The sequence below is a fragment of the Salmo salar genome, chromosome 06, assembly GCF_965601325.2.
Source record: "Salmo salar chromosome 06, fSalSal1, whole genome shotgun sequence".
Taxonomy (NCBI): Eukaryota; Metazoa; Chordata; class Actinopteri; order Salmoniformes; family Salmonidae; genus Salmo; species Salmo salar.
In genome coordinates, this window is record NC_138296.1 from 42,978,003 (window position 1) to 43,119,659 (window position 141,657).

Genomic DNA, 141,657 nt, shown 5'->3' on the forward strand with positions numbered 1-141,657 from the left:
AATAGACTCCATCTTGAATCCTGGCCAACGCACATGGACAGAGTGTGAGGAATGCACTGTGTCTGGGGACAATTCCAACAAGGAATTGCTAAAGCTTCAAAGCGGTGGGGTGTAGCAGACAGCACAGCTTGTTGTCCTGTCTGTTTACTGCGCTTGGGTCGTTTCCTTTGAGGAGATGGCTGCTGCAGAGGAATGTGAGAGTCTGCCACTGTCTTTGATCAATCCACGGCCTTATCAGGTCATAGTACACAATAAATGAGCAGTAAACCAATCACTTCAATAGCTTCAATCGCTGACAACTCTTTCCAGTTGAGTAATAATGCACACAAGCACATTGCATCATTACTGTAGTAAAGCTTCATGGACAGGAGAGAGTCTCTGCAGCTAGTCTAGATCTAGTTTCTCCAGCCTGGCCACCATAAAATGATCTTGGAAGGGACATGTTTTTTTGTACCTATATTTAACTAGGCAAGTCAGTTAGGAACAAATTCTTATTTACAATGACGGTCTACCCCGGCCAAATCTGGACGACACAGGGCCAATTGTGCGCCGCCCTATGGGACTCCCAATCATGGCCAGTTGTGATACAGCCTGGAATCAAACCAGGGTCTGTAGTGACACCTCTAGCACTGAGATGCAGTGCCTTAGACCTCTGCGCTACTCGAGAGCCCCAGATTGATGAGGGTGATTGGAATGGAAGGTGCATGGAAGGTCATAAAACCAAAACAATATAATGATGAAAGATATATGAAAGACTTGGGGAATAATACATGGAGAATCTGTAGCTGTTCAGCACTCCCCAGTGGGTGATACAGGATGACTTTTCACTCAGACAAATCTGTGGGAAGACCTTGCATTGACTTTCCTCCGTGCTGACCTGTTTTTGTTGCATTGAATTTACATTCAGAGAGCATTTTGAACTTAGTTCCTGGAAGGTTTTCACATGAAATGCTCAGGGGGAAACGGAGGGAGAACAGACAACCTCTAAGAATAAATGGTAATCGGGCAGGAACCGAGGAGAAAAGTCTTAGGAAGCAGTTCTGAAAGGAAGCTGCTGTGAGTAGAAAACATTGCCTTACTGTGCTAGTGTGTTTTTTTCTTTTTTCAACATGACCTTGTCTATAAAATATCTTTGTTCATTTTGCCAGGGTCTCTGCTCTTCTCTGCCTCCAGGACAATGTTCGGAGAGTAAACGCTGGTGCCTTGTATGGGAGATGTCAGTCCAATGACGCATGACATTTGTATAACATTACTGGGTTCACAGCCTGGGGTCAAAGTGACCCAGGGAAAAGAAAGAGCCAGGTCCAGGCCTGAGGATAAATCTTGAACTTCAGCCATCAGAAAGAAAGCACAGGTCAAACAACACTTAGATACGCATCTTGGCTTTAGCTCGGCTAGCAAGTCTTTGAAACGATCTAAAGATTATTGCTTTAAACGTTTTGCCCCAAAAGCCATGGTCATCATCTCCCATTGAGAGAGATCTGGTGCTGCAGCTGCTGCTTAAGGTCTGCAGAAGGACATCAAAGAAAGCCCCTTCAGAACCTATAGAGATGATGTACAGTTTGTACAATATGAGGTCTACCATTTTCTTCTTCTAATTGTAACCACTTCATTTATTTACCTTATGGAATTTGTGTTGACAAAAGTAATACAATTGTATGGAAGTTTTTTTTTATGGGGGATGAAGATCTGTTATATTTTTGGGACAGATACATAGTGTGGCCTCTTGAATGTCTAGCCAAGTTTCACGTGTATTTATTTGGTGAGATTAGTAAATGACACACCACTGATTTACAATGTGATTTGTTGAGCATGCAAATTAACAGACCTAGGCCCAGTTTCTAGATAGTAATGGAATTTTGGCTTACGAGTGTTTTAACGATACATCTTTCCTACATTTCCCAAAACACTACGCAGAGAACGTTCGCTAAGTGCGTCGTTGAGGCATTTGGGGGCGGCAGGTAGCGTAGTGGTTAGAGCATTGGGCCAGTAACCGAAATGTTGCTGGAGCGAATACCTGAGCTGACAAGGTAAAAATCTGTCGTTCTGCCCCTGAACAAGGCAGTTAACCCACTGTTCCCCGGTAGACCGTCATTGTAAATAAGAATTTGTTCTTAACTGACTTGCCTAGTTAAATTTAAAAAATGGGTCGATACTAATAGGATGGAAAGAAATGCAGCCCTACTCTCGGGTCAGCTTTCTCCATTAAAATCTTACCTTAAACAATATAATTATTCCACAACGCTGACGACGGATCAACTCCTAGAAATATATTATAACCTATGGCTGCAAATATTGATGTGGCTTATTCTAATGGTTACCCTATAATATTGCACTAAATCAAGATTTGACACATCATTGCGCACATGTAAGGCTATACATCATATATTGAGGTAAAACATTTGATAGTAGCCAAATAGATAAATAAAACTACATTTAATGAATATGAAATTGATTTGAAATATTCATTAAGTATTCATACCCCTTGACTTATTAAAAAAAAAATGGTGTTACAGCCTGACTTCAGAATGGATTAAATAGAGGTTTTTTTCTCACCCATCTGCACACAATACCCCATAATGACAAAGTAAAAATACGTTACATTTTTTGTGTGCAAATGAATTGAAATGAAATACAGAAATATCTTATTTACATATGTCTGCACACCACTGAGTCAATACTTTAAAGAGCATATTTGCCAGTGATTACAGCTGTCTTTTTTGGGCGGTAAGTCTTTAAGAGCTTTCATACCTGGATTATGCAACATTTGCCAATTATTATTTTCAAAATTATTCAAGCTCTGTCAATTTGGTTGTTGATCATTGCTAGACAACCATTTTCAGGTATTGCCATAGATTTTCAAGTAGATTTAAGTCAAAACTGTAACTCGGCCACTCAGGAACATTGACTGTCTTCTTGGTAAGCAACTCCAGTGTAGATTTGGTCTTGTGTTTTAGGTTATTGTCCTGCTGGAAGGTGAATTCATCTCCCTGTTAATGGCTGCAGCAACTTACTCTGTAGCTCTGCTAGCTCTTTCTATATAATGTATATACATATCACTTTCAGCTCTCAGTAACCATCACAAACAACTTATAGAAAATAGGCTAAAATATAAGGCACATTGCCACAAAGTTAAAACAAACCGACTACGTTGATGGCTTTTGAAAATAGAGCTGGGTTTCTTCACATCTAAATGAAGACTTTTAAACCAGGCATCTACAGTACCTGTTTTTTTGTCCGACTTTCACGTTTTCTACCACAACCACAAACCCTACAGCAGTTTCTGGTTCTCACCTCTGAGAAATGATCTTCCTCACAGACAAACTGACAACAGTCTTTCCCAGGGTTTGTTTCCTACTGTGTCATTACAATACAGACAAAGGTATTACAATAGAAAGGAGCAACTTAGAGGTTATTCTTCACCGCTGTGTTGCTAGGACAAAGGGGTTTTAAAGCAATGGTTATTTTAGGAATCCAGCACTGCAGCTCATTTTAAGACATCTTGCTCAGTCATATTGGCGTAGTCCAGAACATGCCTGGAGGTAGGAAAGTATACCGAACAAAAATATAAACGCAATATGTAAAGTGTTGGTCCCATGTCTCATGAGCTTAAATAAAAGATCCAATACATTTTCCAGATGCACAATAAGCATATTTCTCTCAAATGTTGTGTACAAATTTGTTTACATCCCTCTTAGAGAGAATTTCTCCTTTGCCAAGATAATACATCCACCTGACAGGTGTAGCATATCAAGAAGCTGATTAAACAGCATGATCATTACACAGGTGCACCTTGTGCTGGGGGCAATAAAAGGCCATTCTAAAATGTGCAGTTTTGTCACACAACACAATGCCACAGATGTCTCAAGTTGAGGGAGCTTGCAACTGGCATGCTAACTGCAGGAATGTCCACCAGAGCTGTTGCCAGAGAACTGAATGTTAATCTCTCTACCATAAGCTGCCTCCAATGTCGTTTTAGAGAATTTGGTAGTACGTCCAACAGGCCTCACACCAGCAGCGTGTAACCATGCCAGCCCAGGACCTCCACATCCTGCTTCTTCACCTGCAGGATCATCTGAGACCAGCCACCCCGATAGCTGATGAAACTGTGGGTTTGCACGACCTAATAATTTCCGCACCAATTGTCAGAAACCATCTCAGGGAAGCTCATCTGCGTGCTCGTCGTCCTCACCAGAGTCTTGACCTGACTGCAGTTTGGCATCGTACCCGACTTCAGTGGGCAAATGCTGGCATGCTGGAGAAGTGTGCTCTTCACAGAAGAATCCCAGTTTCAACTGTACTGAACTGATGGCAGACAGCGTGTAGAGATACCGTGACGAGATACCGTGACGAGGTCCCGAGGCTCATTCATCCCTCGCCATCACTTCATGTTTCAGCATGATAATGCACAGCCCTACATTGCAAGGATCTGTACACAATTCCTGGAAACTGAACATTTCCCAGTTCCCCCATGGCCTGCATACTCACCAGACATGTCACACATTTAGCATGTTTGGGATGCTCTGGATAGACTTGTACGACAGCGTGTTCCAGTTCCCGCCAATATCCAGAAACTTCGCACAGCCATTGAAGAGGAGTGGGACAACATCCAGCAGGCCACAATCAACAGCCTGATCAACTCTATGCAAAGGAGCTGTGTCAAGCTGCATTAGGCAAATGGTGGTCACACCAGATACTGACTGGTTTTCTGATCCGTGCCGCTAGCTTTTGTTTAAGATATATGTGACCATCAGATGCATATCTGTATTCCCAGTCATGTAAAATCCATAGATTAGGGCTGAAGGAATTTATTTCAATTCACAGATTTCCTTATATGAACTGTAACTCAGTAAAATGTTTGAAATTATTGCATGTTGCGTTTATTTTTTTGTTCAGTGTAATTTCCAGTAGTTGAGAGTGACCAGCACCATGGCTATGTTGAGGGATTTAAAACAAATTGAATGAGATTACATTGAAATAAATCATTGGTTGAGCACATGAGCTAGGGTGCTCAGTAGCAAGCCAGGAGCATTACGATCAATCCTCGTGTCTGTGTTTTTCAGTTTGAGCCAAGTCAAACATGGAAACCTCATCATAGTGGGAGCAGAAGTTAGGCCCGGGGAGGACCCCTTCCTCTCAGCCAATCTCCTCCTGATTAGTGGGAATAAAGGGTCATCCTTTCCCTGACATCCCTTTGTGTCTGTACCGACTGAAAAAAAATCCTATCCACTGTTTCCCCTCGGGGAGATGATGATCACTACTGATGGCGGAACCATCGCTGGTCCAAGCCAAGGAATGTCTGAAGTAGACCTGGCTCATCTTGGCAGGTCTGACCCCTGCTGTGAGACCATATGGACACGGTCACATCTGCAGGAAGACTCCTGATTATGATTAGACCTTTGTGGTCAGCATGTGTTCCTCTCTGTTCTTCTCCCATTTCCTCCTTATCGTGGGCACAGGCTTGCTTCATGTGTATCTCTGATATGTTTCCAATATGTATGCAGCGTGTGCATTTTCAAAGAGTGAATGAAGCTAGGGCGTTCAAGTTGAGGCGGTGTTGACTTTGAGAGTCCTTGTCCTTTTATGTGTTCAGTAGTGTTTACTGTTTTCAATCTGTTATTTCCCACCATTGTCTGCTGTGAAGGCGTTTTCTGGAAAGCATCAAGATAATTGTTTATCATCTACTTTAACTCTTGCCTTGTCCAAAGAAGCCGCGGCTAAAGATGTTTGTTTAGAGGGTCAGGCTATCTGTTTAGAAATATATATTTGTTTAGAAGTGTTTTATGCTGGAGATATATTTAGCAGCTGTGGGTGACCCTTTGTTATTGTAGACAGGATGAAAATAACTTCCCAGTGTCATTATTTTCTGTTCAAATTCAGGAACATGGTTGTGTACATAACATACATTTTGAAGATACTGTATGCATAGTGTATATAGAGAAACAGGAACTGAGAAACACACCACTGTCTATATAACAGAAATAGTCCAAACACTAACAAATTAAAATCATATGAGGATAAGGGATAGTACACAAAATATTCCAGAAAACTTTTGTTTACAACTTCAGCAAATTGGAAGTGAGCAAACATGAAATTTGGCTGATCTGGGATTTGATCCATTTAGCCCGTTGGTTTAAAATCTTCAAAGCGTTAAAGGGCTTGCTACTGGCACCACCATGTCTTCTGGATCAATGGTCTATTGTACACTGTTAATACCAGCTTAGCAGGAGAGCCTTGGCTAATTATCCTGGTTTACCAGCTCTATGTGACATTATATGACAGTAGCTCTGATGACCAGAAAAATCTGTACAGTTATGTGACCAAAAACAATCATGGGTGGACCCAGGCCATGACCCATTACAACCAAACCTTACTCTTATATATGCATCCTCGTAGAGAGAAATGAAGTCTATTTGAGAACAAAACTTTGTTTTAGATGAGTCTCTCACCATTAGGAAAGTCATGTCTGTGTGTGTGTGTGTCTGTGTGAGCGGGGACGAGGGAGTGTAATAACTAAATTGTGAGTAGGATGTGAGCACCCAACTCTGACCTCCCTCCCCACTGCTTCCTCTCCCAACTCCCTGGGTGGGACTCCCCCCAGGCTGCTAGAAATCACACATATCTACTGTTCTCATGACCATTGTCTTCAATTATGCTAGCCATGCATTCTCTCGCTCTCTGCCTGGCTAGTGTTTCTCTAGTTAGTAGTCTTAGGAACTGGTACTGAGAGATAACATTTCTTGCCTGGCTGGAGTAGTAGGGAGGGAAATCTGTCAGTTTGTTGCAGTTGGGTTTCTGCCATGGGAGATATTAATCTGCTGTTTTTAAGCAGGAAATGAAAAGTAATCCTTAAAATACGCAAAAAGGGTGAAACAGTTAATGAATCCTCTGCCATAACAATAACACTGTGTTATGTCCCTGTTTCCTTTTGTAACCTTCCCTTATTATGATCAGAGTGACTGAGAATTCGAGAGAGATCAGGCCTTGGTAAGAATTAAATGGTGCATTTGGAAAAATAACAAATCATGAATAAATGTATAATAAATTCAAAAAAATACATCAGTTTAATCCAAGAACGTTTTTCAGCCATTTCTACGTGTCACTGAATTTGACATAGCTCACGTTGTCATATCACATCATAAATCAGTCTGTATCGCACACAATGTGTTGACAAGAAGTTTGGACGAGTACACGTTTCCGTGCACAAGAGCGGCATTGAAAAGGACACATGGCTTGAATTTGTATCAGTGAATTGTTTGCCTGTGGAGAGGCCTAAAACAGCTTTAAGCTTTATGAAGAAGAGGCTTCTATCTGACGGAACTCTATCTCTATAGCCTCAACCCCCCAGGAAGCGTGTGCACCAGTTCAACCATGGAAAGTTTACACTGCTGCTGAACAGATCAGTGTTTACGTTGGGGCCACCTCAGTAGGAAGCAGCGTAGCAGCAGTAGAAGCAGCGGTGGTGGGCTCAGACTCCCTGTGTCATCAGATGAGTCACTTTTTCCATTTGATAAGTACAGAGAAAACAGTTTGATTCCGCTGTTATTGGCAGAGCACAGGATGTGACTCTGCTCTAGAAGACATCGGAGAGTTGTTGAAATTCCAAAGGAATGTTATAATGGTTAATTGACTGGCTGTGATGTGGGTTAGTAGTGTATGTATGTATGGAAAATATACGCTGGTTCTGTAAAAGGTGCGTTGGATCTCAGCTGCTGGTTGAGGATACATGAGGCCAATGTGCTGATAACAGGATGGAGGTTTGGTTTCAAGCAGGTTTCCTCCCATAAAACACACACTCGTCACTTTTACTGCTGGGACTGAGAGTCGGCGTAAAAAGTTGTCCTCTCGCTTTACTATGAGCATAACTGAATGCTGGATCACGTCCAATACAGATGTTTTTATCTCAATATCAAAATCATTTTTGGGTAACAATTAAGCACCTTACTGTGATTGTTTTCCATTAAAATGGTCCAAAGGAAACAAAATAGCAATTTCTCAAGCAAAAATGTTGCAAGGACTGTCTGGGACTGGTCTGAGTTTAGAGGGGAAAACTGAAAACTAGCTGTTATTGGCAGAGAGGGTTGGAACTCTCTTTCTTATTGGTCTATTAACTAATTTACCGCCTGGGGATGTCACAGGCAGGTCAAAAATCCATCCCACCAAAACAGGCTGACATTTCAGGCAGTATTTTCAAACGGCTCTTACACTAAAAGGGCATTATCATAATTTTCACAATTTCACAGTATAATTTCAACATCATAGTGTGGAAATATATATAAAACACAGGCAAATCACATTTTTGACAGCACTGGGACTTTAAAGCTATTCGGGAAACGTTTCTGCATAGTGTGCAATGTATCTCCGTAACTCTATCATGATTGCCTCAAATCAGTTTATTCGGTCCCATTTTACATTTTACATTTTAGTCATTTAGCAGACGTTCTTATCCAGAGCGACTTACAGTAGTGAATGCATACATTTCATACATTTTTTTATAAAAAAAATAAATAATAATCTTCGTACTAATATACTCTTCTTTGTATATACGTTCTATCAGTTTCCAATAGCAGAAAAGAAAGAGATGGAAATGTGTTAGCTCCCTGTCCCCTAGGGCATTAAAATACCCAGAAACCCCTCATTATACGTACTTTGAATTGCTGTGGGTTCAGAGATGCTATCTGTCTCCAGATAACAGGAGATACTGTGTGTTTTAACATAGCACAGAATGGGTGACTTGTTTGCGCTTTTGAGATTTTCAGTCATCTATTTCAAGCCATAGACTGATGTGACATATGTTCTTCTGGCAACAATTACAGTAATATTGCACAGAGGCACAAGGGCTATCTGTTGCTGTCACTTTTCTGCCTCCCCTGAGAATGACTTAACAGACAAACGCTCATGAAACCCCCCTCTCTCTCAGTTAGTGCCCGATCACAGCTCTCATTCCCAGCATGCAGGGGATGTCACGGACTGCTGCCTCACTGCCACTGCAAATATCAGAGCTGACACGGCGGTCAGCTGCAAACTCTCACACTTTTTGTACCATGTTACCATGGGAACCGCAAATCAATCTATTTTATACCCAGCTACACCACAGTCCCCACTCGTTGTGCTAGCATACATATCTGTAGAGTCATGTAAAACCTGGGAAGTGTTATTAAATGCTGAGCTGCAGCAGATTCCTGAGCCTACCCCAGTGGAGCCATGATACAGTGTTCTCATTGAGCCGGGTCTGAAACAAGTTAAGTAGAAAGCCCTTTTCCCGTTTTCTCGGTCACATGACTCTATTGTCACTATGAATGGATCACAACCTGAAGGTTATCAGAGAGCACTTGGGTGTGCTGTCAGCATTTGATCTCTATTGTTCACTCTTTCCCTCTATAATTTGCTGAAGGAACAAGATACAGTTTGTTTCTCCTCTCCATAGAAAGTACCTCGTTTGTGGAACTCCATTGAAATGTGACTTTTCGCCTCTTTGTACACTTCAGTTTCATCAATTGAGTTTGTTGAAAGACTCTCATAGATAGATTCCACTGGGCACACACTGGTTGAGTCAACGTTGCTTCCACGTCATTTCAATGAAATGATATTGAGCCAATGTGGTATAGACGCTGAATCGTGGGATGGCTCATGAAGAACCAAATCTAATCATATTTTGTATTCCTGTTTATAAAGGTGGATGGTTAAAACAACCTCAGTGATTATATTTGTTGGGGGGTCTTGTTTGAAGGATTCAATTTTTTTTGTAAATGAGAACAGTGTAATTGATGGACTTAATGATCATAGGAGAGCAGTGGGAATGGGGACATTGGGTCAGTCACTATCTGATCGAGATATGCTGGGGTCAGCATGACGTCTTCTTATTAACATATTTTACTGATTGTATCTGGCCTACATATGACCATTTGTTTTGGCATCTTGGGAAAATGTCCTGGGTACTGGCATATCTTATTGTCATGGTAATGACACTGTATGCATTGTGTGCATTTTATTAAAAGGCATCAGTCAGCTGTTTCCTTCTAATTTATAGTTTGGTAAGAATACACAGTGATCCTCTTGGAGCTAACCCTTTTTTTCTTGGGGAAACACTATTGTTATGTGGTTACTCTCTGCTATTCTTTCGTTCTCTCCTTTGTTTGGTTGCACTGTATTTACACTATATTTGTCTTGTGGAACACATCAGGAACAAAAGACAGAACAAACAACAATATCCACCTACTTTATCTAGGATCACAGCCTGGTCTCATAGACTAGACGTAAAATAGTAAATGTAAACCTGGGACACTGAAATTACTATGATAGGTTACGTTTGCTATGGTTACATAAGACAGATGGCTACTTAAAGCAAAAACAAAAGTAAGGTGGTTGGGGGTATAACATGAATGTCAAGCAACCAAAAGGTTGCGAGTTTGAATCTCATCATGGACAACTTTAGCATTTTAGCTAATTACCAACTTTTCAACGACTTACTACTTTTTAGCTACTTAGCATGATAGCTAACCCTTCCTCTAACCTGAAACCCCACCTCTTTAAGGAATACCTAGGATAGGATAAAGTAATCCTTCTAACCCCCCCCCCCCCCCCTTAAAAGATTTAGATGCACTATTGTAAAGTGGTTGTTCCACTGGATATCATAAGGTGAATGCACCATTTTGTAAGTCACTCTGGATAAGAGCGTCTGCTAAATGACTTAAATGTAATGTAAATGTAACCCTAACCTTAACCCTTTAACCATAATCCTAAACTTAACCCTAATCTTAACCATAACCCCTAGCCTAGCTAGAATTCATAACATATCATACACTTAGCAAATTCGTAACACACTGTATGTTTTGCAGATTCGTAACATATTGTACATTTTGCAAATGTTCACATATAATACGAATTGTGACTCGTAACATATCATACAAAATGGGTGATGGACATCCACAAATTATTACATACCATACGAAATGTAACATATCATAAGAGCGTTGGGCCAGTAACCAAAAGGTTGCTGGATTGAATCCCCGAGCTGACAAGGTAAAAATCTGTCATTCTGCCTCTAACCAAGGCAGTTAACCCACTGTTCCCCGGGCGCCGAAGATGTGGATGTCGATTATGGCAGCCCCCCACACCTCTCTGATTCAGAGAAGACACATGTCAGTTGAAGGCATTCAGTTGTACAACTGACTAAGTATCTCCCTTTTCCCTAATTGGAGGGTCTCTGATTTTACGTAAAGAATAATACCAAATGCTCTGAGACCAGGTTGAGCCTCAGCAAAAACCTCATTACAAACAATCCCAAGTATCTACACTGACACCAAAAGTTGTAATTCAACAGTTTCCACTAAAAGCATAGTCTTTGGTAGCTGACCTCAAATAACAGCAGCAGCAGGAGCAGCAGTATCTAGACTAGCCGTGTGCTGTGATAGGAAACGAGATACGCCACTGAGACAAGATGGAGAGATTGGGCCTGTGTGCTGATTACTACCAGGTTCCCAGGGTCTTGTCTCTCTCTGGGGAGAGACCTGATCACAGCTTGGGTCTCCCCACTGTCATTACTGCCAGTGAGTGCCACAATAGGTCAGGGAGATGAGATAACATTGTGGGTGAGGAGCAGCAGGTGAGAAGCTCAACAGGGCATGATTAGGTATCCAGGTCCCAGGGTGTAGCATTGCTGCTGGCCTCAGGGGTTATGACTCACCATCTGCCACAGAGAATTCCTCCTGCTCAGAGCTCAAGCCATGAGCCAATTCAACAGGGAAACTAAATGTTTGTGTTGTTTTGGCTTTGGTATGTCTAGTTTTTTTGTCTCTTTTTGTAAACAGATGAATGATAATGAATATGCTTTGAAAAACTTTGATCTATAGTAGTGTTTGTTTATCATAGCCTTAGTGCCGGACTACATCCTAAGGAAAAACAGATTTGTAGCATTTCAGATTTATTCTAGCTATATAGTCATAGGAGCTGACCTGTAGAACATAGTGCATGAATTGTGGAACCTGTCCTTCTGCCAGTCAGATATGTGGCCCACATTATATGGGTTTTCAGATTCTCAAATTCCAATAGGTTTACAGGACCATCAGTCACTGAGAGCACACCCCAGGGATGCTCTGATGAAAGCCATGTTGGATGGTTCACACACATGACCCCAGTGTGCTGACGCTGGGTACACCCTGTACCTTGACCTCTGACCCCAGCGCCTGTTTGATCTGAGAACCTGGTGTAAAATCAGAGGTGCCCACACATGCCAGCCATCCGTCCAGTCTGACAGGCAGACACGGCAGAACCTGGGAATATTGAATTAGGACCTGCTGCTTTGACTGGAAAGCAGGAGCCAGTTGTTAAGAGGACGAGGCTGGCCCCATGCCCCGTCTCTGACCAGCCAGCTTCAAGAGCAGCTGGTAACAGCTATCAGCTTTCACGGACAGGCCAGTTGAAGTAGCGTTGAAGTCGGAAGTTTACATACACCTTAGCCAAATACATTTAAACTCAGTTTTTCACAATTCCTGACATTTAATCCTAGTAAAACTTCCCTGTCTTAGGTCAGTTAGGATCACCGTTACATATTGTAAGAATGTGAAATGTCTGAATAACAGTACAGAGAATGATTTATTTCAGCTTTTATTTCTTTCATCACATTCCCAGTGGGTCAGACGTTTACATACACTCAATTAGTATTTGGTAGCATTGCCTTTAAATTGTTTAACTTGGGTCAAACCTTTCGGGTAGCCTTCCACAAGCTTCCCACAATAAGTTGGGTGAATTTTGGCCCATTCCTCTCGACAGAGTTGGTGTAACTGAGTAAGGTTTGTATGCCTCCTTGCTCGCTCACGTTTTTTCAGTTCTACCCACAAATCTTCTATAGGATTTGTGGTGGCCACTCCAATACCTTGACTTTGTTGTCCTTAAGCCATTTTGCCACAACTTTGGAAGTATGCTTGGTGTAATTGTCTATTTGGAAGACCCATTTGCGACCAAGCTTTAACTTCCTGACTGATGTCTTGAGATGTTGCTTTAATATATCCACATCATTTTCCTTCCTCATGATGCCATCTATTTTGTGACGTGCACCAGTCCCTCCTGCAGTAAAGCACCCCCACAACATGATGCTGCCACCCCCGTGCTTCACGGTTGGGATGGTGTTCTTTGGCTTGCAAGCCTCCCCCTTTTCCCCCCAAACATAACAATGGTCATTAAGGCCAAATAGTAATATTTGTATTTTATCAAACCAGATGACATTACTACGAAAAGTACAATCTTTATCCCCATGTGCAGTTGCAAACCGTAGTCTGGCTTTTTTATGGCGGTTTTGGAGCAGTGGCTTCTTCCTTGCTGAGCAGCCTTTCAGGTTTGTCGATATAGGACTTGTTTTTCTGTGGATTTAGATACTTTTGTACCTGTTTCCTCCAGCATCTTCACAAGGTCCTTTGCTGAAGTTCTGGGATTGATTTGCACTTTTCACACCAACGTACATTAATCTCTAGGAGACAGAACGTGTCTCCTTCCTGAGCAGTATGACGGCAGTGTGGTCCCATGGTGTTTATACTTGCGTACTATTGTTTGTACAGATGAACGTGGTACATTCAGGCGTTTGGAAATTGCTCCCAGGGATGAACCAGACTTGTGGAGGTCTACAATTTCTTTTCTGAGGTCTTGGCTGATTTATTTTGATTTTCCCATGATGTCAAGCAATGAGGCACTGAGTTTGAAGGTAGGCCTTGAAATATATCCACAGGTACACCTCCAATTGACTCAAATGATGTCAATTAGCCTATCAGAAGCTTCTAAATCCATGACATCCTTTTCGGGAATTTTCCAAGCTGTTTAAAGGCACAGTCAACTTAGTGTATGTAAACTTCTGACTCACTGGAATTGTTATACAGTGAATTATAGGTGAAATAATCTGTCTGTAAACAGTTGTTGGAAAAATTACTTGCATCATGCACAAAGTAGATGTCCTAACCGACTTGCCAAAACTATAGTTTGTTAACAAGAAATTTGTGGAGTGGTTGAAAAACGAGTTTTAATGACTCCAACCTAAGTGTATGTAAACTTCCGACTTCAACTGTATAATTATTGTGCTTTTCTATTAAATATCTCACTGCTCAAAACAAACTTGTAACTTTATTTTGAGAGTAAATACACCAAATGTGAAGTAGCTGCATTTTCATTTGCATTGATTTATAAATAAATCTTTACCATTGAATACAGAAATGAAAACTTTGATAAGATTATGCTCACTTAATGGATGCAACTCAAGCCATTTCATAACTAAAATTCAGAGATTGATTTATGGTATGGATATCACATTTTGATGAAATGAGAGAAGGGTAAGCCCCATCTGCAAAATAATTTCAAATCAGTTAAGGAGTCGACCTCACACTTCTAAATGCACTGCTGTTGTTGGTACCAGACACATCAAGTCATGACCAGCACCTCTGACCTTTGCCTCATGTATTCTGACATGCTAATGATCAGCACGTCAACTACTTTCACTGGCACCAAACAACTTATATCAGCTCATCCTATATCATATGCTTTTAAGGGGCGGCAGGTAGCCTAGTGGTTAGAGCGTTAGGCCAGTAACCGAAAGGTTGGTAGATTGAATCCCCAAGGTAAAAATCTGTCATTCTGCCCCTGAATAAGGCAGTTAAGGCACTGTTCCTAGGCCGTCATTGTAAATAAGAAGTTGTTCTTAACTGACTTGCCTAGTTAAAATAAATAAGGGTGTAAGATATGCATATGGGTGCCTGATTGTCTGCTATTCTAGTGACTCCCTTGTCTTTCAACAGGAAGTTGTTGGACACAAATATAGTTGATTTGATCCAGGGACAGTGGATATCTTTGTGCGCATCTGAAGGGCTGATGCGTTGTCCAGATGTGGTGTGTGCCCCGGCGCTGACCCACAGTGCCCCCAGAAGACCGCCCGAGCCCGGGAAATGTACTCCCCTTTGTGAAACAGAAAAGCATGCAGCTAGACATCAGCAAAGCAAATACTTGCTAATGATTTGTATCATCTCAAGAGAATGACAAACGTCAACAAAGATAACAACAAAAACTGTACAGAAAAGTACAAATGTTCCTGTATGATTACATTCACATGTTGAGAGTCCTCTACAACAACTCTTAACATTCACATAATCAAACATAAGCCACCAGGGCATCATAGTAAGACAATATCCTCCTCCTACGTGCAACCTCAGAGCGCAGTACCTTGACAGCTCTGTGTTGGTAACCCCAGTAGAGCAGAGGACTCAGCCCCTGCCCCACCCCCGCCTCTGGCTCTATGCTGACTGCTGACAGAGGGCAGGGGGCCATCTGAGGGGCTGCTGATGCCAGGGACCACGTTCCACTACGTTACAGTATACAACCCCGCTCTGCTTCCATCTGCTCAAGTCATCAGGCCTCCTGCACTGCTGCTGGAAAAGAGTTTGTGTGCTGCTTGCTGACATGTCAAAACAAACCAAGATGAGGGCCCAGTGCAGCACCGTGACCCCTCCTGCCGCCTGCCCAGACCCCTGCTGGGACATCATAAGGCCTGTGTTTTACTTTCAGACATGACCCTTACAGAAATGAGCCTCTGGACTAACATCCCTGCTGCTGAATAGACAAGTAAGAAAACCTGTGTGCATGCTCAGTGACACTAGGTAAACATGTAAACCTGCAAGGCACTGGACTGTTATGTGGTGGACAGTAAATGTTGTGGAGAGGAAAGGAAAGGAAGCCTGGCAATGCAGGGAAGTGATCTGCTGTGGGCTGTAGTGCCATCCCACTGGGACCAAACTGGTAGAATCAACAATGTTTCCACGTTATTTCAACAACATAAATAAATGTGATGCCGTTGAATCAATGGGGGAAACTGATTGGTTTTGCAAAAAGTCATCAATGTAAAGGAATTTCAGGGATTCCTGTATTCCCCCCCCCAAAAAAAAATCTAATGGCACGGTTAAAAATCTGGTTGATTTCACATTGAATTTGCGCTCGCTGACAACTCAATAAAATGTATGTCAAAACTAGATGTTGAAATGATGTCTGTGCCCAGTGGCATGCCACCATTTAGAGCAGCTCTCTATCGCCCCCCTGGCAGTCTAATCTGAACCTGTTAGGGCAGCATGGGCCCAGGTTACATGCCTGTGATTGATGGTCCATTCACTTCTAACCCTCTCAGCAGTGCTTAGCTGCACCTTTCGGGACTTTTTCCAGCTGGAAAGTGTTGAGCTCTTTAGCAGAGAAATTAGATGGACAGGGACAGGTTTGCCCTGGGCCCTCTTTCAACAGTATCCTCACCTGGAGAAATAGCTAGATTTTCCATCAGGATGTTACATGGAAATGATCTCCACTCCATCAGGATGTTACATGGAAATTATCCCCACTCCATCAGGATGTTACATGGAAATGATCCCCACTCCATCAGGATGTTACTTGGAAATGATTCCCACTCCATCCGGATGTCACATGGAAATGATCCCCACTCCATCAGGATGTTACATGGAAATGATCCCCACTCCATCAGGATGTTACATGGAAATGATCTCCACTCCATCAGGATGTTACATGGAAATGATCTCCACTCCATCAGGATGTTACATGGAAATGATCCCCACTCCATCAGGATGTTAAATGGAAATGATCTCCACTCCATCAGGATGTTACATGGAAATGATCCCCACTGGAATGGGCTGTACTGTACAGTACCAGTTGACATGCAGATGTTTGTTTAGTGGAGACTTACAGCCACATTACTCACAGCTCAAAAGTAGCAAATCTCATGAGTCAGGTTACCTAACTAATGATACAGTGAAGATTGAGACATGGAAGAAAATACAAATTAGATGATATTGTAGCGAGAGCAAATCATCTAGAGAGTTTGGCATCTTAATTGAACCTATACAAAACATTGAAAACTTACAAGAAGAATCATTCAGTCCCATTCTACCCACCGAAAACAGTTTCTGACTGAGAAGGAACCAAAAGATGAGAACAATATAGAATATCTGCATCTTCTTCCTGTCTTTTTGCATTGTGAACATTTATTTTAGAGTTACATTTAAGTATATGGATCCCCCAGTGAGTCATTGGTATTGAACTAACAGCTGCGGCAGGTGTGAGCGCAAGATGCAGGTATCAACATGGACTAACAATGAGGCATACTCCGTAACAGGCAGCTTTAACTGCCATGTAATAAATGAAACAGATATGCTTTGAACTGCTGCAAGTGGTTGCTTCTCAAGTTGTTACATAAGTTAATATTTCCTTGCTTGATGGCATTGTTGTGTGCGCCTAGGATAATGAAATCAGTCACTGGAGTTCCCCCTGTTTGCCAACGGTTTGGTCAGAAAACCTGCAATACAAAGTTAATGTACACAAAATCAGAAATGGGTAACTTCCCACTGGGCACAAAATGGTTGAATCACCATTGTTTCCACGTCATTTCAATGAAATTACGTTGAACTAACAGGGAATAGATGTTGAATTGACATCTGTGCACAGTGGGTTGCTGTACCATGGTTATATGTATTTCTATCCACTACAGAAACTAAATCAAGCTGGATTTATGAAAGAGATTTTAATTAAAAGCCTTATAGAGACGAAATCATTAAATGTTCAAGTATTCTTTCGCAAAACGTATTGCAAAGGTCAACGGCTATATCTATTTTATGAGGATAGAACAGTGGTGACACTGTTCCCCACCTTAAAAACCTCCACATCCTTTGATCTCCTGTCATTTATGGACCTATCCTCATCAAACTGAGACCTGTGTTTATGATTCATAATAAAACCATCTCTATAAAGTCTCTTTAGTTCCAGAATCCTCCATCCTCCACGGAAAACTACTTGCAATTGATTGCCTTAGCAAATCACCAACTAACACCAAAACAATGGTGCGTAGTGAACATTTTAAAAATGAGGCTAAAAACTATTTGTCAGTGATATAGTGAGCTCCAATTTGAGGGTATTTTCATCCATGTCGGGTGAACCGTTTAGAAATTACAGCACTTTATGGAGTCACTTTTATTAAAAATAGTAGAGAATATGTTCCTAAACACTTCGACATTAATATGGATGCCACCACGACTACGGATAATCCTGAATGAACCGTGAATAACGAGGGGCATAAATATCATACCCCTCCAAAATATACTACCCTCCTCTGTTAATGGTAATGGTGAGAGGTTAGCGTGTCTTGGGAGTTTGATGTTTGAGCTTCTGTAACTTTCTCACTCATCATTATTCACCGTTCATTCAGGATTATCCGTAATCATGGTAACATCCAGAAACATATTCTATTCTTGTTTACAATAAACTGTCTCAAAAATGATACAATATGTTATTTACCATTCATTTCTATTGGGCACAAAATAATCTGAAACACAACCAAAATGAACAGCAAAAGCATCCAAAAAGTTTGTAGAGTGACGTAGTCATTGTGTACTAGGAATATGGGACCAAATATTAAACTTTGAACTACTTTAATACACATGTAAGTGAATTTGTCAGAATACATTTGGGTCCCAAAAAGTGCTGTAATTTCTACACGGTTCACCCAATACAGATGAAAGTAACCTGAAATTAAAGCTGACAGTATGCATTTTAACCTCATAGTCACTGTATCATTTCAAATCCAAAGTGCTGGAGTACAGAGCCAAAACAACAGAAAATGTGACACCGTCCAAATACTTTTGGACCTCACTGTAAGTGACACGGCAAGGTTCAGAGTAGCATTAAAGAGAACAAAACCAGATGGCCACTATGACTGCTCACTAAACAAACTCACTAAATGATGATTCATCTCTCTTGCCTCCCCTCAGTATGGATTCATGAGCAGCTTGACCATTGAGGGGTCATGGTCGGGTCTCTCCTTCCTCTCCCTGGGGTGTCTGTGCGTGAGAGGAGCTATGGTCCACAGATCACCCCTGGGGCCTATCCTAACCCCATTACACAGTCCCCTGTCTATGGAGGCCTATGGAGTGACGGCCCCAGCGTTGGAGATAAGCCTTTCTGATGAAGTAATGCAGTTGGCCCTGTAGTTATTTTTTTATCCCAGTATTTACAATGATTTCCATTGAACTGATGTGTCATAATCTTGGGAGTTGACAGAAACTCTACCCTGTTATACATGTTTCATTTATTTATTTCTGTTACTACCTTTCTTGAGAAGCTGTATTGTATGCCATGATTCTGCAGTGATTAGGAGTCAGACAACAGTTTGGTAGAAGGTTTAGGGCTGGATTCAATCTGTATAGCTGAAGTATTTCGGAAGATCCACGTTTACCGTGAATGCAGTCTCTGCGAACGCGGGAACATTGCCTTGAAATGTCTGTCGAGCTATAACGTGGATCTTCCTTGGTACGGATTGAATCCAGCCCTTATTCCGTGACTAGGTCAAATGGGAGGTGGGCATTAGCAGAGTAGCCAAGGCTCAGGGATTCTATGGGACCTCAAGTTTCCTATGAATGCTGTCTAGCAAGGTCACTTATGGGTCTGGCTTCATCAGTGTGTCTACAATGTGAGAACATGCCCCACTCAGCCCTCTACCATGGCTGGACTCACTCACATCTGCAACATGGGCCTTTCACGTCACCACCATATGGTCCACATTCACATAGGCACTGGGAAAGCAGTACCCTCAGCATCATTATGTAAATGTAGACACCAAGGCCTTGGTAGACCCGGGCAGAAAAGTAGACAGAAGCCCAGCCTAAGGGAGGGGCTGAGGGGCTCTCTCTCTCTCATTCCCATGCAGAGACACTGAGGGATTGGCCGTCAAAGCCACATGATAATGCCTCAGCTGATGCACGCAGGCCATTTAGCATGTATTGCATATGTTTGGGTATGTTTTCTTCTGGATCTCAGAAGCCATTGTGTGTACAGTCCTACAGCAAAACACCTAGGAAACAATGGAACAAGCTGAAAAACAAGACAATACTAGAATGAGTCCGACCAAGGACTTGTGTACGTGATTTTATGTTTGGGTTCAAATGTATATGGTCTCATGGGAGAAATACTATCTTGTGCATCATTCAGACCAACCAAACTTAGGGCACAATAAAAATTAAAAAAATCTCACATTGCCAGTTCGAAAGGGAAAGCCCCACTGGTATTTGGCAGTTGAAACATTTGAATGTTTGATTTCTAAAAGCATTTCTTTGGTATTCCACATTGCTATGTTTCTTTGTATTCACATTGGGAGTTTCAGTAGCATGTCACAACTCACTGCAGATCTCTCCCATGACTTGAGAATACTTGGAATCTATGCTATGTGGACCATGAGTGACATCATATTCAACTTGCCTCAAACAGCCTCAGCTGTTTGCCGTGTTGTATGACACTAAATGTGAATGAATTAAAGGATGAAGATGAATTCATGTTACTACTTTATTTGTCTGATATCACAGATTATTTAAATAAAATGACATCTGAGAATCATTGTTTACTGTTATGGTACTAATAACAATACTTTTTATCCTCTTTCTACACCCTATTTACATCCAGTCCCTGGATGGAAGCCAGTGTGCTGATATTACTTCAAATCTCATCAGTACATTTTGTTTTGATTTAAAAATAGGTGTTAGTCGCCCTCTGTTGGTTAACCATAGAACAAGTGTTGTTTTTTTGCCATCATTGTAAGCCTGCCACACACAAACTATACGATACATTTATTAAACATAAGAATGAGTGTGAGTTTTTGTCACAACCTGGCTCTTTGGAAGTGACAAAGAGCTCTTATAGGACCAGGGCACAAATAATGATATAATAATAATCAATCATTTTGCTCTTTATTTAACCATCTTACATATAAAACCTTATTTGATCATCAGAAATTGTGAATAACTCACCACAGGTTAATGAGAACGGTGGCTTGAAAGGATGCACACAACTCTGCAATGTTGGGTTGTATTGGCGAGAGTCTCAGTCTTAAATCATTTTCCACACACAGTCTGTGCCTGTATTTAGTTGTCATGCCAGTGAGGGCCGAGAATCCACTCTCACATAGGTACGTGGTTGCAAAGGGCATCAGTGTCTTAACAGCACGATGTTCCAAGGCAGGATACTCTGAGCGCAGTCCAATCCAGAAATCTGGCAGTGGCTTCTGAATAAATTCAATTTTCACAAAACTGCTTGTTGCAATTTCGATGAGGCTCTCTTGTTCAGATATCAGTAAGTGGACTGGAGGCAGGGCATGAAACGGATAACGAATCCAATTCTTTGTGTCATTCGTTTCTGGAAAGTACCTGTGTAATAGGTGCTTTGCTATATCACATTTGACATTGTCCGTAAGCTTGAATTCATTTGCACACAAAAAAATCACACAATGATGGAAAGACCTTTGTGTTGTCCTTGTTAATGCAGACAGTGAAGAGCTCTAACTTCTTAATCATAGCTTCAATTTTGTCCCGCACATTGAATACAGTTGTGGAGAGTCCCTGTAATCCTAGATTCGGATCATTCAGGCGAGAAAAAACATCACCCAGATAGGCCAGTCGTGTGAAAAACTTGTCATCGTGCAAGCGGTCAGACAAGTGAAAATTATGGTCAGTAAAGAAAACTTTAAGCTCGTCTCAATTTTAAAAAACGTGTCAATACTTTGCCCCTTGATAACCAACGCACTTCTGTATGTTTTAAAAGCATTACATGGTCGCTGCCCATATCATTGCATAGTGCAGAAAATACACGAGAGTTCAGGGGCCATGCTTTAACAAAGTTAACCATTTTCACTGTAGTGTTCAAAACCTCTTTCAAGCTGTCAGACATTCCCTTGGCAGCAAGCAAGTCTCTTCTTCTTATTGGTGTCCTTTAGTAGTGGTTTTCCATCAAGAAATTCGACCATGAAGGCCTGATTCACGCAGTCTCCTCTGAACAGTTGATGTTGAGATGTGTCTGTTACTTGAACTCTGTGAAGCATTTATTTGGGCTGCAATCTGAGGTGCCGTTAACTCAAATTAATTTATCCTCTGCAGCAGAGGTAACTCTGGGTCTTCCTTTCCTGTGGCGATCCTCATGAGAGACAGTTTCATCATAGCGCTTGATGGTTTTTGCAACTGCACTTGAAGAAACTTTCAAAGTTCTTGACATTTTCCGGATTGACTGACCTTCATGTCTTAACGTAATGATGTACTGTTGTTTATTTTTGCTTATTTGAGATGTTCTTGCCATAATATGGACTTGGTCTTTTACCAAATTGGGCTATCTTCTGTATACCACCCCTACCTTGTCACAACACAACTGATTGTCTCAAACTCCTTAAGAAGGAAAGAAATTCCGCAAATCAACTTTTAACAAGGCACACCTGTTAATTGAAATACATTCCAGGTGTCGACCTCATGAATCTGGTTGATAGAAGGCCAAGAGTGTGCAACGCTGTCATCAAGGCAAAGGGTGGCTACTTTGAAGAACTCAAATATAAATATATTTGAGTTTCCATACAGTGGCAAGAAAAAGTATGCGAACCCTTTGGAATTACCTGGATTTCTACATAAATTGGTCATAAAATTCGATCTGATCTTCATCTAAGTCACAACAACAGACAAACACAGTCTGCTTAAACTAATAACACACAAATTATTGTATTTTTATTGTCTATATTGAATACATCATTTAAACATTCACAGTGTAGGTTGGAAAAAGTATGTGAACCCCTAGGCTAATGACTTATCCAAAAGCTAATTGGAGTCAGGAGTCAGCTAGCCTGGAGTACAATCATTGAGACGATATTGGATATGTTGGTTAGAGGTGCCCTGCCCTATAAAAACACTCACAAAATATGAGTTTGCTATTCAAAAGCAGCATTGCCTGATGTGAACCATGCCTCGAACAAAAGAGATTTCAGAAGGCCCAAGATTAAGAATTGTTGACTTGCATTAAGCTGGAAAGGATTACAAAAGTATCTCTAGAAGTCTTGAGGTTCATTAGTCCACAGTAAGACAAAATGTCTATAAATGGAGAAAGTTCAGCACTGTTGCTACTCTCCCTTGGAGTGGCCATCCTGCAAAGATGACTGCAAGAGCACAGCGCAGAATGCTCAATGAGGTTAAGAAGAATCCTAGAGTGTCAGCTAAAGACTTACAGAAATCTCTGGAACATGCTAACATCTCTGTTGACGAGTCTATGATACGTAAAACACTAAATATGATTGGTGTTCATGGTAGGACACCACGGAAGAAACCACTGCTGTCCAAAAAAAACATTGCCGCAAGTCTGAAGTTAGCAAAAGAGCATCTGGATGTTCCACAGCGCTACTGGCAAAATATTCTGTGGACAGATGAAACTAAAGTTCGGTTGTTTGGAAGGAACACAACACTGTGTGGAGAAAAAAAGGCACAGCACACCAACATCAAAACCTCATCCCAACTGTAAAGTATGGTGAAGGGAGCATCATGGTTTGGAGCTGCTTTGCTGCCTCAGGGCCTGGACAGCTTGCTATCATCGACGGAAAAATGAATTCCCAAGTTTATCAAGACATTTTGCAGGAGAATGTAAGGCTATCTGTCTGCCAATTGAAGCTCAAAAGAAGTTAGGTGATGCAACAGGACAACGATCCAAAACACAGAAGTAAATCAACAACAGAATGGCTTCAACAGAAGAAAATACGCCTTCTGGAATGGCCCAGTCAGAGTCCTGACCTCAACCCGATTGAGATGCTGTGGCATGACCTCAGGAGAGAGGTTCACACCAGACGTCCCAAGAATATTTCTGAACTGAAACAGTTTTGTAAAGAGGAATGGTCCAAAATTCCTCCCGACTGTTATGCAGGTCTGATCCGCAACTACAGAAAGCGTTTGGCTGAGGTTATTGCTGCCAAAGAAGGTTCAACCAGTTATTAAATCCAAGGGTTCACATACTTTTGCCAACCTGCACTGTGAATGTTTACACGGTGTGTTCAAGAAAGACATGAAAACGTATAATTGTTTGTGTGTTATTAGTTTAAGCAGACTGTGTTTGTCTATTGTTGTGACTTAGATGAAGATCAGATCACATTTTATGACCAATTTATGCAGAAGTCCAGGTAATTCCAAAGGGTTCACATACTTTTTCTTGCCACTGTATGTGTTATTTCATAGTTTTGATGTCTTCACTATTATTCTACAATGTAGAAAATAGTAAATATGAAGAAAAACCCTGGAATGAGTAGGTGTGTCCAAACTTTTGACTGGTACTGTATATATGTGTGCCATTCGGAGGGTGAATGGGCAAGACAAAAGATTAAAGTGCCTTTGAACGGGGTACGGTAGTAGGTGCCAGGCGCACCGGTTTGTGTCAAGAACTGCCACGCTGCTGGTTTTTTCATGCTCAACAGTTTCCCATGTGTATCAAGAATGGTCCACCACATAAAGGTCATCCAGTCAACTTGACACAACTGTGGAAAGCATTGGAGCCAACATGGGCCAGCATCCTTGTGGAATGCTTTTGAGACCTTGTAGGGTCCATGCCCAGACAAATTGAGACTGTTCTGAGGCAAAGGGGAGGGTGTAACTCAATATTAGGAAGGTGTTCTTATTGTTTTGTACAGTCAGTATAGGCTATATAATATTATATATATACACTGAACAAAACTATAAATGCAACATGCAACAATTTCAACTATTTTACTGAGTTACAGTTCAAATAAGGAAATCAGTCAATTGAAATACATTTATTAGGCCCTAATCTTTGGATTTCACATGACTGGACAGGGGCACAGCCATGGGTGGGTCCTGGGAGGGCATAGGCCCACCCACTTGAGAGCCAGGCCAACCCACTGGGGAGCCAGGCCCAGCCAATCAGAATGAGGGCTTTATTTCAGACAGAAATACTCCTCAATTTCATCATCTGTCCGGGTGGCTGCTCTCAGATGATCCCTCAGGTGAAGAATTCAGATATGGATGTCCTGGGCTGGCGTGGTTACACGTGATCAGCTCATGAAACATCACTTTGTGTTGCGTTTATATTTTTGTTAAGTATACATGGTTTAACCTCTACTCAGCTACCATTTGGAGTTGTTTGAATTTTATTTTGAATTTTAGGACCCCTTTAAGTATAGAAAAAATAAAGGATCAAATATTTAATTTGTCCTTTAATATAGCCCATAGAAATGCATTGAATAACACATTCATAAATGGCAAAAAAGACAAGTAAAAAAATAAATAATAAAGAATGAAGTGTCTGTGGGGGTTCGCTAGTCTCCCATTTCTACAGTGGGGTCATATTAGTTTGTAGCCCAAATGGGTCTGAAGCTAGACAGAAATTGGCACATCAGCTTTACCGACTTCAGACGAGTCCCGTGGGGGTCGTAGAGCCAAACCATTGTGTTCGTGAGAGTCTCGTCTTTCCATAGAGTAGTCATATTAGTTTGTAGGAGAACATCAATTTTCGGGATGTCTCATGGTCTGACAAACACCGCTGTAGCTCGGCCCCCTTCGACTGCAGATGCGGAAGGCTGACATCTGCGGATGCAGTGGATTTGAGACGCATCCCATGTAAAAAGAAAAAAGCATATCTCTCTAGTCTAAATTGACAGATTTTTCCGGAGATTATCTTTATTTGTGTTACTTAGATTGACAAAACTATTAAATTGCTGAGACCGTTCACTTTATTTTAATGGCTGAGCCAAAAACGCAAAATGCTCAATGCATAATACTGTTCCAAAGAAAATAGTAAATATAGAGACATTGTGTATAATGTATTTTTTTTCTTCCAATTCCATCCTACTTTAAGCGCTGGTTGTAAAGCCTAATACAGGCTCATTCAAATCTGGACCTTGAAGCCAGTTCCACTGCTGATGTTCATGCTTCCCATCAAATCAAGGACTGATTTACAAAGATGGTGGATAAATGAAGATAGTTCACCCAGGACATTTATCATTGGAAAAAATGATACGTTCCAATCTACTTAACTGGGTGTCTCCCCCATAGACACCAACGCAATAGCAGCTGGTTCTAGTCTACTTAGTTCATTGACTTTCATTGAACCAAAAAAATAAAACAAAATTAAAATAACAGTCTCTGTGATTTAGACCTGGGATACCGGATGGACACAACTTATCAAGTAAAACAGAAAACCAGCAGTACTCTGCACCTACAAACAGATTTGAATACAACCAGCCTAGATTATCAGATCATTGCAGATCCCATGACAATAAAACTAAAGTATGCCTAAGTATAACGATCTGCAACAGAAACCGTTTGCTCCAAACAGAAAACGTTTTGCAACAAAAGCTAGTTTATTGAAAAGATTCAGGTAGGGATCAGTTTACTCTAGGAACCAAACGGAAATAAACTAGGGGGACCTACCTGAATTAGTCCAATAGAAACTAGTTTGCTGCAAAACGATTGTTGGGCATAAATGTTTCCACTGCAAAAAAAATGTGCAACACTAACGAATATACCGAAATGAAAAAGAAACTCCATCACACTGGTTGTCTTGACGGTCCACAATTTAATTGATCTTTAAATGAATAAAAAGATTTGGCACGGGTCCTCAGATCCTCAAAAGGTTCCACAGCTGCACCATCGAGAGGATCCTGACTGGTTGCATCACCACATAGTATGGCAACTGCTCGGCCTCCGACCGCAAGGCACTACAGAGGGTAGTGCGTACGGCCCAGTACATCACCGGGGCTAAGCTTCCTACCATCCAGGACCTCTATACCAGGTGGTGTCAGAGTAAAGCCCTAAAAATTGGCAAAAACTCCAGTCACCCTAGTCAGACTTCTCTCTGCTACCACACAGCAAGCGGTACCGGATTGCCAAGACTAGGTCCCGAAAGGCTTTGACAGTTTCTCCCCCCCCCCCCCCCTTTTTTTTTTTTGTTTTACACTGCTGCTACTACTGTTTCACTTTACCTATATGTACATATTACCTGAACTAACCGGTGCCCCCGTATAGCCTGGTTACTGTGTTGCTGTTATTTTTCAATTTTATGTTTACTTCAGTCTATTTAGTAAATACTTCAACCTTTTCTTAAATCTGCATTGTTGGTTAACGGCTGGTAAGCAAGCATTTCACTGTAAGGTCTACACCCGTTGTATCCAGCGCATTTGACATTAAATTTGATCTTGTTTACAATTACATTTATGTAAGAACCTATACATTTGTGGAGCAGCTAGATCACTGTGCTGGAGTTTCATTACTACTTCAAGAAAAACTCAGGCTTTAAAAAAAGACAGGCTAATGGCCCTGTGGCTGGAGACACCAATTTCACGTTCACAACGCTACAGGAACACGATAGTTGGAAAATTATGGCTGAGCCAATGTTTTTTTTTGAATGGAAGTCATCAGTTGACGGATGGACAACGGAAAGAACTGTCCAGCAGAACGCTCAATAAATCAGCCTCAGCCATTACACAAAACAAAGCACTCATTTCAGTTAATTGGCAAAGGCTCCCTTTGAATTATACAAACAATTATTTTACAAAAGACAGGCCAGAAGACCAAGATACAGAACATTCTTTATTTCAGATACAACAGAGCAGGTCAGCCTAGAAAGAAAGCCTTCCTGTCAATTGGTCTCATCTCCTGCACATCCTAGATTAGAACTTCTGGAACTGCTTCTTGGCTCCAGCGGCCTTTGTGACCTTGAGGACGTTGAACCTCACTGTCTTGCTGAGGGGTCGGCACTCTCCGACGGTAACAATGTCTCCGACAGAGACGTCTCTGCAGAGAAAAGGAGGGCATTATTGGAGCATAATCCTGAAGTCACCAAGGCACTGCTTTTGGAGGTATGACAACGTCAAGATAATCCAAGGGAAATTTAGAAACACGGAAACCAATGTGCCATCTCATGTGATAGGTAGGCCAAACTGCATCAGTGTTGCCATTAGGCAGTGTCGTCAGAGCCACATGGGCTTGGAAGACCATCGTGAGAAAAACATCATTTGCAGCCAACATCAAATCTGATTTAATGGAACTTCAACTGTAGTGCAAGTGAGTTACAGCCATCCTTGCAGTAGGAAAGGCACGATCAGCCAATTATTGGATACAGCCTGGTCATAAAAACGCATGCAAGGAAGAGAGGTTGGAAAGGCTCAACAGTATGACAGAGATTCTCTTACCTGAAGGCAGGTGAGAGATGGACCGACATGTTCTTGTGCCTCTTCTCAAAGCGGTTGTATTTGCGGATGTAATGCAGGTAGTCACGTCTGATGACGATGGTCCTCTGCATCTTCATCTTGGTCACCACGCCTGAAAAGGCAGAATCAGGTCAATGTGCAGTCAATCTTAGAATACATCTAAGCACTGATCTAGGGATAGGAGTAGACCGTTGAATAGGGTGAGCAGGGGGTTTGGGTCGTTGCATCAGTAATGCCATAAGGCGGTGTCGTCATAACCAGAAGGCTTGGAAGACCATCGTGAGAAAAACATCATTTGCATTTCAGTGAGAAAACAAAGCTGACTGTTTTACATCCAAACCAAAAACAATAAACAGCAAGTAAATGTAAAGACTAACCGGAGAGGATACGACCACGGATGGAGACATTTCCAGTGAAGGGGCATTTCTTGTCAATGTAAGTGCCATCAATAGCCTGTAGAAACAAAATGTTAGGTTCTCTGCAAATCCTTCCAAAATTCTCAAACCCAGGTAAGAATAACAAAAATAAACCCAACATTCAACAATTAATGATTTTACTGAGGTTGAGTTCATAAGGAAACCAGTCAATTGAAAAAAATTAATTAGGCCCTAATCTTCGGATTTCACATGAATGGGCAGGGGCACAGCCATGGGTGGGCATAGACCCACCCACTGGGGAGCCAGACCCATAAGTTTTCCCCACAAAAGGGGTTTGGACAGAAATACCCGTTTCAGCTGTCAGGGTGGCTGGTCTCAGACAATGGTTACACGTGGTCTGCAGTTGAGGCCGGTTAGACATACTGCCAAATTCTCTACAACGACGTTGGAGGCAGCTTATGGTAGAGAAATGAAAATTAAATTTTCTTGCAAAAGTTCTGGTGGACATTCCTGCAGTCAGCATGCCAATTGCAAGCTCCCTCAATTTTAGACATCTGTGGCATTGTGTGACAAAACGTGATATTTTAGTGTGGTCTTTAATTGCGCCCAGCACAAGGTTCACCGGTGTAATGATAATGCTGTTTAATCGGCTTCTTGATATGCCACAGGTGGATGGATTATTTTGGCAAATGATAAATCCTCAGTAACAGGGATGTAAACAAGTTTGAACAACATTTTATAGAAATAAGCTTTTTGTGCATATGGTACATTTCTGGGATCTTTTATTTCCACTCATAAAACATGGGACCAACAAATTACATCTATTTTTGTTCAGTATGGATGCCAAAAGCCCTCCTATAACTGCATCAGTGTTGCCATTAGGCAGTGTCGTCAGAGCCTCAGGCTTGGAAGACCATCGTGAGAAAAACATCATTTGCAGCTTGCAAAAAGCAGTTACTATACAAGCTAATTGACTACTAGATACAAGGCTGTATTCAAAGATGAATCATACTGCCCATAAGGAGCACAACTGTAGTTTTAGGATAGTTTAGGTCGTTGGGTAAGTTACCTCTCTTGGAGTTTTGAAGCCTAGCCCAACGCTCTTGTGGTAGCGTGGGAGCTTCTCCTTGGCCTCCTTGCCACCTTCACCAACCAGAACACGCTTCTTGTTCTGGAAGATGGTTGGCTGCTTCTGATAAGCCCTCTCCGTCTGTGGGGAAAATACATAACACCAGGTCAAAAACTGATCTATGCCGACACTAACCCGTCGCTCCATCATGGATCTGAAAAGACCCATCTTCAAGTTACACTGCATCAGTGTTGCCATTAGGCAGTGTCGTCAGAGCCTCATAGGCTAGGAAGACCATCGTGAGAAAAACATCATTTGCAGGTAAATCAATGTGCATTTTGAAATAGACCTGACTACAGAGAAGCAGTAGATCAGACAGGATGCACTAGCAAGATTTACAATCTATGAAGCTGACCATAATGAACGTTATGAATAACTAGGTAGCTAACTTAACAATAGCCATAAAAAGTCCATAACATTTGGAATATACAAGTTGAGAAAGTAGACCGCTGAGTTTAGCCAACCAACCGGTGATCTGGCTAGTTAGCCAAATTCGCGTATAAACTAACCTAACGGCTATAGCTTTCCCAGTACGCCAAGCTTCTCGCGCATACATTTATCTAGTCTGTACATTTCGATTATTAACTACAGATGAAGCATGCGCCAAAAGCTGTAAAGGCCTAGTTAGCAGACTTCCTACTGGATCTCCGAAAAAGCGCACCAGACAGCACAGGGCCTGGAACGTGATAGTCGAATTAAATAAGACCGTTAAGGGCCCAGTCAACTTTGATATACTTCAATCGCATGCTCTTCGCTTAACAAACGCTATTTATTGTAGGCTACAATGCCATGATGTTTCTTTTTCTATCTAAAAAGCACATTCATTTCGCCACGCTTTTTGTTGAACGTACTTGTGCGTCCGCCATCTTTGCCAGCCGAGTCGTAAAGAGAACTAAGCATGCGCGCGACGGACAGAAGTCAGAAAGGACAGGATATGACGTTTAAGAAAGGGTAAGGCAGAAGCGGAACGTTGGATTCCATTTGTGTCAAAATGTTTGTATTCATTGCTAATTAAACTTGCTATAGTCTTAGTCTTTTGTAAGTTGACTACTCACAAATGCTATCGGCCCTCTGCATAGTGCTGTTGCAAGCTGGCATTCGTGAACGAGCAAAACGAAGCCACTCCTCTGGTGCTGTAAACATATGTCACATGACTGCAGGCGGAAGCAGATTCAAAGTAATCTTAGTACAAGATGGCAGCGCCGTCGGGAGGAGGCGATTCAGGTAAGTGATATAACTATGATAAACACAATCGATACGGAACCGTGGTACTGATATCGTAATTATCGTGAGCCGGAACGAAAAGTATTTGTCACGATTTAGCTAACTTTTGTTTGTTGCCGGTAGGACCCAGGCGTGTCGAGCTAGCCAGCTAACATAACACCCAGCCATCCCATCTCTGAAACATGCCCTTACACATAACTTGGTAAACTATCTAGGAAAGCTACATTATTGTTATCTAGCTGTTCAACTGGGGGAAAAGTGTTAACTTGTTTCCTGTTCTCATCAAGCTAGCTTTAAAGCCTGTATGTGATAGTATGTAATAAACAATTGGTATATTTAAACCCAAAAAATATTTCACCTTTATTTAACCAGGTAGGCAAGTTGAGAACAAATTCTCATTTACAACTGCGACTTGCGACAGCCCAATCATTTGTATTATGTTGGATATTCGGTTTTCACTCGTCAATAGCTATTGAACCAAGCATGCCATGACAATGAATATTGTATATTCTGAATCAGGGGATTCGAAGCAGGGACTGTAGTCACGCCGCTTGCACTGAGATGCTGTGCCTTTGACCTCTGCGCCACTCAGGAGCCCAAATATAAAATGGTAACAGAGGAGTGGCTTCGTTTTCACTATTGAACCAAGCATGCCATGAGATATTCTGAATCGGGAGGATGGAGAACAATCGACACCTTTGTGTGTATAATTTTTTTTTTTTAAATTGACACAAAAAAGCTCTGGATTGTCCACCATCCTTCCCTGGTTTAGAATATACAATTTTCATGGCATGCTTGGTTCAATAGCTACCTTGGTACTGAACCATATACCTACTGGCTCTCTAAAAAGTTGGTTTAACAATATATACAAGATATTTTGTCTCATATCTCGAGCAGGTGAAGGACAAACCACAGACAATCGGTACAGTAAATTTAAATGTAATTTTATTCAACATTCTGTCAAGGAACATTTACACGGTTTTGCAGGCATTCGTTTCAGGCTGTATATACCAATTTTGTATTTATTATGGATCCCCATTAGCTGCTGCTAAGGCAACAGCTACTTTTCCTGGGGTCCAGCAAAATTACGGCAGTCAATACAATTTTAAAATCTATTTATTTGTATTTAACTAGGCAAGTTTCTTAAGAACAAATTCTTATTTACAATGACGGCCTACCAAAAGGCAAAAGACCTCCTGCGGGGACGGGGGCTGGGATTAAAAATAAATGTAGGACAAAACACACATTACAACAAGAGACAACACTACATAAAGAGAGACCTTAGACAAAAACACAGCAAGGCAGCAACACAACATGACAACATGGGAGCAGCACAAAACATGGTACAAACATTATTGGGCACAGACAACAGCACATAGGGCAAGAAGGTAGAGACACAATACATCACGCAAAGCAGCCACAACTGACAGTAAGTGTCCATGATTGAGTATTTGAATGAAGAGTTTGAGATAAAACTGTTGAGCTTGAGTGTTTGTTGCAGCTCGTACCAGTTGCTAGCTGCAGCTAATTGAAAAGACGAGCGACCTAGGGAAGTGTGTGCTTTGGGGACCTTTAACAGAAAGTGACTGGCAGAACGGGTGTTGTATGTGGAGGATGAAGGCTGCAGTAGATATCTCAGATAGACGGGAGTGAGGACTAAGAGGGTTTTTATAAATAAGCATCAACCAGTGGGTCTTGCGACGGGTTTTACAGAGATGACCAGTTTACAGAGGAGTATAGAGTGCAGTGATGTATCCTATAAGGAGCTTTGGTGGCAAATCTGATGGCCGAATGGTAAAGAACATCTAGCCGCTCGAGAGCACCCTTACCTGGTGATCTGTAAATTATGTCTCCGTAATTTAGCATGGGTAGGATGGTCATCTGAATCAGGGTTAGTTTGGCAGCTGGGGTGAAAGAGGAGCGGTTACGATAGAGGAAACCAAGTCTAGAGTTAACCTAATCCTGCAGCTTTGATATGTGCTGAGAGAAGGTCAGTGTACTGTCTAGCCATACTCCCAAGTACTTGTTTGAGGTGACTACCTCAAGCTCTAAACCCTCAGAGGTAGTAATCACCTCTGGGGAGAGGGGCATTCTTCTTACCAAACCACATGACCTTTGTTTTGGAGGTGTTCAGAACAAGGTTAAGGTTAGAGAAAGCTTGTTGGACACTAAGAAATCTTTGGTTTAGAACATTTAACACACAATCTGGGGAGGGGACAGCTGAGTATAAGACTATCATCTGCATATAAATGGATGAGAGAGCTTCCTACTGCCTGAGCTATGTTGTTGATGTAAATTGAAAAGAGCGTGGGGCCTAGGATTGAGCCTTGGGGTACTCCCTTGGTGACAGGCAGTGGCGGAGACAGCAGATTTTCTGACTTTATACACTGCACTCTTTGAGAGAGGTAGTTAGCAAAAAAGGCTAAAGACCCCTCAGAGACACCAATACTCCTTAGCCGGCACACAAGAATGGAATGTTCTACCGTATCAAAAGCTTTGGCCAAGTCAATAAAAATAGCAGCACAACATTGCTTAGAATCAAGGGCAATGGTGACATCATTGAGGACCTTTAGGGTTGCAGTGACACATCCATAACCTGAGCGGAAACCAGACTGCATACCAGAGACAATACTATAGACATCAAGAAAGCCAGTCAGTTGATTATTGACACATTTTCCCAACACTTTTGATAAACAGGGAAAAATAGAAATAGGCCTTTAACAGTTAGGATCAGCTTGATCTCCGTAGCTGTCTTCCAAGCAATGGGAACCTCACCAGAAAGGAGAGACAGGCTTGGCGATGATAGGGGCAGCAACCTTAACCTCTCTAGGGTCGGCGGGACGAAATCGTCCCACCTACTCAACAGCCAGTTGAATCCCGTGGCGCGTTATTCAAATACCTTAGAAATGCTATTACTTCAATTTCTCAAACATATGACTATTTTACACCATTTTAAAGACAAGACTCTCGTTAATATAACCACACTGTCCGATTTCAAAAAGGCTTTACAACGAAAGCAAAACATTAGATTATGTCAGCAGAGTACCCAGCCAGAAATAATCAGACACCCATTTTTCAAGCTAGCATATAATGTCACATAAACCCAAACCACAGCTAAATGCAGCACTAACCTTTGATCTTCATCAGATGACAACCCTAGGACATTATGTTATACAATACATGCATGTTTTGTTCAATCAAGTTCATATTTATATCAAAAAACAGCTTTTTACATTAGCATGTGACGTTCAGAACTAGCATACCCCCCCGCAAACTTCCCGTGAATTTACTAAATTACTCACGATAAAAGTTCACAAAAAACATAACAATTATTTTAAGAATTATAGATACAGAACTCCTCTATGCACTCGCTATTTCCGATTTTAAAATAGGCACTTCCTGTAAGGAATCTTCTCAGGTTTTTGCCTGCCATATGAGTTCTGTTATACTCACAGACACCATTCAAACAGTTTTAGAAACTTTAGGGTGTTTTCTATCCAAAGCCAATAATTATATGCATATTCTAGTTTCTGGGCAGTAGTAATAACCAGATTAAATCGGGTACGTTTTTTATCCGGCCGTGTAAATACTGCCCCCTACCCCCAACAGGTTAAAGAAGAAACCATCTGACCCAGATTATTTTTTTGGGGTCAAGTTTCAGGAGCTCCTCTAGCACCTCGGACTCAGTGACCGCCTGCAGGGAGAAACTTTGTAGCGGAGCAGTGGGAAAAAGAGGGAGAAGCATCGGGGCTAGTCACATTAGAAGGAGTGGGAGATGAGGAAATGTTGGACGGGCAAGGAGGCATGGCTCAGTCAAATAGGAATCCTGACTTAATGAAGTGGTGATTTAAAGAGCTCAGCCATGTGCTTCTTGTCAGTAACAACCACATCATCAACTTTAAGGGATATGGGCAGCTGTGAGGGGTGTTAATTCTCCAGGTCTTTAATAGTTTTTCTGAACTTCTTGGGGTTAGACCCACAGAGAGAGAATGGCTCCTTAAAGTAACTAACTTTGGCCTTCTGGATAGCCTGAGTGCACTTGTTTCTCATTTGCCTGAACGAGAGCCAGTCAGCCTTTAAAAACACAATACATTCACAGATTTCACAACAAACGGTGTGCCCTCTGGCCCCTACTCCACCACTACCACATATATACAGTCCAAAATCCATGTGTACATGTGTGTGTATAGTCAAATCAAATTGTATTTGTCACATGCGCCGAATACAACAGGTGTAGACCTTACAGTGAAATGCTTACTTACAAGCCCTTAACCAACAATGCAGTTAAGAACCCCCCCCCCCCCCCCCAAAAAAAAAGTAAGAGATAAGAATAACAAATAATTAAAGAGCAGTGGTAAATAACAATAGCTGGGTTATATACAGACGGTACCGGTACAGAGTCAATGTGCAGGCGCACCAATGTTGAGGTAATATGTAGATAGTTATTACAGTGACTATGCATAGATAATAACAGAGTAGCAGCAGCATAGAAGAGACGGGGGCGGCAATGCAAGTAGCCGTTTGATTAGCTGTTCAGGAGTCTTATGGCTTGAGGGTAGAAGCCTCTTGGACCTAGACTTGGCGCTCCGGTACCGCTTGCCATGCGGAAGCAGAGAGATCAGTCAATGACTAGGGTGGCTGGAGTCTTTGGCAATTTTTAGGGCCTTCCTCTGACACCGCCTGGTATAGAGGTCCTGGATGGCAGGAAGCTTGGCCCTGGTGATGTACTGGGCCGTATACACTACCCTCTGTAGTGCCTTGCAACCCGTCAAGATGCTCTCGATGGTGCAGCTGTAGAACCTTTTGAGGATCTGAGGACCCATGCCAAGTCTTTTCAGTCCCCTGAGGGGGAATAGGTTTTGTCGTGCCCTCTTCACGACTGTCTTAGTGTGCTTGGACCATGTTGGTGATGTGGACGCCAAGGAACTTGAAGCTCTCAACCTGCTCCACTACAGCCCCGTCGATGAGAATGGGGGCGTGCTCGGTCCTCTTTTTCCTGTAGTCCACAATTATCTCCTTTGTCTTGATCACATTGAGGGAGAGGTTGATGTCCTTGCACCACACTGTCAGGTCTCTGACCTCCTCCCTATATGTTGTGTCATCGTTGTCGATGAGCAGGCCTACCACTTTGTCATCGGCAAACTTAATGGTGGTGTTAGTCGTGCCTGGCCGTGCAGTCATGAGTGAACAGGGAGTACAGGAGGGATTTGAGCACGCACCCCTGAGGGGCCCCCGTGCCAGTTGGTCAGCGCATGCTCGGAGAACACGTCCTGGTAATCCGTCTGTGTCTTCCCTGTAGCTCAGTTGGTAGAGCATGGTGTTTGCAACACCAGGGTTGTGGGTTCGATTCCCACGGGGGGCCAGCACAGAAAAAAAAATGTATGAAATTGTATGAAATGTATGCATTCACTACTGTAAGTCGCTCTGGATAAGAGCGTCTGCTAAATGACTAAAATGTTAAAAAAAAATGTAAATGTTGAGGATCAGCGTGGTGGATGTGTTGTTACCTACCCTTACCACCAGGGGGTGGCCTGTCAGGAAGTCCTGGATCCAGTTTAGTCCCAGGGTCCTTAGCGATGAGCATTGAGGACACTATGGTGTTGAACGCTGAGCTGGAGTCAATAAATAGCATTCTCACATAGGTGTTTCTTTTGTCCAGGTGGGAAAGGGCAGTGTGGAGTGCAATAGAGATTGCATCATCTGTAGATCTGTTGGTGCGGTATGCGAATTGGAGTGGGTCTAGGGTTTCTGGGATAATGGTGTTGATATAGCATTTCATGGCTATAGATGTGAGTGGTACCGGTCTGTAGTCATTTAGGCAGGTTACCTCGGTGTTCTTGGGCACAGGGACTATGGTGGTCTGCTTGAAACATGTTGGTATTACAGACTCAGACAGGGAGAGGCTGAAAATGTCAGTGAAGACACTTGCCAGTTGGTCAGCGCATGCTCGGAGAACACGTCCTGGTAATCCGTCTGGCCCAGCAGCCCTGTGAATGTTGACCTGTTTAAAGGTCTTACTCAAGTTGGCTGCGGAGAGCGTGATCACACAGTCGTCTGGAACAGCTGATGCCCTCATGCATGTTTCAGTGTTACTTGCCTCAAAGCGAGCATAGAAGTTATTTAGCTCGTCTGGTAGGCTTGTGTCACTTGGCAGCTCTCGGCTGTGCTTCCCTTTGTAGTCTGTAATAGTTTGCTAGCCCTGCCAGATCCGACCAGCATCGGAGCCAGTGTAGTATGATTTGATCTTAGTCCTGTATTGACGCTTTGCCTGTTTGATGGTTCGTCGGAGGGCATAGCGGGATTTCTTAAGCTTCCGGGTTAGTCCCGCTCCTTGAAAGCGGCAGCTCTACCCTTTAGCTTAGTGCGAACGTTGCCTGAATTCCATGGCTTCTGGTTGGTGTATGTACGTACAGTCACTGTGGAGACGACATCCTCGATGCACTTATTGATAAAGCCAGTGACTGGTGTGGTGTACTCCTCAATGCCATCGGAAGAATCCCGAAACATATTCCATTCTGTGCTAGCAAAACAGTTCTGTAGTTTAGCATTACTGGTGCTTCCTGCTTAAATTTTAGCTTGTAAGCAGGAATCGGGAGGATAGTTATGGTCAGATTTGCCAAATGGCGGGCGAGGGAGAGCTTTGTACGCGTCTCTGTGTGTGGAGTAAAGGTGGTCTAGAATTTTTTTTCCCTCTGGTTGCATATTTAACATGCTGATAGAAATTAGGTAAAACTGATTTAAGTTTCCCTGCATTAAAGTCCCCGGCCACTAGGAGCGCCGCCTCTGGATGAGTGTTTCCCTATTTGCTTATGGCGGAATACAGCTCATTGAGTGCGGTTTTAGTGCCAGCCTCTGTCTGTGGTTGTATGTAGACAGCTACGACAAATACAGATCTCTCTAGGTAGTGTGGTCAACAGCTTATCATGAGATACTCTACCTCAGATGAGCAAAACCTTAAGACTTCCTTATATATCGTCCACCAGCTATTATTTACAAATATGCATAGGCCCCCGCACAGTGTCTTACCAGAAGCTTCTGTTCTGTCCTGCCGATAGTGTATAACCCACCAGTTGTATGTTATTGTCGTCGTTAAGCCAAGACTCAGTGAAACATAAGATATTACAGTTTTTAATGTCCTGTTGGTAGAATATACGTGCTTTCAGTTCGTCCCATTTATTTTCCAGCGATTTGAATGTTAGCTAGCAGGATGGAAGGCAAGGGCAGATTAGCCACTCGCCGACTGATCCTTGCATGGTACCCTGATCTTTTGCCACAGAATCTCAGTTTCCTTCTCCAGCGAATCACGGGAATCGGGGCCTGGTCGGGTGTCTGCAGTATACCCCTCGCGTCCGACTCATTGAAAAATAACTACTCGTCCAATTTGAGGTGAGTAATCCCAGTTCTGATGTCCAGAAGCTCTTTTCGGTCATAAGAGATGGTAGCAGCAACATTATGTACAAAACAAGTTAGAAACAATGCAAAAAGAAAGACAATATAGCATGGTTGGTTTAGAGCCGATAAAACGGCAGCCCTCCCCTCCGGCGCCATTTTCCTCAGTGCGCATGTTATCGTGTATGCATGTCTGTGCCTGTGTTGCTTCACAGTCCCCGCTGTTCCATGAGGTGTATTTTTATGTTTTTTAAATGGAATTTTACTGCTTGCATCAGTTACTTGATGTGGAACAGAGTTCCATGTAGTACTGTGAGCCTTCCATAGTCTGTTCTGGACTTTAATTGTGTATTAGACTGATTCATCAGACTAGTATGTGAGTGCTAGCTAGCTGTGTTTGTTACATTTAGTCATTAGGGGTTGGGGTTTGATGTTTTCAGAAGATGGGCAGGGACTCTGCTGTTTTCACGGAGAAGCTGGTTCCACCATTGGGGTGCTAGGACACAGAAGTGCTTGGACTGGGCTGAGTGGGAGCTGCCCTCATGTAGGGGTGGGAGGGCCAGATGTGGCAGTCTGAGTCTTTGTACTTCATACGTCATTCCAGAAACATCATAGACAACTAGCCTTACTACTTGGACCAGCCCAGCGTTTTACTAATGTCAGCTGACAAGTCAACTTCTGAAAATGAGCCAGCTGGTGTTTTAACTTTATTTCACATTGTCACACTGAACTGGTCATGAGACATGCATACTTCAGTAGCTACTTGTTCAAGAATATCTGTGTGTCACATTTCAAACATGTTTAGCCCATTACATAATATATTTATGACTGCCCAGTTTCCATTTGAGACACTCATACATTAGCCTGGCTGACGCTACCCACGTGACTCAGTCAGGAGGACTTCAAGAATTCAGTGTTTGCCAGACTACCCACACATAGGCATTGTCTTATTGCCTCTACCTGCCCTTGGTTTATGTCCTGGTAGTACTAACTCCAGTGCTGCTTTGTGTTCTCAGGTAATGGAACTGATCAGGTACTAGAACTGGGGGAAGAATTACTGACAGAGTGAGTATACCTTCATGTTTACTCCTGAATTTGATCTTTATTCACATTTGTCTGATTTAAATCAGGCTGTAATACACAATTTAATTGGTACATATCAGTTGTCTGTGCGGTTTGTCCTTAAGAGCAGGCCATTTTCAATTTCCGCCTAAAATGACATGCCCAAATCTAACTGCCAGGATATGCATATTCTTGATAGCATTTGAAAGGAAACACTTTGAAGTTTGGAAATGTGAATTTAATGTAGGAGAACATAACAATAGATCTGGTATAAGATAATAAAGGAAAACAAATGTTTTCTATTTTTAGTTGTATCATTTTTTACATGAAAAAGAAAAACCACACATTCAGCTAGGAAGCTGGAGGTAATTTAGATGGTGTCCACGAGGGCAACAGTGTATGTGCAAAGTTCCAGACTGATCACTCCAAGAATGAGCAAGCAACATGACATTTAGTATGAAGTCACCCAGGTGTCCCTCAAGATTTGCCCAAAATGTTCCAAAGTGGCAAATTTAAAAACATAACTACAGAAAACATACAAAAATGCTATACTAATAAAATATACACGTTTACACACTCCCAGTAATGTCATGCATGATGGATCATTAGCTCCCCTACATAAAATGTACTAACAGGATACGCGACAAGAATGCTGATCCAACGTCTCCAAACACAGAAGTGAAATATTTAAGGTCCAAGTTAGCAGCCAACACTGATCTAATGTCACAAGTGAACACATCAAAAACCATACAAAGTTAAGAAATTGTACACACTGATTAAAGTATTTAGAACCCCATCTACACAAGGTTGTGCTGCTGGTCCCAAGTCTCTTTCTGCTGTAAAGCACTTACCATCCTCTAATTGTAGACTGGCTAGGTATTGACAACGCTAGGTGGTGGTTTGTTGTGGGGGGGGAGAACTCGAATGTGGTCTCTGAAATCAGTCTTAACCACAATTTGAAGATAAAAAATTTAAAAAAAGTGAGAACAAGTTTTATTTTGAGCCTTTATTTTAGCAATACATCAAATAAACATATAGAGGAACACTGTGGTGAAGTGTATACCTATTCTTTTTTTAATTAACTATGCAAGTCAGTACAAATTCTTATTTACAATGACGCCAAACCCTGACGACGCTGGGACAATTGTGTGCGGGACTCCCAATCACAGCCGGATATAATGCAGCCCAGTGTTGCGCCACTCGGGAGCCCAATGTGTATTGTAGGTTGACTTTGACATGTTGTGCCTTTCGAGTGCCTTGTTTGCTATTCATACACACATCTCATTAACGATATACATTTAGCAATCAAAGAAAATTTCAGAAATCAAATTAATAATATGCAACCATTCAAACTGCATTAGCATGAGAATAGAAAAAGAAACGTATTTCACTCACCAGTCTAAGGTCGCGTCCTCTCCTTCAGATGTTGTCTAAACTGACACTGTCCCGGTAGATTTCTGCTAGAATATCATCCAACCTCTATACTTGGACTTTTAGCTTTTCCAGTATTAGTAGCCATATTGTAAGTTCAACATTTGCAAAACACCTAGTTTGTGACCTGCTCTTGCATAAATCTCGACTCGCAACCGCAAAGGGTTTCTGTAAAGCACAGCTATCTAGGTTTCAAAACGATAGGTGGTCATTGGACAAAGATTGTTCACTGGATTGACTATGTCATGCCTTCCTGGCTAAAATTGGCTTTCCGAGGATATACTGAATGCAGAATGATATAGCAAAGGTTGGTTACTTTTTAGAGTGTTTGAGGAATAAATACCAACCTAATTTGACTGGTTGAAACATTTAGCGTTCAATTTTCACATTTCTTTCTTTGCAAGTTGAATGAGTGGATATAAAATCGATTGTGCATACTATATGGACTGTTTTTAGGATATGAAAAAGGATTTTATCAAACAAAACTTCACTACATTTTATCTCTAGGACCCTCAGGATGACAAATCAGGGCAAGATTACATCACGTAAGTAGTTACTTACCTTCAGATATGAATCTATCATACAATCCCGTATTGATTTCTGGCTGATATCTGAAGATATGGCTGACAAGGTTGATAAAATCGATGGTTCAATCGAGACTAACAGACCACAAAGGGATCTCAATAAAGATAAATATGCACGGTTTGTCAACAACAAAAAAGTTAGTAAAGATTACTGGAAAATGAATGTCTTTACTAGAGAATGAAGTAGCAGGAATTATTGATAAATACTAGAATTGTGCCTGTGTTATGAATACGTTTGGAAGTTACTGGGAGCTAGTAAAATGTAATAAAGGCTTTTGGGTATTTCAATGGGGAAAGAAATTGCTCGTGCCAAGAGAGAAGGGAATATGACATCATACTTAAAAAACTGAACTAACTAATCAGGAATTACTGGAGCTATCATCATTGCAAATGCAGTTAGACTATCTACGAGGAAAAGGCCCCAGGGAGCGGTTGTAAGATCAGGACGAAAATGGATGGAAGAGGGAGAGAGAAATCCAAAATATTTCTTTAATTTAGAAAAGAGGGCAGGCGAAAAGATTTCCATATGTAAATTAATAATACTCCTAATGAAAATCCAAAATAAATCTCTCAGCATGTTTCCCAGTTTTATCAGAATCTGTATACATCAGCCCAGCCAACTTCCAATATAGATCTTTTCTTAGACAATGTAGCAAACATTGCTAAGATAATGATTTCAGGGATTTTTGTGATGAGTTATCTGAAATTGAGAAGACTATTAAAAGCTTTAAGGACAATAGGTCCCCTGGAAATGATGGTTTAATAAGCATTCAATGATTCCTTTCATTCTTGCTGTTTCAAGAATCAATAGAAAAAGGGGAGTTACCGGCTTCCTTAAAAGCAAGGTGTAATTACTTTGATTTACATGAAAATATATTCATTGGCAATATTAACATCAAAGATAAATGTAGTAATAAACAGATTAGGAATATTGTTTGATACTACAATTCCCTCAGCAAGATTATTTTGGTCAAATATCTATGGTGATATACAATGGGGGAAAGCATGGAAAATTGCTAACAAATATTGTATCAGTAACAAAGTACAGGAAGTTTCATTTAAAATGTTACATAGAATTTATCCTGTGAAACATGTTTTGGAAAGATTCAAGCTGAATTGAATAACTGATTTCTGTGGAATGGAGAAAGAGACCATTTTGCATTTGTTTTTTGCCTGTATTTATAGTAGAATGTTTTTGGATTGACATACAGAATTGTTACAAAAAAATAGGACCGGTTGTACTATAATGGTTTTGATAGGATTTATTTCAGAAATTCTGACAGATAAAGATGTAGTATATTTAATTCAACTGCTAATAATACTAGGTAAATTTCATATTCACAAATGCAAATGGTCTAAACCTAACTTTTTTCACTTTATAAATGAGTCTAAACAATGGCACTACTTTAACAAATGAAAAACAAAAAGGCAATTAAAACTTGTATTATTGAATATGATTTGTTTGTTTAGGATTCCTGGCAATGTAAATTGTATGCTTGTTTGCATGTGACTATTCCTCTTTTGTTTGTTGATATTTGTAAAAAAGAAAAGATGAATCTATCAAACCTGTCGCCGTGATAATTGTTTTGTTGTGCACTCCTCAAATAATAGCATGGCATTTTTAAACTGTAATAGCTACTGTAAATTGGACAATGCAGTTAGAATAAGCTTTCTGCCCATATAAGACATGTGTACCGGAAAAAAAGTGTTGTTTAAAATGACGTAGTCACATTATGTATATCGAGCAACAACTGTCCTGTAGACGGGACACCGATCCTTAAGAGGTTTTAAGCCACACGGAATTTAGATCAAAATTTCCACAGGGAAGTATTGTTTACCAGACTTTTTAGAGAGCCGGTAGGTATATGGTTCTGGTGTGTATTTTCATTCTACTGACAGATGCGACGTAAACACTTGCACAATAGCCAAGCGTCAGTGAACCAAAGACCAAACGTGGCTCGCATTCATCTGGCAAGGGCAAACCTACCAGCTCTCTAAAAAGTGTGGTAAACAACACTTATGTGGATATTTTGTCTCAAATTTCGAGCGTCTGAAGGACAAACTGCACAGACAACCAGTAGAGTAAGTTGAAATGTAATTTCATTCAACATTCTGGCTGAACGTTTTATAAGATGTTGCACTCTGTTTCAGGCTGTATATACCAATTCATTAGAGAAGGATAACATATCAAATCAAACTTTGTCACATGTGCAGAATACAACAGGTATACAACAGACCTTACAAGCCCTTAAACAATAATGCAGTTCAAGAAAGAGTTAAGAAAATATTTACCAAATGGTCAATGTAAATAGTCCAGGTGGCCATTTGATGAATTTTTCAGCAGTCTTTTGGCTTGGGTGTACAAGCTGTTAAGTAGCCTTTTGGTCCTAGACTTGGTGCTTCGGTACTGCTTGCCGTGCGGTAGCAGAAAGAACAGTCTGACTAGGGTGGCTGTCGTCTTTGGCAATTTTTTGGGGGCTTTCCTCTGACACCACGTATATAGGTCCTGGATGGCAGGAAGCTTGGCCCCAGTGATGTTTCTGACCGCACGCCCTACCCGCTGTAGCACCTTACGGTCAGTTGCCGTACCAGGCAGTGATGCAACCGGTCAGGATGCTCTTGATGGTGCAGCTGTAGAACTTTTAGGATCTGGGGACCTATGCCAAATCTTCTCAGTCTCCTCAAGGGGAAAAGGTGTTATCGCGCCCTTTTCACAACTGTCTTGGTGTGTTTGAACCATATAGTTTGTTGGTGATGTGGACACCAAGGAACTTGAAACTGTCAACCCGCTCCACTCCAGCTCGTCGAGGTTAATGGGGGCCTGTTCGACCCACCTTTTCCTGTAGTCCACGATATACTAGCTAGTTGTTTACCCGGGACCCTCTTTTCGCAGTTTAATCTACGAGCGGGTTCGTCACCATGCTGACAGCAGGACTCGGTTGTCAATGTCACGGACCCAGTTGATTGGGAGTGAGCTGTGTGACCCCAACCACAAGAAGCTGGTCCTGTGCCTGGAGCAGATTGGAAATGAGCTGGATGGCAATACGCAGCTCCAAAGGTATCTTAAACCAAGGACTTAGAAAGGGACTCCAGCTCTTTGCTTGAATAGATATTCACTTTAAATTGACCTCTGGAATTTGTGCAATACTCAGAGCATCTCGTTTTCCCCTTCAGTATGTTAAATGATACTGCACTCCAGCCCAGCCATGAGGTTTTTATGAGAGTGGCCCGTGAGATCTTCTCTGATGGAAAGTTCAACTGGGGCAGGGTGGTGGCACTCTTCTACTTTGCCTGTCGGCTGGTCATCAAGGTGAGTGTTATCAGTGGTAGTATTTTATTTAGCTCTCCTTTCTCCCTCAATCATTCTCTCGCTCTCTTGTCCTCCGTTAGACAAAGGAAACAGGGCTCATCTCAGTCGGAATAGATTCACTGTTTTGTAAACTGCAGCGCTTAGAATGGAACTGCAATTTACACGTTTTGGGGTGAGTTGGCTTCTTCATTGTGCAATAAGACGGCATCGTCTTTCTCTCCTCAGGCTCTGTTGACCAAGGTCCCTGACATCATCAGAACCATTATCAGCTGGGCTACAGACTACCTGCGAGATCATGTGATCAACTGGATTAGGGATCAGGGTGGCTGGGTAAGGAATCAGTAGATGTGCTTTCCCCACATTGACTTACAAGTTTCATGTTTTTTTACAAATGTCTTTTTGAAATTGTGGTGATGGTTGAAGACAATGGTGTCTCTTCCTAATTCTTAGGAGGGAATTCGTTCCTACTTTGGCACTCCCACCTGGCAGACCGTGGGGGTGTTCCTCGCTGGAGTTCTTACCACTGTGCTAGTCATCCGCAAGATGTGAGGGGGTGGAGAGCCTGAGAGAAGGACATTAAGGGGTGGGACATAAGACTGGGTAGTAGAGGCAGACATGTGGGGGTGAATGGAAGATGTTTCTAGGGAAGGAAAAGGTGAGGAAAAATAGAGTTGGATGGAAAAACGGCAATGTTTAGACCTGATCAACCACTCCTCTTTCCTGCCCTCCATCGCAAAGGATTGAGTCAGATTCAAGGTTCTTTACCTCTGTTCCCTACACCGCTGAAAAATGTGAGCGGCTCTTGACCGCACATACAGAGAGAAGGATGGAACGAGATGTGTAGAGACTCGGCCTGGGCACATCTTTTTTTTAAATTTCTTACAAACAAGTCACTGCATGATATTTGGTTGATTAAGTCTTATGAACTGATTAATTTCCCCCCCCATCAGGTTAGCCATGAGAATCTCCTATGCTTTCCTGCTGTGCTTTTTTTCTGTTGCACTTTTCTTCCATTGAGTCTCTCCTTTTTCCTATCTGATCATTCTCTCCCTCCGTCTCTTCATGGTATCTCTTTGCTGGAGTATGCATTTTGGGGTGTCTGATAATTTATATGTGCATGTGTGATCATAAGATCAGATGTTGCAGGTACATGTTTGTGCAATTCTACTGCAGACACACTGTCCGCTCAGATGTTTACCTCAGCATTGTGTTCCAAGTACTGTATTCTATGGTGGGCTATTTAAAAGCAGACCATAATCCTTCAATCAAATTCTATTTTTATACACCTTGTTAATGTGTTAAAAGAAATAATGAAGTTACCTTATTTGTTAAGTTGTCAGTGCCTTGGTCCTTTTCTTTTCTACAATAAATTGCTTTTATTTTGTTCACATTTCTACACTTTCTATCTTTGTTAACACTTGTCCCCCAAAACAATATTTTTGCAGTGACACTTGTTGGTTTTGTATGTTTTAATATGAACATAAAATAAGAATGATTTATGGATTGCGATCATTATTAAGCTGTGCTTTTCTTGGTATGACAACTGCATCAGTGTTGCCATTAGGCAGTGTCGTCAGAGCCACATGGGCTTGGAAGATCGTGAGAAACATTTGCAGCCAACATCAAATCTGATTTAATGGAACTTCAACTGTAGTGCAACAGTGAGTTACAGCCATCCCTGCAGTAGGAAAGGTATGATCAGCCAATTATCTGATACAGCCTGGTCAGAAAAACGCATGCAAGGAAGAGAGGTTGGAAAGGCTCAACAGTATGACAGAGATCCTCTTACCTGAAGGCAGGTGAGAGATGGACCGACATGTTCTTGTGCCTCTTCTCAAAGCGGTTGTATTTGCGGATGTAATGCAGGTAGTCACGTCTGATGACGATGGTCCTCTTCATCTTGGTCACCACGCCTGAAAAGGCAGAATCAGGTCAATGTGTGGTCAATCTTAGAATACATCTAAGCACTGATCTAGGGATAGGAGTAGACCGGTGAGCAGGGGGTTTGGGTCGTTGCATCAGTAATGCCATAAGGCATTGTCGTCATAACCAGAAGGCTTGGAAGACCATCATGAGAAAAACATAATTTGCAGTTCAGTGAGAAAACAGTTGGTCATAAAGGGCTCTAAATGCCAAAGCTGACTTTTACATCCAAACCAAAAACAAACAGCAAGGAAATGTAAAGACTAACCGGAGAGGATACGACCACGGATGGAGACATTTCCAGTTATGGGGCATTTCTTGTCAATGTAAGTGCCATCAATAGCCTGTTGAAACAAAATACATGTTAGGTTCTCTGCAAATCTGGCTGTCTCAGACAATGTTTACACGTGGTCTGCAGTTGAGGCCGGAGGCAGCTAATGTTAGAGAAATTAACATTCCATTTTCTTGCAAAAGCTCTGGTGGACATTCCTGCAGTCAGCATGCCAATTGCAAGCTCCCTCAATTTGAGACATCTGTGGCATTGTCTGACAAAACTTCATATTTTAATGTGGCCTTTAATTGTGCGCAGCACAAGGTGCACCTATGTAATGGTCATGCTGTTTAATCGGCTTCTTGATATGCCACTGGTGGATGGATTATCTTGGCAAAGGAGAAATCCTCACTAACAGGGATGTAAACAAGTTGGTGAACATTTCATAGAAATAAGCTGTTTGTGCATATGGAACATTTCTGGGATCTTTTATTTCCACTCATGAAACATGGGACCAACAAATTACATCTATTTTTGTTCAGTATGGATGCCAAATGCCCTCCTATAACTGCATCAGTGTTGCCATTAGGCAGTGTCATCAGAGCCTCAGGCTCGGAAGACCATCGTGAGAAAAACATAATTTGCAGGTAAATCAATGTGCATTTTGAAATAGACCTGACTACAGAGAAGCAGTAGATCAGATAGGATGCACGAGCAAGATTTACAATCTATGAAGCTGACCATAATGAAAGTTCAGAAAAGTCAGCTAGCTATAATCAAAAGCAGAGAAAAATAACTAGGTAGCTAAAGCAATAGCCGTATAAAGTCCATGACATTTGGAATACACAAGTTGAGAAAGTAGACAGCTGAGTAGCCAGCCAACCAAGTTAGTGTAAAAACTCACCTAACGGCTTTTGGCTTCTTTAGTAGGTTAACTTGTGGTCCGGTGGCAGTATTCTGTATTTCGGATGACTGACGTGCCCAAAGTAAACTGCCTGTTACTCAGGCCCAGAAGCTAGGATATGCATATAATTGGTAGCATTGGATAGAAAACACTCTGAAGTTTCCAAAACTGTTAAAATAATGTCTGTGAATATAACAGAACTGAGTTTTTTTTTTTTTTTAGCTCACCACTCATTATAATGGCTGTCTATGGGCATATCAAAGTTATACCTCCCAGATTGCAGTTCCAAGGGCTTCCAGTAGATGTCATTCTTTAGAAAGAGTTTCAGGCTTGTTCTTTTTTAAATGAGCTAGAATTTGTAGTTTTTCTAAGTGGCTCCCATTTTGGCTGTTGTGTTGTGGTGCACACTTCGTTATTTATCTCCGGTAATGAACATACTATTCTCCGTCTTAAATTTTATCATTTACATATTAGGGTGCCTGAGGATTGATTAGAAATGTTGTTTGACTTTGGTAACCTTTGGGATTGGTAACCTTTGGGATTCATTTTGAACAAGGGAACCCGGTGGATTACTGAATCAAGCACGCCAACTAAACTGACTTTTGGTATATAAAGGACTTTATCGAACAAAAGGACCATTTGTTATGTAGCTGGGACCCTTGGGATTGCAAAAAGCGAAAGATCTTCAAAGGTAAGTGATTTCTTTATCACCATGGTATGTTTTCGCTGTACAGCCTTTTTGAAATCTGACAAAGCAGCTGTATTAACAAGAAGTTAGGCTTTTAAACAATGTAAGACACTTGTATTTTCATGAATGTTTAAAACCTCTCTAGGGTCGGCGGGACGAAATCGTCCCACCTACGTAACAGCCAGTGGAATCAAATACCTTAGAAATGCTATTACTTCAATTTCTCAAACATATGACTATTTTACACCATTTTAAAGACAAGACTCTCGTTAATCTAACCACACTGTCCGATTTCAAAAAGGCTTTACAACGAAAGCAAAACATTAGATTGTCAGCAGAGTACCCAGCCAGAAATAATCAGACACCCATTTTTCAAGCTAGCATATAATGTCACAAAAACCCAGAAGACAGCTAAATGCAGCACTAACCTTTGATGATCTTCATCAGATGACAGCCCTAGGACATTATGTTATACAATACATGCATGTTTTGTTCAATCAAGTTCATATTTATATCAAAACCCAGCTTTTTACATTAGCATGTGACGTAATTTACTAAATTACTCACGATAAACGTTCACAAAAAGCATAATAATTATTTTAAGAATTATAGATACAGAACTCCTCTATGCACTCGATTCGTCCGATTTTAAAATAGCTTTTCGGTGAAAGCACATTTTGCAATATTCTCAGTAGATAGCCCGGCATCACAGGGCTAGCTATTTAGACACCCAGCAAGTTTAGCACTCACCAAAGTCCGATTTACTATAAGAAAAATGTTATTACCTTTGGTGTTCTTCGTCAGAATGCACTCCCAGGACTTCTACTTCAATAACAAATGTTGGTTTGGTTCAAAATAATCCATAGTTATATCCAAATAGCGGCGTTTTGTTCGTGCGTTCAAGACACTATCCAAATGGTAAAGAAGGGTCACGAGCACGACGCATTTCGTGACAAAAACATTCTAAATATTCCATTACCGTACTTCGAAGCATGTCAACCGCTGTTTAAAATCAATTTTTATGCCATTTTTCTCGTAAAAAAGCGATAATATTCCGACCGGGAATCGGCGTTTAGGTAAAAAGACGAAAGAAAATAAAGCATGGGGTCGACTCGTGCACGCGCCTAAGCCCATTGTCCTCTGATCGGCCACTTGCCAAAAGCGCAAATGTGTTTCAGCCTGGGGCTGCCTCGATATCATTCAGCTTTTTCCCGGGCTCTGAGAGCCTATGGGAGCCGTAGGAAGTGTCACGTTACAGCAAAGATCCTCAGTCTTCAATAAACAGAGACAAGAAGCTCAAGGAATGGTCAGAGAGGGCACTTCCTGTAAGGAATCTTCTCAGGTTTTTGCCTGCCATATGAGTTCTGTTATACTCACAGACACCATTCAAACAGTTTTAGAAACTTTAGGGTGTTTTCTATCCAAAGCCAATAATTATATGCATATTCTAGTTTCTGGGCAGTAGTAATAACCAGATTAAATCGGGTACGTTTTTTATCCGGCCGTGTAAATACTGCCCCCTACCCCCAACAGGTTAAAGAAGAAACCATCTGACCCAGATTATTTTTTTGGGGTCAAGTTTCAGGAGCTCCTCTAGCACCTCGGACTCAGTGACCGCCTGCAGGGAGAAACTTTGTAGCGGAGCAGTGGGAAAAAGAGGGAGAAGCATCGGGGCTAGTCACATTAGAAGGAGTGGGAGATGAGGAAATGTTGGACGGGCAAGGAGGCATGGCTCAGTCAAATAGGAATCCTGACTTAATGAAGTGGTGATTTAAAGAGCTCAGCCATGTGCTTCTTGTCAGTAACAACCACATCATCAACTTTAAGGGATATGGGCAGCTGTGAGGGGTGTTAATTCTCCAGGTCTTTAATAGTTTTTCTGAACTTCTTGGGGTTAGACCCACAGAGAGAGAATGGCTCCTTAAAGTAACTAACTTTGGCCTTCTGGATAGCCTGAGTGCACTTGTTTCTCATTTGCCTGAACGAGAGCCAGTCAGCCTTTAAAAACACAATACATTCACAGATTTCACAACAAACGGTGTGCCCTCTGGCCCCTACTCCACCACTACCACATATATACAGTCCAAAATCCATGTGTACATGTGTGTGTATAGTCAAATCAAATTGTATTTGTCACATGCGCCGAATACAACAGGTGTAGACCTTACAGTGAAATGCTTACTTACAAGCCCTTAACCAACAATGCAGTTAAGAACCCCCCCCCCCCCCCCCCCAAAAAAAAGTAAGAGATAAGAATAACAAATAATTAAAGAGCAGTGGTAAATAACAATAGCTGGGTTATATACAGACGGTACCGGTACAGAGTCAATGTGCAGGCGCACCAATGTTGAGGTAATATGTAGATAGTTATTACAGTGACTATGCATAGATAATAACAGAGTAGCAGCAGCATAGAAGAGACGGGGGCGGCAATGCAAGTAGCCGTTTGATTAGCTGTTCAGGAGTCTTATGGCTTGAGGGTAGAAGCCTCTTGGACCTAGACTTGGCGCTCCGGTACCGCTTGCCATGCGGAAGCAGAGAGATCAGTCAATGACTAGGGTGGCTGGAGTCTTTGGCAATTTTTAGGGCCTTCCTCTGACACCGCCTGGTATAGAGGTCCTGGATGGCAGGAAGCTTGGCCCTGGTGATGTACTGGGCCGTATACACTACCCTCTGTAGTGCCTTGCAACCCGTCAAGATGCTCTCGATGGTGCAGCTGTAGAACCTTTTGAGGATCTGAGGACCCATGCCAAGTCTTTTCAGTCCCCTGAGGGGGAATAGGTTTTGTCGTGCCCTCTTCACGACTGTCTTAGTGTGCTTGGACCATGTTGGTGATGTGGACGCCAAGGAACTTGAAGCTCTCAACCTGCTCCACTACAGCCCCGTCGATGAGAATGGGGGCGTGCTCGGTCCTCTTTTTCCTGTAGTCCACAATTATCTCCTTTGTCTTGATCACATTGAGGGAGAGGTTGATGTCCTTGCACCACACTGTCAGGTCTCTGACCTCCTCCCTATATGTTGTGTCATCGTTGTCGATGAGCAGGCCTACCACTTTGTCATCGGCAAACTTAATGGTGGTGTTAGTCGTGCCTGGCCGTGCAGTCATGAGTGAACAGGGAGTACAGGAGGGATTTGAGCACGCACCCCTGAGGGGCCCCCGTGCCAGTTGGTCAGCGCATGCTCGGAGAACACGTCCTGGTAATCCGTCTGTGTCTTCCCTGTAGCTCAGTTGGTAGAGCATGGTGTTTGCAACACCAGGGTTGTGGGTTCGATTCCCACGGGGGGCCAGCACAGAAAAAAAAATGTATGAAATTGTATGAAATGTATGCATTCACTACTGTAAGTCGCTCTGGATAAGAGCGTCTGCTAAATGACTAAAATGTTAAAAAAAAATGTAAATGTTGAGGATCAGCGTGGTGGATGTGTTGTTACCTACCCTTACCACCAGGGGGTGGCCTGTCAGGAAGTCCTGGATCCAGTTTAGTCCCAGGGTCCTTAGCGATGAGCATTGAGGACACTATGGTGTTGAACGCTGAGCTGGAGTCAATAAATAGCATTCTCACATAGGTGTTTCTTTTGTCCAGGTGGGAAAGGGCAGTGTGGAGTGCAATAGAGATTGCATCATCTGTAGATCTGTTGGTGCGGTATGCGAATTGGAGTGGGTCTAGGGTTTCTGGGATAATGGTGTTGATATAGCATTTCATGGCTATAGATGTGAGTGGTACCGGTCTGTAGTCATTTAGGCAGGTTACCTCGGTGTTCTTGGGCACAGGGACTATGGTGGTCTGCTTGAAACATGTTGGTATTACAGACTCAGACAGGGAGAGGCTGAAAATGTCAGTGAAGACACTTGCCAGTTGGTCAGCGCATGCTCGGAGAACACGTCCTGGTAATCCGTCTGGCCCAGCAGCCCTGTGAATGTTGACCTGTTTAAAGGTCTTACTCAAGTTGGCTGCGGAGAGCGTGATCACACAGTCGTCTGGAACAGCTGATGCCCTCATGCATGTTTCAGTGTTACTTGCCTCAAAGCGAGCATAGAAGTTATTTAGCTCGTCTGGTAGGCTTGTGTCACTTGGCAGCTCTCGGCTGTGCTTCCCTTTGTAGTCTGTAATAGTTTGCTAGCCCTGCCAGATCCGACCAGCATCGGAGCCAGTGTAGTATGATTTGATCTTAGTCCTGTATTGACGCTTTGCCTGTTTGATGGTTCGTCGGAGGGCATAGCGGGATTTCTTAAGCTTCCGGGTTAGTCCCGCTCCTTGAAAGCGGCAGCTCTACCCTTTAGCTTAGTGCGAACGTTGCCTGAATTCCATGGCTTCTGGTTGGTGTATGTACGTACAGTCACTGTGGAGACGACATCCTCGATGCACTTATTGATAAAGCCAGTGACTGGTGTGGTGTACTCCTCAATGCCATCGGAAGAATCCCGAAACATATTCCATTCTGTGCTAGCAAAACAGTTCTGTAGTTTAGCATTACTGGTGCTTCCTGCTTAAATTTTAGCTTGTAAGCAGGAATCGGGAGGATAGTTATGGTCAGATTTGCCAAATGGCGGGCGAGGGAGAGCTTTGTACGCGTCTCTGTGTGTGGAGTAAAGGTGGTCTAGAATTTTTTTTCCCTCTGGTTGCATATTTAACATGCTGATAGAAATTAGGTAAAACTGATTTAAGTTTCCCTGCATTAAAGTCCCCGGCCACTAGGAGCGCCGCCTCTGGATGAGTGTTTCCCTATTTGCTTATGGCGGAATACAGCTCATTGAGTGCGGTTTTAGTGCCAGCCTCTGTCTGTGGTTGTATGTAGACAGCTACGACAAATACAGATCTCTCTAGGTAGTGTGGTCAACAGCTTATCATGAGATACTCTACCTCAGATGAGCAAAACCTTAAGACTTCCTTATATATCGTCCACCAGCTATTATTTACAAATATGCATAGGCCCCCGCACAGTGTCTTACCAGAAGCTTCTGTTCTGTCCTGCCGATAGTGTATAACCCACCAGTTGTATGTTATTGTCGTCGTTAAGCCAAGACTCAGTGAAACATAAGATATTACAGTTTTTAATGTCCTGTTGGTAGAATATACGTGCTTTCAGTTCGTCCCATTTATTTTCCAGCGATTTGAATGTTAGCTAGCAGGATGGAAGGCAAGGGCAGATTAGCCACTCGCCGACTGATCCTTGCATGGTACCCTGATCTTTTGCCACAGAATCTCAGTTTCCTTCTCCAGCGAATCACGGGAATCGGGGCCTGGTCGGGTGTCTGCAGTATACCCCTCGCGTCCGACTCATTGAAAAATAACTACTCGTCCAATTTGAGGTGAGTAATCCCAGTTCTGATGTCCAGAAGCTCTTTTCGGTCATAAGAGATGGTAGCAGCAACATTATGTACAAAACAAGTTAGAAACAATGCAAAAAGAAAGACAATATAGCATGGTTGGTTTAGAGCCGATAAAACGGCAGCCCTCCCCTCCGGCGCCATTTTCCTCAGTGCGCATGTTATCGTGTATGCATGTCTGTGCCTGTGTTGCTTCACAGTCCCCGCTGTTCCATGAGGTGTATTTTTATGTTTTTTAAATGGAATTTTACTGCTTGCATCAGTTACTTGATGTGGAACAGAGTTCCATGTAGTACTGTGAGCCTTCCATAGTCTGTTCTGGACTTTAATTGTGTATTAGACTGATTCATCAGACTAGTATGTGAGTGCTAGCTAGCTGTGTTTGTTACATTTAGTCATTAGGGGTTGGGGTTTGATGTTTTCAGAAGATGGGCAGGGACTCTGCTGTTTTCACGGAGAAGCTGGTTCCACCATTGGGGTGCTAGGACACAGAAGTGCTTGGACTGGGCTGAGTGGGAGCTGCCCTCATGTAGGGGTGGGAGGGCCAGATGTGGCAGTCTGAGTCTTTGTACTTCATACGTCATTCCAGAAACATCATAGACAACTAGCCTTACTACTTGGACCAGCCCAGCGTTTTACTAATGTCAGCTGACAAGTCAACTTCTGAAAATGAGCCAGCTGGTGTTTTAACTTTATTTCACATTGTCACACTGAACTGGTCATGAGACATGCATACTTCAGTAGCTACTTGTTCAAGAATATCTGTGTGTCACATTTCAAACATGTTTAGCCCATTACATAATATATTTATGACTGCCCAGTTTCCATTTGAGACACTCATACATTAGCCTGGCTGACGCTACCCACGTGACTCAGTCAGGAGGACTTCAAGAATTCAGTGTTTGCCAGACTACCCACACATAGGCATTGTCTTATTGCCTCTACCTGCCCTTGGTTTATGTCCTGGTAGTACTAACTCCAGTGCTGCTTTGTGTTCTCAGGTAATGGAACTGATCAGGTACTAGAACTGGGGGAAGAATTACTGACAGAGTGAGTATACCTTCATGTTTACTCCTGAATTTGATCTTTATTCACATTTGTCTGATTTAAATCAGGCTGTAATACACAATTTAATTGGTACATATCAGTTGTCTGTGCGGTTTGTCCTTAAGAGCAGGCCATTTTCAATTTCCGCCTAAAATGACATGCCCAAATCTAACTGCCAGGATATGCATATTCTTGATAGCATTTGAAAGGAAACACTTTGAAGTTTGGAAATGTGAATTTAATGTAGGAGAACATAACAATAGATCTGGTATAAGATAATAAAGGAAAACAAATGTTTTCTATTTTTAGTTGTATCATTTTTTACATGAAAAAGAAAAACCACACATTCAGCTAGGAAGCTGGAGGTAATTTAGATGGTGTCCACGAGGGCAACAGTGTATGTGCAAAGTTCCAGACTGATCACTCCAAGAATGAGCAAGCAACATGACATTTAGTATGAAGTCACCCAGGTGTCCCTCAAGATTTGCCCAAAATGTTCCAAAGTGGCAAATTTAAAAACATAACTACAGAAAACATACAAAAATGCTATACTAATAAAATATACACGTTTACACACTCCCAGTAATGTCATGCATGATGGATCATTAGCTCCCCTACATAAAATGTACTAACAGGATACGCGACAAGAATGCTGATCCAACGTCTCCAAACACAGAAGTGAAATATTTAAGGTCCAAGTTAGCAGCCAACACTGATCTAATGTCACAAGTGAACACATCAAAAACCATACAAAGTTAAGAAATTGTACACACTGATTAAAGTATTTAGAACCCCATCTACACAAGGTTGTGCTGCTGGTCCCAAGTCTCTTTCTGCTGTAAAGCACTTACCATCCTCTAATTGTAGACTGGCTAGGTATTGACAACGCTAGGTGGTGGTTTGTTGTGGGGGGGGAGAACTCGAATGTGGTCTCTGAAATCAGTCTTAACCACAATTTGAAGATAAAAAATTTAAAAAAAGTGAGAACAAGTTTTATTTTGAGCCTTTATTTTAGCAATACATCAAATAAACATATAGAGGAACACTGTGGTGAAGTGTATACCTATTCTTTTTTTAATTAACTATGCAAGTCAGTACAAATTCTTATTTACAATGACGCCAAACCCTGACGACGCTGGGACAATTGTGTGCGGGACTCCCAATCACAGCCGGATATAATGCAGCCCAGTGTTGCGCCACTCGGGAGCCCAATGTGTATTGTAGGTTGACTTTGACATGTTGTGCCTTTCGAGTGCCTTGTTTGCTATTCATACACACATCTCATTAACGATATACATTTAGCAATCAAAGAAAATTTCAGAAATCAAATTAATAATATGCAACCATTCAAACTGCATTAGCATGAGAATAGAAAAAGAAACGTATTTCACTCACCAGTCTAAGGTCGCGTCCTCTCCTTCAGATGTTGTCTAAACTGACACTGTCCCGGTAGATTTCTGCTAGAATATCATCCAACCTCTATACTTGGACTTTTAGCTTTTCCAGTATTAGTAGCCATATTGTAAGTTCAACATTTGCAAAACACCTAGTTTGTGACCTGCTCTTGCATAAATCTCGACTCGCAACCGCAAAGGGTTTCTGTAAAGCACAGCTATCTAGGTTTCAAAACGATAGGTGGTCATTGGACAAAGATTGTTCACTGGATTGACTATGTCATGCCTTCCTGGCTAAAATTGGCTTTCCGAGGATATACTGAATGCAGAATGATATAGCAAAGGTTGGTTACTTTTTAGAGTGTTTGAGGAATAAATACCAACCTAATTTGACTGGTTGAAACATTTAGCGTTCAATTTTCACATTTCTTTCTTTGCAAGTTGAATGAGTGGATATAAAATCGATTGTGCATACTATATGGACTGTTTTTAGGATATGAAAAAGGATTTTATCAAACAAAACTTCACTACATTTTATCTCTAGGACCCTCAGGATGACAAATCAGGGCAAGATTACATCACGTAAGTAGTTACTTACCTTCAGATATGAATCTATCATACAATCCCGTATTGATTTCTGGCTGATATCTGAAGATATGGCTGACAAGGTTGATAAAATCGATGGTTCAATCGAGACTAACAGACCACAAAGGGATCTCAATAAAGATAAATATGCACGGTTTGTCAACAACAAAAAAGTTAGTAAAGATTACTGGAAAATGAATGTCTTTACTAGAGAATGAAGTAGCAGGAATTATTGATAAATACTAGAATTGTGCCTGTGTTATGAATACGTTTGGAAGTTACTGGGAGCTAGTAAAATGTAATAAAGGCTTTTGGGTATTTCAATGGGGAAAGAAATTGCTCGTGCCAAGAGAGAAGGGAATATGACATCATACTTAAAAAACTGAACTAACTAATCAGGAATTACTGGAGCTATCATCATTGCAAATGCAGTTAGACTATCTACGAGGAAAAGGCCCCAGGGAGCGGTTGTAAGATCAGGACGAAAATGGATGGAAGAGGGAGAGAGAAATCCAAAATATTTCTTTAATTTAGAAAAGAGGGCAGGCGAAAAGATTTCCATATGTAAATTAATAATACTCCTAATGAAAATCCAAAATAAATCTCTCAGCATGTTTCCCAGTTTTATCAGAATCTGTATACATCAGCCCAGCCAACTTCCAATATAGATCTTTTCTTAGACAATGTAGCAAACATTGCTAAGATAATGATTTCAGGGATTTTTGTGATGAGTTATCTGAAATTGAGAAGACTATTAAAAGCTTTAAGGACAATAGGTCCCCTGGAAATGATGGTTTAATAAGCATTCAATGATTCCTTTCATTCTTGCTGTTTCAAGAATCAATAGAAAAAGGGGAGTTACCGGCTTCCTTAAAAGCAAGGTGTAATTACTTTGATTTACATGAAAATATATTAATTGGCAATATTAACATCAAAGATAAATGTAGTAATAAACAGATTAGGAATATTGTTTGATACTACAATTCCCTCAGCAAGATTATTTTGGTCAAATATCTATGGTGATATACAATGGGGGAAAGCATGGAAAATTGCTAACAAATATTGTATCAGTAACAAAGTACAGGAAGTTTCATTTAAAATGTTACATAGAATTTATCCTGTGAAACATGTTTTGGAAAGATTCAAGCTGAATTGAATAACTGATTTCTGTGGAATGGAGAAAGAGACCATTTTGCATTTGTTTTTTGCCTGTATTTATAGTAGAATGTTTTTGGATTGACATACAGAATTGTTACAAAAAAATAGGACCGGTTGTACTATAATGGTTTTGATAGGATTTATTTCAGAAATTCTGACAGATAAAGATGTAGTATATTTAATTCAACTGCTAATAATACTAGGTAAATTTCATATTCACAAATGCAAATGGTCTAAACCTAACTTTTTTCACTTTATAAATGAGTCTAAACAATGGCACTACTTTAACAAATGAAAAACAAAAAGGCAATTAAAACTTGTATTATTGAATATGATTTGTTTGTTTAGGATTCCTGGCAATGTAAATTGTATGCTTGTTTGCATGTGACTATTCCTCTTTTGTTTGTTGATATTTGTAAAAAAGAAAAGATGAATCTATCAAACCTGTCGCCGTGATAATTGTTTTGTTGTGCACTCCTCAAATAATAGCATGGCATTTTTAAACTGTAATAGCTACTGTAAATTGGACAATGCAGTTAGAATAAGCTTTCTGCCCATATAAGACATGTGTACCGGAAAAAAAGTGTTGTTTAAAATGACGTAGTCACATTATGTATATCGAGCAACAACTGTCCTGTAGACGGGACACCGATCCTTAAGAGGTTTTAAGCCACACGGAATTTAGATCAAAATTTCCACAGGGAAGTATTGTTTACCAGACTTTTTAGAGAGCCGGTAGGTATATGGTTCTGGTGTGTATTTTCATTCTACTGACAGATGCGACGTAAACACTTGCACAATAGCCAAGCGTCAGTGAACCAAAGACCAAACGTGGCTCGCATTCATCTGGCAAGGGCAAACCTACCAGCTCTCTAAAAAGTGTGGTAAACAACACTTATGTGGATATTTTGTCTCAAATTTCGAGCGTCTGAAGGACAAACTGCACAGACAACCAGTAGAGTAAGTTGAAATGTAATTTCATTCAACATTCTGGCTGAACGTTTTATAAGATGTTGCACTCTGTTTCAGGCTGTATATACCAATTCATTAGAGAAGGATAACATATCAAATCAAACTTTGTCACATGTGCAGAATACAACAGGTATACAACAGACCTTACAAGCCCTTAAACAATAATGCAGTTCAAGAAAGAGTTAAGAAAATATTTACCAAATGGTCAATGTAAATAGTCCAGGTGGCCATTTGATGAATTTTTCAGCAGTCTTTTGGCTTGGGTGTACAAGCTGTTAAGTAGCCTTTTGGTCCTAGACTTGGTGCTTCGGTACTGCTTGCCGTGCGGTAGCAGAAAGAACAGTCTGACTAGGGTGGCTGTCGTCTTTGGCAATTTTTTGGGGGCTTTCCTCTGACACCACGTATATAGGTCCTGGATGGCAGGAAGCTTGGCCCCAGTGATGTTTCTGACCGCACGCCCTACCCGCTGTAGCACCTTACGGTCAGTTGCCGTACCAGGCAGTGATGCAACCGGTCAGGATGCTCTTGATGGTGCAGCTGTAGAACTTTTAGGATCTGGGGACCTATGCCAAATCTTCTCAGTCTCCTCAAGGGGAAAAGGTGTTATCGCGCCCTTTTCACAACTGTCTTGGTGTGTTTGAACCATATAGTTTGTTGGTGATGTGGACACCAAGGAACTTGAAACTGTCAACCCGCTCCACTCCAGCTCGTCGAGGTTAATGGGGGCCTGTTCGACCCACCTTTTCCTGTAGTCCACGATATACTAGCTAGTTGTTTACCCGGGACCCTCTTTTCGCAGTTTAATCTACGAGCGGGTTCGTCACCATGCTGACAGCAGGACTCGGTTGTCAATGTCACGGACCCAGTTGATTGGGAGTGAGCTGTGTGACCCCAACCACAAGAAGCTGGTCCTGTGCCTGGAGCAGATTGGAAATGAGCTGGATGGCAATACGCAGCTCCAAAGGTATCTTAAACCAAGGACTTAGAAAGGGACTCCAGCTCTTTGCTTGAATAGATATTCACTTTAAATTGACCTCTGGAATTTGTGCAATACTCAGAGCATCTCGTTTTCCCCTTCAGTATGTTAAATGATACTGCACTCCAGCCCAGCCATGAGGTTTTTATGAGAGTGGCCCGTGAGATCTTCTCTGATGGAAAGTTCAACTGGGGCAGGGTGGTGGCACTCTTCTACTTTGCCTGTCGGCTGGTCATCAAGGTGAGTGTTATCAGTGGTAGTATTTTATTTAGCTCTCCTTTCTCCCTCAATCATTCTCTCGCTCTCTTGTCCTCCGTTAGACAAAGGAAACAGGGCTCATCTCAGTCGGAATAGATTCACTGTTTTGTAAACTGCAGCGCTTAGAATGGAACTGCAATTTACACGTTTTGGGGTGAGTTGGCTTCTTCATTGTGCAATAAGACGGCATCGTCTTTCTCTCCTCAGGCTCTGTTGACCAAGGTCCCTGACATCATCAGAACCATTATCAGCTGGGCTACAGACTACCTGCGAGATCATGTGATCAACTGGATTAGGGATCAGGGTGGCTGGGTAAGGAATCAGTAGATGTGCTTTCCCCACATTGACTTACAAGTTTCATGTTTTTTTACAAATGTCTTTTTGAAATTGTGGTGATGGTTGAAGACAATGGTGTCTCTTCCTAATTCTTAGGAGGGAATTCGTTCCTACTTTGGCACTCCCACCTGGCAGACCGTGGGGGTGTTCCTCGCTGGAGTTCTTACCACTGTGCTAGTCATCCGCAAGATGTGAGGGGGTGGAGAGCCTGAGAGAAGGACATTAAGGGGTGGGACATAAGACTGGGTAGTAGAGGCAGACATGTGGGGGTGAATGGAAGATGTTTCTAGGGAAGGAAAAGGTGAGGAAAAATAGAGTTGGATGGAAAAACGGCAATGTTTAGACCTGATCAACCACTCCTCTTTCCTGCCCTCCATCGCAAAGGATTGAGTCAGATTCAAGGTTCTTTACCTCTGTTCCCTACACCGCTGAAAAATGTGAGCGGCTCTTGACCGCACATACAGAGAGAAGGATGGAACGAGATGTGTAGAGACTCGGCCTGGGCACATCTTTTTTTTAAATTTCTTACAAACAAGTCACTGCATGATATTTGGTTGATTAAGTCTTATGAACTGATTAATTTCCCCCCCCATCAGGTTAGCCATGAGAATCTCCTATGCTTTCCTGCTGTGCTTTTTTTCTGTTGCACTTTTCTTCCATTGAGTCTCTCCTTTTTCCTATCTGATCATTCTCTCCCTCCGTCTCTTCATGGTATCTCTTTGCTGGAGTATGCATTTTGGGGTGTCTGATAATTTATATGTGCATGTGTGATCATAAGATCAGATGTTGCAGGTACATGTTTGTGCAATTCTACTGCAGACACACTGTCCGCTCAGATGTTTACCTCAGCATTGTGTTCCAAGTACTGTATTCTATGGTGGGCTATTTAAAAGCAGACCATAATCCTTCAATCAAATTCTATTTTTATACACCTTGTTAATGTGTTAAAAGAAATAATGAAGTTACCTTATTTGTTAAGTTGTCAGTGCCTTGGTCCTTTTCTTTTCTACAATAAATTGCTTTTATTTTGTTCACATTTCTACACTTTCTATCTTTGTTAACACTTGTCCCCCAAAACAATATTTTTGCAGTGACACTTGTTGGTTTTGTATGTTTTAATATGAACATAAAATAAGAATGATTTATGGATTGCGATCATTATTAAGCTGTGCTTTTCTTGGTATGACAACTGCATCAGTGTTGCCATTAGGCAGTGTCGTCAGAGCCACATGGGCTTGGAAGATCGTGAGAAACATTTGCAGCCAACATCAAATCTGATTTAATGGAACTTCAACTGTAGTGCAACAGTGAGTTACAGCCATCCCTGCAGTAGGAAAGGTATGATCAGCCAATTATCTGATACAGCCTGGTCTGAAAAACGCATGCAAGGAAGAGAGGTTGGAAAGGCTCAACAGTATGACAGAGATCCTCTTACCTGAAGGCAGGTGAGAGATGGACCGACATGTTCTTGTGCCTCTTCTCAAAGCGGTTGTATTTGCGGATGTAATGCAGGTAGTCACGTCTGATGACGATGGTCCTCTTCATCTTGGTCACCACGCCTGAAAAGGCAGAATCAGGTCAATGTGTGGTCAATCTTAGAATACATCTAAGCACTGATCTAGGGATAGGAGTAGACCGGTGAGCAGGGGGTTTGGGTCGTTGCATCAGTAATGCCATAAGGCATTGTCGTCATAACCAGAAGGCTTGGAAGACCATCATGAGAAAAACATAATTTGCAGTTCAGTGAGAAAACAGTTGGTCATAAAGGGCTCTAAATGCCAAAGCTGACTTTTACATCCAAACCAAAAACAAACAGCAAGGAAATGTAAAGACTAACCGGAGAGGATACGACCACGGATGGAGACATTTCCAGTTATGGGGCATTTCTTGTCAATGTAAGTGCCATCAATAGCCTGTTGAAACAAAATACATGTTAGGTTCTCTGCAAATCTGGCTGTCTCAGACAATGTTTACACGTGGTCTGCAGTTGAGGCCGGAGGCAGCTAATGTTAGAGAAATTAACATTCCATTTTCTTGCAAAAGCTCTGGTGGACATTCCTGCAGTCAGCATGCCAATTGCAAGCTCCCTCAATTTGAGACATCTGTGGCATTGTCTGACAAAACTTCATATTTTAATGTGGCCTTTAATTGTGCGCAGCACAAGGTGCACCTATGTAATGGTCATGCTGTTTAATCGGCTTCTTGATATGCCACTGGTGGATGGATTATCTTGGCAAAGGAGAAATCCTCACTAACAGGGATGTAAACAAGTTGGTGAACATTTCATAGAAATAAGCTGTTTGTGCATATGGAACATTTCTGGGATCTTTTATTTCCACTCATGAAACATGGGACCAACAAATTACATCTATTTTTGTTCAGTATGGATGCCAAATGCCCTCCTATAACTGCATCAGTGTTGCCATTAGGCAGTGTCATCAGAGCCTCAGGCTCGGAAGACCATCGTGAGAAAAACATAATTTGCAGGTAAATCAATGTGCATTTTGAAATAGACCTGACTACAGAGAAGCAGTAGATCAGATAGGATGCACGAGCAAGATTTACAATCTATGAAGCTGACCATAATGAAAGTTCAGAAAAGTCAGCTAGCTATAATCAAAAGCAGAGAAAAATAACTAGGTAGCTAAAGCAATAGCCGTATAAAGTCCATGACATTTGGAATACACAAGTTGAGAAAGTAGACAGCTGAGTAGCCAGCCAACCAAGTTAGTGTAAAAACTCACCTAACGGCTTTTGGCTTCTTTAGTAGGTTAACTTGTGGTCCGGTGGCAGTATTCTGTATTTCGGATGACTGACGTGCCCAAAGTAAACTGCCTGTTACTCAGGCCCAGAAGCTAGGATATGCATATAATTGGTAGCATTGGATAGAAAACACTCTGAAGTTTCCAAAACTGTTAAAATAATGTCTGTGAATATAACAGAACTGAGTTTTTTTTTTTTTTTAGCTCACCACTCATTATAATGGCTGTCTATGGGCATATCAAAGTTATACCTCCCAGATTGCAGTTCCAAGGGCTTCCAGTAGATGTCATTCTTTAGAAAGAGTTTCAGGCTTGTTCTTTTTTAAATGAGCTAGAATTTGTAGTTTTTCTAAGTGGCTCCCATTTTGGCTGTTGTGTTGTGGTGCACACTTCGTTATTTATCTCCGGTAATGAACATACTATTCTCCGTCTTAAATTTTATCATTTACATATTAGGGTGCCTGAGGATTGATTAGAAATGTTGTTTGACTTTGGTAACCTTTGGGATTGGTAACCTTTGGGATTCATTTTGAACAAGGGAACCCGGTGGATTACTGAATCAAGCACGCCAACTAAACTGACTTTTGGTATATAAAGGACTTTATCGAACAAAAGGACCATTTGTTATGTAGCTGGGACCCTTGGGATTGCAAAAAGCGAAAGATCTTCAAAGGTAAGTGATTTCTTTATCACCATGGTATGTTTTCGCTGTACAGCCTTTTTGAAATCTGACAAAGCAGCTGTATTAACAAGAAGTTAGGCTTTTAAACAATGTAAGACACTTGTATTTTCATGAATGTTTAAAACCTCTCTAGGGTCGGCGGGACGAAATCGTCCCACCTACGTAACAGCCAGTGGAATCAAATACCTTAGAAATGCTATTACTTCAATTTCTCAAACATATGACTATTTTACACCATTTTAAAGACAAGACTCTCGTTAATCTAACCACACTGTCCGATTTCAAAAAGGCTTTACAACGAAAGCAAAACATTAGATTGTCAGCAGAGTACCCAGCCAGAAATAATCAGACACCCATTTTTCAAGCTAGCATATAATGTCACAAAAACCCAGAAGACAGCTAAATGCAGCACTAACCTTTGATGATCTTCATCAGATGACAGCCCTAGGACATTATGTTATACAATACATGCATGTTTTGTTCAATCAAGTTCATATTTATATCAAAACCCAGCTTTTTACATTAGCATGTGACGTAATTTACTAAATTACTCACGATAAACGTTCACAAAAAGCATAATAATTATTTTAAGAATTATAGATACAGAACTCCTCTATGCACTCGATTCGTCCGATTTTAAAATAGCTTTTCGGTGAAAGCACATTTTGCAATATTCTCAGTAGATAGCCCGGCATCACAGGGCTAGCTATTTAGACACCCAGCAAGTTTAGCACTCACCAAAGTCCGATTTACTATAAGAAAAATGTTATTACCTTTGGTGTTCTTCGTCAGAATGCACTCCCAGGACTTCTACTTCAATAACAAATGTTGGTTTGGTTCAAAATAATCCATAGTTATATCCAAATAGCGGCGTTTTGTTCGTGCGTTCAAGACACTATCCAAATGGTAAAGAAGGGTCACGAGCACGACGCATTTCGTGACAAAAACATTCTAAATATTCCATTACCGTACTTCGAAGCATGTCAACCGCTGTTTAAAATCAATTTTTATGCCATTTTTCTCGTAAAAAAGCGATAATATTCCGACCGGGAATCGGCGTTTAGGTAAAAAGACGAAAGAAAATAAAGCATGGGGTCGACTCGTGCACGCGCCTAAGCCCATTGTCCTCTGATCGGCCACTTGCCAAAAGCGCAAATGTGTTTCAGCCTGGGGCTGCCTCGATATCATTCAGCTTTTTCCCGGGCTCTGAGAGCCTATGGGAGCCGTAGGAAGTGTCACGTTACAGCAAAGATCCTCAGTCTTCAATAAACAGAGACAAGAAGCTCAAGGAATGGTCAGAGAGGGCACTTCCTGTAAGGAATCTTCTCAGGTTTTTGCCTGCCATATGAGTTCTGTTATACTCACAGACACCATTCAAACAGTTTTAGAAACTTTAGGGTGTTTTCTATCCAAAGCCAATAATTATATGCATATTCTAGTTTCTGGGCAGTAGTAATAACCAGATTAAATCGGGTACGTTTTTTTATCCGGTCGTGTAAATACTGCCCCCTACCCCCAACAGGTTAATATTACAATTTTGTATTTGGCGCGCTCCTATTTCACCTGATGTTGTCGAATTTGATCCCGATTACGGGATTTCTGATCTAAGAGGACTGAGCTTCTCGCGCATACATTTATCTAGCAATGACATGTTTTAGCTATCAACTCTGCCATAAATCAGTATACTTCGATTATCAACTACAGATGAAGCATACATCCATTGCTGTAAAGGCCTAGTTAACAGACTTCCTAGTTGGATGTCAGACAACGCGCTCCACATAGCACAGGGTCTGGAACAATAACACAATTTTTATTTCACCTTTATTTAACCAGGTAGGCAAGTTGAGAACAAGTTCTCATTTACAATTGCGACCTGGCCAAGATAAAGCAAAGCAGTTCGACAACATACAACAACACAGAGTTACACATGCAGTAAAACAAATATACAGTCAATAATGCAGTCGAAAAGTAAGTCTATGTACAATGTGAGCAAATGAGGTGAGATAAGGGAGGTAAAGGCAAAAAAAAGGCCATGGTGGCAAAGTAAATACAATATAGCAAGTAAGACACTGGAATGGTAGATTTGTAGTAGAAGAAAGTGCAAAGTAGAAATAATGGGGTGCAAAGGAGCAAAATAAAATAAATAAATACATTAGGGGAAGAGGTAGTTGTTTGGGCTAAATCATAGATGGGCTATGTACAGGTGCAGTGATCTGTGAGCTGCTCTGACAGCTGGTGCTTAGAGCTAGTGAGGGAGATAAGTGTTTCCAGTTTGAGATTTTTGTAGTTCGTTCCAGTCATTGGCAGCAGAGAACTGGAAGGAGACGGCCAAAGGAAGAATTGGCATTGGGGGTGACCAGAGAGATATACCTGCTGGAGGGCGTGCTACAGGTGGGTGCTGCTATGGTGACCAGTGAGCGGAGATAAGGGGGGACTTTACCTAGCAGGGGCTTGTAGATGACCTGGAGCCAGTGGGTTTGGCGACGATTATGAAGCGAAGGCCAGCCAACGAGAGCGTACAGGTCGCAGTGGTGGGTAGTATATGGGGCTTTGGTGACAAAACGGATGGCACTGTGATACCCTACTCAGACTGCATCCAGTTTGTTATTGGAGGCTATTTTGTAAATGACATCGCCAAAGTCGAGGATCGGTTGCAAAATAGGAAGCCAATTCTTGATTTAACTTTGGATTGGAGATGTTTGATGTGAGTCTGGAAGGAGTTTACAGTCTAACCAGACACCTAGGTATTTGTAGTTGTCCACATATTCTAAGTCAGCACCGTCCAGAGTAGTGATGCAGGACAGGCGGGCCCAGTCTACTTTGAGATACTTTCATCGCATGCTTTCCGCATAATTGACGCTATTTATTGTACACCACGATGCCACATTCATTTCGCCACGCTGTTCTATTGAACGTACTTGTGCGTCCGCCATCTTTGCCAGCCGAGTCGTAAAGAGAACTAAGCATGCGCGCGACGGACAGAAGTCAGAAAGGACAGGATATGACGTTTAATAAAGGGTAAGGCAGAAGCGGAACGTTAGATTCCATTTGTGTCAAAAATGTTTGGATTCATTGCTGATTAAACTTGCTGTAGCTTAAGTCTTTTGTAAGTTGACTACTCATAAATATTATTGGCCTTCTACGTAGTGCTCTTGCAAGCTGGCATTCGTGAACGAGCAAAACGAAGCCACTCCTCTGGTGCTGTAAACATATGTCACATGACTGCAGGCGGAAGCAGACCTAAAGTAATCTTAGTACAAAATGGCAGCGCCGTCGGGAGGAGGCGATTCAGGTATGTGACATAACGATGATAAACACAATCGATACGGAACCGTGGTACTGATATCGTAATTATCGTGAGCCGGAACGAAAAGTTTTTGTCACGATTTAGCTTACTTGTTAAATAATTGAGTTTTGTTGTCGGTTGGACCCAGCCGCGTCGAGCTAGCCAGTCAGCTAGCTAACATAACACCCAGCCATCCCATCTCTGAAACATGCCCGTACACATGACTAGGTAAGCTAGTTACCCAGTAAAGCTACATTATTGTTAGCTGTTCAGCTGGGGGAAAAGTGTACAGTTAACTTGTTTCATTTTCTCATTAAGCTAGCTTGTAAGCATGTATGTGATAGTATGTAATAAACAATTAATTGGTATATACATATACAGCCCAAACATTTGTTTTGGATATTCGGTTTTCAATCATCAATAGCTATTGAACCAAGCATGCCATGACATATATTCTGAATCATGGGAGAATGGAGAACAATCTACACCTTTTTTTTGTGTAAATCTTAGATCTTTTTGAAGATTGTGAACTGAACAGAAAATTTGAAATTCACACAAAAAAAGATCTGGATTAGATCCATACTAAACCAGATTTAGAACATATTTTAATTGTCACGGCATGCTTGGTTCAATAGCTATTGACGAGTCAAGCGAATATCCTATATAAAACAACCTTTACCTTGGTACTGAACCATATACAGTTGAAGTCTGAAGTTTACCTACACTTAGGTTGGAGTCCATTAAAACTCGTTTTTAAACCACTCTACAAATGTCTTGTTAACAAACTATAGTTTTGGCAAGTCAGTTAGGACTTCTACTTTGTGCATGACACAAGTCATTTTTCCAACAATTGTTTACAGACAGATTATTTAACTTATAATTCACTGTACCACAATTCCAGTGGGTCAGAAGCTTACATACACTAAGTTGATTGTGCCTTTAAACTGCTTGGGAAATTCCAGAAAATGTCATGGCTTTAGAAGCTTCTGATAGGCTAATTGACATAATTAATTGGAGGTGTACCTGTGGATGTATTTTAAGGCCTACCTTCAAACTGAGTGCCTCTTTGCTTGACATCATGGGAAAATCAAAATAAATCAGCCAAGAATTGTAGACCTCCACAAGTCTGGTTCATCATTGGGAGCAATTTCCAAATGCCTGAAGGTACCACGTTCATCTGTACAAACAATAGTACGCAAGTATAAACACCATGAGACCACACCGCCGTCATACCGCTCAGGAAGGAGACGCGTTATGTCTCCTAGAGATGAACGTACTTTGGTGCGAAAAGTGCATATCAATCCCAGAACAGCAGCAAAGGATCTTGTGAAGATGCTGGAGGAACCGGGTACAAAAGTATCCATATCGACAGTAAAACGAGTCTTATATTGACATAACCTGGAAGGCCGATCACCAAGGAAGAAGCCACTGCTCCTAAACCGCCATAAAAAAACCAGACTATGGTTTGCAACTGCACATGGGACAAAGATTGTAATTTTTGAGAAATGTCCTCTGGTCTGGTGAAACAAATATAGAACTGTTTGGCCATAATGACCATTGTTATGTTTGGAGGAAAACGGGGGATGCTTGCAAGCTGAAGAACACCATCCCAACCGTGAAGCGAGGGGGTGCTTTGCTGCAGGAGGGACTGGTGCACAAATAGATGGCATCATGAGGTAGGAAAATTATTTGGATATGTTGAAGAAACATCTCAAGCCATCAGTTAGGAAGTTAAAAGCTTGGTTGCAAATGGGTCTTCCAAATGGACAATGACCCCAAGCATACTTCCAAAGTTGTGGCAAAATGGCTTAAGGACAACAAAGTCAAGGTATTGGAGTGGCCATCACAAAGCCCTGACCTCAATCCCATAGAACATTTGTGGGCAGAACTGAAAAAGTGTGTGTGAGCAAGGAGGCCTACAAACCTGACTCAGTTACACCAGCTCTGTCAGGAGGAATGGGCTAAAATTCACCCAACTCATTGTGGGAAACTTGTGGAAGGCTACCCAAAACGTTTGACCCAAGTTAAATCATTGAAAGGAAATGCTACACTCAAATAGTATTTGGTATGTAAACTTCTGACCCACTGGGAATGTGATGAAAGAAATAAAAGCTGAAATAAATCATTCTCTCTACCATTATTCTGACATTTCACACTCTTAAAATATAGTGGTGATCCTAACTGACCCAAGACATTGAATTTTTACTAGGATTAAATGTCAGGAATTGTGAAAAACTGAGTTTAAATGTATTTGGCTAAGGTGTATGTAAACTTCCGACTTAAACTGTCCCTACCGGCTCTCTAAAAAGTTTGTTAAACAACACTTTCCTGGGGATATTTTGTCTCAAATCTTGAGCAGATGAAGGACAAACCACACAGACAATCGGTATAGTAAGTTTAAATTAAAGTTTATTCAACATTCTGGAAAGGAACATTTACATGATTTAGTAGGCATTTGTTTCAGGCTCTATATTCCAATTAATTGTGTATTACAGACTGATTAGTCAGACTAGTATGTGAGTGCTAGCTAGCTGTGTTTTATTTGCATTTTAGTAATTTAGCAGACGCTCTCATCCAGAGTGATTTACAGTTAGTGCACTTATCTTAAGATAGCTAAGTGGGACAACCACATATCACAATCATAGTAAAGTACATTTTCCCTCTAAACTAGGGGGGGCTGTGGGATTATTTAAGATACTCTTTAAAGGGGTAGGGTTTTAGAGGTTATCAGAAGATGGGCAGGGGGAAGCTGGTTCCACCATTGGGGTGCTAGGACACAGAAGTGCTTGGACTGGGCTGAGTGGGAGCTGCCCTCATGTTGGGATGGGAGGGCCAGATGTGGCAGTCTGAGTCTGTACTTCATACTTAATTGTTGTCATTCCAGAAACATCATAGACAACTAGCTTAACTGTAGTACATCTTGGACCAGCCCAGCGTTTTACTAATGTCAGCTGACAAGTCAACTTCTGAAAATGAGCCAGCTGGTGTTTTAACTTTATTTCACATTGTCACACTGAACTGGTCATGAGACATGCATACTTCAGTAGCTACTTGTTCAAGAATATCTGTGTGTCACATTTCAAACATGTTTAGCCCATTACATAATATATTTATGACTGCCCAGTTTCCATTTGAGACACTCATACATTAGCCTGGCTGACGCTATCCACGTGACTCAGTCAGGAGGACTTCAAGAATTCAGTGTTTGCCAGACTACCCACACATAGGCATTGTCTTATTGCCTCTACCTGCCCTTGGTTTATGTCCTGGTAGTACTAACTCCAGTGCTGCTTTGTGTTCTCAGGTAATGGAACTGATCAGGTACTAGAACTGGGGGAAAAATTACTGACAGAGTGAGTATACCTTCATGTTTACTCCTGAATTTGATCTTTATTCTTTATTCACATTTGTCTGATTAATCAGGCTGTAATACACAATTTAATCGGTAGATATAGCCTGAAACATTGGAGTGCCAAATCGTGTAAATGTTCCTTACAAGCCAGAATGTTGAATAAAATTGAATTTAAACTTGCATTACTGGTTGTCTGTGCGGTTCGTCCTTCAGACGCTCGAAATATGAGACAAAATTTCCACAGGGAAGTATTGTTTACCAGACTTTTTAGAGAGCCGGTAGGTATATGCTTCTGGTGTGTATTTTCATTCTACTGACAGATGCGACGTAAACACTTGCACAATATGTAAAGAATAGCCAAGCGTAAGCAAACCAAAGACCATTGCTCACATTCAGCTGACCTACCAGCTCTCTAAAAAGTCTGGTAAACAATACTTTCCTGTGGATATTTTGTCTCAAATTGAGCGTCTGAAGGACAAACTGCATAGACAACCAGTAGAGTAAGTTGAAATGTAATTTCATTCAACATTCTGGCTGAACGTTTTATAAGATGTTGCACTCTGTTTTAGGCTGTATATACCAATTAATTGTTTGTTACAGCCTGATTAATCAGACAAGGATCAAAATATACTAGCTAGTTGTTTACCCGGGACCCTCTCTTCGCAGTTTCATCTACGAGCGGGTTCGTCACCATGCTGACAGCAGTACTCAGTTGTCAGTGTCACGGACCCAGTTGGGCGGGAGTGAGCTGTGTGACCCCAACCACAAGAAACTGGCCCTGTGCCTGCAGCAGATTGGAGATGAGCTGGATGGCAATACGCAGCTCCAAAGGTATCTTAAACCAAGGACTTAGAAAGGGACTCTAGCAAGCGTCCCACCTACGTAACAGCCACTTGCAGCCTGTGGCGCGATTTTCAAAACCTTAAAAATCCTATTACTTCAATTTCTCAAACATATGACTATTTAAAGACAAGACTCTCATTAATCTAACCACACTGTCCGATTTCAAAAAGGCTTTACAACGAAAGCAAAACATTAGATTATGTCAGCAGAGTACCAAGCCAGAAATAATCAGACACCCATTTTTCAAGCCAGCATATAATGTCACCAAAACCCAGAAGACAGCTAAATGCAGCACTCACCTTTGATGATCATCATCAGATGACAACCCTAGGACATTATGTTATACAATACATGCATGTTTTGTTCAATCAAGTTCATATTTATATCAAAAACCAGCTTTTTACATTAGCATGTGACGTTCAGAACTAGCATACGCCCGCAAACTTCCGGGGAATTAGCTAACATTTTACTAAATTACTCACGATAAACGTTCACAAAAAGCATAACAATTATTTTAAGAATTATAGATACAGACCTCCTCTATGCACTCGATATGTCCGATTTTTAAAATAGCTTTTTGATGAAAGCACATTTTGCAATATTCTAAGTACATAGCCCAGGCATCACGGGCTCGCTATTTAGACACCCGGCAAGTTTAGCACTCACCATAATCATATTTACTATTATAAAAGTTTGATTACCTTTTGTTGTCTTCGTCAGAATGCACACCCAGGACTGCTACTTCAATAACAAATGTTGGTTTGGTCCAAAATAATCCATCGTTATATCCGAATAGCGGCGTTTTGTTCGTGCGTTCCAGACACTATCCGAAATGGTAAAGAAGTGTCGCGCGCATGGCGCAATTCGTGACAATAAAATTCTAAATATTCCATTACCGTACTTCGAAGCATGTCAACCGCTGTTTAAAATCAATTTTTACGCCATTTTTCTCGTAGAAAAGCGATAATATTCCGACAGGGAATCTCCTTTTCGGCAAACAGAGGAAAAAATCACAAAGGCGGGGGCGGTCGGGTCACGCGCATAAGCCCAGAGTCCCTTGATCGGCCACTTGAGAAAAGCGATAATGTGTTTCAGCCTGGGGCTGGAATGACGACATTCTGTTTTTTCCCGGGCTCTGAGCGCCTATGGACGACGTAGGAAGTGTCACGTTAGAGCAGAGATCCTTAGTAAAAGATAGAGATGGAAAAGAAGTTCAAGAAATGGTCAGACAGGCCACTTCCTGTAAAGGAATCTCTCAGGTTTTGACCTGCCATTTGAGTTCTGTTATACTCACAGACACCATTCAAACAGTTTTAGAAACTTTAGCGTGTTTTCTATCCATATGTAATAAGTATATGCATATTCTAGTTACTGGGTAGGAGTGGTAACCAGATTAAATCGGGTATGTTTTTTATCCAGCCGTGTCAATACTGCCCCCTAGCCCTAACAGGTTAAACCAAGGACTTAGAAAGGGACTCCAGCTCTTTGCTTGAATAGATATTCACTTTAAATTGACCTCTGGAGTTTGTGCAATACTCAGAGCATCTCGTTTTCCCCTTCAGTATGTTAAATGATACTGCACTCCAGCCCAGCCATGAGGTTTTTATGAGAGTGGCCCGTGAGATCTTCTCTGATGGAAAGTTCAACTGGGGCAGGGTGGTGGCACTCTTCTACTTTGCCTGTCGGCTGGTCATCAAGGTGAGTGTTATCAGTGGTAGTATTTTATTTAGCTCTCCTTTCTCTCTCAATCATTCTCTCGCTCTCTTGTCCTCCGTTAGACAAAGGAAACAGGGCTCATCTCAGTCGGAATAGATTCACTGTCTTGTAAACTGCAGCGCTTAGAATGGAACTGCAATTTACACGTTTTGGGGTGAGTTGGCTTCTTCATTGTGCAATAAGACGGCATCGTCTTTCTCTCCTCAGGCTCTGTTGACCAAGGTCCCTGACATTATCAGAACCATTATCAGCTGGGCTACAGACTACCTGCGAGATCATGTGATCAACTGGATTAGGGATCAGGGTGGCTGGGTAAGGAATCAGTAGATGTGCTTTCCCCACATTGACTTACAAGTTTCATATGTTTTTTTACAAATGTCTTTTTGAAATTGTGGTGATGATGGTTGAAGACAATGGTGTCTCTTCCTAATTTTTAGGAGGGAATCCGTTCCTACTTTGGCACTCCCACCTGGCAGACCGTGGGGGTGTTCCTCGCTGGAGTTCTTACCACTGTGCTGGTCATCCGCAAGATGTGAGGGGGTGGAGAGCCTGAGAGAAGAAAGGACAAAGGGGGGGGGGGGACATAAGACTGGGAGGGAAACTGGGTAGTAGAGGCAGACATGATGTGGCAGTAAATGGGAAGTGTTTCAGGGGAAGGAAAAGGTGAGGAAAGATAGTTGGGGATGGAAAAGCAGCAACGTTTTTACCACTCCTCTTTCCCACCCTCCATCCATCCATGGCAAAGGATTGAGTCCGATTCAAGGTTCTTCTAGCCTCTGTTCCCTACACCGCTGAAAAATGTGAGCAGCTCTTGACCGCACACACAGAGAGAAGGATGGAAAGAGATGTGTAGAGACTCGGCCAGGGCACATATTTTAATTAAATTATTTTTTATTTCTTGCAAACAAACAAGTCGCTGCATGACATTTTGTTGTTTAGGGCTTATGACATTTTTTTCCCTCAGGTTAGCCATGAGAATCTCCTATGCTTTCCTGCTGTGCTTTTTTTTCTGTTGTACTTTTCTTCCATTGAGTCTCTCCTTTTTCCTATCTGATCATTCTCTCCCTCCGTCTCTTCATGGTATCTCTTTGCTGGAGTATGCATTTTGGGGTGTGTGTCTGTGATTATTTACTTGTGATCATAGGATCAACAGATGTTCCAAGTACGTGTGTGCAATTCTACTGCAGACACACACAGCACTGTCCTTGTCTCACAGATGTTTACCTCTCTCTCAGCATAGTGTTCAAAGTACTGTATTCTATGGTGGGCTATTTAAAAGTAGACTATACCATAATCCTTCACAATCAAATGCTCTTTTTATACACCTTGTTAATGTGTTAACAAATAAGTAAGCTTTCTTATTTCTTTTAAGTTGTCAGTGCCTTGGTCCTCTTTCTTTTCTACAATAACTTGCTTTGATATTCAAATTTTTCCACTTTTTCTATATCTTTTGTAAAACTCTTGTCCCCCAAAACAATCTTTTTGCAGTGACACTGGTTTGTTTTTGTATGTTGTAATATGAACATAAAATAAAAACGTTTTATGGATTGCGATCATTATTAAGCTGTGACATATTTGGGGAAAGATGAATTTAAAACTACTGCCTGCTTGTACACTAATTCTCAACTGGAAGCATTATATCTAGTGTCCAGTAGTAGTTGGATTTAAACTTTCCTATTGATCAGCAAATGGATATGAAATACTTCAGAGTACAGCTTTTATTTCATGACATGATTCCATGTTACTGTAAGGTACACAGGGTTGAGATGTTAACATCCTATTGGCTCAGTGCTATTGCTGGGTGTGCTCTAGCTAAGTGTAAAAAATGATGCTAGGTTTACAGTATTGTTGGACTTTCCATACCTTTGAGAAAAGGCAGTTGTAGCTTATTCACATAAACCATTTTCTCTAAAGAGAACACAAACACCACAGGTGTGTGCTCCTGTAATTTACAGGGATATCCATTTATAAGAAACACATGACATTTGTCCCTTTATCCTCTACGGGATCGGTGTCCCAATATCGGGACGATTGTTGCTAACGTGCGTTAATGTGACTAGAATGACATCAACTTTCCAGGACATAGACATGTCTTATATGTGCAGAAAGCTTAAATTCTTGTTAATCTAACTGCACTGTACAATTTACAGTAGCTATTACAGTGAAAAAAAGACCATTCTATTGTTTGAGGAGAGTGCACAACAACAAAAAACTTATCACGGCACTTGGTTTGATACATTCACCTCTGAAGGTAAATAATGTACTTACATTCAGTAATCTTGTTGTGATTTGTCATCCTGAGGGTCCCAGAGATACAATTTCGCATAGTTTTGTTTGATAAAATACATTCTTATATTCAAATATAGGAACTGGGTTCTAAAGGTTGAACCCCTGCTGTTAATATTCTCCTCCATTAATTGAGAATTTCCACACACTTCAAAGTGTTTCATTTCAAATGGTACCAAGAATATGCATATCCTTGCTTCAGGTCCTGAGCTACAGGCAGTTAGATTTGGGTATGTAATTTTAGGCGAAAATTGAAAAAAAAGGGTACGATCCTTACGAGGATTATACATAACACACAGTTTGATAAAAAGCAGGATTGACTGAGACAGGCGTACAAGAGTGAGTTCACAGTCCTGATGCTTGATAAGACTGCTACTGATGAGTGGGGGGAGTTGATGGCTCAGTTACGAGTCTCCAGCACCCCCTCCTTGACCCTCCATCTCCAGGCCTGGCAGTAGTCAGGAGCAGGGACACAGCGGAGCAGGAGGCCAGAGTCCTGCACCTCCTCATCGTGGGCCACTGGCTCCCGCTCCTGAGTCTCCATGGTGAACACCCTCTCAGAGATCTAGGGGAGAGAGAGAGACACACAGGTGTAAGGTGGTGTAATGAAGGCCTGTGTGTAGTTGCCTGTGAAAAGTACAAGCGCATCAAAATGAAAATCTGATTGTGCACGACTTGTTGTCAGGGGAGGCATATTGAAAACTCAACCATGAGTCCTCACTCACCTGGTCGCTGATCCCCGTGGCGATGTGTCCCACCTTCACCCTGCGTTTCTCTCGGATCCGGATGCTTTGCCCATTTACGTCCGTGATGCAGACGTCAACTCCTGAGCCAATCACAGTGCAGAGAAACAGCCAACATGAGTGCACCGCACATGCTTTCTCAGCATGAGTGATATCTCTATGGGAATGAGGTCCTATCCAGTGGGAAACAATATGACATGATCCTCTTATCTAAACGTCCTGAGCTGTAGCACCTTCCAGGGTCAGCTAACGAGAGATGTCACTCACCCTCAAAGCATCGGGGTGGAGACAGGTGGCTTTGGTGAACCAGCCAGTCCATACTGAGAATCTGTCCGTCCGGTTGGCTGTTGTAGGAGAACACGCCAGAGCTGAGGTCATCACCTGGGCTGATGGACCAACGGCCAGAGTCCTATAGTTAGGGGAGGAGGGAGACAGGGAAAAGAAAGGGAGAACCGTGAATGGGCTGATAATGTGATCTGAGAGACCCAGATACCAACCCACAGAAACACATTACACACTCTACAGCTGTTCATATTATCTAACATTATCTAACATATTATCTAGCTTGTATGGTGGGTTACCTTTCTGTCCCATAAGTCCCTGTTGGAGTAACAGTCACTGCTGCTCAGGCAGGACAGTAGCTGCTCCTGGGTTTCTGCTGAGTGCAGCTGAGACAGACTGGTCAGGTAGAACTCTGCAGAGAAGCAGAAGAGGAGCGGTAAGAACAGAGGAGTTGACTTGAGTTGATATAGACACACAAAGATATACATCAAGTAAAATGAACTTAGATACACAGACTGACAGACAGCAAACACACAGAATGTTGCAACAACCCTTACCTCTCTCCAGTTTGCGCAGTTCAAGCTCAGACACATTGGAGGTGACATCGGCCATCTTGGGATTTTGCCATTCATGGAGTTGTGTCAGTAGAGAGCGAGGTGAGTCTGGAGATGAGGCTGTCTCCTCAGTGTCTGCCTCACTGCCTTCCTCTTCCTCATCATTGTTCAGCTCCCTGCTCCCTGGGTTCATGGATTCCAGCCATAGCTCAGGACTCTCCTCAGAGCAGGTGTCTCTGCTGAAGGGAGGCAAGGGCTGGCTAGACTGGCTGGGGCTGTCATCTATCTGTAGGGGCTCCTTATAGGACCCTCTGATGGGGCTGCTGAGTCCTCCCACTAAAGACACACAGTAGGTTTGTTAGTCAGTTATAACATCTAAGGACTGATCTAAAGGCAGTAGGTTTGTTAGCCAGTATTCAAATGAACATGGTTAACAGCCACAGTTTTTAACATCTAAGAACTGATCTAAAAACAGTGGCAGTGCTACACCCTCACCTTCTCTCAGAGCTCTGGCTGCTCTTTCCTTGAGCTCCGAGGCGGAGGCCCTCTTGGTTGGCTCCTTCTGTAGTCCCACCTTTATGACATCAGCAGTGAAGGGACTGCAATCGGGCGGGATCTCCCTCAGAGGCGGTGGCTCATTGGCTATCTGTAACCGTAGCCACATGAACAATCAATCCACGACATGAAGATTCAATCCGATCGGAGGTCTAACATCGGCTACGATTTTTTTTTTTTAACATCAAAAGCTACATATGTGTCACACGTCAAGTATGAAGACAGGGTGGTGTTGTGTTGAAGGATACCTTGAAGTACAGTGGGCGGGAGTAGTATCGTGTCCAGGGCTGGCAGCCGTTGAGCATGTGCAGTAACATGCAGCAGCTGCTCCACACGTCTGCTTTGGCTCCGCGGGTTTCCCCTTTCACAATCTCCGGGGCCATGTGTGTCTCTGTCCCCTTCAGATCTGCTTCCACACACGTACACAGAGTTTATTATTTATTATTTACATTCAGACATGACAACCAGGTCAAACACTTTATTGTTTTTGGTGTATCCCTCTTTTTTTGTCTAGTGGGGGCTTGAGTTCATATTTTGCTACCTCCTTGGGATGCACTTAGGCTCTGTCCACCGATGTCCATTCTCTCCGAGTGTCCAAAGTCACACAGAAAAGTGTCCCTCCCATCCTCTGACAGCAACACATTGTCCGCTGCCACACACACACACACACACACACACACACACACACACACACACACACACACACACACACACACACACACACACACACACACACACACACACAAACAGGAAGGCATGTTATCTATGGCTATTTACTGGATTTGGTTATTGTTGTTCTATAATCCTGGGATGAGACAGCCATATTTAGCAGCACTGTAGCTATGCAGACGGGGCAAGGTTCTGGTAACCAGGGGGACAAGAGAGTCAAATCCAAGTCATGTTGGCTATTAAGAAACAGCTGTTGGGGAAGGAATGAATCTGTGGCTTATAGCATAATAGACAGGCAGCAGGTGACTTGGCAAAACCTCCCTGTTGTATCTGTGCCTGTGGTGTGGCATATCTCACACCAGGTGGCGTCTGAGCACTGAGCCATGTGGTTCCAACTGTCTATCCTTTGCTCTGTCGCTCTCTCTCTTCCTCTAGTTCTCTCTCCCTCTCTCTGGCTGGCGAGCGCATGCGCCCTCTAAAGAGCAGCGGTGAGTCACGCTGTGGGAAATTCCCGGCTTGGCGCGTTCTCAGCCTGTGGTGCTCTGGTTTCACAACACAGGTGCGGGAGATCAAGACACGATCTGCGACTCTTGTGTTCCACATAACAACTGCAAAAACAGCCGAGAAAGAACTTACTCTCACCAAGGCGAAATAGGAATCAAAATAGGAATATCCTGAACGTCTGCTTCTTCTATTTCTCTTTACATGTGTCAACTGTCAAGACACAAGTCTTGTAACTACTGTTTTAATAGCTGCCATAATCAAACACTATAATCAAACACCATAATCAAACCTAGTTTGAAAAGGCCTAGTAAGAGTCAGTGTACGTGCCCAGGCATTCAGTTACCGTGGGTTTTATGAACCTTCTGCTGTAGTTTTGTTCATAAGTTAGCCATTTTCATTATCTCATGTCTCGGCCTACCCTTTATGTCCAGATGCAGCACTCGTCTCTTCAGCAGGTGTTCCAGCGCCTCCAGGACCTGACAGTGGTAGTGCAGGGCCAGGTCCTCAGGTAGCCGAGCCCTCTCTTTAATAAGCTGACCCACAGAGCCTAGAAGCAGATAATAGAGAAGAGGGCAGGAGGGGTCAGTGGGTGATGGAAAATCACCTCAAAATCATAGTGGTGATCTGAGGCATTCTTCGAGAAACTCTAACAGAGGTGTCTAGTAGTGATGCCCTGGTTGACTCATAACCCGGACGGGTTTAGGGTCATTAAATATTGTGTGGATGAAGGGCGGGTGGGTAGCGGGCGGGTTGAATAAAGAGAAACAATACCTTTAAAAAATCCATAAATGTATAATTCCTGCACAATTTATATCTATAGGCTACATTGAGGTTGTTCTTTAATTATTTTAGGCTACCTGGCATTAGTGCATAAACCTAGGAGTCTAACTGTACACGCGCCAAATAGCCTACATGACAATAACCACATGCTTTTTGAAACGGGCCAAAAAATGTACGTCAATCCACAGATTTTAATTCAACAAGAGATAAGCTTTGAAATGTTGAAGAGAAAGGAGGGCCAGAAAAGTAATGCTGGGAAAATATTTGGTGAAGTGGTAAAAGTGTGATGATTGTGAGGAGCTATTCAAATTCGACAGTCACAAGACGGGGATTTCAAATCAGGAAGTTCATGGGAACTGTAGCCTATTGTTCAGATGGGTTTAATGTAAACTGAAATCTGGACACTGACTGTAGGTCTATAACCTCTCACATAGCCTTAATATTAACTCCTGCAAAATTAAGGATTTCTTGCAGTAAAATGATACACCAAATGTAGGCAAAATTCTGACTCAGGAACAGGAGTGGAGAAATATGATTTCTTTCTTTCAGCATCTTGAGAGAATGCAAATGCTCAGTTAGTACCTCTTCAGATGGTATCTATCTTTATCAGCATCATAAAAGCTGATAGTATTTCAACCACGTTAAATATGCATCCAAGCCAAACTGAAATCTTATCAGAAACATGTTGGGTTGTTTTCACAGCTTTCTATTTCCTTACAACCAGTCAAACTGATGTCATTTGGAAATGTAGCACAGAAAATCGTTCTCCTTTAATTTTTTTTTGGTCCCTAAACCTTTTTGCTCCACGAAAGAAGATGACAGAGAAAAACTTTACCGATGTCAACTAGATTAAAGCATTCATTCTATTGATTTATGACAATCTGGTGAGCAGGGGTTAATTTAGTCTTTGAGGGCAACATATAATGACAGAAGAGAAGCTGCATGTATCTAATTATAGACAAGTTGACTAACAAATAGTCTACCAAAATGTCAGAAATTATAAGCTGAAACATATCTAAAATCAGGAGAAAATCTGCACCCCTTGTCAAAAAATCATTCCACCGTCTTTGACTGTAGCGTACAGCATTTTTCTATATTATAGCGGGTTAGGATCAGGTGCAGGCCTCAGATTGTCACTTTATCACATATAGTCTGGCGGTTGCGGATGGGTTATTAGCAATTGCGGGTGGGTGCGGGTGAACAAACAGCTGGCCAGCACATAACTAGCGTCTAGGTCACTGCCTGAGATCAAGGTACAGTATAGTGTATAGCTCACCAGCCTTGAGGTCCATGAAGAGGACGACGTAGGGCCCCTCTCTGATCACTCCGAAGAGTTCCACCACGCGAGGAGACTTCAGGGCACTCCACGTACCCACTTCCTCACTACTAAAACTCTTCAGGAGAATCTGGGAGGAAGGAGAGGGAGGAGAGACTTCAATAGTTATCAATAGAGAGAGATAACACACAGATAATGTATACACTGTGCTGTTGTACCTTTTTGGCACCAAATTTGAAGTGTGTTCTGTTGTCTTGCACACTGTGCACTTCCCCGTATGACCCTGTGTTGATAGACTTGCAGAGGCTGTAGTCCTTCCCCTCCTTGTACTCATGATTCACAGGCTGAATATTCTAATAGGAAATGAGAGATAACAATTGGCTGAGTTAATAAGGAAGAATCAGAAAAAGCCATAAGTAAACAACCACATTTATTGACAACTACTGCAGTCTGGAAAGTTACCACATTGAAGATCAGGCCCTCGTTGGTGTCAGTCTCTGAGACTTCTCCCTCCTTCTCCCTGACATCCCTTTCCACGTCTTTGCAGAAGTCTTTGCAGAAGGGACCTGCGTAGCATCGGTCCTCCTGACTGACACTGCCCCTGAGCCCTGCCAGGGCCAACGAACAGTTTCCCACACTGCTGAGAGGAGAGTCTGAGTCACTCTCCTGCCCATAGGTGGAGAGGTTGGAGGGGGGGCTAAACACCTGGGGGCCCCAGTAGAGGTGGGAATGGCTGGGGTCCCTGTTGCAGTCCTGGAGGGGGTAAGGGCGCCTTGTGTCATGTGCCTCTAAACTCGGGATACTGCTACTGTAGGAAGTGCTGATGTTACTTTGGTGCTCTGAAGCGTCCTGTTAAATGGGAAAAAGACAAACCAACCACCAGGTGATTAAAGGTGACTGTCTGCCAGGAAAGAGCTTTCACCTCCAGGTAATGATACTGACACAGACACCTATCTGTGTGGGTGAGGCTTCAAGACTGTGGACACCTGAAAGGAAGCGTTGTCTCAGACAGTCAAGAGTTCTCTGAATCACTTCCTCCCGGTTGGAAAGCTAATGTTTGTGCTAGGATGTTTGATGATAGAAGCTCAAACACCATATGAGACTGTCTACGGTTCATACTACAGACTATGAATCACAAGAAAGGCACTTCAAGTTCAACTAGAGTTCAACGTCATCCATTTTGTGTCTGACGGTAGGATGTTACAGGGAGAGTGCTCATCTTACCTGGGTCTGGATCAGTTGAGGAGAACTGCCAGTCTGGGTCTCCTGCTCAGGGACACCAGAAGGTACTCTACGTCTCTGTCTCTGCTTCCCTGTCTCCCTCTGCTCCTCTTTCTTCTCCTTCCTCTTCTGTTTCTTCCTTGGCTTCTTCCTGGGTGAGCGGTGGGCCGGGGAGCCTGGTTTGTCCTGGTTGGAGGCTGCGTTGGAACACGCCACATTGTTGTGCTCTGATGAGTCCCTGTGGAAGACACAACAGCAATGCCTGTGTGAATACAGTACTGTCACGAAAACCGAAAATTGTAAGAAGACATTAGTGGTTTAACTAATGCTTTGTAGCTAAAGAAGAAACCCAAAGATTGAGAGAGTTGTAAGGTGAGATAATGATGGAGTGTGTACTGGAGGGATAAGTGAGGTCATACCGGTTGATTAAGCAGTTGGGGGACGCGACAAAGGAGCGTTCGGAGCAGGAAGGGCTGAACTGCTGGGAGTCTTGGGTTTCACCTGGGGAAGCACAGACAGCAGGTGTTAGCTTGGTGCCATTCTCTCTCTCTCTGCAATTAACCCTATCAAAACTAGTATCGCCCGTCCTTAGTATACTCACATTCAGCCTGGGCTATGAACGAGTTCTTCTGATAGTTCAGTGGACCTGCTTCACCCACTTGTTCTGCTGTGCCTATCGTTAGGACTTTAATTATTCTGGGTTTTAAACTAGGCATGAAGTCCCCTTTGCTCTCCTTCCCCTCCTCGTCACTCGTCCTGTCTTCTGGGCTGGGAAGGCTTGGGTAAGACCCCTTCAGCTCTATTTGGGGTGACCCTGAGAATGGTCTGGTCGAGTTAAAGATCCTTCGCCTCACCGCCATCTCACCTGCTGGAGAAGGAAACAGAAAATGATGTCAATTCAGAATAAAACATGGTTTAATCCTGTTTACTAACTTCGCTGTTGGTTGGACTATTGAAAACGGTCCGTCCTTGAACAGCTCAGTGTACAGCACTTCATTTGAAGCACATCTCCACAACAACCAACTTGAAGATCTAAGCGATCCTCACACCTGTCCATTAGCAGAGAGTGGAGCAGAGCTTGTGATTGCAGGGACATCGAGTGGGTAATCAAAAACCCCAGTATAGCTTATTCACTTCTGGAAAGAGCCTCCCTCATGTCAACTGAACTTTGCACCTGCTAAGAACGGAACAATGGCCGGCTTTGTGTGGCGGTGAAACAAGTCAATCTCGTAATTGTTTATCTCTGCCTTGTATTGCGCCTCGTTCCAAAGCAATTCTTTTTTTTTTTGTGACCAATAAATTTGATTTGAAACATATCACTTTTTCAACATGGAGGAAGTGTATGCTTGATACAGAAACTTGATCGCAGCTCCTTCTCTGCTGAAACTTCATGTTTTGCGGTGAGCGACTGAGACAGGAAACTCGATCACGGCCTTGTTTTGACAGTTACAACTGTGTCGTTAACACCAGGAAGTAGTCGTGCTGTGAAGACTGCTACATGGAATGTTCAAGGAACAGGCCTGCCTCAGTTCCACAGAATAGAAGGAGTGTGTGTTGGAGGGCGCAATGTATGTTGAGCAGCACAAAACAATGTTGCACAACACCTGCCAAGATTTACACCTTATCGTTGAGGACCTTAAGCCACGGTCAAGGTCCTAAACGATATCTTAACCGCCATCGATAAGAAACATTACTGTGCAGCCATATTCGTTGACCTGGCCAAGGCTTTCGACTCTGTCAATCACCACATCCTCATCGGCAGACTCAATAGTCTTGGTTTCTCAAATGATTGCATCGCCTGGTTCACCAACTACTTCTCTGATAGAGTTCAGTGTGTCAAATCGGAGGGCCTGTTGTCCGAACCTCTGGCAGTCTCTATGGGGGTACCACAGGGTTCAATTCTTGGGCCGACTCTCTTCTCTGTATACATCAATGATGTCGCTCTTGCTTCTGGTGAGTCTCTGATCCACCTCTACGCAGACGACACCATTCTGTATACTTCTGGCCCTTCTTTGGACACTGTGTTAACAACCCTCCAGACGAGCTTCAATGCCATACAACTCTCCTTTCGTGGCCTCCAACTGCTCTTAAATGCAAGTAAAACTAAATGCATGCTCTTCAACCGATCGCTGCCTGCACCTGCCTGCCCGTCCAGCATCACTACTCTGGACGGTTCTGACTTAGAATATGTGGACAACTACAAATACCTAGGTGTCTGGTTAGACTGTAAACTCTCCTTCCAGACTCACATCAAACATCTCCAACCCAAAGTTAAATCTAGAATTGGCTTTCTATTTCGCAACAAAGCATCCTTCACTCATGCTGCCAAACATACCCTCGTAAAACTGACCATCCTACCGATCCTCGACTTCGGCGATGTCATTCACAACATAGCCTCCAATACCCTACTCAATAAATTGGATGCAGTCTATCACAGTGCCATCCGTTTTGTCACCAAAGCCCCATATACTACCCACCACTGCGACCTGTACGCTCTCGTTGGCTGGCCCTCGCTTCATACTCGTCACCAAACCCACTGGCTTCAGGTCATCTACAAGACCCTGCTAGGTAAAGTCCCCCCTTAGCTCGCTGGTCATTATAGAAGCACCCACCTGTAGCACGCGCTCCAGCAGGTATATCTCACTGTATATCTCACCCCCAAAGCCAATTCCTCCTTCGGCCGCCTCTCCTTCCAGTTCTCTGCTGCCAATGACTGGAACGAACTACAAAAATCTCTGAAACTGGAAACACTTATCTCCCTCACTAGCTTTAAGCACCAGCTGTCAGAGCAGCTCACAGATTACTGCACCTGTACATAGTCCATCTATAATTTAGCCCAAACAACTACCTCTTCCCCTACTGTATTTATTCCCCCCCCCCCCCCACACACTTTTGTGCACTGCTACTACTTGCTGTTTGTTTGTTATCTATGGATAGTCACTTCGCCCCCACCTACATGTACAGATTACCTCAACTAGCCTGTACCCCCGCACACTGACTCGGTAGCGGTGCCCCCTGTATATAGCCTCGTTATTGTTATTCTTACTCTCCACTTTCCTGTCTATCTCTCTGTTCCCTCCTCCACACACGTTGTCTAACCCAGACTCTGACCAGGCACACCAGCTTTCTCATTCACTGATCATCACTTCCTGCTAAAGCGAGAGATCCGCACACGTACCCCTCCTCCAAAACACAGCACCACACCCCAACTGAAATCAAGTGGGGCGGTAGTAAGCACAGGCCCTTTGACAAAGAACTGGACGGAAAAATAGACATTGAGGAAGGAAACATAGACCTACCGACAGAGGCAGGTCTGAATTGCAGGTCTGCAGTCTCTTCTGATTATCCGTTTTTCACTAAACTAAACTGAAGTCAAATATTCTGCTAGTATATACCCCTATCCTTACAAATGATAACTCACTCTCTGTAATATAGGTCTCGTTCAACTCTCTCTATCTCTCTTCTCTCTCTACTTCACTCTGTAATCTTGCTGTGTATCTCGGTTGCTTGGTGTCGCTTGATCCCACTGGCCCACTGCCAACCTGGGTAGGAGCTGTGATTGGTTGATGGTGATTTACGGGAAATCCATCTCACTTCCCCCCCCCCCCCCCCTTTTCCCTGCAGTAGCAGGGCTGGCTTGCTCTTTCTGCACTTTCTCTCGCTCATGCTCAGTGTCATTCTGTCCCATTTTCACTCCCCAAATAATGGGAAAATTAGAGCACATTATTAAAAAGCGCACTCAACAGTGTCCAAATCTAACCCGTCTAACTCTTCAAATGTTCATTTGGGACCCAAAACAACAAACCCTGAAGATCTAATTCCCCAAAGTAAGGGGCCACGTCTTAGTTATGTACTAGACTATGTTATACTCTTTGGCCACACTTTAAGCCTCTCATTGTGATGCGTTGGGGCTGCAGAAAGGGGTCAGGGTTCAGGGTTAAGCTCTTAAAACACACTCAGGGTCAAATACCAAGCAAACGATGATGCATGAATAAGCCACTTGATTCCATCCGGCCAGAGTAGTCGCATCAATCATGTCAACAGGAACACCATGGTTCTGTTCTACATATAACCAAAGTTATGTGCTCCCATAAATCAGTGATGCTGCTATCAATCCCCTCTGTCTGTATAATCTATAATATATGATTTTTAGTTATGGTGTGTTGAACTCCCAACCTTTAGCCCCTGCTGTTTTCCCTTCTTATTATAATCATTTTAATAAATAAAACATCAGAATGACCCATGAGGATTACATGAGAGAATTGTGAGGTTTTAACTTATAGCAGGGATAAGGTCGGCCTCCTTTTTGAGTTTGGGAAAATCTCAGTTCCTTTTTTCGGTTTCCTCTTTTTTTGAGAGAGGAACAACAAATTACTCAGAACAGAGCCACTAAAGGGCAATGAAACTCAGGGACCACATTTGTACATGTCAAACAGCCAACTCTTGTATCAAATCATAGGACTGAGTGACAGCTTAAAGCAAGTAGCCTACAGTATATTCATTTATCATCACCCTTGACTCTTGCTTTATTTGACCTTGAGTAATATGAAATATTTTACTTGTGATCGCTTAAACAGAGTGAATGTTATCATTTTCTATCCTGGGATTAGCCTACATCCTCTGGCCTTGAAGGATCACTCACAAGTAATTTGCCCTCTTAAAAAACTCTTGAAGAGGTTAAACTATGAAAACTACAGGCTAATGATAGGTTGTAGAGCTGCACTCCACAGCCCAGAAAACCACTCTGACCATGGGGACCAGTCATTGTGATATATAAAGTTAGTCCTCCCCTAGCTGTACTCAGCATTTGGTAAACTGTGTGCAGATTCAGTTTGTTATTTCTCCATGTTGTGTTATTACAGCAATGTAACAATTGTGTTATAACAATGTAGGCCCCGGCCTAACTGTCAATGTGACAATGTAATTGTGCTTAAGGGACCTGTTGACTCCCTATCGAAAACACATGCATGAAAAACATGAGCATGATACTCAGTGAGCAGAGGGGTGGGGGACAGTTGGAATCTTGGTGGAGGAGTGAGAGAATGTGGGGGCAGAAAGGACAGAAACGGGAGGAGGGGTGGAAAGGGGATCCAAAAATGGCAGCTAGATTCCGGGGGAGTGAATGTAGACTGTAGAGGATACAACAAAGAAAGGAACAAATAGAGGAACGGCTGCAGATGGAACTGCTGAAAAGATTCAGGAAGGATACACACAGACACACAATGACCACTGACTCATATACGCCCACTCAGATTAGCAGAATACCAGAGGCTTGAGTAAGGACAGCCGAGGGCTCCATCTTCTGCAGGACCTGGATAATTTAACACACCAGTATGCCTCCACCATCCCTGGATACCTACCAGTAGTTCTGGGCCCCCCAGTCCCTCACAGAGCACTGTTACGAGGCATTCATTCAGTGACTAGCAAGCAACTCATGGGAATCAAAAATGAATGTCTCAATGAGTGAATGACGCAGGGTATCAGAGGGGGTGAAGGCCTCTGTGCATAGCAACACATCCTTCACACACCAGAAAGACAACAGCTATTTACTCTGGGGATAAAAATGCATCATAGACATAGAGAAGGACATTGCTTCTCTTAGTCATTTCATCAGGTTCGCGTCTGGTCCCTGAGTGGAAGACTTTAGCCCAGTGGTGTAGTGGGGGCTATATGCTGTATACCCACTATTCTTTTCAGTGGGCATACTCACTTTTTAATCGTCACTGATGCTGTTCTCTGTTTTGTTCTACGACCCCCACAAGTGTCACAGGACTCGTCTGAAGGTAACCAGGTATCAGTTTAAAAAATGAATGGGTTAAATATGTGTTAAAAATATATACAAAAATAAGAAATCTGAGCTTTCTTATATCCCATAGATATAAGACAGACACTTCAAAATCTTATTCCTTCGGATACATTTGTTGACTGTCTGTTTTGCCATTTATGAATGTGTCATTTAATGTGTTTCTATGGGCAAATTCTATATTTTATCAAATAATTTGTAAATATATATATTTTTTATACCTACAGGGTCCTTAAATTCTAAATCAAATAGCTAAATGATCCATGGTATGACCATCTTAAAACAATTCCATATGTTAGTCAAGTATAACCCCCCCATACCGACTTTGTGCCATACCGTAATACTGGCACTAAAACACACAAGGGGTGCTATTTTCAATCAGAAGGTTATCAATGCTAACAAGTACATGTAAAATCCCATAGCAAATGCTAGATAATGCTAACATGCAAACCTTTTACATAAACTATTTGGAGTACAGACATCCCAGCTCATACAAGTAACTCAAAAATGCTACTCAAACAAATATTAGACAGCAAGCCTCTTGATCCAGGAAGGGATTCACTTCAGTTACCAAGATGAGCTTGATTGCAAAATGCTAACCACTTAAGCTTATTACAAGCTCTACGCAGACGTACGATTCGGAGTGTTGCAATGTAATTTTTCATAACAAAAGGTGCATCTCTTTGTAATAGGCTCTGGCATTTTATTTACTTTTTTACTACCTGAAAATTAAGACACGCTGTATCCTTCCTTCCACAGTGGGGGCAGTGTTGTCACTTGGCTCCATGATCTGATCTATAGGCTATATCGACTATTCATCAAAGCAGGGATGGGCATGAGTAATCGAGTACCCAAACGTTAAAGCTCGTTCTTTAACCAGAGATCACAGTTACATTTTGTCCCAATTGTTTTATTTATTTTGTCTTGAAGACAATGTTAATTTGCTTTGCCTCTAGTGTTCCATTTGTACATGTGCATTTGTGAAGCTGGTTGTACAAATGTGCATTTGTGACTACCGCATGAAGCTGGTTGAGAGAACGCCAAGTGTGTGTAAAGCTCTCATTAAGGCAAAGGGTGGCTACTTTGAAGAATCTCAAATATAAAATATATTTTGATTTGTTTAACCTTTTTTTTTGGTTACTACATGATTGATTCCATATGTGTTATTTCATAGCTTTGATGTCTTCACTATTATTCTACAATGTAGAAAATAGTAAAAAATTAAGAAAAACCCTGGAATGAGTAGGTGAGTCTAAACTTTTGATTGGTACTATATATGGGGCAATTTAGCAATTAGGATTTCTTATCTTTAATGGTTATGATAAATTAGGCATGTTGACACAGGCCTATAGATAAATAAGCACACATTTCTTTCCAGCGCAGGCATTGTGTAAAAAAAACTGAGTACCCAAAAATGTCAAATGCCATCCCCACATTAAAGTAACCTATTTTGCATTGATAACCAAATATAATCTCAGCGACTGTTCAAACAGTAAATAAACCAAACAACAAGAATCAACCCAAAAAAGGTATTTAGTTTAAAAGTAATAACTACAGTAATAACTAGTTATTATTATGAAATGGTAGAACCTGCTGTAGTCAACTAGCTAGCCATGTGCTTTTTTTCTCCCGTGACCAAAACATGATGACATTCTATTTTTAGCTGATATGGGAATGTATTTATTTATTTCACCTTTATTTAACCAGGTAGGCCAGTTGAGAAGAATTTCTCATTTACAACTGCGACCTGGCCAAGATAGAGCAAAGCAGTGCGACAAAAACAACAACACAGAGTTACACACAAACAAACGTACAGTCAATAACACAATAGAAAAATCTATGTACAGTGTGTGCAAATGTAGAAGAGTAAGGGAGGTAAGGCAATAAATAGGCCATAGAGGCGAAATAATTACAATTTAGCATTAACACTGGAGTGATAAATGTGCAGATGATGATGTTGTGCAAGTAGAGATACTGGTGTGCAAAAGAGCAAGAGGGTAAGTAATAATATGGGAATAAATACACAAGAAGCATATCAAACTGGATTTTTTTTAATGAAATGTATGCATTCACTACTGTAAGTCGCTCTGGATAAGAGCGTCTGCTAAATGACTAAAATGTAAAAATGTAAACTGGGATCATGTTTTAGGTTACACCGGCATGTAGAAGAATATTTTCCATATTTTTTTCATTATAAATCTGATTATTTCACAAAGGCTAACTAGCTTGTTATGTTTTTAGCCAGGCTGGTCTAAAAGCACGTTTCGACTGTTTCTACAGTTTTGTTTGGATACTGCAGTTTAACTGATGCCTGGCCCAGAAAGAGAATTCCCATATTGATGGCCACATACATAAGTCAGATTTGAAAATTCCTAATAAGACACTTTTGTCATCACCTTTGTGCACAAAGCATTAATTGAATTATTCAAATAATTGTCGTTGAGGCAGATTTTTTTTTTCATCACTTACAGCCGAAGATATTAAAATGTTATATTCATCCAATGTCTGCCATGTTTTTGGATGACGTCGTCGCTGCTCCCTGTGCGCTAGCGCGCATGTGATGTTGGCCGTATAAACAGGATGCAACCCAGATATACACGGTCCACGAATAGGCGTATGTGAACGTGAGTAGATCTACCTAGAAAATAACGGGTGGACATCTTGGATGCAGTCTCCAGTTCTTATTATACCTCAGTGGCTGCAGGCTTGCTACTACTAGCAAGTAGGGGGCGGCAGGTAACCTGGTTGTTAGAGCGTTGGACTAGTAACCGAAAGGTTGCAAGATCAAATCCCCGAGCTGACAAGGTAGAAATCTGTCGTTGTGCCCCTGAACAAGACACTTAACCTACTGTTCCTAGGTCGTCATTGAAAATAAGAATTTGTTCTTACCTGACTTGCCAAGTTCAATAAAGGTAAAACAAAAAAACTAGCTATCGCAACGTGAATGGGAATGGGCCCGGCAAGGATATCATGTTAACAAAAAGGTTTTCGCTACTCCAAAAATCCCACTCCACCCACGTGCACGCACGCACGAAGATCAATGGAGTGAAACTTGATAGATACCTAGCTACTATGTCGGCAATCCACATGCCCAACTGCAGAGCATTTAACACATTTTAGACAGTTAACTTAATAGTTATATCTAGCTGCAAACATTTAGTTGTGAATTCCATACTGTAACTATGCTATGGTGTTTGCTGCACAACAGTGAGTGACTCAAAAGGCTTCGGTCTCTTGTCTTTGTGTGCTTGTAATAACAACATGTGACTGGGTACTACCAGTAAGCTTCATTATGTGAGAAGTGAAATGAAGAACCTGCACTTGCACAGGTACTGTGTGTGCTTCTACAGACAACTGGTAGAGGGTTGATGAGCCAATTGGTTTATCAAATTCAGCAGCTTGTCCAAAAATACCCTACTAGACTCAATTAAACTGCTAGCATGAAAAACCTATGTTTTGAGGGAGCGTGCAATTCTGACTGCAGCACTGTCAACCAGAGCTGTTGCCAGAGAATTGAATGTTCATTTCTCTACCATAAGCTGCCTTCAACATAATTTTAGAGAATTTGGCAGTACGTCCAACCGGCCTCATAACCACAGACCACGTGTATGGCGTTGTGTGGACGAGCAGTTTGCTGATGTCAACGTTGTGAACAGATTGACAAATGGTGGCGGTGGGGTTATGCTATGGGCAGGCATAAACTACGGACAATGAATACAATTGCATTTTATCTATGGCAATTTGAATGCACAGAGATACCGTGACGAGGTCCTTAGGGCCATTGTTGTGCCATTCATTCGCCGCCATCACCTTATGTTTCAGCATGATAATGCACGGCCCAATATCACAAGGATCTGTACACAATTCCTGGAAGCTGAAAATGTCCCAGTTCTTCCATGGCCTGCATACTCACCAGACATGTCACCCATTGAGAATGTGCGGGATGCTCTGAATCGATGTGTACGACAGCGTGTTCCAGTTCCGGACAGTATCCAGCAACTTCGCACAGCCATTGAAGAGGAGTGGGACAACATTCCACAGCCTACAATCAGCAACCTGATCAACTCTATGTGAAGGAGATGTGTCGTGCTGCATGAGGCAAATGGTGGGCACACCAGACACTGACTGGTTTTCTGTTCCAAACCCCTACTTGTGACCAACAGATGCATATCTGTATTCCCAGTCATGTGAAATCCATAGATTAGTGCCTAAGGAATTTATTTCAATTGACTATTTCCTTATATAAACTGTAACTCAGTAAAATCTTTGAAATTGTTGCATGTTGCGTTTATATTTTTGTCCAGTATACAATTCCGATGCTGTGTTTTAAAGTTAAAAAAAAATCAACAATCATGACTTTCCAACCGGTTTTCGAAACATATGTTGATAGTAGAGGTCGACCGATTAATCGGAATTGCCGATTAATTAGGGCCGATTTCAAGTTTTCATAACAATCGGTAATCTGTATTTTGGACACCGATTTGCCAATTCTTTTTTTTTTTTACACCTTTATTTAACTAGGCAAGTCAGATTAAGAACACATTCTTATTTTCAATGACGGCCTAGGAACGGGGGTTAACTGCCTTGTTCAGGGGGGATTCGGGGTAGTCCAACGCTCTAACCACCTGCCTTACATTGCACTCCACGAGGAGCCTGCATGGCAGGCTGACTACCTGTTACGCGAGGGCAGCAAGAAGCCAAGGTAAGTTGCTAGCTAGCATTAAACTTATCTTATAAAAAACTATCAATCTTAACATAATCACTAGTTAACTACACATGGTTGATGATATTACTAGTTTATCTAACGTGTCCTGCGTTGCATATAATCGATGCAGTGCCTGTTAATTTATCATTGAATCACAGCCTACTTCGCCAAACGGGTGTTGATTTAAGAAGCGCATTTGCCAAAAAATGACTGTCGTTGCACCAATGTACCTAACCATAAACATCAATACCTTTCTTTAAAATCAATAAACAACTATATATTTTTAAACCTGCATATTTAGTTAATATTGCCTGCTAACATGAAATTGTGTCACATCTCTAGTGTTCATTGCACGCAGAGTCAGGGTATATGCAACAGTTTGGGCCGCCTGGCTCGTTGCGAACTAATTTGCCAGAATGTTACGTAATTATGACATAACATTGAAGGTTGGGCAATGTAACAGGAATATTTAGACTTAGGGATGCCACCCGTATTTCACTGACAGGAAAAACGTTTAGTTTTCGAGATGATAGTTTCCGGATTTGACCATATTAATGACCTAAGGCTCGTATTTCTGTGTGTTATTATGTTATAATTAAGTCTATGATTTGATAGAGCAGTCTGACTGAGCGATGGTAGGCAGCAGCAGGTTCATAAGCATTCATTCAAAACAGCACTTTCGTGCGTTTTGCCAGCAGCCCATCGCAATGCATTGCGCTGTTTATGACTTCAAGCCTATCAACTCCCAAGATTAGGCTGGTGTAACCGATGTGAAATGGCTAGCTAGTTAGCCGGGTGCGCGCTAATAGCGTTTCAAACATTACTCGCTCTGAGACTTGGAGTGGTTGTTCCCCTTGCTCTGCATGGGTAACGCTGCTTCGAGGGTAGCTGTTGTCGATGTGTTCCTGGTTCAAGCCCAGGTAGGAGCGAGGAGAGGGACGGAAGCTATATTGTTACACTGGCAATTCTAAAATGCCTATAAGAACATCCAATAGTCAAAGGTATATGAAATACAAATCATATAGAGACAAATAGTCCTATAATTCCTATAATAACTACAACCTAAAACTTCTTACCTGGGAATATTGAAGACTCATTTTAAAAGGAACCACCAGCTTTCATATGTTCCCATGTTCTGAGCAAGGCACTTAAACGTTAGCTTTCTTACATGGCACATATTGCACTTTTACTTTCTTCTCCAACACTTTTTTTTTGCATTATTTAAACCAAATTGAACATGTTTCATTATTTATTTTAGGCTAAATTGATTTTATTGATGTATTATATTAAGTTAAAATAAGTGTTCATTCCGTATTGTTGTAATTATCATTATTACAAATAAATAAGTACCAAAAAAGTCATCCGATTAATCGGCAGCGGCTTTTTTTGGTGGGTCCTCCAATAATCAGTATCGGCGTTGAAAAATCATAATCTGTCGACCTCTAGTTGATATGCCCCTTATCTTTTATATCAGCGAGAAAGAATCCTTCAAATAAAAAAAATATACATTTACTGTAGAGTTTTGCACAGCTGTGCACGCCTCCAGTTGAGGAACTACACTTCCTCTCCAGTTACAACTACACACAGGTGTTCGGAGCCATTAGATAGCTAATTAGAACAGGTGGCCACCTATGTCTTCAATAAAAAAGCGATGTATATTGGAGATATATTTGGATGTGTGGGAACACTAACCCTATAAAGTTGTGTAGTAATTTAACCTTTTTTTAATGAAAATGATTTCTCTCTGATCTGGAAGATACGTTCCTTGTGTTTCCAAAAAACGTTCCGCAAGCGCGGCTCTTAACAAAACAACCCGGTCGGAAGATACCATCGTCAACAGGCCGTGTACTGTAATATCTGACAATATCTACTGTAATAGCCTATGTGGCAACTTCGTGCATAACATCTACCTGGGTCATTTGTTATCTTAAATGTAACAACTAAGAAGTTCTTAAGTAATGAAAGTTTTGTCGTTTCATAAAAAATGTAATTATGCTATGGTCGAGAAAATGTTGACGCGACTTCACTTCCCCTCCTTTTCCTCCGCCATTTCAAATGTACTTCAACCCATTTGCTAAGAAAGTTATTAATCTTGTGGGCATATTCAATTCTGATATCTTTATAGTTGATAATGACTTACCTTTGTTCAAGTCTGTTGTTTTTACAATGATAAAAGGCGTCGGCTGTTTTCAGGATCTACACAGCTCGCTAAAAATGTCCAACCTTGAAAATGATGATTGCGTCACCGGAGGGGTGTGGATTTGAAAATCGAAAGTACATGATATTTTTCGAAGTTAGGATTGAATGGAGGAAGTGTGTGGTTCTTGTGTACAATTAGTAAACATCAAGGCTGCGTTTAAACAGGCAGTCCATTTCTGATCTGTTTTCCACTCATTTGTATTTTCTCACCAATCACATCTTTTTACATCAGATTTCTTCAGAGGCGATCAGATTGAAAAAAATCTGAATTGGGCTGCCTGTCTAAACGCAGTCTAAATGTTTTCACAATGTAGGCACAACTTTTCACAACGAAGTTATATCGAATTTGGAAGCTATGGATATTGAGGATCCATAGCGACCACTAGCGGCTGCCCAGGCTAATCCAAGAGCTAGCGGAGGTTTCTCTGACAAGGCATGCTCCGTGGCACCCAGGGATGAGAAAGTGTGCATGAAGCGAAGGGCAAGCAGCGGTGCGTGGGTAAAATCACTGGGGAAGCCAAGTCAGGAAAAAATAGCCATTTTACAACCTATGTGCTGTGATAATTGCGTTTGCTCTATAATATCATGTTAGTTCATATGATATGGTCCCCCAACTGGTGCAAAGCTGTCATCAAGGCAAAGGGTGGCTACTTTGAAGAATCTCAAATATGAAATATACACTGCTCAAAAAAATAAAGGGAACACTTAAACAACACAATGTAACTCCAAGTCAATCACACTTCTGTGAAATCAAACTGTCCACTTAGGAAGCAACACTGATTGACAATAAAGTTCACATGCTGTTGTGCAAATGGAATAGACAACAGGTGGAAATTATAGGCAATTAGCAAGACACCCCCAATAAAGGAGTGGTTCTGCAGGTGGGGACCACAGACCACTTCTCAGTTCCTATGCTTCCTGGCTGATGTTTTGGTCACTTTTGAATGCTGGCGGTGCTTTCACTCTAGTGGTAGCATGAGACGCAGTCTACAACCCACACAAGTGGCTCAGGTAGTGCAGCTCATCCAGGATGGCACATCAATGCGAGCTGTGTCAAGAAGGTTTGCTGTGTCTGTCAGCGTAGTGTCCAGAGCATGAAGGCGCTACCAGGAGACAGGCCAGTACATCAGGAGACGTGGAGGAGGCCGTAGGAGGGCAACAACCCAGCAGCAGGACCGCTACCTCCGCCTTTGTGCAAGGAGGAGCAGGAGAAGCACTGCCAGAGCCCTGCAAAATGACCTCCAGCAGGCCACAAATGTGCATGTGTCTGCTCAAACGGTCAGAAACAGACTCCATGAGGGTGGTATGAGGGCCCGATGTCCACAGGTGGGGGTTGTGCTTACAGCCCAACACCGTGCAGGACGTTTGGCATTTGCCAGATAACACCAAGATTGGCAAATTCGCCACTGGCGCCCTGTGCTCTTCACAGATGAAAGCAGGTTCACACTGAGTACGTGACAGACGTGACAGAGTCTGGAGACGCCGTGGAGAACATTCTGCTGCCTGCAACATCCTCCAGCATGACCAGTTTGGCGGTGGGTTAGTCATGGTGTGGGGTGGCATTTCTTTGGGGGGCCGCACAGCCCTCCATGTGTTCGCCAGAGGTAGCCTGACTGACATTAGGTACCGAGATGAGATCCTCAGACCCCTTGTGAGACCATATGCTGGTGCGGTTGGCTCTGGGTTCCTCCTAATGCAAGACAATGCTAGACCTCATGTGGCTGGAGTGTGTCAGCAGTTCCTGCAAGAGGAAGGCATTGATGCTATGGACTGGCCCGCCCGTTCCCCAGACCTGAATCCAATTGAGCACATCTGGGACATCATGTCTCGCTCCATCCACCAAAGCCATGTTGCACCACAGACTGTCCAGGAGTTGGCGGATGCTTTAGTCCAGGTCTGGGAGGAGATCCCTCAGGAGACCATCCGCCACCTCAACAGGAGCATGCCCAGGCATTGTAGGGAGGTCATACAGGCACGTGGAGGCCACACACACTACTGAGCCTCATTTTGACTTGTTTTAATGACATTACATCAAAGTTGGATCAGCTTGTAGTGTGGTTTTCCACTTTAATTTTGAGTATGATTCCAAATCCAGACCTCCATGGGTTGATAAATTGGATTTCCATTGATTATTTTTGTGTGATTTTGCTGTCAGCACATTCAACTATGTAAAGAAAAAAGTATTTAATAAGATTATTTCATTCATTCAGATCTAGAATGTGTTATTTTAGTGTTCCCTTTATTTTTTTGAGCAGTATATTTTGATTTAACACTTTTTTGGTTACTACATGATAACATATGTGTTATTTCATAGTTTTGATGTCTTCACTATTATTCTATAATGTAGAAAATAGTAAAAAATAAAGAAAAACCCTTGAATGAGTAGGTGTGTCCAAACTTTTGATTTGTGCTGTATATATTTATAATTTTTTTTGGTGTGTGGTATTTTCATTGTTGGACATAAAATGCTGTAAAAAAAACCCACCAGGAAATTAGCTCTGAGTGCTTTTCATTTATGAAATCTGTTCCAAAGTATTTCCACACATAATAGAGAGACACGACGTGATCATATACAAATGTAACCAATGTTTGAAATTATTCTGTTTTAGTCAAGCATATTTTTGGGGGCTTCTTGCATTCAATTTGCAGTCTACAAATTATTTGGAGTTATGTTACGACCGACCCCCGACCATCCGCTCAAGAAGAAATCATCCCGAGGCTGAATGTAGTAGATGATCCCTGTCATATGCCTTGCCACCATGATATGTAGGCCTAACTCCTTTATCACACCTACAGGTTCATTACGCAAAATGGTACGCAGCATCTGGATATGTGTCCAATAAAAGTTCAACATTCACCTGCTACCATTTCTGTCAAGCCCACTACCATACAGTTTGATGCATGCATTCGATAAATCCAACGACACAGAACGTACTGCAACGGCTTCTGCAAGGTAATGCTGCAAGGCAAACGCAGCTTTCTATTGGAAATGAATGTACTTCTGGTGTACCAAAATACAATGATGCTAACGCATCGATCACACCGACAGCATCATTGCATTTTGGTACACCAGAAGTACATTAATTTCCAATGGAATGCTTAATTTGCCTTGCAGCATTGTGTTGGAGAGGCAGTTGCAGTGTGTTCTGTGTGGTGCATATGTTGGATTTATCAAACGTATGCGTCAAACTGTATGTGTATAACGCTTTGAACACGCCGACAACGTCGTTGCGCAAAATAGTACAGCAGCATCAGATGGATATTTATGCAACAAAAGTTCAACATTCACCTTCTGCTACCATTTCTGTCAAGCTGTCTACGCATACAGTTTGACACAGATTCCAACTTACGCACCACCCCAAACGCACTACAACTGCCTGTGCATCGCAATGCTGCAAGGCAAACGCAGCATTTCATTGGAAATTAATGTAATTCTGGTGTACCAAAATGCAATGATGCTGTCAGTGTGATCGAAGTGTAACTTGACAGAAATGGTAGCAGAAGGTGAATGTTAAACTTTTGTTGCACACATATCCAGATGATGCTGCGTACCATTTAGCACAACGACACTGTCGGTGTGATCAAGGGGTAAAATGCCACAGTTGCAGAATAAATTCAACATGTGTTTCATCATCACTGTCAAGTGAAGTCCACAAAGCATATAACCAACAGTTACATGACCTACAGCAGGGTCAAGCAAGTTAATGTTTCCGACATTTTCAGACTACTAAACAACTATTGATTTAGAACCACAGAGAGTTATCGCAAGTCACAAAGAAAACAGAAGCTGCCTCCACTATTCCAGCACCATTTCAACTTCAACATTTCAACATAATAAAATCATCTATGCGCAAAATGGCTGTGACAACTGAAAGATATAAAAAACAATACACTCCAATCAATGTAAGCTAAATATGATGTGGCTGTCCATGGTACAGCAGAAAAGAGTTGAGATTAGTAATTGTCATGCTGGGTTTAAAGTAAAAACATATTTTCTCAGCTTTTTTCTCAGTCTATGTTGAGGAGGTCAGAGACCTAGCAGAGTGGTGCCAGGACACCAACCTCTTCCTCAACATGGGCAAGACAAAGGAGTTTAGCGTGGACTACAGGAAATGGAGGGCCGAACACACCTCATTCACATCGATGGGGCTGTAGTGGAACGGGCCGAGAGCTTCAAGTTCCTCAGTGTCCACATCACTAAGGACCTATCATGGTCCAAACACACCAACACAGTCGTGAACAGGACACGACAATGCCTCTTCTCCCTCAGGAGGCTGAAAAGATTTGACATGGACCCTCAGATCCTCAAAAAGTTCTACAGCTGCACCACTGAGAGCATCTTGACTGTCTGCATCACCACTCACTCACATAACATGTACACACAACTATATGTACATATCTACCTCAATTTCCTCCTACCCCTGTACATCGACTCGGTACTGGTACCCCATGTATATATCCAAGCTTCTGTATCATTGCGTATTTATTCAATGTGTTACTATGTATTTATTTATTTTTGCGTTTTCTGTTGTTGTAAGCAGTTCACTGTTAGGTTACACCTGTTGTTTTTGAAGCGTGTGAAAATTAAATGTTGTTTGATTTGTGTGGCCTTGGCGCTATTCAATGTTTTGGCCACGAGATGGCATGGGAACCTATCTTAATTGTTATCCAGGTAGAGCTTGTGGAAATGTGTGGTCTCCCATTGAGCTGTAATAACAAAGTAATAATGTAATGTATAGCTTACTGCTCTCTTTCGACAGCTGAAGTAAAATAATACTATTTCTAATCTAACAAAGTGTACATGAGTGGGTATATGTGTGGGATATAAATGTAGACTAAACTAAATGACCTAGATTGGCATATGAGGGTGGCCGTTGCTGGTTTAGGAACCAGCTAATATGCTTGGGCACGCTTAATAACAAAACGTTACACTGTTTTACACATTTGCAACGTTGTTTCAAAGTATACGTCAATCAACAAAAAAAAGTAACAAAAAAATTAATTAATACGTTTAAAAAAAGTATACGTCAATCAAAGTATTTGCGAGTTACAATTGGACAGTTGCTTTGTTGGTAACTCAGTAGGCGTTTCCATGACCAGCATTCAGAGAGACGAAAGAAGCTGCTGCGTACAGAAAATGGCTGACAGATTTTCTAGGTTCAACGAAGAACGTGATTTCCAGGTAATGTTAATCAAATATTTAGCAACTAAACACAATACAGTATAAATAATATCACGATAATAATTGTGCACCTTAATAACACATTTTAAAACGAATCAGGAATCTGTAGTGTGGTTCATAGCCTCGCACTATTCGAGAAGTCTGCAGGTACGTTAGCTAGGCTAGTTAGCAGCAACTTGATAGTCCAGTGTTCGACGAGTTGCATTGCTCTCGAGCTCGTCTTGGCGAGCAATTGGATTTTACACACAACTGCCAATTCTAAGCACGTGCTTAGTGGATACAAATAATGTGTAATTTTGACAAAGTGAACCGAGTGACCTTGGGGGAAATGAGCTAACTACATCGAGCTAGCTAACGTTAGTTGGCTGGCTAGCTGTCACATTGTTGGTGCTGACAATGACAACAATGACAATGTACATTTAGTCATTTAGCAGACGGTCTTATTCAGAGCGATGTACAGTTAGTGCATTCATCGTAGGGTAGCTTGCTAGGTGGTACAAACACATCACAGTAACATTTTCCTCAAAGTAGCTATCAGCAAAGTCAGCTAGTAAGGGGGAAACATGGGTTCTATTGTACTGTAGCCACCATGCATGGAATTACATACCATACCTGGCTGTGCAACATTCGGGCGAGTTGAGAATAATGTGTCATGTTAGCGCTAACTACATGTATCGTTTGTAGCTAGTTAGCTACTGTACGCCGCTTGTTGGTGCAGCACAATGTATTCGCTTTTGTTATTTACTAGTAGGGTACGGATAAGGTGAGCGGATTCCCTTCTCAGTTGCTCGACAATGCTGGGTTTGTTTTGCTTCTGTTCTGCTTATGTCGGATTTACCGGTTATGCCAAGTAGTTCACGCATTTTTTGGCATGTTACTTCTAATGGGCGACAATTTTAACTGTATTGCTGGCAGCACCACAACACTAACTATTAACCTCAACATATGCAATGAATGTATTCAGATTAGTTGGTTTATTGCTTAGCTTGTCTGAAACCCAAGACAGGATGGGGTTGAGTTGGTGTCCTGTTCAGTTTCTGCCTGCGACTGACGTCACCCTTATAATCCGTTGGTCTTCCAGTGTGTAATTTCGGCCTCGGTTGCCAGTGAATACATATAGTATTTAGAATTTTAGTGATTATGTTGTGGTCTTCAGCAATGTTCCCTAAAATGTTTTTAGGCTCTGAGCAAATTTCAGGTCTGCTGAGCGCAAACTTGAACTTTGTGAAAATTCTTTGCAACTTCTTGTATGTGTTTACTGTGAACACTGAGGCTGTACCTACTTTAAATTACACTTTTAACAGTGGCAATGTAGGCTACTATGGCTATTTGATCATAATGTTGTCCTACCAGAGTGGCCTACCATCAAAAACAATGGAGAAAATGCACCCCATAACATTTTAACATGAAAATAGCTGTTCTATCATTCAGCCTACAGTAGCAGCCAATTTGTGGTGTTCAATGTAGGCCTTCATTCCATGAGACTTTTTAAAATAAATATACAAGGCTTGACATTAACCTGTTTATCCACTTGCGCTTCAGACAAGGTGAGTGAAAATGTTGTTTGATCCAAGTAACCACTTTACAAAATGCATTATTATTCCCATACCATTATTACAGATCAGACGAGTTATGCTACCTTCTGCCTATTGGCTACTTAGCTCATTCAAGCCTGTCTCAAAATACAACAGTGCCCCTTTAAGACATAAATAAAGCTCTTTACCTAACTCAGGTTTCAAAGATGTCTAGAAATGTACATGTTTTATTCTCTTGTAGGAAGCAGTCACTCCCCTATTGCTAACTACAAATGACTGGGCTAATAACTCACTAACTAGCAAAGGATATGAACAAAATGTGCACATGTGGCTACATGCAGCTGTAGCTTTGATCTAAAAACAAGCGCATCTACTCACGACCGCTCAAGCTGCAAACACAGTCCAGTTCAAAGTAAATGGCACAGATCCATATGTCAATTGTCTAATTGCATATTGGCCTACTGCAGCTGATTGTTTATGTCGCACCAGTCTGTGTAGAGTACGGGCGGAGTAGTGTGTGTCAATGCAATAGAATACTCCTCAGATGTGTTCTGCCTACAACAAAATCTCTTGCGTAGTTTGTTTTGTTTCGTTATGTTGCATTGAAAGTGGCTATTGCATTGATTCGATCACATTTGCCACAGTAAAGGGAATGTTGATAGTGTTAACAGGGAAAACTCTAGAACAGTGGTCATCAACCTTTTCTGAGTCAAAATGCAACCTGAGATCTAACAAGACTTAAAAAACGTAAACCTATGCAAAATTAACCGATTTAAAAACAGTACTGTAGCAATGAGGTTTGTGTTGTAAGCTGTAGGCCCAATACATTATCACCACATATTGGCTTTGCTTGAATTTACCTGCCAGTGCATTGTTCTTGTTCGGGCCATTTAAAAAAATATATATTTAAAAGAAAATTGGGGTAGGCTATATGATCACATTGGTCGGTAATAGATTACTTGTGAAGCACACCTGAGTGAGCATACATTTAAATCATTTTATTTTTATTTTACTGGGCTGATGGTGCCTGCAATCTGGTCAGTCTCAGTGGAGGGAGAGAGCAGCAAACAGAGGGTCTGCCTCTCAATGTCCCTCCGCTTTCCCTTTCCTCCACTGACCAAAAAGTGACAGCTGATAGCTAAACTCGAGTCACACCACATTATTTTTGCCTCCTGCACAAATTCATGTTGTTACTCCTATGAACAGAGAAAGTGAAATATTCCTTGATATTAAAAAAGACCCAAACTGCTAATAATAACGCAAGCCCATAGATACATTTTCCTACACATTCATTACTGCTGTAGTACTTGTTGTAGCACTGAGTGGAAATAAGAAAAACTTCATTTTATGGCTTAAAAGTGTTAAATACAACATGTTGATAGTGCTGAGTAAGAACTTTAACATGAACTCACTCATGAAAACAGCAGCTCTTTGCTGTATTCATTGACCGTTTCTCTCTAGTCATGGTTTTAAACATTTTGAAATCTTATAGTATCAACTTTGCTGTCGCTTTCTTTTATGCCTGCTACGTCACTGCAGACATGATCATCTGAGCCATCTGATTGGCCAGCGTTAGGCCTATAGTGCACTTGATTTGCTCTCTGGGCCCACCGGGAAGGCAGTTTGTACTTTGACACATGAAATGGTTCAAAATGGCAACAGTTCACCTACCCGGCGCGCAGGGCAGCTGAATTGTGTGCACATATCGCAAACAGCCCGAGACAACAAAACCAAAATTAATAGGAACACAAGGCTTTATCATTGGGTTTTTTGCAGAAATGTTTGGCGATCGACTAGGAATGCCTTGGAGATCGCGATCGACTGTTTGGTGACCACTGCTCTAGAAAGTTAAGTTCCATCTCATGCTTCTCTCTGTGGGCAGATATTTCTGCATGCAGTCCTGGGGGAGCTGCACGCTCTGGCTACTGCACGCACGCGCAGTTTAGAGTGAACATTGGTCTTCAGTCATGGTTGTCAAAGTAGCTCAGAGTTTGAGAGATTTAGACAAGTTGTGCTGAATTGTGTGCCACTGTCAAAAATGGGCACGTCCTGTGCCAATTTCTAATATTTTGGCATCGCACCACTGCAATGATCATGTTACAATGAGTCAAATTGGGATAACCTACATACTTTTCAAACTAATTCCCTTGGGTTAAAGCTGCCCAAAGGTCTGGCAAAAGATCTGCTTTCCTTCATGGCTGTGTTGTTTTACTGTACCCTACTTTAGTTGGTGTTGGCACCGGTCTGTGCTTATGCTTGTATTTGTGGGAAGCTGGAGCTATCTACCCACAAGCAGCTTTGGCTGTCTGCTACTCACACTTGTCCTTGACCATGGGAAATGCTCAAACTCTTGTGAAATGTGTGCAATGTCTACAAGTGACATGCTGGGATTATGTATACAGTAATGGAAAGGACAGTCATTATTTTCTTATGGTGCACATAAATAGTGCAGAGGCCGAAGTGTTGCTCTGTCACCACCCTATAGTAAAGTCAACTACTAGGCTGTATAAAGCAGGGCCATGGATGTATACTACAAGTTTATTGTACACTGCATAGTGTTTTCTGTAGTTCATTCAGTTCTCATTGTCCAAGAGATTGTTTCCAAAGGAGGCCTGCCACAGTCAGTCATGCTCGCTAGTTGCTAGGTCCCAAGGTAATATAACTCTGCAAATATAAGGTGTTCGTGATACAGAAAATGATTAAATCATGTGCTTTGATATAGACTACATTTACTTTCTTTATTGGCTGTGTCTGTGATGAATTATGTCTTGCCCTTTAGTCCTCCAATGACTGTCTGTGGCATACTTCCATCTCAAATACCTGCAGCCTATTTGGTGAATGAATGAATTTAGCTCAAGATGTTTCTTAAATATTCATGCCAACACTTCCCTTTTGCAGGGTGTGAGAGAAGGTAGAGATTGTGGGGTTGTCGCTGCAGGTTACATTGCGCAATTGAATGTTGAACGTTTCCCATTAACTCGCATAAATCTCCCTGCTCTGCTCTCACATGCCCTAGCAAGCAAATCTAACCGTCTGCAAAAATGACACATCAGTCATGCCCCTGTATTATGCTTGTTATGAAAAGCTGTTGTTTGTGTTTCATACTGGTTATTTTCTAACGTTCCTGAACCCAGCAGAATTCTGCTCTCCTAATGAGGCTTAGAAGACATTGTGCTAACTGCCCTGTTTTATCCCTATTTGTTTGTGGGTTTTTTCCCCCTGTCACTCACCTCAATTATGGCGAAGGGCCAGGCATCATAGAGGACAGGACAAGACAGGGAAATGGACAGAGAATGACAGGGAGGTGTTTGAGGACTCTTTAGACCAGGGCCCTCCAATCTTTAAAAAAAAAATACAAAAAATGAAATGTCACGAGCTACTAATTTTCTAACTTTCAAATAGGCATCTTCTCTTCTCTCCCCTCCTTCTATAATTCTTGCTACATCTTTGGTGTGTTTTGATATTTATAAGTCTGTGATCAATTTTGTTTTTGTTTAAGCCATGTCTAACTTGACACATTCCTTGAGTGTTTTTAGCAGCCCATAAGAGAGAGATTTTGACAGATGACACTAGGGGCTTATTTTTCTAAGTGATGGCAGCACCTATTTTTGGATGGAAAGTTTTTCTGTTTTTTTATTTGCTTTTGGGTGCTCTTTAACACTTCCCTAATCCAAGACCTAATTGAATGATCCAAGATAAAATACCAGATCAAGAATGTGTAACAAGGGAACAAGGAAATTACAGGAGATTTCTGTTTCCAAACTGTTAGTTATCTAGTGGTCAGCATGTTCGTCAGCTTCTCTGGACTAGAAACAGCACTTCAACAATATTATCTTTGTTTTAGTGTGGACAACCACTGGCCACTCTCATGGTGTCCACAGATCTGTGGCTGGGCATCCTGTGCAGCTGCCGTGGGGGGGGGGGTTAGGTCTAGGAGAGGCAGTACCAGCACACACGGTCTGTTGTGTGGCCTCAGGGCCCAGTGAAGACTGCTCCAGACCAGCTGTTCCCAGCATGCAGTCTGCCAGCCAGAGGCCCAATGAGGCCTCCTCACACCACGCTACCTCCTGTGAGGATTGGAAGACAGAGGCCCAGCCTCACACACCCAGAGCCAAGCCAGTCTGCTGCCGTGATACTACTCAGTCTCAAACTGTCGCAGTCAGTGTTCTCACTTTGCTGCCTTCATTCCCTCTGGAGCATTCTGCATTTCCATGATCTATTGTCTCTCCAAACACTGGGTTTCCAAGAATTTGTGAACTATCTGCTCTCCTGGGTTCCATCATAGTGGGTTTCCCCTAGCTGTGCCCAGACACCCAGTCTGTTATTTTCTCCCATTAGAACAACACTACCTCAACACTATCTCCCTTGATGCAGTTGTTGGCTTGATTTCCCAGAGATAATGAGGGGTTTGAATTGTTCTTTTATGAATGTAGACCACAGAACAAGCTGTCTATCGTACATCTAATACTCCCCTACCTGATCAGTTCTGTGGTGGTTGGATGGTATGGGATACTGGGATTATGGGCTTGAATGGTTCTGGTGAATACAGACCCCGGGGGGAAGTGTGGCACTTACCATCTGCCTTCTCTCCAGTCGGAGCTCATTCCTCACATGCTGCTGAGGCCAGCTTTTTCCCCTTTCGTTAAAGAATATGAAGGGGAATTGGGGAGGGGGCTTGATGAGAAAGGACAATGAGACTGGGCATTCACACCCGGAGTGACCCCATGTTTGTCATGCAAACTCTGCAGCACTTGGGTTTTTGAGATGAAAATGAAATATTTTGTGTTTGATTTACAATGAAGCCATCTACACTTTTCAAATGCTTGATGATGTGGTCAGGGTACAGAAACACAGCATGCAGGATTTGGGTGTCACAGTGTGGACCTCAGAGCCCCTGTATGGCTGCCTGCCTCCTGGTGAGTGTTGGCTCTCTGGTGGGGAGCCCTAGGGCAGGCCATATGTTCCAAAGCTTGTAAGATGGGGCCTGCTTGTGAGTGTGGAAGGCCACTGTTCATCTGAGTCATGTGGCTAAAAAGTTGCTCCATTGGATTGAAACTAAGGGGGATTTTTATGTTTTTTAATAGGGATGCACGACATATCGGTGAACATATGGAAATTGGCCAATATTAGCTAAAAATGCCAACATCGGTATTGGCCGATGTGCAAAACCGATGTCAAAGCTGACGTGCATACCTATATAACGAAGGTACATGATGTAATGACGCCGCGTAAAATTTTGCGCTATACGTGCAACACAACATTCCTAAACTAGCCCACAATGTCTGCTGTGTGGATCGAGCAGTCAACAAGTCAAGCAGTCATTTGAAAGAGTAACAAAATTTCAGTGAGACAACTCAAAGGCGAAATCCATTGAAGCCAAGATAATGGAATTCATTGCCCTTGACAATCAACCATTCTCTGTCGTGGGTGATGTTGGCTTTCGCCGACTGGTCGAACACCGGTTAACACTATCAAGTGCACTATTTTTCCGATGTTGCCCTACCGGAGTTACACAGTAATAGCGTCACTGCTATTAGCTTCACGACATACATACTATGGAACACCGTTTGGGTCTTTGCGTGTCAAAAAAGACACAGTAGCTCTGTCAAAGCTGTACAAACACCGGCCAGTCCTTTAAATTATTCTTAGCAATGATTTAGGAATCCTTGTGAGTAAGTATTAGCTAAGTTGTCACTTGTTGTTCGCCTATTGAAATGGAAAAGTCAGTTCATGAAAATAAATAGCTAGCCAGCTACTTAACCCTGTTGCCCAAAGCTAATGTTATAAGCAGCCAGCTAGCTTATGTGTTGTGAAGCTAGCCACAATAAGGATTAGGCACAATGTGGAATTAGCGGTTTGCCTTCAAATTAAAAGTATATAATTGACAGTGATGCAAATGAATACAAATAGTAGAATTATGCAGTACTTTTATTTTGAAGGCTAACCGCAAAGTTGTATTGGCTAATCCTTATTGTGGCTAGCTTCACATAGATAGGTCCAACCACCATTAACCTCTCTAGGGAAGGGGGCAGTATTTTCACGGCCGGATGAAAAACGTACCCAAATTAAACGGCCTACTACTCGGGGCCCAGGAACTAGAATATGCATATTATTAGTAGATTTGGATAGAAAACACGCAAGTTTCTAAAACTGTTTGAATGACATCTGTGAGTATAACAGAACTCTTATGGCAGGCAAAAACCTGAGAAAAATCTAACCAGGAAGTGGGAATTATGGTGCTTGTAGTCCTTTCAAGTCATTGCCTATCGAACACACAGTGACTTAGGGTTCATTTTGCACTTCCTAAGGCTTCCACGTTTGACATGTTTGAACGAACGTAAATATAACTTTTTTAACTTTTCGTTGTGACATTTTCTGCGCGCTTCCTATATTTGGAGTAGCTAACTGAACGCGCTAACAACAAGGAGCTATTTGGACATAAATTATGGACATTATCGAACAAAACAACATTTATTGTGGACGTGGGATTCCTGGAAGTGCCTTCTGATGAAGATCATCAAAGGTAAGTGATTATTTCTAATGCTATTTATGATTTTAGATGACTCCAAAATGGCAGGTATCTGTATTGCCTAGTGTATTTTTCTGAGCGCAGTACTCAGATTCTTGCAAAGTGTGCTTTCCCCGTGAAGCTTTTTTGAAATCTGTCACAGCGTTTGCATAAAGAAGATGTTCATCTATAATTCTTTGAATAACAGTTTAATATTTTATCAACGTTTATGGTGAGTATTTTTGTAAATTGTTGTGCCGATTCTCCGGCAGTATTTGAGGCAAAATATTTTCTGAACATCACGCGCCAATGTAAAATGGGGTTTATGGATATAAATATGAACTTTATCGGGAAAAAAATGCATGTATTGTGTAACATGATGTCCTAGGAGTGTCATCTGATGAAGATCGTCAAAGGTTAGTGCATCATTTTAGCTGGTTCTCTGGTTTTTGTGACGTCTGTCCTTGCTAGGAAAATGGCTGTGTGCTTTTTCTTGTGTTGGAACTGTCCTAACATAATCTAACTTTATGCTTTCGCCATAAAGCCTTTTTGAAATCGGACAATGTGGTTACATTAAGGAGACGTGTAAAATAGTCGTATGTTTGAGAACTTTGAATTATGACATTTTGTGGTTTTGAATTTGGTGCTCTGATTTTTCACTGGCTGTTGAATAGTGTGAACCGTGGGTCCCACCTCCCCAAGAGAGGTTAATCAAATAAGAACTGTCTTATTAAAGGGTTATTTCAGATGACACCTATCCTATAAAGTTAGCTAGCTATAGCAACTGAAACAGATTGTCGTTTTTGTGGAAGAACATTGTTTGCATCCATGAGCTAGCAAGCTTTTTTTTTATGACCAGCACTGTAGGTGCACTAGACAACTTTACCAGCATCATAGCATACGTATCGACTAATCGTTGTGACATGAAATATGAATGATAGTGTAATCAATGTGTAATAACTACGTAAAAAATGTATGAACATGTTAAATTGTGACATGCAGGCATATTCAGGTCCTGATTGGTCAACAAGCTTATTTGACACGTTAAATAGTATGTTTTGACACGCGAAGACCCAAATGGTGTTCCATAGAAATCCTGGTTGAGAATGAAACGACTGAACAAATGAACAATGAAACAGCACAGCAAGTAAGTGAAAGAAATAGGTTTTGATTATGTTTTACTGGTAATGGGGACATGAATGCCAACAAAATAACTTTTTGGTGTGTGTGTGTGTGTGTGTGTGTGTGTGTGTGTGTGTGTGTGTGTGTGTGTAACCTTTATCTAACTAGGCAAGTCAGTTAAGAACAAGTTCTTATTTACAATGACGGTCTACCCCGGCCAAACCCGGACAACGCTGGGCCAATTGTGCGCCGCCCTATGGGACTCCCAATCACGGCCGGATGTGATACAGCCTGGATTCTAACAGGGACTGTAGTGACACCTCTTGCACTGAGATGCATTGCCTTAGACCGCTGTGTCCATCCGTGTGTGTGTGTGTTAACTATTTAACTGTACTAGAATGCTTAAAAGGCCGCAAACATTTTAAATATTGGTTATCGGTATCGGGTTTTTTGGCAAGGAAAATATCAGGTATCGGCCAAAAATGTCATCGGTGCCCCATTAGTTTTTAACTCTTGTTAGATGATTTTAGAAAGTAACGTTGTGTGTGCATGAGCTTGTATGTTACGCTACTTAGTACGGCTGGGAATTGCCAGGGACCTCCCGATACAATAATATCACGATACTTAGCCTAGGTGCCGATACAATATGTATTGTTATTCTCATGATTCGATACTATGTTTAAAAAAATTACTGGAGTTTTGGTACAGGGACAGCCAACTAGCGCTAAAATATTGCGAAATTGTAGATACGATGTAATGTCAAAAATAATATCAAAATATGTAACTATGGAGTTACAACTATCACCAGTCCAGGATACCCAGGCGCTCAGTATTCTCCAGGTGTTTCTCTCCTGGTCTACACGAGTGCCCGCTGCCAAGCAACACTGCACATGGAACACCCAGAGATCCGCTAACTTCAGCCTGTGTACACAGACATAGCCACCGTCTCATCCCACCCATCTCATAGAAAGCCCATTGATTTAGACTAAATTGTCATTGGGGCTCAGGCATGTTGCATGTTATAACACTATGCAGAGCATACTGCTCAGTATTCAGAGCAGCCACCGAGTCTCTTTCTAGTCTCTTCCATCAGACTCGGTCTGAGCAGCAGACTTCCCCTAATGTGGGGTCATTCGAGGTAAGCATCAATTATCCATTTCAATGTAGACAGTGGTAGCTCAGTTACAAGTTTAGATTGATGTTTATTTATTTGAATGCCAAAATATTTATTTTGCTTTTGTGAGTGGTGAAATTAGACCGGAGACGGATGAGAGAGGACCAGCAGGCAGCAGTGGGAAGATGAGATTGTGGCAGGAGCTGCAGCTGGTTACACATTAGGCATTCTGATCACTTCAGAAAATCAAGAGTCGTGTGTCCCAAATGTAACCCTATTCCCTGAAGAGTGCCCTACTTTTAATAAGGGAAATGGAGGGGAGAGGAGGCAGCCATTGATTTGCTGGTAAATAACCCCCTCCCTTCGCTCTGTTATAAGGAACTGCCTCTCCCTAATGGAATTCTCCAAAACAAACATGCTTATGCAGCTTGCCCTTCAACTGAAATAATGACCTGTTAATGTGGGATCGGACAGCGGTTTGAGGGTTATTTGTACCTGTTTTTAAATCGGTCAGGCTAGTGTCATCCTTGGATCTCATGTAAAGCTTTACTGTGGTATAAATCATGTTGTCTGGTTAGAAATAAGGGAACAGGTGATCTGTTTTTGAATTGAATCCTTGTTTTGTCTTGAAGGTTTGAGCTACGATAACGTGATCTATTGTAGTTAGGCTAGTATCTGTGTTCTTCAGTGGATCCCCCAGTTGGAAAGATGAAGCGGTAGTAGAATCAGTAGGTGAGTAGACAGTCACTGCTGCTGCTGGCAGCCGCCTCTACAGACTTCAGAGCACATCACAGTCTCATCAGAAGACGTCCCGCAGGTTCTAACCCACTTAGGCTTGATGTTCTGCAATAAAAAACTATTAGAAATGGATCCTCCTCTGAGGTTGTGTGTTAAACTCAATAAGCCTCACGGGGCTCAACAGTGAAGCGATTTGACTCATATTTGTCATGGTGTTCCTAAATTTCTCTGTGTGCGCCAACATTTTTCAATTTAGGCACACGCGTGCTCCTTGTGACAAAAGGTCAGCGTATAGCTCTACCTCAGTCATCTAAAACCATTTGATGAAGTCAGTACCACAGCACGACCCAAGCCTCAAATATACTCCGAGCAAAGGGATATGGGGCTCAGGATCTCTGTATTATTGAACACACTAGAACAGTGGCTTTCAGTCAGTCTAATTGAACACATTGAAAGAACATTGCCTTGTGTCTTCCAGTCATTCAGACTCAGCAGGTTGAAGGTCAGAGGAATCGCATCTGCTTTCCAAGGTGACCTTCACGTGCCATTCTGCTGCCTCTGCTTTGAGGGGCAATGTGTCTTGTCTGGGAACAGAGACTGTATAGAACACCCACCTTCTGGAAGGAGTGACACACTCATTACTCATCTCATGTCATCCTCAGGTCAAGGACCCTGTCTCATACAAATACGATGCCTCGTTTTTGCATCCTGCTACCCTGAAAAATACAAATAACTCAATTAATTCTAGCCCCCCCAATTTGTTCCCTCTCATTGCAGACAGGGAAGTGAAATGGGTTAGATCTCTGCACTGACCTCATGGCATTGAAATGTTGTGGTAATATAGCTACACACACACTCATTCACTCACTCATTCATTCACTCTCTCTCTAGCCTATTATTTTGTACCACCGTAACCGGTTTAACCACTCGGGGAAAATTAGGTTTCCATCTGTCTTGTAAGATATGGTGCTCTTCAGCTGTCAAGCTTAGGCAGTAGAGAACCTTATCTCAACAGTGCGTGCATTAAGCTACGTCTTTGGCAGGAATCTATATGTGTTTTAACATGTCCATTTCATCCCCTTTTGATTGTGTGTGTGGTTTCTGTGTAATTGTGAAATGTGTTTTAGCCTCTTGGGAGCTGAAATGGTTTCACTTCCATCAAGGGAACACAGAAACAGTAGGAGTTTCTCTTTTGTAGACTGTTCCGTTTTCCTTCGGTTGTTGTTCCCTCTGGCTTTTCACTACTGAGCGCGCTCTCTCTCTCTCTCTCTCCTCCATATCTCTCTCTCCATATCTCTCTCTCCATATCTCTCTCTCCATATCTCTCTCTCCATATCTCTCTCTCCATATCTCTCTCTCTCTCTCTCTTCCACATCGCTCTCTCTCTCTTCCACATCGCTCTCTCTCTCTTCCACATCGCTCTCTCTCTCTCTCTCTCCATATATATCTCTCTCTCCACATCGCTCTCTCTCTCTCTCCACATCGCTCTCTCTCTCTCTCCACATCGCTCTCTCTCTCTCTCCACATCGCTCTCTCTCTCTCTCCACATCGCTCTCTCTCTCTCTCCACATCGCTCTCTCTCTCTCTCCACATCGCTCTCTCTCTCTCTCCACATCGCTCTCTCTCTCTCTCCACATCGCTCTCTCTCTCTTCCACATCGCTCTCTCTCTCTTCCACATCGCTCTCTCTCTCTCTCTCTCCATATATATCTCTCTCTCCACATCGCTCTCTCTCTCTCTCCACATCGCTCTCTCTCTCTCTCCACATCGCTCTCTCTCTCTCCACATCGCTCTCTCTCTCTCTCCACATCGCTCTCTCTCTCTCTCCACATCGCTCTCTCTCTCTCTCCACATCGCTCTCTCTCTCTCTCCACATCGCTCTCTCTCTCTCTCCATATATCTCTTTCTTTCTCCATATATCTCTTTCTCCATATCTCTTTCTCTCTCGCTGTCTCTCTCGCTGTCTCTCTCGCTGTCTCTCTCGCTGTCTCTCTCGCTGTCTCTCTCGCTGTCTCTCGGTGCTCTCTCTCTCTCTCTCGGTGTCTCTCTCTCGGTGTCTCTCTCTCTCTCTCTCTCTCTCTCGGTGTGTCTCTCTCTCTCTCTCTCTCGGTGTCTCTCTCTCTCTCTCTCTCGCTGTCTCTCTCTCTCTCGCTGTCTCTCTCTCTCTCGCTGTCTCTCTCGCTGTCTCTCTCTCTCTCGCTGTCGCTGTGTCTCTCTCTCTCGCTGTCTCTCTCTCTCTCTCTCTCGCTGTCTCTCTCTCTCTCTCTCTCTCTCTCTCGCTCTCTCTCTCTCTCTCTCTCTCTCGCTGTCTCTCTCTCTCTCTCTCTCTCGCTGCTCTCTCTCTCTCTCTCTCTCTCTCGCTGTCTCTCTCTCAATTCAATTGACTTTATTGACATGGCAAGTTCATTATTACTTACATTGTCAAAGTATACATATGGGAGAAAAAATTAAATAAAATATATATAAAAATAAATGAATGGTGGGACCAACAGCAGTAATAGTGGACATGGGATTACCATTAACTACAACAACAATATTAATCAGAACTACAATACATTAAAGCAATGGTAGTAGACCAGTGTCAATCTCTCTCTCTCTCTGTCTCTCTGTCTCTGTGTGTGTTAGCTCTCTGGTGTCTAACCCTCAGTCCCCATGTCATGTCTTCTCTCTTAGGGGGGAAATCACTTTGACCAGTATGAAGAGGGCCAGTTGGAGCTGGAGCAGGCGTCCCTGGACAAGCCCATAGAATCGGTAAGGCCTCATCCTTCACCCCTGCACCTTTTTGGACAAGCCCAACTTGAAACGTGTGTGTGTGTGTGTGTGTGTGAGAGAGAATGAATGATTGGTCCAGAGAGAGAGGAATAGAGCCTCGCCCCCTTCATTCACCCTGTACTGCCTGTGTGATAGACACGTCCAGTGTTCCCTTGACAACCCATTCTCCCTACCCAATCAGTAGAATCACTGTAGACCCCCTCTGCTTCCTGTGCCATTTCCTGTGTGATAGCTCTTAGCTGGATGAATAGGATTATATTTTCATTATTATTCATTATTATATTTGACTTTAATCGTAGCTCTTAACTCTGAATGTGCGTCTGTCTTTTTTTAGCGCGTTTTTACTCATCCAGCCACTAGTTCACCAGATTGTTAGAGTGGAGTGGATAAGGCACTGTTACCAGTCTATAGTTTAAATACCTTCCAATCACTCTGTTAAAAGGGCAGTGTACAGTAAAATGTCATTTGTGTATGTCCTCTAGGGAAGCGTGAGGTCCCTGAGTTTAGTAGTGGAAGTTTGCTTATCCCTGTTTGCCTCCCTTGCCCTCGGTGATAAATTACACCGTGGCTATTTAGCAATACAGGCCATTTGTACAAACCTCTCTAGCCCCCTCTACAACACATCTCCCCCCCACACACTCACACACACACACACACACACACACACACACACACACACACACACACACACACACACACACACACACACACTCTCCCATAGTTAATTATAGCTTGCTAGCACCCTAGCCACTGAAGCACTATCACGAGATGGACATACTCACAAGGGGTCCTGTCGATAAATAACATCTAATCTAATACTCTTTGGGCTAACAAGGTTAGAAGCGTAGCACACAATCACATGTTCACAACACACACTGGGGGGGAGGGAACGAACAGGCGAATCAGATGTGGTCTGATTGTTCTGCTCTGACCTGATTTGGGAAAGGAAACCGACTCTGTGCCTTATCCACACCCACAGCAAGAGAAGAGAAAAGGTGTAGGTTTAGAGATGGAAGTGTATGTTTAGTCTTTGTGTGTGTGGAGTTTGTACTCTGTGTGTTTGTGTGTATATAGGACAGTTATCTCCGAACATTACAGTATTGTACACAACTTGGGGTGTTCGACATTTCTCTCCTGCAGCGAATTGGCCCCTATTAGCTAAGCAGCAATGACCCGGTTTGTATTTGCACGCTCCGCTTTCCTACTCCCATCTTTTTAGGGTTTCCTTGTAACGCTTCTCTTACTGTCTCTCTATCACTCTTTCTCTGTCTTCACATCGCTCTACGTCTTTCTGCTCTCTCAATCAATCTTCTCTCTGTTCTTTTCATGCATCTATGTTCAAACAATTATTTCTCTCTCTACTACACAGTGATTCGGTGTTCAGTACCCTCTGTCATTCTGTGCTGGCATGGTGCTTGTGCAACTGGGACTGCATTTTTCGCTGACGAGGCACATGGATAATATCGCAGGCAGCTCTTTCCTCTCGCTCCCCCTTCCATCTGTCTCTCTCTCTCTCTGAAGCACCGCGGAGAGCAGGCCTGAACTCCACTCTTGTCTCCACAACGTCTATCCCCTCTCCTCCTCAGGGCATAGTGGATGTCCCCTGACTCCAACTATTGATCTGATTCTGAGCATCTCAAGGCACAGCAGAACAGTATCTTAGCCCAGCTGCATTGAGAGTTCATGCCAAGAGTTCCAGCTGCATTGATAAATAAAGCTTTACTTACAAGTAGGTACGAGAAGGGTTTTTAGGCTTTTGTTTTAAAGTATATACTGCCAGTCTACATGGAAACGGCGCACACACCCACACAGCTATACCGCTAGACGATGAGAGCTAGCCTTAAGCATGAAGCTGTAACAAAGCCAAATGATTCAGCCAGGCACTCTGGTGTAAATAATCCTGTGTCTGTTCTGTTGTGAGGCACATAGACAGCAGCAGTAACAACAGCAGTAACAGCAAGGTCAGTCTGTCCTTCTCCTAGCTCTGCGGTTGTCCTGCTGCTCTGAAAGCGTTACTAAGCCATGCTAAAAATGCTTCCTTAATGAAATGTGAGGGAGAAACTCCTGTCTGGTCCTGACCATTTCTATATAGACCTTCATGTGAAGATATAGATATATATGTGACATAGACCCTGATGGGTTGTCATGGTGGGTGGATTGATCAAACCAAGCTGAGCCATGTAGCACCAACCCACTCACTGGCTCAGGAGCCCACTGTAGGTGGGCGGTGGAGAGGAGTGGAGAGGAGAGCAGGAGAGGTGGCCTGCCTGCCTGGGTAAAGTGGCTCTGTTGCTCCTGCGCTATTGTCTATGGAGGGGCGCTGAGAGCCGGGCTGCAGCACGACAGCTCCTGTCACACGTGGAGAGAGAGAGGACTGTCACTTCAGACACATACGCTCACATAATGCGTATTACACACACACACACACACACACACACACACACACACACACCAGACCTTTCATTTCAGTGAAATTGCAGCTGATCAGCTTTGAAATTTCACAGCTCCACTTAAGTTTGTCTGACCCCCCCCCTCCCCCTCGTACTCCAGCAGCAGTGACATGGCTCTGGGGTGACGGGGGCAGTGACAGTCGTCAGCGTGTCTCACGTCAAGGAGCTGGCTGTGTGTGCAGCGCCTCTCTGCGCCCCTCCCCTGCCACTCGTGTGTGTTCTGATCTGTAGGCAGCTAGAGGTCTGTGGTACTTTACTGGGATCTGTTTTCTCTCTCTGTCTTTCCCCTCTGTTCTCTCGCTCTTTCTCTAACATTGTTTTTTTTGCATTGCATGTGTTAACTGGCTATCATTCGGTACTAGCTCTCTTACTCTGTCCTAATCACAACACCTTTTCCCCTCCCCTCCCCATTTCTCCAATGTCCCCTACCCCTGTTCCCTCCTCCAAATCCCTGGCCCTGAAAGAGAGATGCAGTGGGCAGCCTCAGACACACATACACTAGCGTTCACACACACAAGAGCAAACTCTATTTAAAAAAACCACCTGTGCACAAGCTGTTCTGGCCTCAAACTTGAGAGAGAGAAGATTGATTTCACACCGTGCCATTTAACGTGATGTCCTCCGGCCTTTTACCTTTGGCTACTGAGACACTGCACCAAGCCAGGGTCAGCTACATCACAGCACCACTGACAACAATATTCAGAGTCAAACCTCAGTCAGATTAGAAGGAAACGTACATGCCCAGGGATTTATGACAGGTCAAAGGTCATACATCACCCTCTCATGGTGCAGTACGACTGCAGTAACACACTGACCCCAGCCCACCCTCAGTATGTTATCACGGGTGCTAACAGCCATTTGGTGTCTCTGTTCTGGGTCCAGGTGCTGACATCATCAACATGAGGTGGGTCTGACAGACTGTGACGGTGTACCGACTGCTTAAAGGCCATGTTGTTGTTCACATCCATGTATCAACAGAGCTGTAGGTGTCTTTGAAATGATCAACCTTGTATAGGTGTTTTTTCTTTTCACTGCCACCCACGCGCACGACAACATTGCTCGCCCGCCCACACACATACACACTCTCGTGCGCGCACACACACAGAGCCTGGAGGAACACACACAGACTACTGTGCTGTTGCTCAGGCACCAGCTGTATCTTTCCTCTGCTCCATGCCGTGTGAGTGTTACACTCCCACCGCCTCCCAGCCTGGAAGATTACCAAGGGAAAGGTCGTCTGCCGTCAGTCACTCGTCCCCTTTCCAACCCTGACCCGGCCTAGGGCTCCATCTCTATTTAGCAGCCGCTCCAACACTGCAGGAGGCAGACTGACGAGGTCAGTTAGATGTTTTTAAGGTCATTGATGGTCATGGATCCAATGGTCCTGACCAAGTCTGTCCACCGGTTAAGTCACAACTCCTCAAGGTCAACTGAACAGACCCAAGGTTAGGTAACAACTGCTCTCCAATATGGTGGTGCTAAGAGGGCAGGGAAGGTGTCTGTTCTATTTGGCCTGAGTCCCTTGAGGCCCATGCAGGGACCGTTGTTTCCATTTAGTCACACCAATCTGAGCCTCAGCAGGGAGGAATGTGAGCGTGCAAGGCAGACAGACAGAGCGCCAAGGACAGCGGAGCTGGAAAAAGAGCTTTACAAGGAAGAGGAGAGGAGAGCTGCCCCCCTGCTCTGTCCAACAGACCAGGCTCCACCAGACTCCTGTAAAAACACACATTCCACAAGGGGACGAGAGCGGGTGACGCCTGACTGCGACCCTCTGTTTTGTACTGTCACATAGTTACTAGTGTCTCTCTCTCTCTCTCTCTCTCTGAAATCTCACAGAGATAATCATATTAAATATGACCCAAGTTTTGGTTGATCTATTTTCGGACATTATTTTCTGGTTAAGTGGATTAGCGTGTTGTCTGTTCTGTGGGTTAAGGCCTCAGACAGTGATGGTGTAGTAATCCCCATTTTAAAAACCTCCTGTATAATGCAAGGGGCTTCTGAACCTCCAGTGTGAGGCTCACACACAGCCAGCGTCTACTGCACACACACACACACACACACACACACACACACACACACACACACACACAATTACACCGTCAGCATCACAAGGTTTGAAGACGCACACACGCCGAGGTTCCTGGTATGGTGCCCCCTGTATACCTCTTCCTTCCTTTACCCCTATCTATTTGGTTTTACCCTCCCTCCACCTCCCCCCCCTCCCATGCACTGTGTCAATGACCGCACAATGCACATTACCCTCCCTACCAACACTCTCGTGTGGATTTCTCTTGTTTGGATAACATTTTCTTTTTATTTCTCCTATATTAACAGTAATCGTTAAAGCAGTTAGTTTATTGACATGCCTAGTTACCACATTTCTGTTTTGTGTACAGTGTTTTATACATTTTTTTAGGGCAAAATAAAGACTTTAGCTCTTTTTAATAAGAAAAAGCTAGAGAACAGATTGCAGTTGAAAGACTTAGTGACTGGCCGGTTTCTTACATTGTGTCACGTGTGACTGTTCTTTTGACAGCCCAGTATTTTAAAGCCAGGTTCGTATGGAAATGCCTTCACTCCACTTGCACTGCTGTTGGAACTCGCCGTCGTTGCTTTTCCTCGTCCGTCTGTCTGTTTTCTTCTTCATTTAGTGCGTTCATTCATCTGTTGTTCAGCACACAGCCTGCGCCTCATCTCCGCCCTCACACTCTGCTCAGTCCATTCTGATTGGCTCATCGATCAGTCTCAGCCGTTTTGGACTGAAGTTTCTCCCCCTCACCAGCCCCACCTGGTTTTCCTCATTCTGATTTACAGACGCAGCTAGAGTTATTTTGGGGGAGGGTTACAGACTATTGGCTTACATTTGATTCCCTCCCACCAACCTACATAACCCCTGAAAGGTGCTATTAGATGAACTACTACTCTCCTCAGCCGGTGCTTGTGTTTCTGTGTGGGTTGTTGCAGGCAGCTACAGCACCATCCTACTGCGGTGAAAACTGAAAGCATCCCCAGTATCTCTTTGTCAATGGGAGCAGGGAGGAGCCCACTGCAGCACCATCTGCAGTGCAGAGAGACGAGGCTGCAGAGGATCATGGGAGTTGTAGTCCTCCAGCCCCTCTTTTATTTATAACTGCTCTGACTTGATGTGTCTAGCAACCAGCATGAACATGTTTATATGGTGACACCATGCTAGGTGATGTATAGCCCCAGTTATTAGAAGTACACATGTGATCCCTCTCACCAGCATATGAGGCCCAGTATGAATTCCTCTCTTATCTGTGCTTGGAGCGGAAGATCTGACCGGCACACAGATACAGCTCATATATCCCCCATTCCCAGGCTCTGTTCTACTGGGTCTTCCTGTCTGGAATTAGACGAGGAGAAAAACACAACCAAACAGAGCTAGGAAGTGGTGCAGTTCAACTTTTCCCTGGGGTAAGGTAGGAAAACAAATATTTGTGTATTTTATCAGCAAGGCCCTACAACAAATACTGTATATGAGGGAGATTATCAGTGGCTTTGGAGGGGAGTTGCCATTTCAACAGTATTTTAGGTGTCTCGCTTAAAACAAACCAATTAGGTAATGATATTTTAGTTAACGATAAGCAAGCTGGGAGCGTTTACTTAGTTATACAGATGGGGGGGGGGGGGCACTAGTTTGGGTAGAAATACCACAGGGACTTGATAAAATTGACAAAAATCCATCTCTTGGACAAAAGCAGACGGGCGGAGATGCAGCATGTTCTGTGTGTGACAACCAGTACCCCTTCCACATGCACTAACCCATACTGCCCCACCCCACCACCACTCTTACAGCTCCATCCACTTCCACGGCCCTCTGTCTGTCAAGACAATCTACTATGACCCTGTCCAACCATCACCTCTGTGCTTGAGCCCATCTCAGACTAACACCATTGGTCCGTTGGCCTTCTGTTGACCCTGCCCTTCTGTATATGCATCATCATATACAGTCCAGTACTAACACCGTCTCTTTTTGTTCAACTCTTCAACAAAAAGCTGCATGCTGTTTTACTGTTTGGTTTCAATCCCTCCCACTTGGTTTTCTGTTTGAAATTTAACATCTACTCTCTTTGTGATTATAAATATACTTTTTGGGTTGGTTTGTATGTTTTTGGTAGATTTCAGCACCCTGGTGAATGGTAGTAGAAAAGCTTGGAATAGTTATAATCACAACTGAAACGCAACCTCTTATTTTTTATTTTTACAAATCTCATTGTTTCTGTTTTCTTTGTGCTTGATGATGTACTGTAGTTTGTAGTGGTGCGAAAGTCTTGCATTTCACTTTTGTTTTACTGCCGTCCCATAGCGTTATAACAGTCTCAGTCACGCACCTGATGTCTTCCTCTCTCCTACACAGTCATACACACTCTCAACCCTGGGCCTTGTAATGGTAACCCAAGGCCCTCTTAGCTCTCTCTCTCTCTCTCTCTCTCTCTCTTCCCCCCTCTCTCGCTGTATTTCTCTCGTGACAGCTGCATAGTTTTCGTGGCGCTCCCCTGTGTCTTGGTTATGGAATCACAACAGGCTTGAGAGTTTCTGGTCCTCTTTCTGTTAACGCAAGATTTCCATACCTTGTTTTGTTCCATTTGTCTGTGTACGATAGATCTCGCTCTATAGCGGTTCATATATGTATAAGCGTGTGATACATATATTACCGTCTCCTTTCTCCTCTTCCTCCTTCCCCTCGTACCTCCCAGTCAGCTGATATTCTCTGTGTTACAGCAACGAGTAGAACATGGGACGCTTCATCCCCAGTTTGTAAGCTTTAGAGGTTTTAATCAGTTCTTGTTAGGGTAGGCTCCTTCTCTACCCCTCAGTGTGGCCATAAGGATGTTAGTACAGAGATTACACGCTCCTTCCCTCCCTCTTCACCTCCCTCCTCACCTCCCCCTGTGCTGGAAGTCACTGGTGTCACATGGTGTAGGAGGTGGTGATGATTTGGTAGTAGTCCTGTATGTGTTTGTGACCCGTGCCCATTATTGGAATGTTTTTGGTCTTTTTCTCCTCTGTTCTGTCTGCCAGGATAACATTGGGCACCGGCTGCTTCAGAAACATGGCTGGAAGCTGGGGCAAGGACTGGGCAAAACCATGCAGGGTAAGAAGACATTCTCGCCCCTTCTCTCTCTCTCTCTCTCTCTTTCCATACTCCTTTCTCAAATGTGTGCTAATACCTCTCAATACTCCTCTCGGTACTCCTCCTCTTTGCCTCACCTTTCTCCAGGTTTTATTTTGTACTTGTTTTGTTTCTTTTCTACTGTTTCCTTTCTATTTTCTGTGCTTTTTCTGATCTCTGTCTTCCTCTTCTGGTAGATGGAAAGGATCAGAGTATTTAGTGCATGACCCCGGTACAGTTGTCCCTGTCGGTCTTGCACTGGTCTTAGCCAGAACTAGGTGTAGAAAGGATAGTGTAATGCACCCTGGGACAGGACGGGAGGAAAGAGGAGGAGGGTGGTGGTAGTGTTTGTTCTTTGCGCCACTGCTGTTCCCTTCCCATGATGCATTTAGCCTAGAGCAGATTTGACTAAAGTGGGCCTGAGTTAAAACATTTTTTTAAGGGGTTGTAGAATGCATGCCCACCCCACACACACTCGCACTGATGCTCATTGCTCACAAGCTCCCTTGAGACACGCTGCTGTTCATTCTCCTCCAATAAAGACATATTCTGATGGTGGAATGCCTGTGTGTACCCAGCTTGGTTCCACTGTGAAGTGTGTAGCAGACAGAGTCCAGGTCTGCTTCTCAGATGTTCCACTGATCAAGAGTCAAGTTAGTTTCACACTATGTGTGTGTTTGCCTTTGAACACCTGTGTCATGTTTGGAATTTCAACTCAATTTGTAGAATGTCTGGGCTTCATAGCTGTGGTGATTAGTGCAGTGATACTAGCCGCTGAAGGGTTGGATATGTGCTCGTAGAAGATTGTGGAGTTACTGTAACTGATGTGGTCTGTATCTAGCTATGTATAGTCTAATATAATCGCCTATGTCATGCCTTCGTGTTCTACCCTCCCCAGTCTTTAGTCAAAGTAATTCAGTCAATATGTTGGTTAGATTTAAAAACTGTTAATCTCACTTCCTCCATTTCCGTTATCGATCTCTCCCTGTTAACTGGCACTTTATTTAAATGAATTTAAAGCTAATCTGGTTGAAGGATTAATGGGTTACTTTAAGGGGTACACTGGTTATCTGTTATTTCAGGGTTTCCATGGTAATTAACTATTAACTTCTTATTGGAATTAATTGTATTGATGCATTTTGTGTGCATTGATTGACCACAGCTCATGTCTGATGGTGTTTTTAATTGGCTGGCAAGGGTTTGAGCATAAAAGCCTCTGAGTTTACTAGTGAAAGACAAGACAGAGTGTCTGTCTCTGCAGTTCCTCCTCCCTTAGGCCTGTAATGTCCTGGTGAACTTTCATTAGACAGCCCAAACACATGCTTACATGTTGTCTGCCTGCACTTCTGTGCTAGTACAAGCTTTCATGTCTGTGTCTGTGTGTAGGACTGTCTTGGTCTGAAAACAGCCTTCAGAACCTCACGCAGCAGCACTCGGTGCAGGATGCAGAGCTGTTGGCTGTGGTTCATGCTGTTTTTCCTCTATAGGCAGGGATTGGCTGGCCCGGCATTGACTGGAGCTGTGCAGGATGAGGGGGGGGGGGGGGCTCTTTAGTTCAGCTCAGCTCACAGCCTCATTTGCTTGGTCCTGGTGGTGCAGCGCCCTGGCTTCTCTCCACTCAACTCCTGCCTGCTATGCTACATTCTCTTCCCTCGCTCACTCACTCTCTGCCCCTCCCCTCTCTCTCTCGCTCTCTCTCATACTCGCACCCGTCCTCTTTCTCTCCCTCTCACCGTCTCACTTCTCCCCGGCTCTCCCTCTCCTTCCCCTCTGCTCTCTCTATAGAGGGTGATGAATAGCAAGTCTCTACGCTGGCCTTTTTTACAAGGAGCACGTGTGCGCCTAAATTGTGAAATGTAGGCGCACGCAAATACATTTTGGCGCACAATGCAACATATTTTAGGTTATAAAGCTAGACTCTTACATTTTTCTAGGTGCACTGGTGCTAGAAAAAGGTCGCACAACAAAATATTTCGGTGCCTATGCGAGTAAAATGGTCGCACTGTAGAGCCCTGTGTAGTGTTGTTTTCCTTCAGCTTTGAATGATGTCATAGTTGGCAGGCTGGTTGGTCCGTGTAGTCTATTGAGAATTGGTTTAGAGTGAGTGTGTCTACTTTATGGGGCCGAGTCCAGGGGCCTTAACCTCTTCACCCAACCCCTTTCACTCTCATTTGTTTCCGCCCAGAGCTAGCTACACAACCCGGACCCGTCTTTCACCCAGCCTTTTCTCATCCCTCCATCGTTCCTCTCTCTAGCCCTGTTCCCTTAGTCACACCAGCCTTTCCCTACCCACCCAGCAGGAAGCATCTGGGCTGCATTACAACATGCTAATGGGAAACATCCCAGTCTGCTCGTTCTCTAACACACTGTCTTGTTTTCAACCGGGACACAGTGCCTGGATGCCTTCTCCCTCTCAAAACCGTACACTACTGGGGACTTGTCCTCTTGTTCAGTCTGACACCCTGAGCAGGTGATTGTAACAATGTGTCGAATGCTACAGCTTAACGTCTTACTGTGGATAAATAGGCCCGCGTTAGAGAACCTTGTTTTTATACTTGCTTTTAGAGGAGGATGCTTATGCAAATGTAGACTACCAGCCTCCCTGCAGTAGTAGCCTCCGGTGCAACATAAGGATCTGCACTGAGTTAAGACCTGGGTCAGTCAGGTCAGCTGGCTATTTGTTTTAAGGGAGGCGAGTAGTGTACGTAGCACAGGGTACACTGCATTCTTTTAGTGTCTGCTTTTCTGTCTGTAGTGTTTAGCCATGGCTCATCTAGCTGGGGATCTGTCCCACCCTCCCATTTGGCAGCATTGTGCTAAACACAACAGTCACACAGAGGAATGCCACACACACACACAGCAGCCACGGCAAATGTAATACCAACAACGCTCTCCTATGCTAAGGAGCTTTTTGAAGACGTTGCTACACTTGTGTTAACGACTCGTCATCTCTGGCCTTGAAGAGAACACAGCCGTTGCGTGGCGTCTTGCTTGCTGAGGGTCTCGACGCTGTCCCATGAGGAATGGTGGATTGAAATGTTGCCTGTTTTAAAGGTGAGGCTCATGCCAGGGACTGGTTGTAAGGAGGTTGGCAGGGGTTCCTGGTATTTCTGCTCTCCTCTCCTCTCCTCTGTTCATGGACATGTAGGGCTTTCAGTCCACTTCTCTGTCACCAGTTACCAGCCAGAGGCCCTACAGTCCAGGACACTGCCTCCTACAGGGCACATTGGGAACTACCTGTCTGAGTGTGTGAAAGCACTGCGGTGACCCATGACTCTGATGCGTTGATAACAGGATTGAGACAGGCAGACAGTACAGGGTGTTTTGTTTTTAAATATGCATTTTAAAACCGGACCTGCTGTCTGGTTGTCAGTAATCTAGCGAATAAAGGGGGTTGTATTTGTGTGTTTGATGTGAAAATCTGTGAATGTTTACGGTTTATGTACTAAGCGGCATGTAGCCTTTTGGTTAAGAACGTTCGTTTCGGTTTCTGGTTCGAATCCCTGAGCCGACAATCTGTGCCCTTGAGCAAGCAGTTAACCCTAATTGCTCTGGATGAGAGCGTCTGCTAAATGACTCGAAATGTTTAAGTTGGTTGAGTGTAGCTCTTGTGTTGCTGTTCGCATGGTGTCAGTACAGTGTTATGTAAGCAGTGGCCCTGTGGGTAGATGAGTCTGTCTGTGGCGCTAGCCTGCCTGCATGTCCAATTGTTGTGGATATTAATGGTCCTGTGTCTGAACCCAACAACTGTGGACAAATATGGTCATCTACTTTACTCCGGAGTGGACTTATAACACAATCACCGTATCACGCCAACACATCACTATAGAATGAATCTGTGGGATCATATTCTAATGATAATAATACAGGATTATACTCGTTCTCTCCCCTCCTGTCAGAACAGAAGCTTGTTTGACTTGATAGCAGTGCTTTGAGTTTTCACTGTATTGACTCTGTTCTTATTTCTTCTTTTGTTCTTTTTGCCCCTTTTTTAGGTAAGGTTTGTTGGATTCCCTCTGTATGTCTGTGTGTGTTTCTCCCACTCTACAATTGACCTCAATGTAACACCGCCCTTTACAACGTAGGCTAATACTGGCCTCTCTCAGCTTCCTCCTCTTGGCTTTATAAACCACTAAACTATTATTTCACTTTTCACAATCTGCTCACAAGTACCTACAGTGCTTTGATTCCAAGTACGAAAAACCCAACCAAAATCCAATTAAAATCAAGGTAGATCCTAGTAACCAAAGATTGCATCACATCCTGTAGAATCACCAACTCCAAGTCTCTTTAGATTTGATTTTTTCCCTTTTGAGTGTCTGTGGCTGCCATGGTTGGGGTTCTGATTGGCTGTGACTACGGCTCAGTCTTTTGAATGGCTTGCAGAGTAGCCCCCCCCCCCCCCCCCCATCTGCCTGTATCTACCTTCAAACCTGTATAGTGAGTGTGTACTGTATGTATGCGTGCGGTTGTCATGTGGGACTGAGACGTGTGTATTTGTGTGTGTCAGTCACTGACGGGGGCCCTAGGGAAAACTTACAGGGAAAACCTCACTCCCCCCTCCTGCACCTAAAATGTGTCTGCCCCTCCCTCCCATGTCTACCAACGTCACACACACCCATCATCCCTCTCCTTTTGGCCTTCCCCCCCCTGCACAGCATGCCTGTCCCAGAGGTTCAACCCTGCCTGCCTGGACTGTGTCAGTCATCTGGGGATTTAAGCAGTGCTCTGTATAGGCAACCTGCTACACTCAAAGGACCCTTCATATGCTCCATGGAGAACTTCAAATTCAACTCTAAATAGTCATTTGACTGTTATTTTCCTGTTGTTGCACACTTACGGTGCTAGACCAAGTCTCCTAAGCACTGCTCAAAGCCCTGTGGCCCCCTTTTTCAGGTACCTCTCTGTCTATGTTCACCGTCCTGGGGTAAGCATGTCCCAAACTGAGCTTGCTGACAGTGAGGGGATTTGGGGGAATCTAGGCTAACCAGGCTGACAAGACAAACATCTGTCTGTGAGGCTGACAGAGGGGAGAATGGTGGCTGTGTGTCGAGTGGTGTTCTGTTGTCAGCTGATTGGTTGCATGCTCGTATCAAATGAGGCATGGTCATTCCTCTTTACTGTACCAGATGCGATAGATATTTTAACACACGACAATTAAAGCATGATCTGTAGGACAGCCGGACAGGGAGCTTCACCCTGTTCTCCTGTTCCAAGTGGATCTGTCCTCAGATTCAGCTGTTTAAACAATCATCCCCTACCCTGAAGAACAGAGTCCAACTCAACTCCCCCAGAGCTCTTATCTGATGGGGATGTTATTGAAGCCAGCTGCTGGCTCTAGCTGTCATTCTTTGGGGTAGGGTGAAGGAAGAGTGAGGGGTCTTGGGAGTTACTTACCACAGATTTGGGGCGTACAGGAGAGAGGAACAGGGGGTCCAGGCACCCATGGGATATTGGGGTAGTAAGAGCCAGGACTGGGGACTGGGATGGTGGGTGAGAGAGTGTGGTGGTGAGAGGAGATCCCTGTAAGCATCCAGAGGGCCAAGAGTGAAGAAAGGAGAGGGCTTTAATTCCCATCCCCCCCCCAACTCCCATCCCCACCTCATCCACCCTTCTCTATGTGCCTCGAATCTTCCTGCTTAACCAATTGGTGTTTCTTTTTTACAGCGATTTGATCCTGCCCATGTTGTGCTGATGGTAAACTTAGTGGTAAATGTTATTTTTCCCCCGATTGAATTGTTTTTCTTTTGTTATTTTTTCCCTCCCATTTCTTTCATTTGTTGTTTTCCCGTCATCAGAGCACCAATGCTACATAGGCTTTCAATTCTCTCTCAGTATTAGTACTCATTCTGCTGCGTGTATATTATCATATATACACATCTACATTACTCTTACAAACATTCTCATTTTGTTTGTTTTCAGTTTTTATTTTTTTTTTTACATTTTTTACCTTGTGATTCACACTGTGATTTAGATGCACACTTTTTTTGGTCCGGTCCCTTTGTTGTCCACTGGAATGGGTAATGCTGAAGGTATTGTCACTGTGTTTTTAAAGATGGTTATAGTTGGGGACATCTCCTGTAATTGTAAAAAATCGTATTTCATGATGATTAGGTGCCTGGATTGTGACTCCTACCCCGTGTTCTCAGTGAACTGGTCAATTGGTGGAGAGCTTTACTGCAGTGGCCTGTCTGTCTGTCTGTCCGTGGGCTGGTCTCAAGCAGTCCCCCTTGTGGTTGGACTGCTCAATATCCACTCTAATAGTCTAGGTCCATCAAACTCAACTCTGGACCTCGAAGCTAGTTCCACTGTGTTCTTTTAGTTGTTCCCCTCTAATTAGGGACTGATTTAGACCTGGGTGCAATTACTTATCAGGTACAACAGAGAACCAGCAGGCTCCGGATCGCCTAGTGTGAAAGGCGCTGCATTGTTATTTGGACATCTGCATTGACCGTGCAACATTTATGGTGATACGGCCTCTGCGCAAGTCAGGACATCCGTACTTGTTATGCTTCGGGGAGCAGCGCAGAGCTGTTGTCAAGGAAGTGAGTTTGTTTTTATACAGGACCTCCCACCTACTGTCAATCAATCATGTCTATTCGGAGCCTTCAACCTTATTACAAAATTATGAGGGGCACACGGCGATGCGGTACGGAGCTCAATTTGGCAATTGCGTCACACCCTCCACCCTGCCTTAATGTGTCCAACCGGCAGACAGACACTGTAGTGGGGTTTGGAGTCCAGACAGGCCCTTATTTGATCCACATGCGGCTATAATTTAAGAATTAGGATTATACCATTGGGCTGTGACCATAACAATGATACAAGAACAATTCAGAGAACAGACAGATGTTAACAGAGAGGATTCAAATTATATTTGTTGGGTTTTTTTGCCCCATGGGCTAGGAATTAATTAGTCTCACATCTGTATTCTGACACTAATGAATACATTAGGTATGTAAGCATATGCTGCTGCCCTATTATGCCAATGCTGATTATCACGCTGGCTTCCATTGCAATAGAACAGCCCTACATTATTAATTATCACATGATTTAAGATGCAAACCAAACATGCTCTTTTAGTTTCAGAATGAGAGACTACAGTCTATCCTCCTCACTAGTGAAGTAGGGGGGAATGTGGATTAGAATGAAGCAATAAGGTACAAGGGGGTGTGGTATATGGTCAATATACCACGGCTAAGGGCTGTTTTTAGTTACGACGCAACACAGCGTTCTCAGATACAGCTGTTGGCTGTGGTATATTGGCCATATATCACAAACCCCCGAGGTGCCTCATTGCTATTATAAACTGGTTACCAATGTAATTAGAGCAGTAAAAATAATTTGTTTGTCATACCCGTGGTATAAGGTCTGATAACCACAGCTTTCAGCCAATCAGCATTCAGGGCTCAAACCACCCAGTTTAATATGGCTAATAGGTTGTGCTACGTGGTAATAATAGTCATTATTTGTATCCGATTGTGTATTTGTTAATTCCTAGCCCTATTAACTACGGACAAGCATCTTTAAAATGTTCATAATCACTCTTGCCCAAGGGTATAAACTGAGTCTAAAATCGATCAAGAGGATAATAACGTAATCTTGAGTAAGGAGAGAAAAAAATATAAACTGAAACCAAACTGAAGTGCTGATTGGACTCTTATCTGATTTACTGTGTACCTGGCTGCCAACCAACAGCCACTGCTGCAGCAGACTAGTCCAAATTCTGTTTTGTGCCTTTTTTGTTTTGAGAACCCCTGTCTGTCCAACCCCACCCCATACCCTATTTTCTCAGGTAAGTATCCCCTCCCCTGCAATGTCACCATGGCGATTCCTGGCCTGTGACGTCACTCCGCTGTAGTTGAGTGCTTGTCCTTTATTTTCTCTCTCTCTCTCTCTCTCTCTCTCTGCTTCGTTTGGCTGATTATGAGTGGATTAAGCAATTACGTGTCAAATCTCCAACATAGTTTTGATCTTTTTCTGTTTCATTCTGTTTTCTGGTTGTTTTTGTTTGGTTCATTTATTTTTCTGAAGTTAATTTCCTTCTGATCTAGCTCTTTTCACAGCTTACGTAACATGGCTTAAGTAGAAAGAGGGGGAGAGCCTGTTAGGCCAGGGCCATGATGAGAGCCTGGGGTAGAGGGGGAGCAGAGGCTGGGTCTCCTATGGGACAGTACAGGGTGTTGTGGAGGGTAGGTCAGTCACTGGGCAGTTCAGAGCCGGGTGATGGGGAGGCTGTACTATGTTGTCGCAGTGGTGTTCTGCTCAGTAATCTGTAGCAGCTGCGTCAGCCAGCCCCTCCGGCAGTATTGTCCTTGGTAAACTTGGCGTTCTTGTTGAACAGGACTGCAGTACTGGAGGAGGGAGGGGAGAGAGAGGCTACGCTCAGCAGTTTGAGACTGGAGGGAGACACAGAGATACTGCGACAGATACAGGCTTAAACCCTGTCCTTGCCACTGTGTTTTTCTCCAGTATACTTTATCCCTCCGTTTCCTTGTCCTCTCCCCCTCCCTTATCCAAATGGACGTCTCTGAACTGCTCATGTGGCCTCTGCTGGTGACCTCTCAGAACTAGGATCTTTCTAGAAAAGAGAACCCAGCTGAGAAGTAGTCAGGGTACTTAAGCTGTGCTGTGCCTGGTGGCTATGGTAAGCTGTGAGAATGGCTGGTGTTTGGTTCACTGTAGCTTTTCTGGTCTCTTTGCACTTCAAGGCAATATTCTCTAACCCCAGCACTCTGTGCTCTAAAAGCAGGCTGTCCCCGAGCTGTCCCCCCGTCCCAGTGTCAGAGCCTCACCTCCCCCTCTCTCTGTCTCTCTCCCCCCAGGACGCACCGACCCTGTGCCCATCATCCTCAAATATGATGTCATGGGGATGGGACGCATGGAGATGGAGGTAAGACACTGTCAGTGGCTCGCAAAATATCCATATTCTACATTTTGTATCCTACGACATGCACTGTGTAAAATGGGTCTGTGTATTTGTGAGTGCTGTTTTAGTTTGTTCATAGCGAGTTTATTAACTAACATATACCCTGTGTGTGTGTGTAGTTGGACGTTGCCGAAGATGCTACAGAGAAGAGGAAAGTGCTGGAGGTGGAGAAGGAAGTCACAGAGGAATTACAGCAGAAATACAAGGTGAGAGACTCTCCTTACTAGCTAACTCAATCCAGCCATACATGCGCCTCTCTTCTCAAGGTCCTCGTTTCGACAATCTCTCACTAGCAGTCGTTCACTCGCTTCAAGGTGACCCCGTTTCCTGCATTTGCATACCTTCTTGCTTTTCTCCTGTGCCAGTGACTCATAGCCCTGTCTTGTTAAGATTCTGCTGCCGTTCTGTGTCGATGCAATAAAATCGGCCTTGGAGAATCATAGAGCGTCTCCTGTTCCTCATCTCCCACTCCCTCGCGCTTCTTTCTTGTGGAGAAAATTGGATGAGTTCATGTGAGGTGTTGCTGTCTGTGCTGGTGTGAGATTCTGAATATATGAGACAGACAGACAGACAGACGCTCAGTCAATGGAACACTTATACTGTCATGCATGTGCCAAATAATTTATTTTAGCGGGTTACCGGTATGTCTGCGGAAATGGCATATGCCAGTGCATTTGTAAAGTATTCAGACCCCTTGGCTTTTTCCTCATTTTGTTATGTTACACCCTTATTCCAATCTACACACAATACCCCCTAAATACAAGCATAAACAGGTTTTTAGAAATGTTTGCAAATTCAGGACAAATGTAACTGATATCACATTTATTTCAGACCCTTTACTCAGTACTTTGTTGAAGCACCTTTGGCAGCGATTACAGCCTCAAGTCTTCTTGGGTATGACGCTACAAGCTTGGCACACCTGTATTTGGGGAGTTTCTCCCATTCTTCTCTGCAGATCCTCTCAAGCTCTGTCAGGTTGAATGGGGAGCGTTGTCTTGGCTGTGTGCTTAGGCTCACTGTCCTGTTGGAAGGTGAACCTTTCCCTCAGTCTGAGGACCTGAGTGCTCTGGAGCAGGTTTGCCTGCTCCAGAAACTTCGTTCTGCACTTTGTTCTGTTAATCTTCCCCTCGATCCCTCCTGCTGCTGAAAAACTTCCCCACAGATTGATGCTGCCAGGTTTCCTCCAGACGTGACGATTGGCTTTCAGGCCAAAAGTTCAATCTTGTTTTCATCAGACCAGAGAATCTTGAACAACTGAACGCATTCAACTGAAATGTGTCTTCCGCATTTCACCCAACACCTCTGAAACAGAGAGGTGCGGGGGGCTGCCATAATCCACATCCACATCGTCGGCATCTGGGGAACAGTGGGTTAAACTGCCTTGCTCGGGCAGAACGACAGATTTTTACCTCGTCAGCTCGGGGATTCGATCCAGCAACCTTTCAGTTACTGGCCCAACACTCTAACCGCTAGGCTAACTGCTGCCCCTTCAATTTATTGACTCTAGGAAGAGTCTTGGTGGTTTCAAATTTCTTCCATTTAAGAATGATGGCGATCACTGTTTCTCTAAGGGACCGTCAACGCTGCAGACATTCTTTGGTACTCTCCCCCAGATCTAGCTTAGACCTCATGCACTGTCAACTGTGGGACCTGATATAGTTTTCCAAATCATGTCCAATCAATTGAATTTACCACAGGTTGACTCCAAGTTGTAGAAACATCTCAAGGATATTTTTGTAAATAAGGTATTTCTGTTTTTAATTCATGTGCAAAAAATAAATAAAACATGATGGGGTATTGTGTGTAGATTGAAGGGAAAACAATTATTTAATCAATTTTAGAATAAGGCTATAATGTAACACATTTTAGAAAAAGGGAAGGGGTCTGAATACTTTATGAATGCACAGTATAAAAACTGCAAGCACAATCCTTGTACCTTATGTGATTGATTTCTTTCAGTTATTGAACTTTTAACCTCAATGGTAAACAACCATAGAGTTTCCTGTGGATTACTCAACCAGTACCAAGCCCTATGATAGGAGGATAAAGACCAGATTATACTGGCTTTGATCTTATGATCTTATCTCATCTTTCCATCTCTAATCTGTATCAATGTCACTCACATCTCGTGTGTCCACTCCCCCCGCCCTCCTTAACCCCACCAATAGGACCAGGTGGAAAAGGAGAAGGCCATTGCTAAAGCCCTGGAAGACCTGAGGGCCAACTTTTACTGTGAGCTGTGTGAGAAACAGTACCAGAAGCACCAAGAGTTTGACAACCACATCAACTCGTATGACCACGCTCATAAGCAGGTGAGGAGGACCTCTGCTTACCCCCACGCTGCTACACCCCTACACTCACTGGTTATACTGTCACCGTGTACATGAGCTTAGAGAACCAGAGCCTTAAATCCCAGACACTTCAGAAACAAGTGTAAGGAGCCTGTCTCAGTGGAGAGGGCTTTGCAGATATAAAACGGTCTTGTTGAATGATGTTGCTGCACCATTGCCCTTACTGTGGATGCAGGAATCCTTAACTGCTCTCTTTCTCTCCCTCATCTCTCTTTTTTCCCCCTCCCTCTTTTTTTCTCTCCCTCCTTCATTCCTCTTCTTCTCCATCTGACCCAATCTGTCTTTCTCCCCCCACTCTCCCGCCATCCTGCCCTTGGTGTGCTGCTGCAGCGGCTTAAGGAGCTGAAGCAGAGGGAGTTTGCGAGAAATGTGTCATCACGCTCACGGAAGGGTGGGAAGAAGCAGGAGAAGCGGCTACGCAGGCTGCATGAGCTGGCTGAGCAGAGGAAACAGCAGAACCGGTGAGCACATGCTACAGTATATACTGCAAACTCAACCGCCCTCTACTGGCTGAAGTGGAGGCTGTAACCCAATAATAAACAATACCACATTTTATTTTATTGGTCACATATACGTGATTAGGTTAGCAGATGTAGCGAAATCCTTGTGCTTCTAGCTCCGACAGTGCAGTAATATCTAACAAGTAATATCTAACAAATTATCCTTACATATACCCAATACACACACATCTAAGTAGGAATGAATTAAGACTATATACATATGGATGAGCGATGTCAGAGCGGAACGGACTAAGATACCGTAGAATAGTATAGAATACAGTATATACTTATGAGATGAGTAATACAAGATATGTAAACATTATTCATTGACTAAGATACCATAGAATAGTATAGAATGCAGTATATACACATGAGATGAGTAATGCAAGCTATGTAAACATTATTAAGTGACTAGTGTTTCATTCCTTAAAGTGGCCAGTGATTCCTAGTCTATGCCTATAGGCTGTTTAACAGTCTAATAGCTGTGTGGCAGCTTCCTATCAGTGCAGTGTTTGCCGATGTATGTGCAAAGAAAGATTATAATTTAAAATAATGTGTTCTGGATGAAACAGATTAAACACGTCCCTTTAATATGTTCTTTATCGTTGTGTTTCAGTACCCCGGGAAGTGGTCCAATGTTCAAACCCACCACCGTGGCAGTAGACGGGGAGAAGGGTGAAGACGGGAATGCTGTAACCCACGAGTATGTTCCACCTGCAGACACTGCCATGGAGGGCTTGTCAGGGGAGGAGAAGAGCAGTGGGGGTCAGGCCTCCCCCAAACCAGCCACCACCATCAGCTTCTCCCTGGGGAAGAGCAGCTCATCCCCGGCCGGGGCCTCCAAGGTCAGCGTGTCCTTCTCCTTCGCCAAGAAACCCCCGGTGAAGCTGGAGACGGTCGCAGCAGTGTTCGCTAAACTCCATCAGGATGACGAGGAGGAGGAGGGGGGACAGGAGGAGGGAGGGGAGAAGGCCGCGGGACAGGAGGAGACCTCCGGCTGCAGCACCGAGAGCCCCAAGGGAGGAGGAGGGGGGAATGGAACAGCAGGGCCGGAGGAGGAGGAGGAGGAGCAGCAGGAGGAGGAGCAACTACATCAAGAACAACCAGAGCAGGAGGAAGAAGATGATGGCGCCTCCCTAGCCTCCACCCTCAACAAGCTGAAGATGATGATGAAGAAGGAGGAAGGCTGGGCCGGCCAGGAGCCTGAGTACTACCACTACATCCCACCAACCCACTGCAGAGTCAAACCCCGCTTCCAGTTCCTGGTGTTCATGAAGGCCACAGACCAGTGTGAGATCAGGGAGCAAGAAGATGAAGAAGAGGTGGAAGAGAAGAAGACCGAGAAGGTGGTAGCAGAGGTTTCTGAGCAGCCAAAAGCTACTGAGTGCAAATCAGAGGAGCCAGAGAAGACTCCTGCAGCTCCAGTCATAGAGCCCACTCCTACTCCCACATCACCTAAACTGAAGACTGAAGAGGCCTCTGCCAGCTTAACAGACCCCCCTCCCACAACAGCCCCCACTGTAGTACCAGACAGCAAGCAGGAGGCCCCAGTCCCAGAGCCCAACTCGGGCCCCAAAATCCCCAACGGCCCCTTCTTCCTGGTCCTGAGCAAAGACGAGAGCACCACTCTGCAGTGGCCCTCGGAGCTGCTGGATTTTACCAAGGCTCAGCCCGCCCTCTCTTACAGCTGCAACCCCCTGTACTTCGACTTCAAACTGTCCCGCAACAAAGGGGCCCGTGCTGGACGAGCAGCAAAGTCCTCCAAGCCCGCTGGTGAAGTAGCTGAGAAAAAAACCAATCCTGAAGCAGCTGCTGCAGTCAATGAGGGGAATGCTGCTGCTGCCACCACCACCCCTGGGCCCAGCACTGACAACACTGATAAGGAGCAGCCCTCCTTAAAAATAGAGGGTTCCCAAGGGGAGACTGAGGAGCAAAAGCTACAGAGTAGCACAAGCGGAGCCAAGAAGAAGAAGAAAAAGAAGAAGAAGAAGCATAAGAAATCTGGCAAAGGCTCCAAGCGCAAAGAAAAAGAGAAGGGAGCCGTAGTGGACGGGGACGCGGAAACTGAGATCCTAGGAGAGAAAATCAAAAAGAAGAAAAAACACAAACGAAAGAAGAGCAAAAACAAAGGTGAAGAGGGAGGTGGTAGTGATAAGGAAAAGCCTAAAGAGGAAAAAGCAGTAGCCGCAACGGTTGCTAGTGCTCCCCCAACACCAGCAGGATCTGCTACAGGAGCGGAACCAGGGAAGAGGAAACGACCAGCCAAAGAAGCACTTCAGAAGTCCGGGGCAGAGGAAGGTGGGGCAGGGAAAGGCTCTGACGAGGCCAAGCCCTCTGACGAGCACAACGGCACCAAGCGTCTGAAGACAGACCCCAGCGCCCCACCCAGCGCTTCCTGCTCCTCCTCGGCCCAGAAGAGCCCCGGGCCAGGCAGACCACCCAGCAGTGAGAGTGAGGAGGAAGGAGGTGGAGGCTCAGCTTCCCGATCCAGCCGCCGCAGGTCCACGCCCCGGGAGGGGCGCCGGCACCAGAGCGACGACTCCGGCCGCTCCCGAAGCCGCTCGTCGCGTCGGGGAGACGGGCGAGGGAGCAGCCGGCGGCGGCACCGCGGCCAGGCCTCCCGTAGCCAGTCAGACTCCAGCAGCTCGGAGCGCTCCTCGAGCGCCTACAGCCGGCGCAGCCGCAGCTACTCAGACAGTTACAGTGACGACAGTGACGGGGGGCGCCACCGGAGACACTCTAAACGCTCCTCTGACTCCGAGTACGATCGACGGGGGAGCGGCGGGCGGCGGCGCTCCAGAAGACGTCACTACTCTTCCTCGTCCTCGGAGGACTCTCGCTCTCGCTCACGCAGCCACAGCCGCAGGAAGAGGCACCAGCGGCGGGACCGGAGCAGCTCTCGGAGCTCTAGCAGCAGGAGCCGCAGCAGCAGCGCCAGGTCGTGGAGACGCAGCTACAGCCGCAGCTCAGCCAGCCGCTCCTCCAGCTCCACCAAGGGCTCCCCTCACCGGGGTCGTGGAGGCCAGGGGGACCACAGGGGCCGGGCAGACAGTGCCACACGGCGCCGAGACTTCAACCGCTCCTGCATCTACCGTTCCCAGTCCCCCCGCTCTGCCTCATCACGAGCCCCAAACCGCAACAGCAGCTCCCAGAGCCAGAGGGCAGGGGGGTCCCGGGGAGAAGGAGGGGGAGACCAGAGGAACTCTTCCTCACACTTCACCGCCCGCCAGCTTCTGGATAAGATCCAGTCCAGGAAGGGATCTGATGTCCCAACCACAGGGACCAAGTCTGGCGCCAAGATCAAGGACCCACCATCGGGCTACTTTGGGCCCAAACTGCCTCCAGCTCTGGGCAATAAGTCCATGCTGCCCCTGTTCGGTAAGCTGCAGGCAGGGAAGAAATTCCCTGCGATCCCCCTGACCCGGCCCGATGGTGGAGAGAAGTCATCAGCAGGGAAAGGTTCAGATGCCGGAGGAGAGGTCATCCTGATGGAGCCCATCCGGGAGTTCCCCCCACCGCCTCCCCCTCAACCAGCTCATAAGAAGGTGGAGGAGACGGTAGTAGTAGTCCAGGAGGCCCGCCACCTCACCCTGGACACGCGGGTACTTCATGAGCCCCGGCCGCTGTTCCATCAGGAACCCTCCATGCTGATGCCCCCATACCAGGGTGAGCCGGGACAGGACCCCTCCCAGAACCCCATGATGGAGCCCCTCATGCCCGACATGCAGCAGCAGCCACCCCCCATGCACGCCTACCCCAACTACCCCCCGCCCAGCCTGGAGGAGGAGGACATGGGTGTGGAGGCAGAGGAGAACAGTCTGGCCCCGCTGGAGAGCCAGCCCATCACCTTCACCCCAGAGGAGATGGAGAAGTACGGCAAGCTGCAGCAGGCCGCCCAGCAGCACATCCAGCAGCAGCTCCTGGCCAAGCACATCAAGACCTTCCCCTCAGCCGCAGCAGCACAGGCTGCAGCAAACATGGCTGCAGCAGCGAACCATCTGCAGCCGGCACCCCCTCCCCCCCAGCAGCAGATGATCCAGATCCACCAGCCTGCCGTGTCTGCAGCCTCGGCTACCTCCATCACCACAGTACAACACCTCATCCAGCAGCACCATGCTGCTCAGGCTGCAGCCATGGGCATCCACCCACACGGCCCCCACCCGCACCCCCAGTTAGCCCAGGTCCACCACATCCCCCAGCATCACCTCACCCCCATCTCCCTGTCTCACCTGGGACACTCTCTGGGCCACACTCTGGGCCACCAGCTGGGAGTGGGACACGCTGGACTGATCCCTGCCCATCACACGGCCTTCCTCTCTGGCCAGCCCATACACATTATCCCAGCCTCAGCACTTCATCACCACAGCCCCTTAGCACTCCACCACATACCACACTCATCCCTCTACCCAACGCTGTTCGCCCCCCGGCACTCTAACGCCGCTGCGGCAGCCGCACTGCAGCTCCACCCCTTCCTGCACCCCATCTTCTCAGGGCAGGACCTCCAGCACCCCCCTAACCACGGCTCCTGAGAAAGATCTTCACTAGAGCCATGTGTCCACATCAGAGGAGGGTGTTTTGGCCAGAGAAGGCCTGGTTAAACATCTGAGTTAACATGGAGAGAGTAAGGTGTCGTGGCACCATTGTGCAGCAGGTGATGATGAGAATATCATCAGACTGGCCACCATTAGACCACTGGCCAGACAGAGGTGCTGTGATATGCTGCCTGTGCAGAGGTAAACAACAGACATTTACTGTGGGCTCTTTGAATGGACCCCTCCGAACAGTTGATTGACATTCACCCTGAGGTTTCTGGACAGGGTGGAGGAGGGTTTGAGGCAACCTCAAATCTAAGACGGCAGTTTGTTTTGAATGGGAACCCAGTTTAAAAGAAGAAAAAAAAAACAAGCAGAAACCTCTGGAGTATTTTTTTTTGTCCCACAGTTTATAACTGATTGTCGCTGTCAATGTTCTTCTTTGTTTTCTACAGCCAAAGAGACGCAGTGGCTGAAGCCATAAGCAGGATGGTGTTGTGGGAAAGGAAGGGGGAGATGAGATGGGGACAAGAGGTTTAGGGTGACATCCATGACTGGAATCAGCCTTGACTTTGTAATGTAATCTGGTGGATCTAGTCTACTGCCTGAATTATTTTGTCATTAATATCTAATGTTCTCACATGACTACTTGCTCTCTTCATGACCCGTAATATTCACCAACAATTTGTAATACGGTGTAGTGTACATAGATCACTGAGCAATGTGAAGTATCCCTCTAATATGATGGGCATATAAGGGATGTTCTTTATTACTGACTAATGAAATGTTGCCCATAAGGAAATGAAAATGGTCACCGGTGGGGGAACAACGATAAGAGGTTGGGTGAAGCTCATGTTTTATTGGAGGTACTGTGGAGGGGGGGGTTACACCCGCTTAGTGCTGTAGGGTTAAAGGTCATGTTGTTCCAAGTGGTAGTATATCGAAATGACTTGCACTGAAATCTGTACATCAAGATGCTGCTTTCGCATCATGTAACAAATGTATGATTGTAGTATACTGCAATAATTGTATTTTTTTTTTTTTGTTTCTAAATTATTTTCCAAAATGCTCCTCAAAAGGAGATGTTTTTCCTCTTGTGTAATTTTTGCTCAGTGTAAATAAAATTGCTGTAGTTAACCCCAATAACATTCTAGGGGTTTGTTGCTACTGAAAACAAAAGAACTGAAGGAATGAGGATGGACAAGAATACTTTATCAAGGCATTTTCTGAACTATTCTGTATGGGAAGGATTGGATGACGGGACTGCCCTGTAAGGGGCAGCAATGGTATGTCTTTTTTAAATATGATGCGTCAGCAAATAAAGAGTTTTGAGTTGCTACATGTTTGTCTGTCTTAACTATGTTTAGCTGGTGAAGAGTGAGTAGTCTGCAGTGGTATAAGTAAGGCTTGCGAGCAATACATAAAGATAAATGTCCAGTTTGGGTACTTCCCGTATGGTACATTATAGGCAAATTACATATAGTAACAAATACCAGCACAGACATGCATTCTTTACTTACTGTGGCAAACGGCTTCTGAAACTGCAATGAGAAGTGAATTTCTCATTCTCAGCACAAGCTTCTTGATGTCTGCATATTGCATGCAGCCCTTTTAGACTAGAGGACTAGGCTAATAAGGCTAGAGGATTTTACATCTGCTTTGCCTCGCCCCGTTAGGTTATGGAATGCTGAGCTGTCAATAGATGGCGCCAGAGCTCAGTTTTATGTAGCCTCACTGACAGCTAGCTGTACATCTAGACCAGGAGTCGGGCTGTCTAATTCCAGAGCTCAGTTATGTAGCCTCGCTGACAGCTAGACCAGGAGTCAGGCTGTCTAATTCCAGAGCTCAGTTATGTAGCCTCGCTGACAGCTAGACCAGGAGTCAGGCTGTCTAATTCCAGAGCTCAGTTATGTAGCCTCGCTGACAGCTAGACCAGGAGTCAGGCTGTCTAATTCTAGAGCTCAGTTATGTAGCCTCGCTGACAGCTAGACCAGGAGTCAGGCTGTCTAATTTCAGCGTAAAACCTTTCATCCATAGTTTCTCATCTACCTGCTGGAACATTCTATGCTTATTGCTCTCCCAGGATTGTATTAAAGTGGCTCTGAATAAGCGTGTCTGCTAAATGACTAACATGTCAGATGTGATGGTAGGGGTTCCTATGCACAGTCCGGATAGGTCCCCAGACTAGGGCCCCTCAAGTACTAGTCTTGAAAGTAATTTTATTTCAAACAGTGGAAGGAAAATCCCTCCAAACAATAGCTTTACTGTTGTAAATGTAAACTCTATTGTGTGAGAGATATATTTAAACTATGGGGTATGCTTCATACCTAATTCAATTGCCAGATTACATGGACAATAATGTACACTACAGAGACCAATTAAGACAAGTTGTTTTTAAAATGTTGAATTTTTTTATCTTCAGAGAATTACAATTTCAACCTTGGTTGCACTAACAGTGAGACTAGGGCCAAGAAAATGTCCAGATAATTTACATTTTAAAAGTGTGACAACAATACACTTTGTTCAGACAAACATGTTTTGTTCTCACTCTCGGTCTGTATCTTGGGCACAGGTCCCTCCCTGTTAACTGCCCTCTTCCTCCCTGGGCTACCTGTATTGGTTAATGTGACATAAGTATTCTCCAGGCAGTGTCATTAGGATGTGTGATGAGGTAAGGGGCAACGTCAGCTTTTCATCCATTTCCAGATAACTACATTTCTCTGTCCATTTTAAGAATCATCATCATTTGGGAACAATGGCAGCAAACAGTAAAATGATGCTTCAAATAGATGAAGATGAAACCACAATGAATGCCATCCACAAGGTAATGGAGAACTCATTATAGGGGAGACTAAGGCAAGCAAGTGGACCTTGAAGGATAATTGGTTTGAAAAAAGGTAATTAGTCATATGAAACGTCCTCATCCTCACCAACCTACAGCTTCACACAGAGGCTGTCAGGTGGATGACCTGCGAGACGAGTGGCAGCGAGCTGGAATGATGGTTGCACGTTCAGTTTGAAGTAAAATTAAAGTACAGACACTGAGTGTACAAAACATTAGGATCACCTGCTCTTTCCATAACAGACTGACCAGGTGAAAGCTATGATCCCTTATTGATATCACTTTAAAAGGAGGATATGGGTTAAAAAAATGTAAGCCTTGAGACGTGGATTGTGTATGTGTGCCTTTCAGAGGGTGAATGGGCAAGACAAAAAAGTGCCTTTGAACAGGGTAGGTGCCATGCATACTGGTTTGTGTCAAGAACTGCAATGCTGCTGGGTTTTTCACGCTCAACAGTTTCCCGTGTGTATCACTTATGGTCCACCGCCCAAAGGACATCTAGCCAGCTTGACAACTGTGGGAAGCATTGGAATCAACATGGGCCAGCATCCCTGTGGAACGCTTTCAATACCTTGAGTCCATGCACAGATGAATTGAGGCTGTTCTGAGGGCAAAAGGTGCAACTCAACATTAGGAAGGCATCCTTAATGTTTTGTACACTCAGTGTATGTCTTGCTTAGCACCCATTTAACTGGTGCAAACAAAGAGTGGTTGAAATAGAAGTGGGTGGTAAAACCCATGGCAATTAAAAGACGGATAATTCCTCGACTTCCGATCGGAACCAATACTTTCAAGGAACTCTCCGATTTGAAGACGAGCCTATTTTCACCGTTCACGTATCTTATGGGCTTATTGTGCAAAAATGTCCAAGACCAACGCAAAACTGTGGTTGCAGATGCGGTCATGGTCAGCCCAGGTACTTGACCACCAGGAACATGACCACACAGGTGAGCAGCATCCCTCCAATCATGATGAACTTATCCTGGGTGGCCCTCTTCTCGATCAGCCTCATCACCGTGTTGGACAGACCCAGCATGTTGGCCACATCCAGCATCTTCTTGTGGGTCCCCTGGATTTAAGGAAGACAGAGGGGAGACAAGACATCAAACATTAGCTGCTGAAGTTCCATTGATTGTGCTGTTGTTTCCTGAAGAAAAAGCTGAAGTGAGTTATTAATGGGTATTCTGCTTCAATGCTGTTTGTTTGAGGGAATACTGTATACACAGTAGTATCATAACCTGCATTTAGCCTGGTCATGACAGAGCTCTATTCAACTGATTAGGGAGAGGCTGTCTGAGGAACCACACCCAGCCGTTCTGTCCTCCCGGTTTGTCCCTCAGCTGTTTCTCAC

General features: G+C 43.2%; 8 protein-coding genes and 8 non-coding genes across 35 annotated transcripts in view; 4 read left to right on the forward strand and 12 right to left on the reverse strand.

The window, feature by feature from the left end:
• Positions 1-27,397: 27,397 nt before the first annotated feature.
• On the reverse strand, positions 27,398-30,408 carry rs11 (40S ribosomal protein S11). The gene is made up of 5 exons (NM_001123538.1): positions 30,388-30,408; positions 29,477-29,617; positions 28,408-28,483; positions 28,013-28,142; positions 27,398-27,614 (listed from the first exon to the last, which is right to left on the reverse strand). Exons 1-5 carry the CDS (start codon positions 30,400-30,402, stop codon positions 27,491-27,493), a joined length of 486 nt encoding a protein of 161 aa, NP_001117010.1. The 5' UTR covers positions 30,403-30,408; the 3' UTR covers positions 27,398-27,490.
• LOC123743602 (small nucleolar RNA SNORD35) lies at positions 27,757-27,840 on the reverse strand. Its single transcript, XR_006770458.1, has one exon. It is a non-coding gene; the product is annotated as a small nucleolar RNA SNORD35 (small nucleolar RNA).
• On the reverse strand, positions 28,248-28,330 carry LOC123743603 (small nucleolar RNA SNORD35). Its single transcript, XR_006770459.1, has one exon. It is a non-coding gene; the product is annotated as a small nucleolar RNA SNORD35 (small nucleolar RNA).
• Positions 29,265-29,346, reverse strand: LOC123743604 (small nucleolar RNA SNORD35). Its single transcript, XR_006770460.1, has one exon. It is a non-coding gene; the product is annotated as a small nucleolar RNA SNORD35 (small nucleolar RNA).
• Positions 29,713-29,796, reverse strand: LOC123743601 (small nucleolar RNA SNORD35). Its single transcript, XR_006770457.1, has one exon. It is a non-coding gene; the product is annotated as a small nucleolar RNA SNORD35 (small nucleolar RNA).
• A 67-nt stretch (positions 30,409-30,475) lies between the features above and the next one.
• LOC106607328 (apoptosis regulator BAX) lies at positions 30,476-45,924 on the forward strand. The gene is made up of 6 exons (XM_082976611.1): positions 30,476-30,760; positions 39,166-39,214; positions 44,120-44,284; positions 44,401-44,536; positions 44,762-44,866; positions 44,987-45,924. The coding sequence occupies exons 1-6, from the start codon at positions 30,730-30,732 to the stop codon at positions 45,083-45,085; spliced, it is 585 nt and encodes a 194-aa protein (XP_082832737.1). The 5' UTR covers positions 30,476-30,729; the 3' UTR covers positions 45,086-45,924.
• Positions 42,474-66,780, reverse strand: LOC106607329 (small ribosomal subunit protein uS17-like). Of its 6 annotated transcripts, none has more exons than XR_014392677.1 (6): positions 66,262-66,780; positions 62,215-62,290; positions 61,813-61,936; positions 46,728-46,803; positions 46,326-46,449; positions 42,474-45,098 (listed from the first exon to the last, which is right to left on the reverse strand). XR_014392677.1 is itself a non-coding variant. In XM_014204189.3 (4 exons), exons 1-4 carry the CDS (start codon positions 66,752-66,754, stop codon positions 61,668-61,670), a joined length of 249 nt encoding a protein of 82 aa, XP_014059664.1. In that variant the 5' UTR covers positions 66,755-66,769; the 3' UTR covers positions 61,520-61,667. The 6 variants fall into 6 exon arrangements, 1 of the variants encoding a protein (XP_014059664.1); XR_014392679.1 differs by lacking the exon at positions 66,262-66,780 and adding an exon at positions 63,122-63,258; XR_014392676.1 differs by lacking the exon at positions 42,474-45,098 and adding an exon at positions 46,083-46,214 and having other exon boundaries at positions 66,740-66,769.
• LOC123743605 (small nucleolar RNA SNORD35) lies at positions 46,546-46,628 on the reverse strand. The gene has a single exon (XR_006770461.1). It is a non-coding gene; the product is annotated as a small nucleolar RNA SNORD35 (small nucleolar RNA).
• Positions 47,295-47,376, reverse strand: LOC123743608 (small nucleolar RNA SNORD35). The gene has a single exon (XR_006770464.1). It is a non-coding gene; the product is annotated as a small nucleolar RNA SNORD35 (small nucleolar RNA).
• Positions 59,613-61,411, forward strand: LOC123724068 (apoptosis regulator BAX-like). The gene is made up of 4 exons (XM_045720555.2): positions 59,613-59,771; positions 59,888-60,023; positions 60,249-60,353; positions 60,474-61,411. Exons 1-4 carry the CDS (start codon positions 59,659-59,661, stop codon positions 60,570-60,572), a joined length of 453 nt encoding a protein of 150 aa, XP_045576511.1. The 5' UTR covers positions 59,613-59,658; the 3' UTR covers positions 60,573-61,411.
• Positions 62,033-62,115, reverse strand: LOC123743606 (small nucleolar RNA SNORD35). Its single transcript, XR_006770462.1, has one exon. It is a non-coding gene; the product is annotated as a small nucleolar RNA SNORD35 (small nucleolar RNA).
• Positions 62,782-62,863, reverse strand: LOC123743609 (small nucleolar RNA SNORD35). Its single transcript, XR_006770465.1, has one exon. It is a non-coding gene; the product is annotated as a small nucleolar RNA SNORD35 (small nucleolar RNA).
• Positions 66,781-66,900: 120 nt separating the features above from the next.
• Positions 66,901-74,571, forward strand: LOC106607327 (apoptosis regulator BAX). Of its 2 annotated transcripts, XM_014204187.3 has the most exons (6): positions 66,901-67,113; positions 70,412-70,460; positions 71,126-71,290; positions 72,865-73,000; positions 73,226-73,330; positions 73,456-74,571. In XM_014204187.3, exons 1-6 carry the CDS (start codon positions 67,083-67,085, stop codon positions 73,552-73,554), a joined length of 585 nt encoding a protein of 194 aa, XP_014059662.1. In that variant the 5' UTR covers positions 66,901-67,082; the 3' UTR covers positions 73,555-74,571. The 2 variants fall into 2 exon arrangements, with proteins under 2 accessions (XP_014059662.1, XP_045576510.1); XM_045720554.2 differs by lacking the exons at positions 66,901-67,113; positions 70,412-70,460 and adding an exon at positions 67,263-67,335.
• A 147-nt stretch (positions 74,572-74,718) lies between these two features.
• On the reverse strand, positions 74,719-94,649 carry LOC106607326 (mitogen-activated protein kinase kinase kinase 14). 5 transcript variants are annotated; one of them, XM_082976610.1, is made up of 16 exons: positions 94,537-94,649; positions 82,490-82,756; positions 82,308-82,389; positions 81,892-82,126; positions 81,130-81,516; positions 80,886-81,020; positions 80,668-80,797; positions 79,030-79,158; positions 77,980-78,087; positions 77,687-77,844; positions 77,379-77,529; positions 76,887-77,219; positions 76,629-76,741; positions 76,315-76,456; positions 76,030-76,130; positions 74,719-75,869 (listed from the first exon to the last, which is right to left on the reverse strand). In XM_082976610.1, the coding sequence occupies exons 2-16, from the start codon at positions 82,746-82,748 to the stop codon at positions 75,705-75,707; spliced, it is 2,628 nt and encodes an 875-aa protein (XP_082832736.1). In that variant the 5' UTR covers positions 82,749-82,756; positions 94,537-94,649; the 3' UTR covers positions 74,719-75,704. The 5 variants fall into 5 exon arrangements, with proteins under 5 accessions (XP_082832736.1, XP_045576504.1, XP_045576503.1 ...); XM_045720548.2 differs by having other exon boundaries at positions 77,687-77,847; XM_045720547.2 differs by lacking the exon at positions 94,537-94,649 and adding an exon at positions 85,188-85,423 and having other exon boundaries at positions 77,687-77,847.
• A 5,042-nt stretch (positions 94,650-99,691) lies between these two features.
• LOC106607325 (G patch domain-containing protein 8) lies at positions 99,692-138,803 on the forward strand. Of its 10 annotated transcripts, XM_045720559.2 has the most exons (10): positions 113,467-113,544; positions 114,706-114,741; positions 118,555-118,573; positions 121,062-121,134; positions 126,820-126,861; positions 129,978-130,045; positions 130,201-130,287; positions 132,250-132,393; positions 132,763-132,893; positions 133,549-138,803. In XM_045720559.2, exons 6-10 carry the CDS (start codon positions 130,019-130,021, stop codon positions 137,459-137,461), a joined length of 4,302 nt encoding a protein of 1,433 aa, XP_045576515.1. In that variant the 5' UTR covers positions 113,467-113,544; positions 114,706-114,741; positions 118,555-118,573; positions 121,062-121,134; positions 126,820-126,861; positions 129,978-130,018; the 3' UTR covers positions 137,462-138,803. The 10 variants fall into 10 exon arrangements, with proteins under 10 accessions (XP_014059653.1, XP_045576515.1, XP_014059655.1 ...); XM_014204180.3 differs by lacking the exon at positions 126,820-126,861; XM_014204178.3 differs by lacking the exons at positions 114,706-114,741; positions 118,555-118,573; positions 126,820-126,861 and adding an exon at positions 99,692-99,777.
• A 1,052-nt stretch (positions 138,804-139,855) lies between these two features.
• gosr2 (golgi SNAP receptor complex member 2) overlaps positions 139,856-141,657 on the reverse strand; it is a 7,039-nt gene continuing 5,237 nt past the window's right edge. The window contains 1 exon segment of the mRNA NM_001140385.1: positions 139,856-141,375. Coding sequence (NP_001133857.1) covers positions 141,214-141,375 — 162 coding nt within the window. The 3' untranslated portion in view covers positions 139,856-141,213.

What these genes read in the sequence shown, in the direction of transcription:
- rs11 (NM_001123538.1), bottom strand. An exon ending in GCTTCAAAACTCCAAGAGAG is followed by an intron (nt 28,484 to 29,476) that starts GTAACTTACCCA and finishes TTGTTTCTACAG; the next exon opens with GCTATTGATGGCACTTACAT. An exon ending in CCGTGGTCGTATCCTCTCCG is followed by an intron (nt 28,143 to 28,407) that starts GTTAGTCTTTAC and finishes CTGCCTTTTCAG; the next exon opens with GCGTGGTGACCAAGATGAAG.
- LOC106607328 (XM_082976611.1), top strand. Translation starts at nt 30,730, where the DNA reads ATGGCAGCGCCGTCGGGAGGAGGCGATTCAG. An exon ending in GGGGAAGAATTACTGACAGA is followed by an intron (nt 39,215 to 44,119) that starts GTGAGTATACCT and finishes CTCTTTTCGCAG; the next exon opens with TTTAATCTACGAGCGGGTTC. An exon ending in TTAGGGATCAGGGTGGCTGG is followed by an intron (nt 44,867 to 44,986) that starts GTAAGGAATCAG and finishes CCTAATTCTTAG; the next exon opens with GAGGGAATTCGTTCCTACTT.
- LOC123724068 (XM_045720555.2), top strand. Translation starts at nt 59,659, where the DNA reads ATGTCACGGACCCAGTTGATTGGGAGTGAGCTGTGTGACCCCAACCAC. An exon ending in GGCAATACGCAGCTCCAAAG is followed by an intron (nt 59,772 to 59,887) that starts GTATCTTAAACC and finishes TTTCCCCTTCAG; the next exon opens with TATGTTAAATGATACTGCAC. An exon ending in CCTGTCGGCTGGTCATCAAG is followed by an intron (nt 60,024 to 60,248) that starts GTGAGTGTTATC and finishes TTCTCTCCTCAG; the next exon opens with GCTCTGTTGACCAAGGTCCC.
- LOC106607329 (XM_014204189.3), bottom strand. An exon ending in CCGTGGTCGTATCCTCTCCG is followed by an intron (nt 61,937 to 62,214) that starts GTTAGTCTTTAC and finishes CTGCCTTTTCAG; the next exon opens with GCGTGGTGACCAAGATGAAG. An exon ending in CATCTCTCACCTGCCTTCAG is followed by an intron (nt 61,702 to 61,812) that starts GTAAGAGGATCT and finishes TTCCTACTGCAG; the next exon opens with GGATGGCTGTAACTCACTGT.
- LOC106607327 (XM_014204187.3), top strand. Translation starts at nt 67,083, where the DNA reads ATGGCAGCGCCGTCGGGAGGAGGCGATTCAG. An exon ending in GTCGGGAGGAGGCGATTCAG is followed by an intron (nt 67,114 to 70,411) that starts GTATGTGACATA and finishes TTGTGTTCTCAG; the next exon opens with GTAATGGAACTGATCAGGTA. An exon ending in GGCAATACGCAGCTCCAAAG is followed by an intron (nt 71,291 to 72,864) that starts GTATCTTAAACC and finishes TTTCCCCTTCAG; the next exon opens with TATGTTAAATGATACTGCAC.
- LOC106607326 (XM_045720548.2), bottom strand. Translation starts at nt 82,748, where the DNA reads ATGGCGGTGAGGCGAAGGATCTTTAACTCGACCAGACCATTCTCAGGG. An exon ending in GTTCATAGCCCAGGCTGAAT is followed by an intron (nt 82,390 to 82,489) that starts GTGAGTATACTA and finishes GTGCTTCCCCAG; the next exon opens with GTGAAACCCAAGACTCCCAG. An exon ending in CTCAACTGATCCAGACCCAG is followed by an intron (nt 81,517 to 81,891) that starts GTAAGATGAGCA and finishes CCCATTTAACAG; the next exon opens with GACGCTTCAGAGCACCAAAG.
- LOC106607325 (XM_014204177.3), top strand. Translation starts at nt 120,870, where the DNA reads ATGTTAGTACAGAGATTACACGCTCCTTCCCTCCCTCTTCACCTCCCT. An exon ending in ACTGGGCAAAACCATGCAGG is followed by an intron (nt 121,135 to 129,977) that starts GTAAGAAGACAT and finishes CTCTCCCCCCAG; the next exon opens with GACGCACCGACCCTGTGCCC. An exon ending in CAGAGGAAACAGCAGAACCG is followed by an intron (nt 132,894 to 133,548) that starts GTGAGCACATGC and finishes GTTGTGTTTCAG; the next exon opens with TACCCCGGGAAGTGGTCCAA.